The 144,179-nt window shown below is 40.0% G+C and overlaps 2 protein-coding genes and 1 pseudogene across 10 annotated transcripts; 2 read left to right on the forward strand and 1 right to left on the reverse strand.

Annotated features, from left to right (window-relative positions):
- Window positions 1-524: 524 nt before the first annotated feature.
- CREM (cAMP responsive element modulator) lies at window positions 525-36,241 on the reverse strand. Of its 6 annotated transcripts, none has more exons than XM_087712528.1 (8): window positions 32,156-32,301; window positions 30,654-30,774; window positions 28,804-28,950; window positions 26,179-26,276; window positions 25,921-26,063; window positions 20,808-20,996; window positions 5,579-5,735; window positions 525-1,212 (listed from the first exon to the last, which is right to left on the reverse strand). In XM_087712528.1, exons 1-8 carry the CDS (start codon window positions 32,182-32,184, stop codon window positions 1,068-1,070), a joined length of 1,029 nt encoding a protein of 342 aa, XP_087568654.1. In that variant the 5' UTR covers window positions 32,185-32,301; the 3' UTR covers window positions 525-1,067. The 6 variants fall into 6 exon arrangements, with proteins under 6 accessions (XP_087568654.1, XP_087568655.1, XP_087568653.1 ...); XM_087712529.1 differs by lacking the exon at window positions 32,156-32,301 and adding an exon at window positions 36,100-36,241 and having other exon boundaries at window positions 1,070-1,645; XM_087712527.1 differs by having other exon boundaries at window positions 1,070-1,645; window positions 32,156-32,299.
- On the forward strand, window positions 15,530-18,552 carry LOC148045778 (uncharacterized; annotated as a pseudogene).
- A 7,481-nt stretch (window positions 36,242-43,722) lies between the features above and the next one.
- Window positions 43,723-101,892, forward strand: CUL2 (cullin 2). 4 transcript variants are annotated; one of them, XM_087712534.1, is made up of 21 exons: window positions 43,723-43,859; window positions 45,699-45,836; window positions 49,721-49,823; window positions 50,113-50,207; window positions 51,947-52,052; window positions 54,646-54,728; window positions 58,491-58,587; window positions 58,683-58,793; window positions 62,981-63,143; window positions 63,874-63,998; window positions 66,100-66,207; window positions 69,287-69,346; window positions 70,041-70,169; window positions 70,264-70,350; window positions 71,648-71,800; window positions 73,807-73,884; window positions 91,789-91,855; window positions 94,051-94,253; window positions 96,736-96,837; window positions 100,266-100,382; window positions 101,283-101,892. In XM_087712534.1, the coding sequence occupies exons 2-21, from the start codon at window positions 45,718-45,720 to the stop codon at window positions 101,412-101,414; spliced, it is 2,238 nt and encodes a 745-aa protein (XP_087568660.1). In that variant the 5' UTR covers window positions 43,723-43,859; window positions 45,699-45,717; the 3' UTR covers window positions 101,415-101,892. The 4 variants fall into 4 exon arrangements, with proteins under 4 accessions (XP_087568660.1, XP_087568662.1, XP_087568663.1 ...); XM_087712535.1 differs by lacking the exon at window positions 43,723-43,859 and adding an exon at window positions 44,114-44,132; XM_087712536.1 differs by lacking the exon at window positions 66,100-66,207.
- Window positions 101,893-144,179: the final 42,287 nt, after the last annotated feature.

Consider the following 144,179-nt stretch of genomic DNA (forward strand, 5'->3'; position numbering starts at 1 on the left):
ATGATAGAATTGGGTGACTAGCTCACCAACCCATGTAATACCACATGATATCAATATTTTGCACATTCTCACTTCATCCGAGAACATAAAAGTCTAAGATTTGAGTATTATCAGATTTTATATATATATTAAAATTAGTGTTAGCTATCATTCTGGAGAATCTCAAAGGTGCTTTTTTTTCAGAAGGCAACTGGACTTTCTTGGTTTTTGCTTGAAGACGTTTCGCTTCTCATCCCAAAAACCTTTTTCGTTCTGATTTAAAAAGCTTTAACAGAAACATCTTGGATGAGAAGCAAAACATACTCAAACAAAAACCAAGGAAGTCCAATTGCCTTTTTGGGAAAAACACCTTTGGAACAACCTTGACCTGGATGACTGAGAATCTCCATAGACAATTCTGGGGAATGCTTGTGAAATATAAGAGACAGTAAATTGTCTAATAAAATATTTCACAGCATATGCCATTAGTTTTATTCTTTAAAAATATGGAATAGATGATTAAATAAATACCAAACACTACAAAGTTTATGCAACATGGTTCTATTTAAAGTAGTTTCAACCATGGCACTCAGTGACAGCAATACAATATTTTCTTAACAAAGCAATGTATACAAAAATATGCCATAAATTCATTTGTAAACTAGTATTCTAAAACACATACGTCATAGCAACGCACATGTTTATATAACATCTTCCTGAGATACTTTGGGTGGTTTTCATTTTATTGTGTTAGATTATCTTTGATCAATTTAAAATATTGTGCAAGTGGGATACTAATATAAAGAAAATAATGCAAATAATAGGTGGAGGAGCAGCTCTTACACATGCTTCCTCCATAAACATGGGACATACATTGTGTTTTTAAAATATTTGACTCTTTCTGGGTGAGAAAAAGTGAGGTGAAGTTTCATTTAATAATCTAGAAAAAGCAGCAGAGTGTTTCAGGAATGTTAGAGGTGGAGTAGAATACAAATGATAGAAAGGAAAAGTCATAATTCTTTTGACTAGACATTTTCTTCAGGAGCATTTGTACATGCTGTACTCAGTTCACAGTTTCAGTATCGACACTAATCTGTCTTGGAAGAGCAAATGTCTTTTAAAGTTTCTAGCTCTTCTATAAGTTTCTTGTTTTGAACTTCTAACATTGCAACACGACTCTCCAGACATTTCACATATTCTTTCTTCCTTCGTCGGCATTCTTTTGCAGCTTCCCTGAAAAAAAAAGTAAAAAGGGCAAACAGAAAAGCTTTTGTGACATGCTACTGACATAAGGTAGGATGGGGATGGTGCAGTAACCAAGGTCAATTCAATATGGAGACAGTGATGCTTTCCAAAGATTAGAAATCACACATCTTTTTAGAAAAAAAGACCTAAGAAAAGCCAAGATCACAAAGACCACACACTGCCCCTTTCTTAAGGTTCACTTGGCAATCTGTAGAATTGCTTCATCTCATGCCTTGATTACTGTTCATAGTAAAAAGTTCCACGGCCAAATGCCAGTTACTCTGCTTTATGGCAATAAAGGTCTTTGAGGGCCTTGAGTTCCTCAATGAGAGTCTTGTTTTGGTTTTCAAGTACAGCTACGCGATTTTCAAGGCATTTGACATATTCTTTCTTCTTCCTGCGGCACTCTCGAGCGGCTTCCCTGGAACCAACACAAGGCAAATGACTACTCAATCAGCTACAAGGCAAAGAAAACCTGGATAGCTAGGATAACCTCTGACACCAGAAAAGCTGAAGTGACTTAGTAATGCCAAATCAAGTACACCGTATACCAGTCACAGCATAAAATCAGGCCACAATGCTCTGAACGCAATGCAGAACAGACAGAGAGAAGACACCAGACAGAAGACACCGCACAGCACAGAAGTGAGAGGAAGCTGTTTTAAAATCGATTATGAGATAGGGCTTTACAAAAGCAACTGAAGCTATCACAAAACATGCATCAAAATAACAGCTCAATATCTACAGCCCCCACATTGTCTGTTTGCATAATAGCCCATATTAAGCCCACATGCTTAAACACGTAGTTCAGTCATCTCAGATTATACCTGCAAAATGTTAAGAAATTAACTGTTGGCAAAGAAAACATGGTACCTTCTCTCTTCAGTTTGAAAATTTCAGCTTCTCTTTTCAGCTAGTTTGAACTGTTTTGTTAATTGTCCCAATTTTTTTATCAAAACCAATAATAATATTATTTAAAGTGAATACAATATATATTATTTATACTTTAAGTCTTAAACTTTAATATAATAATTAAGGATGAATGGGAAGTTAAACTACTATTTAAAATTTTATGCTTGTTGCTGGTGGTTCATTAATCTCATTTCAGACCTTTTAGTTGTCTAAAACCACTAGCCTGTGAGTGGGAGATGAAGAAGCAAACCATCATCATTGGTTACCTCTTTAAATTATATAATGTTTTACATATACATTATTGTTTTAAGGCCTTTGTAAAGGCCCCCATATGGAACTTTTTGTTAAAGCATTGAAGAAAAATGTTTAAAATCAATATAAATTCCATAAATGAGATGGAATACTGTGATGACATTAATACATCTGAACTTATTTGTCTTGAAGCTACAAATTTAATTATGGAGTCCTCCCTGCTTTAATTTTCACAAAGACAAAGCTTGCAAAAGCCTTTTCCTTGTACATTGTTATAAGTAAGTATTTCTCATAGTGCTTTTCCTGGAATACTAATCTAAAAGGATCCCTAGGATCTTTGGCAGGATTTTTAAGAAAATATAGAGGAAGCTAAAATATATAAGAGGAAAGCTAAATAAAAATTACATGAATGAGAAAAGTATCTGCAAGTACTAAGCAAAAATGTTGGCTACTTGGTACTATGCACTTAATGTCATAAAAATAAGCTGCTACATATTATTCAATTGCCACTAACGATAGACACCAGACAACCGGAAGAGAGAAGAACAAGAGATGGAAACTAAGACATTTCTGGATTAGCAATTTGAAATTAAAAGGCATGAGAAAAAGCAATACCATGAAAACATTAAGCAATAGTAGGGTTAGTTACAAAGGAGTTCAGCTTCTTCCAGAAAAGCACATGCCAACAATATCCACAAATACTAGCAGCGGACAATGAATACAACATTAATACTAACACACACACAGGAAGTAAATAAACAAAAGGATAATTTAGCCTGGACAATGTACAAAATTTAGTAAATAAAGTGAGAAATGCAACCTAAAAATCGCACCCAAGCTCTTAAAAATCAGTTTACTACAAAATACAAGAGGGCATTCCACAGTGAATTTATTTTCTGCAATAAAATATAGACCTGCAAAAAAAACGTTACCCTTCTTCTATTCTATTAAGTTTACAAAATCACAGGCTTTGGTAAAACTGAATCAAAACAGAATGCGCTATTTAAGCAAATGATACTCATGTGAATGTGCACATAAAAATTAGATGTATAAAGCATTATTTAAAATACTGTGGTTCCCCCAAAACAAGACAGGGTCTTATTTTCTTTTGACCCCCAAAATAAGTGTTTATTTTCAGAGAGATCCTATTATTTTTGAGGTGCAGGAGGCAGCAAGCGTGGTTACCTCATGGCTGCTGCTGTGTTGCGATATTTTCGGAGAGAGCTTATTTCAGCGCATGCGCTCAAAAGCCCAATTGGGCTTATTATGTGGGAGGTCTTATTTTCAGGGAAACGGTATAAGCATTCTCAATTTAATATCTACTCATTCCACGACTATCTGAAGTTAAGGTAGCACTGAACAAAGAATCCTTACAGTGAATCTTCATAGTTGTAGCCACTGCAAAGTCCCATAGTCACGACTGCCATTGTGACATTCAATGTCAATCCTGCCAGCTTCTCCACTGACAAGCTTGCAGAAGGTCACAAATAGTAATCTTGTGGCCATGGTACACTGCAACTGTGTAAGATTCGCCTAACATAGTAATCAGGACTTTTTGAACTTCCACTAGAAATCAGCACTACCATGGTTTAGGTTTAGGTTTATTGGGATTTATATGCCGCCCTTTTCCCTGAGGGGACTCAGGGCGGCTTACAACCACAGGGGAGGGGAAGTGCAAGGTCAAAACAAACACTTTGTGAACAAAAGAAAAATAATAAAACACAGCTTTCATTCAGCAATCAAACACTCGGGCGGGTAATTGGAAGCCTATCCCCAGGCCTGCTGGGAGAGCCAGATCTTGAGGGCTGCGCGGAAGGTCTGGGTCGTGGTGAGGGTGCGGATCTCCATGGGGAGCTCGTTCCATAGGGTCGGGGCAGCAACAGAAAAGGCTCTCCTCCGTGTGGTCGCCAGTCGACATTGACTGGCAGATGGAATTCGGAGGAGGCCCAGTCTGTGCGATCTGATTGGTCGATTTAGGGAGGTAATCGGCAGAAGGCGGTCTCTCAAGTACCTAGATCCACTACCATGGAGTGCTTTAAAGATGGTCATCATTATCCTGAAGCGCACCCGGAGACCAACAGGCAGCCAGTGCAGCTCGCGGAGGACAGGTGTAACGTGGGCGAACCGAGGTGCGCCCACTATCACTCGCGCGGCTGCATTTTGGACTAGCTGTAGTCGCCGGATGCACTTCAGGGGCAACCCCATGTAGAGCCCATTGCAGTATTCCAGTCTAGAGATCACAAGGGCTCGAGTGACTGTTGTGAGGGCCCCCCGATCTAGGTAGGGCCGCAACTGGCGGACCAGGCGAACCTGGGCAAATGCCCCCCTGGTCACAGCTGACAGCTGGTGGTCAAAAGTCAGCTGTGGATCCAGGAGGACTCCTAAGTTGCGGACCCTATCTGAGGGGTATAAAATTTGACCCCCCAGCCTAAGCGTTGGTGTATTAGCCAAATTATTGGGGGGGAAACACAACAGCCACTCGGTCTTATCCGGGTTGAGCACCAGTTTGTTAGCACTCATCCAGTCCTTAACGGCCTCCAGACCCCGGTTCATCACGTCCACCGCTTCATTGAGTTGGCACGGGGCGGACAGATACAATTGTGTATCGTCCGCATATTGATGGTATTTTATCCCGTGCCTCCGAATGATCTCGCCCAGCGGTTTCATGTATATGTTAAATAGTAGGGGGGATAGGACCGAACCCTGAGGTACTCCACATGTTAGGGGCCTCAGGGACGATCTCTGCCCCCCCACTAACACCGACTGCGACCTGCCCGAGAGGTAAGAGGAGAACCACCGCAAAACAGTGCCTCCCACTCCCACCTCCCGCAGTCGTCGCAGAAGGATACCATGGTCGATGGTATCGAAAGCCGCTGAGAGGTCAAGGAGAAAACCATCCTTTAACAATGGCATTCACAGTCCCAATTATTGTCAATAAATGAGAATTACCTACATTAGGACATGCAACCATATGCATGCTACTGTAATCTGTTTCTCTGTGTGAGAAAAATCTTTTATTCTTATTAATACAATAGACTTTCTGAGTGGAAAATGTGTATAGTATGATATAGTAAAGTACTGTGCTAGTCTTTTTAGCATTACTATTTCCTTACCACTGATTCTGGGAAATAAATAAATAAACAAACAAATAAACAAACAAATAAATATTAACTTGAATTCTAATTGGTACCTGTTTTTCATAAGCCTTAGTTCTCTTTTACGCGTTGCTTCTTCTGCTAGCTGCTGCGGGTTATGCAGTGTTCCTGGGGAAGCTGCCATGACGACTCCTTGAGGTAAGGCTGTGGTTGGAGTACGGATTTGGTAAGTTGGCATGTCACCTGTAGCAGCTGCAATTTCAAAAAAGAAGACATTATAATACAAAGCAAAATGGCATCGTTTATTATCAAAACAAACAAGCAAAAAATAACAAATGTTCTCCCATGGCATCTGGCATCAAGATTTGTACAGTTTTTATTTGGATGTTTGGATGTTTTAACAAAACAGTCCTCAGAAAATCACAATGGAAACAATATATTTATCAAAGGGCAGGTGGGAATTAAGCAGCCTATCTGTGCTTCTATTGAATAAATTCTATTAAGAAAAAGCAAGCCATAGGAAAAATATCTTTTCATTCTTCATCACTTTTGTTTTGTTTCAAAGAAATAATTTAATCTTAAAGAAATAGAGGAAGAGGAGAAATCCATACAAAGCATGATATCATGCAAATGCAAGAGAATGAGAAAGCATAGAAGTCATTCATTGTACCCAAATATTACAATACATGATTTTAAAGAAAGGAAGAGTTCAGCACTAACTAAACAGTAAGCTACGTATGTAGGCACCCAGGTAAAACTGCAGAATAAAGTTGAGCATGGGCTATTCCACATCCCTTCTGATTTGCAGAATCTAGACTCCAACAATAATGAGAGCTCATTGCCACAGTGTAAGTTAATTTCTTGGTTGAATAGGGCTTAGTGTTAAGATGTGTCTCCATGAATGATTCGATCAAAACCCTTTCTCATTTAGTTTTATTTTTTACTACTCATTTTCCCATCTCCACCAGACCCCATCCGTTCATTCTTTTGCCAGGATATATAAACCCAATGCATACTGCCTTTTTTCTTAGGAATCATTTTGCATATCAGCAGCCCTCATTTCTTTCCTCTGAACTGATTTTTACACTTTTCTTCAATTGACTCTTCCTTTCTAACTGAAGCTTACACAGCATAATAACCCGCAGGCTGCATATGGCCCACCTAGCAGTCTTATGCAGTCTGCCAATTTTTTTATAAAAATTAAGTAAATTGAGTAATGTCCCACCAGATTTTGCCACCCTTAATAAGAATCCAGTACTGGTGCCCTGAAAAACATGCCAAGTGCCTCCAATTCCTCACGAACTTTACCAGCTCCATTATCACTGCCAACCCTTAACTGGAGAAGAGCTGATCAGCATACCAAATATTTCCTCCTAGGCACTAAAGTCATCTAACACAGTGGTCCCCAACCCCCGGTCCGCGGACCGGTGCCGGGCCGTGGAGTACCTGGCACCGGGCCGCACAGCGGCCGGGGGCTATGATCGTTCTTTTAAATCCGCTCCTCTTAAATGCATTTCTCTCCCCCCCCCTTTGGTCCCACCCTCGGCTCTCTCTCCCTCCCTCCATCGCCGTCTCCTCCCTTCTCTCTCCCCCCCTCCCGCACCGATCCATCGCCAGGGAAAGAGAGAGTGAGAGAGGAGAGAGAGAGGGAGAGAGTCAAGAAAACTGTTCTGGCCGCCGCTGAAATGACTCAGTAACTTTTGCGCTTGGATCTGCTTTTTCAAACCTCCCCCAATCATCATCGCCTTCCTTCCCACCCTGCCGCGCTTGGCCTGGCTCTTTTCTTTTTTTGCTCTCTCCTCGGCTTTTCCTGCTTTCTCCCTGCAATTTTGTCACCCAGATGCATGCTGTGGTTTGCGAGTGCGGCTCGGTTTTATGTGTCCGCTTCTCTCCCTTTCTCTCCACACACCCCCCACCTCCATTTAATTATTTTTTTAAAAGAAAGAAAACCGTAGTTCCGCCAATTGCAAAAAAAAAAAAGTGTGTGTGCGTGCATATCTGCCGGCGGGTGTGTGTTGGTGTGGTGTGTGTGTGTGTGTGTGTGTGTGTGTATGCACGCGCGGAGAGAGAGACTGGTTGGAAAGGAAGGACAGGACTGACGGTGTGTGTTTCTGCAGCCCCTTCGGTGGAGGCTGCACTAGCCGTCAGATCTGGTTTTTTTTTTTTCCCCTCTCCTTTTTCCGGCAGGTCGTTTTAATCCTTGCTAATTACTTTCTGTTCTTCGCTTGCCAGCTTCCTTCCCACCCTCCTTCCTCCTCCCCCACCCCCCCCGGCCGGGTGCGCCTCCCCACTCTTACTCCCAAACAGTTATATATTTATATATATATTTATTTTCTCTCTCTCCACGGCATTCGCGCGCGCGCGCGTTCTGTTCTTTGCCCGCCGAATGTGGTGGGGAGGGGGAGGGCGGGCAGAAAGGTTCGTCCGGGTTGAGGGTTCAGGATGGTCTTTGAGGAACATAAGTCTGTCCGGGTGGGGGGGGGCATATTAAAGCACTTTATATTTATGTAATTGTATTTTATTTTGTAAGGCATGTTTAAATACAATAAAATAAAAGTTGTTTAATCAAAACAATCTGGTATATAAACAATCAATGTGTCGTCGCGAACAACGCCCCCCCACCTCTTTGCGCGCTCAGCGGGCCACGGTAAAATTATCAAAGGCTGACTGGTCCGCGGCGATAAAAAGGTTGGGGACCACTGATCTAACAAAACCAGCAATCATGTCTGATCATAAGACCAAATAGTTTCTATTTATGAAATTTTTTGTAAGCTTGTGCACAACAGGACAAATGGAAGCCTTTAAGACTTAAGACAACACTGGAAGTCTTTAAGAAGATGTTGGATAGCCATTTGTCTGAAATGGTATAGGATTTCCTGCCTAGGCAGGGGGCTGCACTAGAAGACCTCCAAGGTCCCTTCCAACTCTGCTATTGTATTGTATAAATGCAAATTTTATTTAGAATCTAAAATCCAACTGATGTACTTTAAACCAGCATATAAATTATAGAAGAATGGGAAATGACTATCTTCCTGCATAATGAATGAAGGCAAGTCTTTAATTCATAGACTGTCCATATAGCCATCTGGAAGGGAAGCTAGATCTGTGAAGCAGCCTCAGACCACTGAATTAAACAAAGATGCCACACTTTCCAAATTATATTCCATATAATGCAAGAACAAATAGTATGAAGCCATTTCTGTGACTTCATGTCAATTGACTGTTGATAATTGGCTTCAGCGATACATAATTTGAAATATGTACAATACAAGAAAATCGGAGACAGTGGATTTTATCAATTACCAAACAGGTCTTCGCATTTTATGCCCAGGACGCTAACTCCACTTGCTATTTTTAATCTTTCAAAAATTATATTTATCTTTTCCTTCACGAAAATGAATGGACGTATGATAAAACAAAGCAATGACTCCAGCTTCCATCATCCTTATTTCCCACAATGCATTTTGGGCCCCATATAGTCCCAAGGACTTTTTAAAGGGGAAAAAAAGAGATTCTCAATACACATTGCCCTGAAAAAATGAAAATCTACTTTCAAAACATGTTTTCAAAAAAAGGAAGTTAATACTGTTGTCAGAGATTGAGAAAAAAATAGTAAGCAAATGTAAGGTGTGTAAATTATTGCTAAATGGAATATCACCTTATATTTGTTTCAACAGATGAATGAAAATTTTTGGAAAAGAAACAACTCTGATAGGTAAAAATCTACAGAATGAAGAGATGTGAGGTCTACATGGTTACTGGATTAACAAACTAATAGCAAGCTTTCTTTCAAATTAAATTGGTAGTGGGGATTTATTCAACTCAAAGAAATTGATAAAATCTTGTACATTATATCTTCTTGAATTAAAAACAGAATTAAAGATAGTTTAATTCACCCAGGAAAAGATATTTAGTGACATTCACCTGGCTCTGAAACTTTTGCTCCACTCAGTATTAAAATACAATGTAATGTTTTAATCCTTGCATGCTAAAAGCTACTTCTGAAATAGATACATAAAAGTAGAAAAAGTAGAACAAATGAAATTCCTGAAATATTTATATTATGGCACCTTAGCTGAGATTTAGACACACTTAGACAGCAAGAACAATTGTATGAGGTTATTGCCATAATTGTTCCAGTGTTTTTTCTGCAACCTGAAATTATTTTGCTAATAACCATGCTGGCTTGGGAGATATTGGGATTTACAGTCACATGAACTTTATAGTAGCTAATTAATATGTACAGAGTACATCATCTGTACATTATATTTTTAAATTTTTGCATTTTGTTTTAAATGGGAAAAAACCCTAAAATGATTAAATGCTTATTTAAATACAGAAAAGAGTATTGGTTCTAAAGGTCACTGTATCATTGATTAAAATCAGGTGACTTCCCTTCTTTTTTAAAAAAATCATTTGTATATTTGTATTTTATTTATCATAAACATGAGCATCTGCAAATATCAACAATTCCTTCAAAAAAGTTAGTATCTGAAAAAAATCATTGTCCAAAAGGGAATAAACAACCATATATGACAACATCTTATGGACCAATTCATATCTCCAGTAATTAGATGAACGTATCTTAACAATTTATTTTCTAAAAAGACTCATGTTTCCAATAGTCATAAAATAACATTTTTGCTGAAATAATCATAATTCCATGTTTTATCAATTAGAGATATCAAAATAATCTTCTGTTGTCATTCATATACTGAATAGTACAATCCCTTCTATCATACTTCTCCATCCTCTTGAATATGCAATCTTTATAATATATATAAACTGACCTTTTTAATAAATATTTATGATTGATTTACCCTTTTGTAGAGAACACATTTAGATACTTACGTTGCAGCACCTCAGATGAAAAGTCATAATTTAATCCTAGCAATTATTTTAAAAATTTCAATAATCCTAGAAATCTGATCCGAAACACTATCATTCCATCATTTTCAAATATGGATTTTGCCATGTTTAGGATGTTCATCACTGTCAAACTGAAAAACTGAATTCTATTAACTTCTGAACATATTACAAATTTGATAGACTTTTTATTCATATCCTGTTTACTCTTACTGTCTCCTATTCCTTTTCTATTCCTTTGCTTGGCATATAAAATTCTGCTTTTACACTTTTTGTGTACATCCATAAAAATATTATGTATTATTGTGGATCCCCCACCCCACCGAAATGGCTATCTTACAATATTTATGACATTTTTTTTATTGTTTCAGCATAGATGTCATTAAAAATTATGAATTATTATTTAGATATTACAATGACATTTATACTTATCAAGTCATGGAAAAATATTTGTTTTTGTTGTTATTCCATTGCTGTGTCCAACTCTTCACAACTCCATGGACCATAGTGTGCCAGGTCCCCTATTCTCTAATATCTCCCAGAGTTTGCCCAAATTCATGCTCATGAATTTGGTGCATTGATGACACTGTCTAAACCAGGAAAACAATTAAGATTATTACAATTATTTTAAAGAGGTTAAACAATTCTATTCTACAAAAGTGACAGGTTTGTATGAAAAAAAGAAACAAGGAACTTTGAATCACCTTAAAGCTCTCAAATTTGTTGGTAGGATAAGCTGTCATGGGCTTCCTTAATAGACAACAGCCAAATTCATTGGTGGACTTTAGAGAAGTTTATGCCACAATAAACATGCTGCTTGTGTTATTCTATAAGACACAGACAGACAAGGAGCCTATTCAAAAGTTATATGAAGCTTTACATCACAGATCAATTCTAAAGATTTTTCTGCAGAGCAGAACTTGACTGACTACATATTAGGAAGAATACTGTTACACCCCTTTCTTTCTCCTCCCTCTTCTAAGGCAGTATCTTACCAGAAGGATTATAAACTTTTCTCAAAAGCCTGTTGCGCAGCTCCTAGTTCTTTGCTCAACCAACCCGAGGTCTTTAGGAATAGCTGAGAGCAGTGGGATAAATAACACAAAACACACAAACCAGATTTACTTAGCTCAAGAGATCAGGAGCATGGGCTACAGAATAACACTATAAAATGTGCCAGCAGTTCTAGCTGAAGCAGAAAGGAACTGACTAAATCACAGCATGACTTGCGGCTGACGTCAATGTAGGTGTTGTTTGTGGAGTTTAAGTTTTCCAGCTCCGCCACTGAAACATGATTCCAGGAAATCTAGTGACGTCAGCCCTTTGAACTTGATTAGCTGTGGAACAGACCACTTTCAAAGAGGGGGGGGGGATAAGATAACAAACAATCCGTCAAAGGTTCGCTAGACTCAAGTCCCTATTACTGCTGTAATGATCTGTCTAAATGAATGCCAATGGAATAACTGCTGAGCTGAACAAAGCACACACTGCCACTAGATTCCTTCTAACAGAAGCCTCACAAGTGATACTTTATTCACATCAAAGTTTAAATAAAAAGCATCAAGAGAGATAAGTTGCTGGTTTTTCATACTACCTGGCTAATGACTGTAGTTAAGTTAAGTGAAGTCTTCATTAATAAAGAAAACAAAAATATTCCACGCTGACATTGCAAGAAAAAACAATTTTTAAACAAACAGCAATCGGTTCACCCTAAAACATTTCACTCCCTAATTAACATTTTATCATGCACTATAAAAATAAGTAGCAACCAAGGGCTGCCCATCAATAATTCTTGGCAAAACAGGGAGAGCTGTGAGGAACCTGTTTTCGTCTGTGCTGTCAAACATCTCACTGAAAAAAACAGAATTGCCGCACCCCAGCCCGAGTTCTTTCTTTGGAAAGAATCATACTATCACCTACCAGTTTCATCTCTGGTTACAGCCATGACCAGCAGTTCGTACTCAAAGGCTTCACGTCTGCCACCAACTGAATAGAAATTTTTCCAAACAAGCAAACATGTGCGGGATTACAAGCTTCAAGGACTGACATCAGAATGATCTCACTAGCCTACCTCGTCATTAATGTTCTTTCTCACTGGAACAGCCCTTTGAAACAGGAACTGGGGGAGTGGGAGACTAACTTGCAAATAACTGCTTTGGCATTTTCAGTTTTCCTTTCTTTTTCAATATATTAAAAACACCCACAAATGAAGGGAATCAACCAAAGATCAAGCATGCCAGATTAATTTGCAGCAAAGAAGGAAATCTCTGCAAACGCTTTTCAAAATAAGTTAGTCTGGAAGCTCCACTTTAAACATACTGCAATCCAACCCCAAAACATTTCGGGAGCCCCAGATGAAACAGTTTTCTTCCTTATCTTAATTTAACAACAGTGAAAACTACAATAGTACCAACCACTATTACTGACTGTGGTTGGTTGCACAATCAGCTTGATGTTCAACTGGATTTGGCAGTTTTATTCACCTGTTGAGTACATCTCAAAGAACCTGGGATAGGCAGATGTTGCTTGATGCTCTTAAAGGCATTGTCCCAGGATCCAAGCTGTTCTTAGTAAAGCTGCCTTCTGCAATTGACTGATGGTGATACTGCCAATGCCAGTGGTGTTCAAGTGGTGCTCCAGATGTTTTGGGATTGCACCCATTACTACTATCTTTCCTTTCCTTTTGTGTTCTTTGTCACAGTCATTCTATTTCAATTTGCAAGTCTTTCTATTTTGTGATTTATTATCATCATCACTATCAACAAATCCTACCTTTTCTTTAACACTGTCTGCTATCTCAATTTCTTAATTTCTTCTTAATTTCATCTCCACAATAATCCCCCAAAATAGTCTGAACTGCAAAAAGTCATACATTGAGCTCTGTAATTAATTTCAGGTTTTTGACCAAGGTTGCCTGCACTATGCCAAGAACAGCTAAAGAGCATCATAAAACCAGATCAAATGCAAGTATAATCTACCATCCTCAAGTAGATTCTTCTACAATACGAACAGTTATTTCGAACTGGTAATAACCGTTACCAACTGGTAACTGGTATTTGGAGACATGCTTTTCTGGATCACTAAACCATATACAGGTATCTTGATTATTTGTCAGTGATAGTCCTCAGGAAACTACTTTATCATGTGCAATTTAAAAATCTAACCCTAATCCAAAGAAATGTATAAACAAAGGGGGGACATCTCCACAAAATAATCTCTCTAGTACTAGATTTTAAAAAAATAGTTTACTTTGCTTAAGGGTACTCATTTATCCTTGTAAGGAAAGAGCAAGCAACCCCTTCATTCACATCACCTCATCCCACATTCATTGATAGTCACACCTGAGTTTCTATCACCATTCATTAATTTCATTTGCCTAACAGAAAAAGATATATAGATTTTTTTAAGGGGAACCAAGACTTGAAACACAAACAGGAGACTCTTTATCTCTCCAACAGCCTCAGATTCAGTTAACTGGAATCCTCAGGGATTGGGAAGAAAATCAAGGAAGGACTGAGAGGGAAATGTGTTGTATAAAAAGTAGCTGTCTTGCATAGGTAAAAGCTGTTTATGTATAGGTGCAGTGTTACGATTACTGACTGTGGATATGTCATCTTTGGAATCTAATGCTTCTATGTAAGCTCAGTTCTTGTGTGTTTTTGTGCAACCTTGTGCTGGGGACTTAGACTGTTTCTGGCGGTGTTGGGCGGGGGCGTGCGGCCTTTGAGCGGCGCTCCCCCTCTTTTTCCCATGGATGGCAAATTCCCAACTGATGGCACTCTCAGCTTGAACTTAGATTGAACTCGGATTGCTACGGCCTGCTTTTCTTCTTGGTGAGACGCCATTGAGCCCTGCTGCCGCCTTTGGGGGGGGGGTTGTGAGTCAAGCGCTAACCTAAGCACACCCCCCACCCTTTCCATCACGGCTTTTATGACTCGGACTCTGATCACTATTGCTGCAGATTGACTGCTGGGATTCCGGCTTCTGTGGCTAGCCCTCCCGACTCTTGCTATTATTGCTGCTGCCATCCGTGATTAACCCCAGGCCTGCCTCTCTAGACGACGCTGCCCCCTGGCTGTCTTCCATCTTGATCGTTCCCACTTTCGCCTCACCTCTAAGACCACCATTTTGGAAAAAACTGGACGCGTGAGATTAATCCGCTTGTCGCCTTTCCATCGCCATAAACCCTTAATTTAACAACACGGACACGGGGGTTTCCCCCTCACCATTTTCGGCTGCTGTGATCTGGCCATGGAGTCCTTAGTCCTCCGTTTCTGCCGAGAGTTCTGCATGCCATCCTGTATTTACTATCTTCACAGGAAGGGAAAGCGGAGGACAAAGAGGACGTGGGTAGGGAGTTTGTCCCCCTCCTCTCCGTCTGGCATCAACCCCCCATCCACTTTAAACTTTAGAACCTTGTATTTCCTGGTGGATCCCACAGAGGAAAACCTTCTGAGCATAAAGACATTCTTCTCTTATATTACTACGAACTTTATCTATTTAAAAACTGCGCTCAACCGCTTGGCGGTTCCAGAATGGCTCCCATCTTGTTGTTGAGTGAAGGAATATTTGTAGGTATGGATGGTTGAGAGAATGTTCCCATGTGTTTTTAAACTTAAATTTTTAAATTTTCTATTTTTATTCTGTATCATTGTATATTTAATATTTTATTATTAGTGGGGTATGTGTGCGGAGAATGTCTGGTTGGTATGCATGAGGGGATCGAGAGTGCGGCCCGGAGCCCCCTCCACTGAGTGCAGAAGCAGAAGTGGATGGGGGCCCGGTTCCGCCTCTCGTCCCAGAGTGTATGATATGAATGGCCTGCTGGGGAGAACCGGGGCCATGGGAGGGGAGGGGAGGCTATAGCTGCGGGGAGGGGACGGATCATCCCGGTCATAGTTGGGAGAGGCAGGCACGATGGGAGTTTCAGGGCGGGCCATTACCGGGGAAGGAGGGCTCGCTATGCCGCAGGGATCCCCCGTTCTGGTCCTGAAAACTCAACCCTAGGACCAGGTGGCAAGAGATGCCAGGGCCCTGGTCTCAGGTTGCTGCTGCTAAATGCCAGGTCTGTGATTCAGAAAGCTCCCGTCGTCCGGGACTTAATATTAGACGAGGGGGCAGACCTGGCATGTATTATTGAGACCTGGCTGGGCCACGAGGGAGGAGTCCCCCTCTCAGAAATGTGCCCAGAAGGGTTTCAGGTGCTGCACCAACCATGACACGAGAGAAGGGGTGGGGGAGTGATTGTTGTCATCTGAAAATCATTAGCACCTCATAAGATCCCTGCTCCAGAGACTGTCGGGTGTGAGTCCCTGCTGGTGAAGCTGGACCTTGGGGGTCAAGTGGCCTTGTTGTTAATGTACCTACCTCCCAGCTGCATTGCAACAACCCTGCCTTCGCTCCTGGAGTCAATAGCCGGTTTGGCGGTTGAGTTCCCCAGACTTATAGTACTGGAGGACTTTAACCTACCATCTCTCGGCGAATGCTCTGATGGGGCGCAGGATTTCATGGCTTCCATGGGCTTGACCCAGGTAATTCAGGGTCCGACTCATACAGCGGGACATACTCTTGACCTTGTGTTTCTCTCAGAGCAGTGGAGAGGTGATCTGGAATTGAAGGGCATAAAAACCTTGCCCTTGTCATGGTCAGATCACTTCCTACTGAGGCTTGATTTTCTGAAACTACTCCCCCACTGCAGGGAGGGGGAACCAATTAAATGGTTCCGTCCTGGGCGCCTGATGGATCCTTTGAGATTTCAGACGGAGCTTGGGGAATTACCTGACTCCCTTGCCCACAGTCCGACGGAGTCCTTGGTCGCTGCTTGGAACAAGGCAGCGGTTGGGGCTCTTGATCGGATTGTGCCTTTGCGGCCTCTCCGCAGCAGTGGATCCAGGAAGGCCCCTTGGTTTACCGAGGAACTCCGGGAGATGAAGCGCCAAAAGAGACACCTAGAGCAACGCTGGAGGGCCAGTAAATCCAAATCTGACCGAACACAATTAAGAGCCTTCATTAGACCTTATCTAGTGGTGATTCGGGCAGCTAAATGTTTGCATTTCTCCGCTCTCATTGCGTCCTCAGAATCACACCCTGCCGCCCTGTTTAGGATAACCCACTCCCTCCTGAAAGGGAGGGATATGGGCGAACCCTTGCAGGGAAGAGACAAGGAATTTGTTCAGTTTCTGTCGGACAAAGTCTCTCAGATTCGGACGGACCTGGACTCCACTTGGAGAGTACCTGCTGAGACGCCGAGAGTGGGCCTTGATCGGATTTCCTGGAGCGAGTTCCAGCTAACTACTCCTGAGGAAGTGGACAAGGCTATGGGAGCTGTAAGTACCTCCACCTGTTTACTGGGCCCGTGTCCCTCCTGGCTGGTTTCGACCAGCAGGGAGGTCACACGAGGCTGGCTCCAGAGGATTGTTAATACCTCTCTTCAGGAGGGATCTTTCCCGCTGCCCCTAAAGGACGTGATGGTGAGATCCCTCCTTAAGAAGCCTTCTCTGGACCCAGCTATTCTTAACAACTATCGTTCAGTGTCCAACCTTCCCTTTGTTGGGAAGGTTGTCGAGAAGGTGGTGGCCTGTCAGCTCCGACGGACCTTGGATGAAGCTGATTATCTAGATCCCTTTCAGGCGGGTTTCAGGCCTGGTTACTCCACGGAAACTGCTTTGGTTGCGCTGACCGATGATCTCTGGCGGGCCAGGGATAGAGGACATTCCTCTATCCTGGTGCTTCTTGACCTCTCAACAGCCTTCAATACCATCGACCATGGTATCCTTCTGCGACGACTGGGGGAGGTGGGAGTGGGAGGCACCATGTTACGGTGGTTCTCCTCTTACCTCTTAGATAGGTCGCAGTCGGTGTTGGTTGGTGGACAGATGTCGACCCCTAGGCCCCTAAAATACGGGGTGCCATAGGGCTCGGTCCTGTCCCCCGTCCTATTTAACATCTACATGAAGCCACTGGGTGAGGTCATTCGTCGGCACAGGATCAAATATCATCAATATGCGGACGATACCCAGTTGTATCTGTCCGCCCCGTGCCAACTCAGCGAAGCGGTAGAAGTGATGTGCCAGTGCCTGGAGGCTGTTAGGGTCTGGATGGGAGTAAACAAGCTGGCACTCAATCCCGACAAGACTGAGTGGCTGTTGATGTTGCCCCCCAAGAACGGACCAGATATTCCATCTCTTAGCCTGGGGGGCAAAACCCTTCGCCCCTCAGAGAGGGTCCGCAACTTGGGTGTCCTCCTGGATCCTCAGCTGACATTAAAATACCATCTGTCGGCTGTGACCAGGGGAGCTTTTGCCCAGGTTCGCCTGGTGCACCAGTTGCGGCCCTACCTGGACTGGGAGGCACTTAAAATGGTTACTCATGCTCTCGTCACCTCTAGGTTTGATTACTGTAATGCGCTTTACTTGGGGCTGCCCCTGAAGAGTATTCGGAGACTACAATTGGTCCAGAATGCAGCCGCGCGAGCGATATTCGGTGTACACGCATGTTACACCTATCCTCTGCGAGCTGCACTGGCTTCCCATCAGTCTCCGAATGTGCTTCAAGGTGCTGGTCGTTACCTTTAAAGCCCTACATGGCTTAGGACCTGGATACCTACGGGACCGCTTCCTGCCACATACCTCCCAACAACCTATAAGATCCCACAGATTGGGCCTCCTTTGGGTACCGTCGACCAGGCAATGCCAGTTGGTGACTACTCGGGGGAAGTCTTTCTCTGTAGCTGCTCCGGCCCTGTGGAATGATCTCCCCGCAGAGATCCGGACCCTTCCCACTCTCTTGGCTTTCCGTAAGGCCACTAAAACCTGGCTGTTCCAGCAGGCCTGGGGCTGTTGACCCCAAAATATGGTCCAGCCCCACTTGGAATGGAATGCATTGTGTGTTTTTAAGTCTATCTTTTCTTTTTTTCTATGCCTTTTATTTGTATTGTGAGCCGCCCGGAGTCCTACGGGATTGGGCAGCATACAAGTGTTATTAAACTTTGAATCTTTGAACCTAGAAACTTCTTCTTACGATCTTATCGGTCGTAACTTTATATTTTCCTTTATATTGAAGACTAAGATGCTCTCTCATTTTTGCAGTTCTATATTTTATCTATCACTAAATCTTTACACACAATTATTCAAAAGAAATAATGACATTTCTCTTTCCCCTTTTCTTCTATAAAGTTTTTTTCCTCCTTATTTATATCCTGTGAGGTTGATCTATCTACCAAAACCAGAAGATTTATTTCTATAGCTTCATTCATTATAGCCAGTGAAGTGTAGACTGTGGAAGTCCTCTCTCTCCCCCATGTGGCGATTGGGATTGAAGTTGGTAGCAGTAACTAGCAAGTGATTTCACCAAAGCAGAAGCATGACTGGGATGTGTAGATGCATAGTGTTTTTGAGAAAAACCAAAGGCTGGAGACCTCCAGCCTTTCACACTCTAGGCTCAGCCCTGCTGTTACAACCAAACCTGCTTTGCATCGTCTAATCCACTATTTCATTAGCAAAACATCTCAGGAAGTCAATAAAGATATGCCAGCCAATCTGTTGGAATCACAGTAATGATTGTTCCATTTTAAAAAGAATCCATTAAAAAAACCCATTTACTGGGCTTGTAGTTTTGTGCAACAACTCACAAAAAAGTCTTAGCCACCATTCACAGAAGGTTTCTGTACAATAATTTCCTTGCAAATTTTCACAATAGTATTCAATCTTAGCTTTAGTGCTAAAACTATTATACTCTCCTAATGATAAGTTCACAAAAATCTAAACATCAATTATTAATAAAATGTTCAAGATTAGAACTAACCCATAAAATGTATGAAAGTATTATAAATGTATAACCAATACCAGTAGGTATAATCAAAGTTGCTAGAGAGCTTTATTTAAAAAAAACCATAAGTGTTGGAACATACATCTGCCTCAATTGTGCGCAATATGTGATGTACAAGTAGCGCTCAACTTACAAACACAATTGAGGCCATAATTTACCATATTTTTCAGAGTATAAGACGGAGTATAAGGGCCCATTTTTTGTCATAGCCTTATGGAGGCTTATAGAGTGCTGCTGGGGGTGGAAGGGGGGCGGCAAAAACAGTCCATTTTTTGCTCATTTCTGCCCTCCCCAGCACCTAGGAGCTCTCTGAAAGCCTCCATAAGGCTATGCATGGCAATTTTTGTGAAGGGGTCAGTTGTCAAATATCCCTAAGTAAATCATGTGGGAAGGCTGCAGCAGTCATAAGTATGAAACTCACTTTTTTTCAGCACCATGCTAACATTGAACAGCCACTAAATGAACTGCTGCAAATTGAGGATTACCTGTATTCCTAAAGCAATGAATCTCAAACTACCATTTTTTCAATTTTATTTTAAAAGCCCAAAGCCCATGTTGGAACACTAAACCAAAATCAGTATATTTTACTGTAAAGATGAAAAACATGTGAAACACATCATTAGGAATGTCACACCTTCTGCACTCAATATTTTAAACTAGATCTTCTTCCATTTAATCTTATTAGTCCATGAAGGGTGGGCAGAATCAGGACTGGAAGGGGAAAATGTAATTCGGAATACATGTTGGTGCAATATGCAGTCCTGTCAGTAATATTTTAAATCAAAGTTGTCTTTTCCCAAGATCATGACGTAGTTCCTAAACACGGCTGAATCTTGAAGAACTGCTGTTAAATGTTTTTGAAAAGCTCTTCATGCATGCCCACATAGACTCCAAATTTATTTTCGGTTTTAAACTTGGATTTCTGCACAGGTCTGTTATTTATGCTCTTGCAGATTTTTTTTCTCCCAACTGATTACATTATCAACTTTTTCCATAATTTCACATAATCAATAAAACAGAAATAAAATAAGAGTCTTTTTTGCCTTGATGTACAATATCATTAACATAAGAACTTCTCCAGGTTCTAAGATTTACTTCAGAGATATTCCTTCAAACTTATTCACCACTAGGAAGAATAAATTATGACTGATGAAAGACCCATTTTATGGAATATCTCTAGATATGTCTAGATAAGAGATACATCAATAATGGTGTCTTCCTAACAAGAAATGCATTATTCTCTAAGTGACTTGAATGCCTTATTTTTGTGTAATAATTTTTTTGTCAAGCAGTGTTACTTCTTTGTTAAACATACAGCCAGAAGCTCAGCAAGGAATAGGTAGCATTCCCTCTTTCCAGTTTTTCCAACTACCCTATGAAGTAGATTAAGCACAGAGAGGGGGATTGCCGCAAACTCACTCAGTAAGAGTCTGAGGCTGAGAACAGATTACAAACCAGGTCTTCCCACTTCTAAACCAATGCTTTTATCACCACACTACGGTAAATGGTAAAATGGCTCTTTTACCATTTGCAGTAGATTTTTGTTTTGCTACAACCCAATTAAGAATAGAGAAGCAAGCAATAGAAGTTGAAAACATAGTTATCTGTTTAATTAAAAAATGAACATTTTACCTTGGACAACAACCTGACTCCCAGGTACGAAGAACTGTTGAGTGCCATCAGGTGTTTGAGCTGCATATTGTACAATCGTAGCACCAGGTTGAGGAGCTCCTGAATTTGTCATCGTTAATGTTTGTAGTCCTTGAACACCATCAGATGCTGGATTGGAAATCTGGATGGTTCCACCTTGGGCTATAGCAACTAAATAAAAAATAAATACTATGTAAGACATCAGCAATAGAGATGAAAACACTTTAATTTAGTTGCTCCCAAAGAATGTTTAAGGGCAGGATGATATGAATGACCAATATCCAGTACAAAACAGTACACACACACGCACACAAACCAGTCTACAAAACTGACTCACAATGCCTATTACTGAGGGCAACACAATATTCTGTGGGAGGACAGTTTCCCTCTCTTTCACCCTATGTTTTTGTTTTAACTCACCATTTATTAACACACATTCTGTTTAAAACTATATAACAACTACTATTTTTTCTTATGGAAAAGTTTTACAGGTAGTCCTCAACTTGCGAACATTCATTTAATGGCCATTCAAGGTTACGGCAGCACAGGGGAAAAAGGGATTTACAACTAGTCTCCACAATTAAAATTGGAATGATTCATAACCATCATGTATTCTCTGTAAATATGTTTTATTTTCATTTTCATTTTCATTTCATACAGTCACATATATACTGTGCATAACCGGGGCCATATAACATTGAGCAAGAAACACAGCCATCCTTGTCAACAATACTCCCCAAAATACAAACCAAACCACTTCAACCCTCCATACACCCTTTCTTTCACCTTGCTCCAACTTTCCTTTCTCCCCTACAACATTCCCCTCTACCCTACCTCCCTCCCCCTCTATCACTCCTCTCTCCCAATATACTCCCTCCCTTCCATCTCACCCTCCCTCCAATCCTCTCTCCCACCCTCTCTACCCCTCTTTCTTCTTTCCTTCTGCTCCTCCCTTCGGTGTATTTCTACTATCTATCAATATATTCAGCTTCCTATTTTTACACTAGAATTAAAAAAGCAACAGTATACAAGTGCAATCATGTTACTTTAAAATCTAGCACATACTATATTTCCCCCCTCACCCCTAGGACCCCACCTCCCTTCCCCCCCTGACTTCCCAGAGCCCGTACACGGTATAGCTTTTTATCAAACACAGTCTAAAGTATATTAAAACCAAGGAAATTTAAAAAAGAAAAGAAAAAAAAGTCAGTAAAGTCTCTACTTTGAACTCAGCTTCTTGCCGTTACACAAATTTTAAGCAGTTTACACTATTCCTAATCTTAGTTGTTTGATTACCTGCAGGACTTCCCCAGAGGTTATTTGTTGGTTCAACTTTTGCCTGTACTCTTCTCTAACCAGGGGTATTATCTCTTTATCTAAGTATCTGTCTATATCTAAACCCTTAATTTTATCCCCTTTGTACAATTCTGTAAAAAAAAATTCCCAGAATGCCTTTTAAATCTCCTCCTGTTAAAACACCTCCTTCCCTCTATAACACAATTTGGATACATTTCAAATTTTTCTTTTAATTTCCTCTTCCCATTCTTTTCGTTTTTGTCCTTGTTTATGTCTATGTATTTTGTTTATATTCATCAGTACTCCTCTCATATACGCTTTACTTGCATCCCCTACAAATTCCATGAATGTACCCTTATTCGTATTCAGAACAAAGTATTCAGATAGCAATTTTTAACAATCATTAATATACTTTTCATATCTAAATAAACTCTCATTCGACCTCCAAGACCTTCTTGCCTGCACTACCCTTCCCAATTCCATCCAAACTGGGTTATGATCCGAAAGGACCCTTGCCGCAATCTTTCTTCTTCACCCTAGAAAATAAATCATTAGTGATTTGTATAAAATCAATCCTTGAAAGGGATTGATGTCCATCAGAAAAAAGGGTGAAGTCATATGCCTCTGCGTTTCTTTCTCGCCAAACATTTCTCAATTCGAAGTCGTCCATCAAGTCTTTTTCCCTTCAAGAATTAGGTCTAATGCAATATATCTTCCAAAGGGATCTGCTTCAGTTAGTTCAGCCTTAATGTCTTTTCTTAAGTATACAACTATACCATTTTTATTTTCCGTGGCAGAGGTCACAAAATATTGACCAAGTTCGGGGTTGAACAAATATTTTGATCAGTTGATTTGATATGAATTTCTTGCAGACAAATTATATCGTTCTTGAACTGTTTGAGATAGTGAAATATTTTCTTTCTCTTCTGTAAAAAGTTCAGACCACAACTCCTTGGTCAATGGCCGGTGGTTATTGAGGTTGTTGCAATGTACCTTGTTTTCCCATTCGTCTGGTAGTCATACGGCTAGATCTTTGTTCCCTGACCCCTTGCCCTTCTGGAAGGAGGAAATGGTGCTTTTTGTCTGGTAGTTGTGTGATTTGCTGTTTATCTTGTCCTTTTCATGGTCTTTCTCCAGATCCAGATGGTTCAGGGTGTCCCACCTTCAGGATCTTGTGATAGAAATCTCGGGCTTCCCATACAAAGTTGAGATGATATTTTTCCTTATCAAATGTAATTATAATACCAAATGGCACATCCCATCTATACTGTATCTGACGGTTTCTGAGTTCTTCCACTAGAAAAGCATAATCTCTCCTGGCTCTTAGCATTTGGGGTGGTATTTCTTTCAAGACAATCAAGTCCTGTCCGCCAATTTGAAGCCTGGTATTATAAGACTCTTGTAGTATCATGTTTCTGAACTCTCTTGTAGCAAAGTATATAATTACATCTCGGGGAAGTTGCTTCTGTTTTGCCACCCAAGAGTTAGCGCGATAAATTTTTTCGATCTGCCAGTCAAAATTGGACCCCGGTCTTTCCACCAGATGGTTAAAAGCCTCTGAAAAAATCTGTTTAAGTTCTCCTGTTTATCTTCGCGCAGCCCCCTGACTGTTAATGCAAGCTCCATCTATGTGTACTGTATCATAACAATTTGTTTTTCAGCATTTTCAACTCTTTGTTGCACCACTTCAGTTTTGGAAGTCAAGTTAGTGTTGGCTTCTTCGAGAACCTCTAGCTTATCTTCCATTCCAGAAACATATTCTGTCAATACAGTTACAAGTCCCAGCATATCATCATTTGTTTTGGCAATCTTAGTATCAAGCTTATCATATAAGTCTGCTTTAAGTTTCTTTATCTCCTCTCTGAATTCTCTGAAAGCTTTTGAATTCTGCTCTCTAAATTCTCTAAAGGTTTCAAAAAAAAGTTCTTTCGTTAGCAGATCTCCAGTAGGGGGCATAGAGGGTGGAAGCTGCGACTTTGTGCCAAGTGTGTGAGATGTACTCCTAAGAAGAGGTCTCCCCGAATTTAATTTTGATGCCATTATATCTTTTCTTCAAACAATTATTCAACAATTATTCAAACTCTATTGGCCTGCTGTGTAGCTTAAGAGGAAAGAAAGTATTAAGTCCCCCCTTTATTTGTTCTTAGAGGTTTTTCAAAAGGTTTCAGAAAAGAGCATTGTAACAAAGCAGGTTTCAAAAGATTAGCATTGTAACGAAACAGTTCAGCATATTCATCTCTGTTTGGAATGTCTCTATATTAACAAGGAGTCTTTTAAAACTTTTAAAAGTTGATAAGAAAAAAGTCTTGTAAGCTCTTCAGAGAAATGAAACTAATTAGTGAGAGATTGCTGGCTGGCTGTTCCTTTGATCTTTTTTATCACTGTTCTTTGCCGGATAGTTAGGAATGTGGCACAATCGCCATTTTAGGAGCTTATTTTTTTAAGGAAAAAAAAACCCCGTGCACGAAGGAAGCTCTTGTAAAAAGAAGCTAGGATTTTTTTTTTTTTTAAAGGCAGATAAGGTTCTCAGGTACGGACTCTGCTTGTATTAATCTCAAATAAATATATCAAAAGTTGTCCTAAGTGGGGGGATCCTTACTTTGCGCCGTAATAAATACAGCCAGAGTTTCTGGCATGGAGATGTGATTCAGCCTTTGGTCGCCCCCCCCCCTCCATTCGCAGCAAAAAAAAAAAAAGCTGCAAACTTCAAAGAAAAGCTCTTACCAGCTGGATCTCTCTCTCACTCTTCTTTGCCTGAAGAATGAGGTATCTACCAGGTATTTAGGCAGATAACGCCACCAGAAACCTGGGGGCAGCTCGTTAAGTTGCCACCATCAGCAAGTTCCCGCCCCGCATAACCATCATGTATTTACAACAGTTGCAGTGCGCTGAGATCATTTAATTATCATTTGCAATTTTCCCAATGAGCTTCCAACAAGCTAATTTCAGATTGAATTTGTAACAAGGTTCACTTAATGACATGTGATTCACTTAACAACTGCAATGATTTGTTTTAACAATTGGAGGAAAAATGGGTTATAAAATCAGATGTGATTTAAGAATCATCTCCCTTAAGGATCAACCCAATTGTGGTCATAAGTTGAGGAATATCTTGTAACAAACATGATATGATAGGAAATGCTGAGTTTCTGATTATAAAGGGACACTCTATAGACACTCACAGAAAAATCTGACAGCCAAAACATGCTATAAAAACTAGGTCAGTTTTTCCAAATATACATTCAATTGCATAATTATTATAGCCTAAATAGTTCAGCCTTAAACAAACTTGCAATGCTTGGCAACTTTAAGATGTGCAGATGTCTACTCCCAGAATTCCCCAGCCAGTATGAATTCTGCAAGTTGAAGTTCATACCTCTTAAAAGTTGCCACATTTGAAAAATACGGGTCTCTAGCCTGTTTTGGAATTACATTTTAATTACAAAAGGCTGTCAAAAATATGTCTTTATGAGAGATAACTATACGTATGTCTTACATTCCATAGTCTCTGACCAAAGGTTCTAAAATTAAATAAATGAAGGAACATCAGTAAAAAGAGGGGGAAAAAATCCAAAAGAATATTACATATCAGTCTATTTAAGTAGTAATCCATCTAAGAGATTATTAATATAAATAATAACAAGAAAAACTGCATCCAGGTTCCATAGCTTAAAAGAACAGTTTTCTCTCCCCCCCCCCCATCAATTGTCACTTAATTTTATTGCTTTTCAAAATTGTAACTTTCCTTTTAAGAACAATAGATTATTAAACAGGTAGGCTAATGTTACAGAAGACCTACTGTACTGCCCGGTGCTAGTTTGATAAAGGCTGGTTGGCACAGCCATGGCAGGAATTCCAGAAGGTGCTCCTTCTTCCTCTGGTTTTCCTTCTTCAATCTTAGCAACGCCAGGTGCATCAGAAGAAAGCTCATTCAGAATTTTTCTGCCAGAAATAGATAAATATTTAAAGAAATATGTTTAAAGATGCTGACCTATTCCATGAAAGAGTGAAACAGCATAAACAAACATAAAATTTTTTGTATTAGGGCAAAGCTTACCGATACGAAGGCCTCCTTGAAAGTATCTCCCTCCGCTTCTGAGAATCAATTACCACCTCGGATTCTGTAGATTCATCTGCATTTGTAGCTGGCGCTACCTAATTTTTCAAAAACAAAAATTTAGTAAGCTTGCAATTCTAGAAAGTTTGTTGCCTGAAACTCTGTGCAATAGTCAGCCGTTTTCATTGTATTGAGTCCAGATCTAATGTTAATAATCTATTACATGGAATTTTATTCACTTGTTTCATTTCTATCCCACTGTAATACAAACAACTTTTGATTGCTAGATCACTGTTTTGCAAATTTAACAGACTCTTATAATGTACAGACAGATGGAGTAGTTTTGAAGAACATATTCAAGAACTGATTGTATGCTTGACTTGTTTCAAATCTCATTCACAGTTGTGTGGACACAATTGTGTCCACAATTCTTCTATATTCTTGCTATGAACTGTATCAATTTTTTCTATGAAGAGAGAGAGACAGAGACAGAGACAGACAGACAGGCAGATCCTGAAGGGCAGAAATGGCAGTGACAACCAAGTTTCATGGAATGAGAGGAGGCGGGGAGGACCAATAGAAAAGGTTGAATAGAGTGGAACAGGAAAGCAAAGGAAGAGTTGAAGGAGATAAAACATAGTCAACAATGCTAGAAAAGTTTTAGAAGTTACATTTTGAAGTAGATGAGTAAATAGGCCTGATTAATGTGTCATGAGCGTGCCCGCACACAGACACACAAATATACATACCAGTTTGATTTTGACTCAGGGTTCAAAACAAGCCAATCCCATGAAAGAAACCATTGTTATCAATTGTACCAACAATGGCACAATTCACAGTAACAAAATCAATGAGTAATCCACATTTTGATTTATTATGTCAAACCTGACTATAGACATCTAACCAAGACAGCAGGGTTATTAATGGCTAGGCATGAAAGAGGATTACAAAAGAAGCTAGATTACATTAATTCCAGAATCCAATGGTAATTGCCAGAGGGTTTTTAAAGATGAGAAATTAAAAGAACACACAGGGTAACAAATTACAGGTAATTATAGACCAGTGATTATAATGGAGGCTGCCCCATTATGGCTGAAAGTATTGACAGCCGTTAAATGAAGTGACCATGTGATACTATCACCTAATGACCAATGCAGCAGCCGAGCAGCAGATTTGCACACAGTAGGCTTAGGGACCGTGAAAGTGAGCAGCAAACTTCAATGCAATGAAGGCAAGCACAGCCAACTCACTTGCTAAGCAGCAGGATTGCAAGTGCTGAGAAGAGCAAATTACTCCATCCTTAGGCCATATTCCTCTGTTCCAGAAAGAAGCACCACAATTTACCACAGCCACTCTGAAAATGGTAATTGCTTCTGGAACACAGGCTTGCTGCCTACAGACACAGGGGGACACAGCAGCCACTTCCCAACCTGAGCTCCAGAACTTCCAAAAGGAGATGTATAGTAAAAGATATGTGATTGGTGGCAGGAATGGAAAAGATCATGTGGGAAGTAGGCCAAGGCTTGTGGGGATAGAATTGGGGGAAAGGTTTTGCAAAAGGTGGGGCGAAGCTCTTCAGCATCCTTGTGATTGGTCTTAAGGGCCAAAGACCACAGGGGTGCTGCAGTGACTGTAATTTCAAAACCAGATCCTAAGTAGTTTTGTGGAGGTGATTATTGTTAAGTCAAGGACTACCTGTATAGGTCAAGAACAATTTTAGTTAAAACATTGCTTTTCCTTATCATTCTCTTCTCTCTACAGATTCCTATTCATCTTCCTGTCCTCCAAATATTTCCTGCTCATTTTTGCAATTCTCATCCCACACAAGTTCTATTTATATCCTAGCATCTAATGCCAGTATTCATAATTTAACTGTGATTTAATATTAGCAATAGTAGCAATCCCTGGTTACACTGGAGATATTGGGAAACATTTGCCCAATTTTTGTGTCATAAGTCAAGGACTAATGGTAGACAAGTGAGCAAGGGATACTATGAAGTGATAAAATATTGACATCAAAAGTACTTACTACAATGTTTACTAACTGTTCTGAACACCTGTCCAGAACCAAGAGAACTAAAACATGTTTTATAAAGAAAGCAAAACTGAATGCTTTTTGACAATCTCATCAATATCTACATGAACACATTTTCAGTTTTCTGTAGTCTAATCCATTATTAGAAATGGATACTTAAAATATTAATAAAATGCTGTCCATTTAGGAAAAAAGATGGAAAAGGAACTGTCTAACACTCTCTTCTGATTTGCAGTTATCATATTTTTAAAAAGGAACCTGAAGCATGATATCAAAGCGTGCAAAATGCTTTGAATAACATCATTCTAAATTCAAAACATATTCGATGCATGTTTTGAAGCAGATGTTTGAAACCTGTAATTGGCATGTTTTGAGTTCAAAGCACTTCTTTGAGCTAGAAACAAAAATTTAGGGTCAAAGCATTACAAATTTTAAAAAAGTGCATCCAGTAGTATTATGTTGGCAACTAGAGAAATAAGTACACTTATCCACTGGCTTTAAATATGGGATCTTCTGTTCACTCTTGTGTTGGCACAAAAATAAATAGTCCATTAAACCAAGGAAAAGTTAATAAAGGGGACACAACTAACCTGAACAGATTGCAACTGTGGTGACTGAATTACCGAAGACTGTGTAGCTTGAATCACTCCCTGTACGTGGACAGTTTGACCAGAAGGGAACTGCACTACAGTTACAGAGGGAGATCCTCTTCCAGTTGTTGATCCTGCTACAGAAACCTATTGAGGTAAATAAAGCATACCATGAAAACAGCTTAAGTAGCTAGCTCTCAACATTCATTATCAGACAAAGTAATCCTTAGGCTTCACTTACATTTCCACTTTTAACACAGAATAGGCTCTTTTATAATACAAAAATATATTTAGGCTTATACTGACAATTTTATGGTATTGAAAAGCAGATGTAATATCATCTGGGCGGTACTTCTGCTTTCCTATTATGAGCATTATTCACTAAGCATGATCAGAGATGTTATTATTAAAAATGTAACCTCTTTCTTTCAAGCAAAAGAAAATGCAGTCTCACATAAGATACAATTAGATAGAATTTTGCCCAAGATACAACTGTTTTCGTATCTTTCTACAAAGTTGCTATAGTGTTATTCTTCTGCACCATTGCAAGATCATGTCAATTTTAACAAACAGAAGGTTGAGAAGTAACAACTTGCCAAAAACAGCCACGAGCTTCTCGGCTTAATTCCACTTTGATTTACTATGTTATCTTAATATTTATTAATATTAACAATGTATTATGATTGTCTCAGTAATACTTTAGAGTTGCATGACAATAATTGTATCTGAATATTGTCAAAGCATATGAAAAAGTTGACAGATCAATATGTCAGTAGCTTCTGTTTAATTTTTAGCATCAGCCAGATAGCAGCACATAAGAATACCCATTTCTTGTAATTTAAGATGTCATCATGTTTAAAAGTTTAGAACCTGTTTCGAAGACATATACTTTCACTCCCTCCTTCCTCTTTCATTTAGATTTAAAACATGTATTTTGAGGCTGCTGGAATTCAAATAAATCTGTGTCCAAAAAATACTAATTGCAAACTATTTTCTGATTCCTTAATATTTAAAGGCCAAAATATCTTTGGGTATTACTACATTGCTGCTTTAGAAATTATGCCAAGCTATATGTTCACGGATACTTCATTGCAGGGTAAAATGAAATGTTTTAGCAATTGAAAAAGAAGCATGTATGCAGGAGCTGCTGACTCTTAAACATGACATGGGTAAAGAATGGCATGAGCTGAATTGGAAGAAGATGGTTTATCCCCATAAGAAAGGAGCAGGGTGTGATAACTAAGAAGACTCCTGTCTTTGTAGGCAACTGCTTTACTACGAAGAGCCTCCAAAGGTGATCTCATGCCAGGTTAATTATATGTGGAATAAAACTCATCCATCTCTGTAAAACATGAGTTCAACAAACAATTTTGGATGGGCCACTGACGTTTTCAAAGTCAACACACTTGCTTTTGCCCTAAAAAACAGGCTACCAAGCGTGTCTAATTACCTCAGGGTCTCAACATCACTTCCAGCTCTTGTGCTGCTACCCTTTTGCCTGTCACCAAACAGCTGATTTATGCCTCACGTATTCCTTTGCATCTTAGGAAAATTTTTAATTTATCACTATGGTCCTTTCTCACCTAAGAGTTATGCAGACCAATCTTATTCCCAGGCTGTTTAAGGCTTTATAAGATTGTTTATATTAATAATATTTCTGCTTTTAAAAATGGCTAGTACTATTGGATTCAGTAAATATCCATTTATATACTGAGCAAAAGTGCTACTCAAAACGTAGAGTAAGTCCAGAGGGTTTTTTCTTAATACCAACATAGCAATGATTTCATATTACTCTTCATATTATCAATGAATAATGGTGTTGAAAAAATAAACAGAACATTTCATATTACTTGAGCTATAGTGGAGATCTGATTTTGGCCGATTGGGGATTGCATGTTAGCAGAATCACTTTCTGTAATAGAGTCTGTTGCACTGCCATCTTGTGGTTCAACTGTTTCCATGGTCATTTGTCTAAATGCAAGGGAGATATGAAATATTCAATAACTCTTCTGCTCATTTGTTTATTTCAAATTCTGTTACATAAAATATACCACAAAAACTTTGTAACTTATAAATGTGCATGAATACAAGAGTCAACTGTTTCCATGGATGTGTCCAGTGTATTCTATCTTGCTAACTTGCTTCAATATATTACGTAGAACTATAACTGTAGTTTCAATAAGCACTGAACATGAAAGCTGTGGATAACGGGAGTCTTGATCAAGCATTTAGATAGAGAAGTAGGTGAGTTGCATCTATCACATATGGAGGTTAAAGAAAGGTGACTTAAACTTTGCAGAAAGCTGAGGCCTTATTTTTCTTCCCTAGAAAAAACATCTTTCAGGCACAATCTTATAATTGAGGCAGAGATGTATTCTTTGAGATGCAGAACAGGCCAATTTCATTACATTTTTATTGTTCACTGGAGCTTCATTTTACTTTAAGCAATAATTGTTTTGTGTTTTGATAAGCAATTAACTGCTGTTTTTTGCCAAGTATTAAAAAATTCTTGGAAATGTTATAATGCACATTTAGACACTTCTTTTGAAAAGTTGATATAATTACAAAATTGGTCTGAAATATTGTAGATATGAATTAGTTGCATTTAGAATATTGCTGCCTGTGAGATCCTATTATTGCTTTTTTGTTGTATTCATTTATAAATGATTTGTTATTTAGAAGTCAATACAAACTTTGGCAGCAAACATTTATTTCTGGGAAAGCATAGTTTATAGAGGGAGCATCAGGGCTTGGCTAGGAATGACAGAATAACTTAGCACTACATACTTTCAAACTTAAGAGATGTGGAACCAAAACTGAAACTATTATTTCTTGGAATCAGGTAGAACTATGAACAAGGGGCTTTTGGCTGTTGTTTGACCATATCCATTTTAAATTCTTATTTTTTATTTACACTGTATACTTGGTTTATACTCCTGGCATGTTTTATATTACTGTACTTTCAAAGTAGAAAAAAATCACTTTCAGTCAAATTATAGAAAATAGCTAATGTCCATAATGATAAAAATCACTGCAGAATGCTATAGTTAGATGCCGACTAAAGAATATTTAGATAGTTAATATAATACTTTCAGCCAAAGAGAAATATCATTTAATTCACAAACAATTGTTATGATCCAGGAATTGTACATATGCACAAACCACTCAAATGATAAGTATTCACTTTAGCTTCTGCAATATTGTTTTAAGTAGTACTCTAAATCATTCTTGTTTGTCATAGTGGTCTTCATTGTAGATTCTCTCACATATTAGAACTTCATTTGGGCTACATCTTTGTTAACAACTGTTCATATTTCACCCCACCGTTTTTTTAAATATGGTTGAAGCTTACCTCCACATGTTACAAGTCAAATGTAGCATCTAACGCAGCCAAACTCCAGAGGTGCTGGTCTTTTGACTCCCATAATTCCCAGTCAGCATAGTCAATTACTAAATTGGCTGTGGAGTTGTAGGAATTGACAACTTAAGACATAAGATTGTCCATAGTTTTACTGCTGCTTAAATTCATGTGTCAAACTTGCATTCCTATTTCTCAAAATCTAAAGCACTCCCTATTTTCAATCTATAAAAAAGTATCATTTGCTTACTTCATACCAATTAAGTAATTACAATATGTGAGGCTCCATTTTATATATGAAAAACTGCTTGATATATTATGGAATCCATTTCACTTCCACAATTCTACTTTAAAAATAGATATGGGGTTTTTTGTGTGTGTAAGGCCTAGGTAATGAGATGCATTCCATTAGAATGGTAGAGTTAATCTCTTCTTGGTACTTGTAAAGCTAGATAAATGTATTCTGAATATATAAATCCATGCTGCTGTAATTTATTCAGCATCTCCCAGAAAAAGATTCCAACTCCCAAATAAGAGATTAAAAATTACTGTTTAAGTTCAAACATAATGTATTGCTGAAACTAAGCCAAATTTAAAACACTTGAGTCAACACATATACCCACACTCTCAAACACTTCCTCTAAATGAGATTGGTAACAAATGCTTGGCTGCATTCCCTTTATCGAAATTATTACTGTAATACAGGACACAAGCCTGCTATGCAGAAGCATCTTCTAGTGATAGCTAAAAATATAATGGCTACCTTATATTAATTCTGGCATGCTGTTTTTTGCTACACTTGCTCATGATTGAATTTTTAAAAAAAGAACTTCTTCCTTCTCCAGACCACGCTCTTCTAGTGAATCTTGCAATGAAGTTATGTTCTGTTTGTGATGTCATAACTATTGCTATGGCAACTTACATTCACAATATTACATAGTATTTAGGATAGAAAGGAAAAGGAATAAATGAGAATCTTTTGTGCTAATGCAGGAGATTTTGTAAGTTTTATAGAGAACCCTTTGAAAGGAGGAGAAAAAAATAAAACTTTTTAAAAAGGTACTTTTATAAAAACAGTAGTTGAAGCACTTTTTGGAAATGCTTGCAACTCAGCAATTTCAGTGCAGTTTGATCACCAAACCTTTTGGCATATTTGGTAAATATTGCATGCTCATTTGCCCAGGTAAGAAAACACATGCAGTTAATACAGATACACAGACTGACCTATGGAACATCAGTGAAGTCCAATGATGTTCTTAGATTCCAACATGCCCATGCAAAGATTAGAAGTATTTTAACATAAAGAGGATCCTTAAACTTAGAAATGAATTTTTATTGTAAAAATATACAGTTCCTTAATTAGGAAGGAAAAATGTTGCCAATAGAAATCTACATACAACTTAAAATTTTATAGAAAGTATTGTCAAGCCTGAAAATAGAATGGGATCATTTATGATTCAACGAAGTTGCTAAATTATGCATGGATACTACTGCTAGTAAATAAAACAAATATGTTTACAATTTAATCATATTTTAAAAAAGGTTTTATTGAGTGGCACCAGTTCTTTGGAATAGCATCCCAATCAATATCTGGTTGGATCCCACATTGCCTTCTGGAAGCTGCTCAAAATACCATCTTGGTTTGGTTATAGTTTGATTTGGTTAATTTAACTTTATTCTGTTTTCGTTAATCTGTGGATCCTTTATGTATTTTTGGCTGTATGTTATGTTTTGTATTTGCAATCCCCACCCCCCCACTGCAACTAATACTAATTACTAAACAGATGGGTCAGTTGCAAGCATACATCCTGCAGCAAAGTATTTTCGCCTGCCTGTTTCAATCAAAGAAACCATTCTCCATTTTTTCTATTAGTTTAAAAAAGACCCTTTTTTACAAAGAATTATGGATTTATAAATATATTTTTTCAAAGAAATCTACTTCGTATCCTGAGATCACACATCTTTCTTCTCCCAGTGACACTATTCTATTTGGGGATAGCAAGTCTTAAAACTATGCAATTGTGACTTTTTTCTCTAGTATAATGGGTTCTTAAATTTGCATTCAAAAACTCCAATAAAAAAGCAGACTAACAAGCTACTTCTTCCATTTTAGGAGCTTAATTTTACTGAACATGATATTCTATCATTTGCTAAAAGGTCAAAGTTGCACAGGGTGAGAACAGAGCATGTTAATAAGTGCAATACAAAAGCAAATATTGAAATATACTGTAGTTCTGAAAAAGGACACTTTTAATCACCTTGACTGAAACTCAAAATTATTACAAACAGGTTTCTAAATGGGCAGAAGCCTTCCAAATGTAGTCTGCGATGAGATTAGATGGCTCAGCATGTGTGTGTATGATAGCTACAATTGATTCTTGTTTTGTTGGGACTACCAACCTTCTTTTAACGGGAAGCCCTTCTCAATTATTTCAAAATCTGCACAGAAGATATTTGCTTTTTTTACAACTTCCTTCCTCCAGCTTTATTTCTTTCCTGTGTTTCTTGGTAGCTCCTTCAGCTTATATATGAAACACTCATACAGAATTGCAAAGAAACCAAATTTTCATAATAGTTGACAAAAAGTTAAATACTATGGAATGTAGCAATAAGAAGTGCATTGGGTTGTAACACATCATTTCTGAAAATGAAACTAAAATAAAAATTTGCACAAAACAATGCTAACATATTTCCTTTATTAAATTAACCAATATGTTAATAAATGCTTTATTCTTCAGTTCAATCTTCTAATATATGCAAGTACATTCAACTGCAGGAATGGAGCATTTTTATATCCTCTTTCTTTTAAAGTAATTTTAGAATTTAATCCTAAAAATTAGAGAGATTAGAGCTGTTTAAATCATGCTCTCTCTCTCCAATCAAAATCAAGTTATACAATGAGAACAATGGTTTAACACAACTTATGCGGGCAAACTGAAGCTGATTTGGGGCTATTTCTCACAACCCAATAGCCAAATGATTTATTTGTGCCTTGTTACATTTATGTCTAGCAACTGTGGTTAGTTTATGACTTGTTATATTTTGGGCAACTCAACAAACCAGGTATATTAACAAAATACAATCAGTTAGTGCTTTGTGCAAACACAGACAATACCTACTATCCCCAATTGGTGTTCTCCAAATATGGTAGATCTTCTGGCTAGCCAAGTATTTATTGGGATTTACTTTTCATCTTTTCCCAAGGAATTCAAGGCAATATGCATATCACATACTTCACTATAATTAATCATTGCAACAATTAATCTGAGACAGGAGAGCTGGGAATCTAACAGGCTTAAAACATACTAAATGAGCTACTTTGAGAGACTTTGGGCGACACCCCCTAAGCAGCATAAGGGTGCCAAAGATCAAGAACTTTTGTCAGCTCGGCCAGCATTAATTGGGGGAAATTAGGAACTGTTGGCCACATGCTTGGAAGCCACCAGTTTCAGAATGATAGTGATGCACTGCAAACCTACACACGTTGATACAAGATCAAAGTAGACCGAGCACTCAAGCAAACAGAATACGAAAGTGCACTATGCTTTTTAAACACCCTAATTCCATTAAACTCACAGTCTCTAAATGTGGTAATTGTCGCTGCCGAACAGCAGCACGTTCCACAAAGCTAAACTGGTAAATAAGGAAGAACCCCCTTTGCACATGCGCAAATCCCTTTGGACTTGAAGTTTTCCCCTCGGCGAAGAGTACGCCGGTCGGATTAAGCTCCGGTATTAAGGCGAACTCCGACCCCCGTTTAAAGAGCCCTGGCTTCTCTTTCGCCCGGCCGGCTGTCTCTCCCTTCTTCGAGTCCTCGACAACAGCCCCTTCTCCTGCCCGAGAGCCAGCCCTCTGCCACTGCCTCCAAACGACAGACCGCCTTGCACACAGACACACATACACACACCCGACGTGTCTCCGCCCCCTCCTCGACTCACCAGAGTACGTGGCGCCCCCGTCACAGCAAAAGCAGGCGGGGAAGAGGGATTGGGCCGGGCGAGCCCGCGCGTCGCCTCACGTCAGTGCTGATGCCGCCCCGCCGTCACCGCAGGGGGCGAGGGAAATGGCGGCCGGCGCCGTTGCTGCCAAGCTTTCCAAGGCCTGTGCGAGGAATAAGGGGTAGGGCGGGGCCTGATCCGCCTCGCTCCGCCCACCCACGCCGCCTTTCTAGGGCCACGCTCATTGGCCATTCATGGGACTCAACCGCTGGAATTCGCGCCAACCGTCTTTCAAGCCCCCACCCATTGGCTAAGGACGAGGGGCGGACACAAGATTCATACCGCCGTTCTTTGCCTTTTAGGATCGCAGCAAACGCCGATCCGAGTAAGGAAGAGCAGCTGCGGCCGGAGCTGTGCCAGTACAAAGTCCCAGAGTTTCATGTAGGCAATCATCATGCACAAATGTCTCTGGAAATACATCGTGTAAAAAACCGCCAACCCCCCTCCCCTCCCCACCCCACTTTCTTTCATGAGCCTGTCTTCCATTATATGCCATGTATGGGAATTAGATTCGGCCTACTCTATCCGGTCTCAAAACTTGATATGGACCCTGGAGAGCAGGGTGGAGATAGTGGTCTCTCTGCATCTTCTTGCTGTCATCTAGTGATCGTCCGGATTTTTGGAACCCAGTTTTGTTAGTTTTCATGGAAGAAAGTGCTCCAGAGTCTCTGGGAGGCTTGGCTGCCTGATTGTTATGCTAAGCAAAATATTGTTGGCTACTTCCTAACATAGTGCATTATTAGTTCTTTGAGAAGTCCAGTCAAGAAATTAGTGACTGGACTTTTAGAATGCCTAAAAGCTGGGTTCCTGTAGCATTGAGAACTAGCTTGCAAAACGTGTGTGCTCAAGCAGTTACTCGATGAATCAGTGCATCATATTGATTTGGAAAACTTCTGTAGGTTAATTCAAGACATGTTTATGATTTCAATAAATGTGTATGGTTTATATTTTATTTTATTTTGGATTTTATGCAAGCAACACCTTAGGCTGATTCGATATTACAATAAACGTAGAGATTAGTGAAATACCATTTTGACAATTGCAACAATTTTCCATAAATAACTAAATATAAAAAACAAGGCCATACAATAATAGACAATGTGTGGCAGTGCTTTGGACACCATTCAAACAGAGGAACAATAACTCCCACTATTCATTAAGCAGCTTGACTTTCAGTTTCCATGTGAGCCTGGAAAAGTTACAAATGCTTTGTATTAAGACATCTCCTTAAACAGGTGTAACTTTTTTTTCAAGGTGGTACAGTGCAGAGATGATTATCTAGCATGGACTCTTTATAGCAGCGGTCACCAGTGGTGGTCCATGGGAAACATTTGGTGGTCAGCAGAAAAATTATTTGCATTTTTTATATTGCACTAAACCAATGGTCCTCAAACTACAGCAACTGGGCAGAATATGTGCAATGAACGTTTATGTTCCTGCAGAAGATCACCCCCTTCGGGGTCTTTTTGTGCAGGTTGAGGGAGGGCAGAAATTCTTGGGATCTGTTTCAGCTTCCTGGTGCAGGGCTTTGGATGAAGCCTGGAGGGAAGTGCAGCTGGTGTCAAAGAGCTGGGAGCTTTAGGTTGCCCTGCCTTGGAAATTCTTCAGTTTTCATTTTACCATACCCTGAGGCTTTTTCCTAGTGAAAACCAGTCTTTCAAGATAAAGAGTTGCCCCATTTCACTTTGAAACTACACCAATTTTTATGAAAATTGGCCAACACAACAATCATTTTGAGTGTTTGTCTGCATCTGTTTCGGTGATTCAATTTAACTGATTGCAGAGGAATTTTATCTGTCTTTAACATGCCTGGGGAAACAACTATCATCAGATAAATGTTTATCTGTATAATAAAGAATGGGGCTAAGAAAGAAAATAATTGGACAATTCTTTCTTGAATATATTTTCTCTCAAAACAAAGGGGCCCAATTTTCTTCCAAGTCTACCCTGATCCTTTGTATTGCTACTACTACATTTCTGGTTCTAATAAAATCATCATTCTTGTAGTGATTATGGATAAAATTCTCAGATATTTTTTTTTATCTAGTGATTATTTGGTAAGGACTCAGAATGATAGATCATATTTCTTCCAAAGTATGCTACATAGACACCCTAGGATTACAACATCTGTCATTTACAGTCAGTAGTGTGGTGATAAGAACTGTAATCAAATGCATCTAAAGTTTGAGAAAGATTGAGTTATGTGGCTCAACTTACCTCAGAAGTCTGGCTTTCTGGGTTATCACTAAGGAGATTACCAAACCCTGATGAAATAAAAGATTCTTCTAGAAAGTACCATTATGCCTTTTTTGTTCCATTTACATTTTGTGTATGAGGTCCTGTTTTTGAAGGAATTGCTGCTGGAAGCAGAGGACTAAATTTGAGGCCCAAAACTTCATCTTGAATGCTGACATGTAACCGCGAAATATTAACCCATTGTATTATAAAAGCCCCAGTAATTTAACTGGAAAAGTATCTGAAGTTGGTATGAGCATAGTACCCATGGTATTTCTGTTCTGAGAAGAGTGCTCCTAAGCAAGATGCACATATAAAATAATATGATTGAGTTCAATTTTTTAAAATGTGTATTTTGCAAGATCACACTACTTTTTGAAAATTTGGTTTCAGAGTTAGCATGTCAAGAAAATTTGGTAAGACATTTAAAATATGACGTGAAATTATAATTTTATTTACTTACTGGATTTATATTTGTATTTATTTATTAAAATTGTTTGCCATCCACCTCACCGCTAGGTGACTCTGGCTTACAATATTTAACAGAATAAAACTATACAGAAACATGCATATAATAATAAAATACTATAAAAATAAAAAAAATACATCAGCTGTAACTAAAAGATGGGGGAAAGGAGTAGGATGAGCGGGAGAGTGGGTGGAGAAGTGGGCTCTGTGTTAATCTATCAACCATCTCCAGCCTGATACTCCCCTATTGGACCAAGCCAACCAACAAGCTCTTGCAAAAGGACAGGAAGGCAGGAGCCAATCTCACGGGAGGGGGTGTGTGGAACTGACCAGAATTCCCTGGCTGATGGGGCCTGCAGCATGTACCCTCTGCCAGCATGAGTGTGGCAGGCCAATCACATTGGGATGAGACAGTTCCTTAAGTAACCACCCATCTTCCTATTCAAAGCAACTCTGGTCTTCAATATAATACAATTATAAATATAAAAGCATTAATTAACAGCAATTACATAAAAATAAAAAGCCAATAGCATGAACAGTACAGGAATATACTTTTGTCTATTATTCCACAAATACCTCCAGTATAACATATCCCCCATTGTTTACCCAAGACAACTGGCAAGCAGATTTTAAGGTCCTTCTGAAAGATCAAAGGGTCTCACATCTGGTATTGGATCTCACTTCTGGCAGTAATATGTTCCAGAGTAAGATGTTCCAGAGTGCAGGGGGACATGATATAAAAGGCTCTTTCTCCAAGATCTTGCTAGTTGAAATTCCTCGATCAATGGGATCTGCAGCACACTCCTTCTGTTAGAGCAAGTGGGGTGGGCCAGTCCCATTGTATTTAGTTATGAATGACAAGCAAACTAGCTACAATTTAAAAAACAGTACAAAAAGCAGTCTCAAATACATTAAGGTCAATAAAACCATTGTACAATTAAAATGTATAAATATAAGGAAATAAAACACAATTCAAAGCAAAATAAGAAAAATAAAAACAAAATTAAAAGGATAAAAGGAAATTCTGGTGACATCATTCCAAGGTTAATGTCTATGGAGATTTTCAGTCATCCAGCTCATGATTGTCCCAAAGGTGCTTTTTCAAGAGGCAACTGGACTTTCTGGGTTTTTTAAAAAGACATTTAGCTTCTCATTCACTTCACACCTGCATGGCACAACAGAACAAACCCATCAGGACTAGATTCAGCAGTCCACCTGTATTTAAAAGAAAAAGGCCACTCTTTCGAAGACCATATTTTAGATTGTGGTTTGAAAGAGTCCATCTATGTCAAAATTGACCAGCCCTCTCTCAACAGAGGGGGAGGTATATGACATCATCTATCTCCAGTCTACAATACAATCCTTTCAATGGTTCCAAGAAGGTTTCAGACTCATTTGCACAACACAAGTGACCCTCATGACACAGATAAATCTTCAAGTGACTTTAACGACTCACCCAAAAATGCAAATGACCAGCTGTGTGCAAGGAGTATAAATCCTTCTATTCCCCACCATCCAGTCAGAACTAAAGAAGCATCTTGGATGAGAAGCGAAACATCTCCAAAGAAAAACCACGAAGTCCAATTTCCTCTTGAAATAGTACATTTGGGACATTCCACAGTTAAGACACCTCTGAACATTCTTACAGCAATAGCTGTTTATAAAAACTTGGCAACTCTGTGATAACAGTTCCATCAGAGTATAACAATATAAGCTACTTTTCCCTCGCTGAAAATATGATCTGTATTAAAGAGTGGCACTTATTGTAGCTCATAAATTCTTACAGAAAAGTCAGCGATGAAATATATGCACCAGAATCTCCGGTTCATTTTGATTACAGGGGCAATTTGTCTCATTAAACAGATTTTATGAAATCTTCCATTTAGTATTGTTGAGGGTAGAACACTAAAGCAAGCCTAAGAAATGTAAGCACTATGGATTGCTAAGCATGCCAGACTGAATAGTTTGCTGGTCTAAAATGTTTGCAGGGAGGAACCCTATCCTATAAATTAATTATACTTTGGTGAAGGAGGAGGAGGAGGGTGTGTGGTACATGTTTGCCATCTTGAGTCATTTATTTAGCGAATGGGGATGTACAGAAAGCATATGTTAAAGAAAATAGATATCAGCAGCCAATGGGACCTAGAAGCAACCACCAAGGCAATTCCAGGTCGAGAGATATTAGTTGGTGATGTCATCATTGCCCAAAGGGCACTCAATGGGGCCTCCCCTCTTTTGTCCCCGCATGGGTTCCAATGGAAGTGGTAGCTGTTTATCTACTCACATTTTATAAGTTTTCAAACTGCTTAGATGGGCAGAAGCTGAAACAAGTGGCGGGAGCTCGCCCCAACACGCTGTACCCGAGCCTCAAACCTGGACTTGCCAATCATCAAGCCTCAGTTCTAATCACAGACCCACCATGCCCCTTTGCTGCCTTCAGCTATTTGTAAAAATAATATAGGTGGGATAGAAATAAGATAAATAATAAACCCCAGCTTTTGCTTTTTTTAGATTTAAAGGTAGTAATGAGTCACAGCAACAAAGAGGTTAGAGAGACAGAGGTCAGTTGAGATTTTTACCCTGCAAAGCCACCAAAAGGAATTAGCAGTGTCAATGGACATCAGAAAATGTAAATGTGAGTCAATAAGAGTTGAGGGTATAAAGACTCTTTCTATTGATTAGATCATTCCCATGACATGCAAATTAAAAGATTATAAACCATCCAGAATTATCCTGTAGTAAGATGGGAGACCAATATATTTTACAAAAATTTTTTTTTTCATATAGCAGCTTTAGTCATTAAGCATGTGATAAAATGAACTGCAGCTCACAAAAGCTGATGCCTTTTAATAAATTCTGTTACTTGGAAAAAGTGCTTTCAAAATGTCCTGATTATTTGCACATGATTCTCCTACAGAGAACATAAATTTCTGTGTGCAGCAGGGGGCAGTGATCTTCCTGATCCCAAGAAAACTATGAAAGCTGTACCTGCATGGAGAGACAACAGGGAAATAGCAGGGTGGTAGAATTTAAAAGAATAAAATGGAATATACCTGCTAAGTCACCAAGATTAAATTTTATGATGCCAGGAAATAACAAGGCTTTTAAGTTACTTTGGACAGATCTATTCTCACTTGAGGTTATGTGTTTATTTCTCCCTCACTATTCTCTCCAGCAACCGTTCACTTGGGGGCTAATCACACAAGGCTTAAATTAAAGATGAAGTTTAAAAACTAGTACTCACTTTTATGTCTTCCTATTCCTACATTTGTTGAAAGCAATCAATCAATCAATCAATCAATCAATCAATCAATCAATAGGGGGTGGGTTGTCCCAAAGAGTGCTAGACTCTTTTTTTCTTTAAAGGTGTTTCACTTCTAATCTAAGAAGCTTCTTCAGCTGACTGGATGGTGAGAATTTATATTCCTCAATAACTCTTTAAAAGGATGCAAATGACCAGCTGCCTGCAAGGAATATAAATTTTTCCATTTCCTATTGTCCTGCCATCTCTGTCCTGAGATGAAGAAGCTTCTTGGATGAGAAGCAAAATGTCTTCAAAGAAAAACCAGAAAGTCCACTTGCCTCTTGAAAAACACCTTTGGGACAACCAGGACCTGGATGACTGAGAATCACTACAGACATTTAGGGGACGGGTTATAAAACACCTGGAGTTTTGAAATAACAACTGTCAGTTTTGGACTTCAGGGAGAGTTTTTACATAAATTTCCAAACGTCCATGGACTTGGGCTTGTGAAAAAGCAGGCTTTCCAACACCATATTTGATTCTATATCACAGTATCTTGTCAAATGTTGTAATATTTGAAAGATAAATCTCAGCAGGGACCTTTGGGGTGGGGGGGAAGTTTGTAGAAAGCCCAAAGAACCAACCATGAAATTGGAGTCATGATTATGCTGCAAAGTTGCAACCCCCTCCCCAGGTCTCTGAGCCCAGCAGTTTTCGATAAGGTACATCCTGTGGTCCTTTACATCAGGGGTCTCCAACCTTGGCCACTTTAAGTCTGGAGGACTTCAACTCCCAGAATTCCCCAGCCAGCTGGCTTAAAGTGGCCAAGGCTGGGGACCCCTGCTTTATATGACCTGGATAGCCTCAGTCGCAGAAGCTCACTGGGTGACCCGATGTCCGCGTCCATTCTTAGATCACCTCAAGGGGGGCTTTTGTCGGGGAAACCCGAAGGCAGGCGAATGTTGAGTTCCTGAAGGAAAAGCGAAATATCGTAAATCTAGGAAGCGAAGCAGCATTTAACCGGACTATTGTTTCCCTCCGTAGAGAAATCGAGTTTTTTTTAAAAAAAAAAACCTATTCTGAAAAGCCTTCTCTCAAAAGAAAGGAAAGAGAGAGCGGGAGTCGACCTCTCTCTCTCCCTCCCTCCCTCCCCCCCCCTCTCTCTCTCTGACCGGAAGGCAGAGCACTCTCACCTGAGACTCACCTGAGACGGTGAAACCCCACCGCACAGGTCAAAGTCTGGCTGCGCCTGCGCAATCCAACCCCTCCGTTACGCCGGAGGAAGCAGCAATTTATTCATTTATGCGAAGGAACGGTGGCGGCGTGATTACTTGGCCCTTCTCGTGCCCCATACACGGGGCGAAACCAACTCTCCCCGCAGCCTGGGAGGGAAGGAGAACTGAAAAAAAAAACGATGAAAAGGAGTCAGGTTATTATTGGTGCCAGTCGCGGCGCGCTGTCTGACAAGGGCGGCTTGACATGCTGAGATAAAGTATGTGGGAGGGAAACAAGCAGCTTCGGTGGGCGTCAAAAATAATGGGTTGAAATGGTTGCGCCCGCTCTGCCCCACAACCCCCCCTGCCCGCTCTGAGCCAATGGGAGCCCAGTGGGCGGGGCTCAACGGGCAGCCGTGGCGGCTGGGTAATGGCAACCCTGTGAGGAGGGTCTGGGAGATCAATCTGCGCGCGAGATACACAAGGTGCGGCGAGGGCGTGGGAACGCGACGCTGACCCAGGCCTCCCCTTGTTGCCAGGTAACAGCGAAAGGGAAGAGGCTACGGGGGTGTATGTATGTGTGTGATGGTGGGGGGGACGCTCTTCCTTCTCCAATTCCACCCCCCCCCGGCGAGATCTCCTTTCATCGCTCCCCGGAGGATCCGGTGCCTCCCTGCCTCCCTCTTTAATTTCCCGCTGACCTCCGTCTTCATTGCACTGACACCCCCCAGTCCTCACGGCAGCCTCCCCGTCCGCATCCCTTAGCCGATCGCCGCCGTGCTTCTCTCCTTTTCCCGCTGTCGGTATTCGATGTGAGTATGCGAGCCACACGCGTGCCCGTGTCTGGAAGGGGGTGCCGCGAAACCCCTTTTCAAGCGGATCGGCCGGCATCCGTGCCTGCTGAGTCCCGTGAAATCAGCAGGACGTTTAAAAGGCTGCCGGGTGTAGATGCTGGGAACGGGCACCGAGCAGGCCCTGACCCCGCAGGGCATCCGCCAGGTCCGCGTGTGTCCAGTGGACGAGGGCAGAAAATACATACAGGGTCGCCCCGTCCACACAGACATAGCAGTGTTTTCGTTTCTGTCCATAATCAGGTGTTTGAGGGGTGTGGGTTGAAAAAGAAGATTTGCGAGATCCTGAAAGCAAACCGGCAGATCCAGTGTTTTGTTTTTTAAAACCGTGTTATTTCCTTTAATCTCGTTGATAAGATATAAGGTAAATTGCCTTCAAACTCCGGGGTGTCCCAACTTCTGCCGATTTATTTATTTCTTTTATTTCTTTTTATGTATGTGTGTATTTATTTATTTATTTATTTATTTATTTATATAGTCAAGCCTTAATTAGAGAACAGATATAAGTATAAACATGAATATGAATACATGACATGAATACGAATACAAAGGAAATTAGAACAGGGACGGTTGATTTTGCTTATTTTGTATTGTTTTTGTTTTGCTTGTCTATTCAGAATAAAGGATGCGAAAATGATGATTAAATGCTGGCCGGATCTTAAAAAAATTAGAGAGTTATATTTAAATGGTACATCTCATAAGACATTCCACACACCACCTCCCCAATAGCATTTTTTCTCCACGAGAAAAATGTTTTTCTATCAACCAGACAGAGGATATTTACTTTGCTTTTGCAATGCGGGGAGGGGGTAGGATAACAGGAGATTGTGCTCTAGTTTAGAATTTGTGGTATAAAAGGGCAGCCAGATTATAAAGCACATGGGAAAGTAATTTGCTGTCAAAACCATGATGAATATAAATGTTATATCACTTGTACTTATTCTCCTAATGTAATGTTTTTATAAAAAGGGCTTAAGATGTGCTTATGCACCATTACTCTCAATTACAAGTCACTGGCCATGTCAAAAATGATTCACCAATTTGGCCTTTTTTGTCTTGTTTCAATTGGCCATAAGAAAAGTTAATTTAGGGGCTCCCCGAGTAGTCTATTTGCTTTAATTAAACCTTTATAATAGCCAACCTGCTCTGCAGATTTCATTGTATAATAGAAATAAACAATTTTTCTTGATACTATGTTATTTTTATACTTCCTTTCACCTAAAAGGTTTTGCTGGAAATTGATCTATTCGAGTTTCATCCAAAATATTCTACCCTGATTTAGGATTTGTAATTCAGGTGGCAGAAGTAATGATCATATAATATAAGGATAAATCACCAATAATTGCAACTTTTTAGGAGCAGTGAATGGTAGAGTTCAGTAGGAAAGTTCAGAGGAAGTACCAGCCTTTCTAGCAATGTAGGATGTTTTTGACATAAATATTTTAACAAAAAAAAAAATTTGATATCTCAAAAATATATAATCCTATTTGCAGCAGATATAATTAATAATTTGTATTTTTTTTCCAGATTCATTTACTTCCCCACAATGTCCTTGAAACCACGAGTAGTTGATTTTGATGAAACATGGAACAAGCTTCTCACAACTATTAAAGCTGTTGTTATGCTGGATTATGTTGAAAGAGCAACATGGAATGATCGCTTCTCGTATCCTTTTATTAGAGGACAGATATTGATTACACAGGATTAAATGATGTACAGAAATTGATTTCTTTACAGAATTCAGAGCTGGATAAAATACATTCAACATGAACTCTAGCACCAATAGGTTTTATAACATAGTGTCTATTAAGAATTATGTATGGTATACACAATAGTTTAAACAAAGTCTAATAATTTGCTAAGAATGGTAAGTATGTCTAAACTATAAAGAGTATGTTTAGTACGTGATTCTGTCCAATCTGTTCTAAATAGAAAATGTAATTTCTAATTAGGAAAGTATGGTTCTAATCAAACCCACCAGTTGTTCTGGCTGTTTTTGCTAACCTCATTTGAACTACTATTAAGCTTTATTATGGTCCCACCAAAAAGCACAAAACAGATTTTCATTCGGAATTATTTTGAAGAAAGACTAGCTAGAACTAGAGAATCATGTGCTCTTGAGCATGGATGGCAAATCTTTTCTGCACCGTGCTGAAAAGGGAGTGAGCGTGTGCGTGGCACTGAGTGCCAAAAAGGGAGAACTTCGCGAAGTGCACATGCACTTGTCTGGGCCATGATCAGGAAGAAGAGTTTCCCAGGGGGCACATGCATGTTGAAAAATTTACTTCTGGGTTACGGCATGCACATGTGTGCCGGTTGCAAGTCTTCCAGTTACTGCCATGCATGCACATGCGCCGAACATCTAGCCAGCACACATGCTAACACTGGAAAACGGAAGACCAGCTCTTCTGGTTTCCACATGCACAAAGGCCAGCTGATCTTCGTGTGCACATGCATGCCAGAAACCTGGAAGAGGAACGGTTGACGCTGTACATGCCAAGCAACATGGCTTCCCGTGCCACTTCAGGCTCGCATGCCATAGGTTTGTCATCACGGCTCTAGAGGAAATGATAGATGCTTGTCTTCCATCCCACAAGCAATTTTGGATCTTGTAAACTTCTGTTTCAAGGGCAGTATATTAGTAAATGACCTATTATTTGTGCTTGACCTAATGAGTTGTGCTGAGTTGGATATAATCTATCTGCAGTTCATAGATAAGCTTTGTTATTATATGAGGATGTCCATGACAGGGAGATTAAAGTTGTTTGTGAAACAGAAAAAAAACAGCTAGGAAGTGAAAGTTCAGAAAATCTTTTTCAGGGACTATGCATCAGTAGCCATAGATCCAGTCAGACTACTGAACTGCAATTTATATGCCATCCTTTATTTTCTTTAGAAGTAGGATGTTATATAATTCTAACCATTCCAGTTTGTAAACCACTGCTTAAGCTTAGCATATTTTGTGTTGCAGGATGCTGTGTTTTATTGATTTCAGGTAGCATGGCTAACTATAATGTGACAAGCTAGCAATTGTTTTATGTTAGTATCAACTTTTTAAGTGTATTCCCAAATGACATCTATGAATTTTTACTTTTGAAGTATTCTCCTGTCTTCAGCTTTTTCTCTAGATTACTATTAACTTAATTCATTTATGTCTTTTAACTATGGTTTGGGAAAGCAAGCAAATGCTCTCAAATGTTTTGATGCATAATTAATATATTTGTAAAAGAAGGTAGAAAAAAATTTCAATCATGCTTAGTAGATTTAGATGTAACATATACTGTATATCTAGGGGAAAAATACCTTGTATCCTACTTGAAAATATAGGTTGTTTTACTCTTAATCGAAAGCTGTTTAGTTGTACCATAGATTTTAATCCCTCTTTTAATTAAGAAATGCTCCTTATGGAACTGAAAGCAAGGTTAAGCATGCTTCGGACATTGTGTGTCCAGTATAGTCTCTAGTCTTTTGAAAAAAAGCAATGGAAGGCCATATAGCACTTTTATTTAAAGCAGTAACTCACTTTCTCTTACCTTTTGACCTTCACATCTCCTCTGTTCGAACCTCTTTAGAAGTGAGATATTTCTGGCCCTGCTATGTTTGTGCCACCCTCCCAGCAGATGTATGACAACTTAAATCTGTTTCTAGAAATAACTGAATGTTTTATGACTTCATTTTATAAAATGATAACCCTTTTTTAATATATTTGGTCCAGGTTACCTTCAGAATGTTGTTCTTTTTTTCTTCATATTAAGGAGCTGTTTTAAATTTCAGTTCTGCTCTCTCATTTATTTATTTATTTATTACCAAATAAATAAGATAGTTTCTTTTTGTTCTGGCACTTGTGACTTTCTGCCTCTGGCTTAATTCAATCACTTTTCACAAAATCTTGCTATTTATTTGTCAATACTAGGGTTACAATACTGGGGTTATAGTTGAAAAAAACTACAAGTAGTCCTCGACTTATGACCACAGTTGAGCACAAAATTTATGTTGCTAAGTGAGAAATTTGTTAAGTGAGTTCTGCCCCATTTTATGACTTCTCTTGTCACATCCGTTAACTGAATCACTGCATTGTTAAATTGGTAACATTGTTGTTAAGTGAACCCAGCTTCCCCATTGACTCTGTTTGTCAGAGGGTCGCAAAAGGTGATCATGTAGTGACCCTGGGACACTACAACCGTCATAAATGTGAGTCAGTTGTCAAGCATCCAAATATAAATCACGTGGGGATGCTGTAATAGTCATAAGTGTGAAAAATGGTCACAAGTCACTTTTGTCAGTGCCTGTGTAACTTTGTCACTAAATGAACGGTGTAACTTTGCCACTAAATGAACTGTTATATGTCAAGGACTACCTGAATACAGACCCTTAAACCCTGCCCTTTGGATAAAAGTCTAACCTTCATTTGAACATTGCAATAAATAACATCATCAGTCTTGGTAATTGTTTCATTGTCAACTTACTGTGTTAGGAAGTTTTTCCTATCTTTTAGTTAGAAAGTCTTTTTTCTTACTGATTTGTTATGGTTTTTAAAATTTTACCTTTATTACTTTATGAGTAAATTCAAGGCAGTGAACATACCTAATACGCCTTCCTTCTCCTATTTTCCCATAACAACCACCCTATGAGATGAGTTGGGTTGAGAGAGTGACTTGCCCACTGTTTCATGCCTATGGTGGAATTAGACCTCAAGGTTTCTAGCCTGAGCCTTTAACCACTAGGTCAAGTTGGCGCCTGTAGTTTCAAGTCTGTGGTCTGCAACAAGGGAAAACATTTCATGACCTTTCAAGTGTTTAAAAAAAGTGTTATATTTTTCCTCAGTTATATTTTTTCCAAGGCTATTCCAAATTCTTTGACGAAATTGGACGCTGTTTTTATGAACTAAGACCATGGTGATCTATAAACTGCGAATGGGGGTGATTTTCAACTTAGCCCAGAAACAAAACTTTTTTTTGTGACATACAATTCCTTCTATATTATATTTTTACAGAAATGCTAAGTAAGCCCTTTAAGAAATTGGCACAGGAAAGATAAAATTTGAGCATTAGGATCAGGCTTTCTAGCCCCAAGGAAGGCAACTATGCCAACACACTTGTTGAAATACTACAGCCAGGTTTGATGGGTTAGTGAGTAACAGGCTTATGTTCTAGAATTGAACAAATCATCTGGTCTTTAGAAAACAGTGATTTGAAAGATAGTTTCCTTCTCATAGATTAAGCCCAAAGGGCTTTTACCCAATATCCTTTGAATATGTGGATGCTTTGCACTTAATCCCTTGCAGTGCTGTAATTTGGAGAATGTTCTCTCTCCCATCCCAAAGTATTCTCTACACTTTCTGAGAGGCAGGGATCACAGAATCCCCACCCCCACCCCCGGTAGCCTGAAAAACTTTGAAAATCTTGGCTTTTCAAGCAGCTGGAAAAGGACAATGAATCAATCTCTTTGGAACTCCAATAAGGCATTGGTTTTCTTTTTCCTTTCTGTCAATATTTCATTAGAATTTGAGTTGGAAAAACAAAATATTTTAGCCTTGACTTAATACCCAGGGACATATACGCTCTGTGTGTGGCCTATCCCGAACCTCTTGGAGAGAGACTTTATATGGAAACTAAATTTTTTTTGGAAAATCATGTACGCCATTTGCACAAGGTAACTGGAATGGATAAAAATAAAATGTTAATGCTGCATGTCAGAATTAAGTAATGTGCAATCTATTTTATAGTCTGCTGGAAGAAAACAGCCACTTGGGTTTTTGTTTTGTTTTTTACTTTTATTTTCTGAAACAAGATATAAAGGTGTTAATATAGTATCTCTCAAATGTTTGAAATAGTTCATAGAATTGAATTTATTATGTAGGGAGTTGCTTTTTAACATTTCAAATAAAATAGAGCATGTATAATAAAATTAATCTATTTCCTCTGGGTTTTTTTCCCCATAGAAAGTCTTGGACTCTGAAGAAAAAATATTGGTAATGTATCATAGAAACTGGGATGAATACAGTAAAGGGGCAGATTATATGGACTGTTTATACAGGTAAATGCATCTTAAACTTATTCTGGAGTTTGGAAATGTGATTACTTTTAATTGAGTTATGGTTTTGATCCAGTGGTGGGGTTCCTATCGGTTCGGCCTGCCATGCACCCAAACCGGTTCTCTTGTTTTTTGCTTCTGCGCAAGCGCAGAACAATTTTTATTGCATTGCGCGTGCAGCGCACATCAAGCACACATGCACAGCGCACCCAGAGTAAACCAGCAGTAGTGTCTGCCGGAACCCACCCCTGTTTTGATCCATTGTTTTGATGTTTGCTGTGAACATGCTTACTAAATTTTCATGGGGAAAATCTTGCAAGTGTACAAAGTGGAAAGTTTTGAGGCATGGCTAATCACATAATATCCAAAAGACAATTTATTGCATTCAGGCCACATGTTTTCCACTTCCACTATTATACTGATAAAACAAAATAGGACCCCAAATCTGTTGGAAACTTTTTTTTTTGTCTGATATCTAGTGTGTGTTTGTTGGAAGGTGGAAAATGGAACAGGAATTTTAGAGAGATGTCTGTCTCTACAGGAATTTTAGAGCACAATTGTCTAAAATTGCAGTGATGTTTGCTTGTACAGTGCTTTTAGAAGAATGATTGCTGTTTACTTCTAATAGATAACATGACCTTAGCTCAGTGTTTCTCAATCTTGGCAACTTTAAGATATGAAGACCAATTCCCAGAATTCCCCAGTTAGCTATCTTAAAGTTGCCAAGGTTGAAAGACACTGCTTTAGCTTAACAAATTATGAAGGGTCCTTGATGCTTTCTGAGCTTGGTTGTTTTCTTGGTAGACGTTTCATTACACAAACTAGGTAACATGATCAGTGCCAAGGTTGCCATCAGTTTGGGCAATGAAACGTCTGCAAGAAAACAACCAAATTCAAAGAACACCAAGGGTCTTTTATTTGAACCCTGAGCTACAATTATTCTCCTTTATTGGTTAACAAATTATACTTTTCAGCGGAAGAGGATGTGTGTAACTCACATGAAACTCCACAAACTTACACATTTTCTTAATGTTTTTATTGTCTCTTTTCCTCCCTCTCTCATTCACACAAGAGATTCTTATTATAGATTTTTTTATGCTCACGCCAGTCATCAGGTTCCATACATTTACTCTCAGGCTTGTTTTTAATCTAGAGAAGTAAAAGGGGGAAAATGCTTTTCTAAATAGTTTGGAATTCCCACACCTTTGTCAAGCTATCTTTTGTCAACTATCAAGTCATAGTTACTTTGTGCATCCTTATAAAACTGTAACCTGCTCTATCCTTACTAATGCTTCAACATTTTCTACCAGCCACTCCACTCTGTAGAACTATTTTAAAAAAAAACATTTTTTTTTTTAAATTTGGAGGAAATGTGAATCTTGGTACAGCTATCTTTAGGACTGAGCCTCTCTCATGCTGATTGGAAGGAAGTCTTATAGGAAGTTCTCTTAAAAAAACTGCTCTTCTTCCAAGCAATCATGATCTCGTTCAGCTTTCAGCTCATGCTGCAACCTGAGTTACAGGTTCCTCCTCCTGCTATACACTTCCTAACCGGTAGTGGTTTGGCGGCCTGTGTCACTATAGCTGGCAGCAACCCAGGCCTACCACAGATTCATCATCTTACACGCATACATATTCCTTCGGTCCAAAAATGTTTTTTAAAACTGCTGTGCATTTCCTGTTATTTTCTCTTCCATAGAACAGTTTTATAAAATATCTTACGAGAATTTATTTTTTCATAGATACCTCAATACACAGTTTATTAAAAAGAACAAATTGACTGAAGCTGATCTTCAATATGGTTACGGAGGTGTGGATATGAGTGAACCATTGATGGAGATTGGAGAAGTAAGTAATATGGAAAAGAATTTTGGAGAAGTAACTGTAAAGTACATATTTTCTGACTGCCTAATCATCCATTAAAATAATTTCTGCCTTTCAAAATCATGTAGCTTATTTTGCTCAGAGCATAAAACAAAGCTTGCTTTCATTATTTTCCTGATTAAAATAAACATTTGCAGCTATTATTGCCTTTTGATTAGCCTTTGATTTACTTGATAGAAATTGAAATTTATGTAGTTAGAAGGAAAGGCAGATATGGGCTGCAAGGTTCTGACAAAAGAAATACCAAGTATAATTAATGGTTGTGATATACTCACTGCTTATTTATTTAAGGTGGCTTCTTTAATTAGAAGTAGATAAGAACAGAGCTAGTTGAGACCTTTTCAGGACCCTATGTGACAAAAAGTTAATCGTTTACCACAGTATTTCTCAACCACAGCAATATTAAACTGTGCACTTCAACTCTCAGAATTCCCCACCTATCATGGCATTCTGGGAGTTGAAAACCACACATATGCCAAGGTTGAGAAATACTGCTTTAAAGGTAGGTGTGCTTTAAGCCTATCTTATATCTTTGCTTATATTGATAAAGGAAACAGTAAGATCTGTTTACCTACAGTATCTATATCACATTTCTGTCTACCACCAGCAAATAGTAAATGGTTCTCCCACCTCCCCCTGTCCCCCTCCCCCCTTCCCAATGAAATAAAAAGTCAAATGGAATTAGTTGAAGAATAGAGTCAGGAATAATTCATGGGTAAAAAGTGATAGGTAGGATTTCATTGCAATCAGTTAGATTAAATCAAGATTAAGTTACACTGATTTCTGAGAGCCCCAAACCAGTTAAAGTTGTTGTATTTGTTGATAGCTGTTCATAGTATGTCAGAGAGAGACAATAAGGGATGCAAACCTGGCCTTTGAAATAGGGAGGGAATGATCAAGTTGTTAAGGAGAGACCTCAGAAAAAAATCATTAGTCTTGGGAAAGTGGAAAGCGGAATACAAAACTTAAAAAATTACGCTGACTTGATTTTTGTTTGCCATAAAACAGGACATACAGAAACACTAACAGACTTTCAAGATCTTTTATTCTATTATAATAAAGAACATTTGTAGAGTCCCTGCCATACCTGCTTACTGATTCGTTTTTAATTTTTTGGTTGAAAGTAAAAGGGCTACTTAATTATTGTACAACATTAATAATCTTGTCCTTGAACTCTTTTTAAAATCCTGTATTTTAAACAAAATATTTACCTTATGCAGCAAATTTTCCTAAATTTATTTCCCAGAATTTGGGGTCATTCAAAAAGTTCCTCTTAATTGTGCTTAAAAGTTAGGTGTATGCCCAATCTCCCCCACCCCCCAAGAAGGTATGAATGGGACCAAAATAGTATTTCAAAACCATGTGCAACATAGTATATTTCCTTTTATCAAGGAATTGAAACTCCTGTTTTACATATGTAACCTATAGTCTATGCAAGTAATGTATATCAATAATGTAAGCATATCCACGTAAGCAGTTTTGAATTCAGTACACGTACTGTAGTCCTTGACGTACCACCACAATTGAGCCAAAAATTTATGTTGCTAAGTGAGAAATTTGTTAATAGAAATAGCACTTAGGCTGATATACCGCTTCATAGTGCTTTAGGCTGATATACCGCTTCATAGTGCTTTACAGCCTTCTCTAAGTGGTTATCAGAGTCAGCCTATTGCCCACAACTATCTGCGTCCTCATTTTACCCACTTCGGAAGGATGGAAGGCTGAGTCAACCTTGAGCCTGGTGAGATTCGATCTGCCAAACTGCTGGCAACTGGTGAGAAGCAGAAGTAATCTGTAGTACTGCATTCTAGCCACTGAGCCACCACGGCTCAGAATTGAGTCCCCATTTTACGTCTTTTCTTGCCATATTTGTTAAGTGAATCACTGGTAGTTGTTAGCATTAGTAAAATGATTGTTTTGTGAATCTGGCTTCCCCATTGACTTTGCTTGTCAGAAAGTCGCAAAAGATTATCACATGGCTCCGGGATGCTGCAAACGTGAACTCATTATCAAGCATGTGACTGGTAAACCATGTGACCATGGTGATGCTGCAATGGTCATAAAATGTGAAAAATGGCCACAAGTCACTTTTTTCAGTGCCACTGTAACTTCAGTCACTAAGTGAACTGTTGTAAGTCAAGGACCTCTTATATCTGCTAAACTGTACTTAATTTGTTTAGGCACAACATATTTTATGCCAGGTTTTCCGAGAGGAGATAAATAATTCCTTAATTCCAAAAATCTACTTATTCCGGCATATGGAGAGTGATTTGTTGGAAAAAGAAAAACTGGTATGGTACAACAAAAACACAAGGAAACATCCCTCTATCAGTTATTTTTCAAGTGACAGGAAGCCAATAAGGTTTTTTATTTGGTAGATATTCAGTTGCTGGAAATTTCCTTCATAAGAAGGAAGAATTGTTGCACTTTATTTAGCTATTTGGTATCTTTTCAGTGTATCCCTCTGCTTTTGAAGCATTTGAGACTGAGCATTAAAAAAAAGGAATAAACGAAATGGCAGTTCTATCATTGACTTTGTGCTTTTTTTATCGTACAGCTGGCCCTTGATATGTGGAAGAGATTAATGATTGAGCCCCTGCAGGCTGTCCTCATTCGAATGTTGCTTCGTGAAATTAAAAAGTGAGTGCTTTTTTTAAAAAAAAAACCCAAAATGTATTACGTAGAATAACTTGTTTGAACGCATATTGCTACACCATGAAAATCATATTTTATGCACACTGCATGTGAGATACCAGGCTATTGGTATATTTCAAATGTAATAATCACAGCCATCTTTTCACTACAAGTATTTAGCAGTCTGCTTAAATAAAGCCAGTGATTTCTGCTATAAAATCAAAAAATGTGTTCTAGTGAATAAAAGCTATGGGAGTATTACAACCATTCCCACTCCACTAATTATTGTTGGAACCTTGAGGTCCACCTTTTTTGTAACTCTAGCATAGAACATTTAAATAATTCCATTACTAAATGGCTCTTGTGATTTTAAAATTATTTTAAATTGGGCATTACAAAGTATTGTATAAATGTTTTTTTTAAAAAAGACTGACCCGAGATTAGATTCCTTTCTGAAATTCTGAATGTGTTACAGAACTGATCAGCAGTACAAGCTTCAGCTACTTCTGTCAGTCAGCTTTGTTTCAGGGTAAGGCTTTGAGTGTCAGCAATATAAAAACCTTACATATTCTATAGCTTATTAGCAATTTTATAGAAAAGTCAAGTCTAGACCATCTGATAATTGATTTATTGTAGTTATATACCATTGAATTCAACAAAAATTACTCCTGCTGGTTTATAACATGCTATGTTTGACTGTATGCTGTCATTAATTTGTAATCTGTTGTAATATAGAGTTTGTTGATAAAACACAATATTCTTAAGTTTTATTATTATTTTATTTTAGGATGTTAATATGTTTATTTATGGTCTGAGTAACACCCAGTATTACGTATAACTCAATTCCGTACAAAAGAGTAATGAGCCCAAGAATTCTTAGTATCAAATCTCAAGCAGATGTCAGATTTTTTTAATGTCTACTTATTCAAATATGTATGTGCACTTTTTGTGGAAAATAATTTAGGTATTTTGAGGAAGGAGAGGCTATCTATCATCTTTCCTCTTCCCCTCTCTGTATCTCTCTGTGTCTGTCCATCCATCCACCTACCTTCCTACTTATCCATCTTCTCCTGTCTCAAAAGGAGGTGTGTGTGTGTGTATGTGTATATGTTTGTGTATGTATTCAAATGTAATTTCAAATTGAAAGATCAATTTGAAATAATTGAAGTTGAACTAATAAGAAAAGGATTATATATGTATTCTTCCTTTTATATAGGACACATACACAAACAAATTTTACATATATATTTACATATATACATACAGTATATGCATGCATACATACATACATACATACATACATACATACATACATACGTGTGTGTGTGTGTGTGTGTATCCTGTATTTTTTGCTCCATAAGACATACCTGACCATATGATGTATCTAGGTTTAGAGGACCACATATCAGGCTGAGCCTGAGAGGACCACAGATAGGTGTTCTCGCGTGTGCCAGTTCTGCCTATTGACGCACTGCGGAAAAGGAACAGAAGAGACAGGCAATGACAGACAGAAGAGGTGGGATTGAGCACTGTAAAAGGACCCCGCCACCGTGGCCTGGCTGCTATTCACCAGACATTTCCACTCACTTTTGGGGGCGGGGGCGGGGAATGCATCTTATGAAAAATATGTTTGTGTATGTGTGTGTATAAAGGAAACTTCAACACAACTGCTTCTAAATCTTCAAAAATGTTGATTTGTAGAATATTCAGGTTCGCAGCAAGTTCAGGACTTAATACTACAATAAGTTATCAGAATTAAGTTACCTAGCATTACAACTTGGGTGAATTTAGATGATTTCATGTGGGGAAATGTCATGTAGTATTAATATTTGGAGCCAAATATTCATTGGCACATTATTCAGCTTTAACTTCGGCATCACTGACTTGGGAAACCCTGAAAGGAGATAGAAAGGAAGTAAAATTGGTCATGGCCCCACAGTGTTAAACTTTGGATGGGTTGAATATGATCAATTCATGACTAGAGAATTATTTGCATACAAATATCAGTATATCAAAAGCTGGTGTTTAGTCAGTGCTGCGATAGATAGAATGAATGAAATAAGGAATAATTGTAGAAAGAGTAAATTTGCAGTAAGTTTTTGAGTAAGAAAAAAATATTGAAGGCAAAAGGAGAAGGGGACAACAGAAGGTGAGATGATTAGATGTTGTCATTGATGCAGTAGGCATGAGTTTGGGTAAACTTCGGAAACAGTGTAGTACAGGGGAGCTGGGGGGGCTGGCATGCTATGGTCCATGAAGAATCAGACATGACTTAGCAACCGAACAACAACAAACAACTAAGAAAAGAACTCATATAAGAATATGATTTTTAAATTGGTGTTTGAATCGTCACTTTGAAATAATTGAAGTTGAATTAGCTGAAATAGTCTTGAACTTTATCTGCTAGCATATTGGTGTGGAAGCCCAAAGAAAGTTCATGTCTAGATCATAAATCCTTGGCAAATTTGTTTGTTTGTTTGTTTATTGCCCTTTGGGAATCAGCTGGGATTTTCTCCCCTCTCAGACCTCTAGGTGTGAGAAAAAGTCAACATGTTATCTATTTATTATTACAATGTCATACCTTATTTTCACTCCGTTATATCTAGAACATGTCTGCTGAGGTTGCAATCTTGATTCCAGATTTTAATCTGCTTGGTGTAAAGAACAATATAATTATAGTGTGAGATATTGTTGTTAAATATCAAGGTTATTCTTTCCTTCCTGCATATGCTTAACGGGAATATTTGGCAGCTGAAATAGCTTTTCTATTGAATCTTTATTTGCTGTCATGCCTCTTTGTTGCCTCAAATAGTAGTGGTTGTAACTATTTTAATTCCAACCTGGAGCCTACACTATTTGACACAAAGGTGAAAACTTGAAAAGTATTGATAGATCTTTCTCTTCTTTCTTAGGGTATTTTTTCTTCTTCTCCAAAAATCTTTTCAAATAGGAAAAACTCAGGATGTAACCCAGTATCATTGCTAAACATCCTCTATTCCAATAGTTTATTTAATAAGAAAATGATTCCTTATCCTTGGCTAAGAAGGACTTGCAGAAGCTAAACTGTTACTGAACTGCAGATGAATTAAAGAAAAAATAATTTTCCATTTTTACTACCTTGGCCAAATCCTAGGTATAAGTGAAACATGAGTTCATCTCCTGATTTTAGGTTTATCAGAGATTCTAAGGATTGCCTTGATAGATCACTTTTGACATAAATACATGAAACAATTCTCCATTTTTGAATATGAACCACTTAGCACTATTTTGTAACTACTATAATATGTCGTGAAGAATTTGGGCAAGATCCTCCATCCTCAAAATAAGTTCCAATTTTCTCAGGGTTTTTTATACAAACATACTGATATTTTTGAAAATTGTATTCCAGAGTGTAATATACTTCAGTATTGAAAAGAAGCTGTTATCTCTGTGAACAACAGTTTTACCATTGTATAGTTAGAGATTAGACCACTGTTTATTAATCTCAAAGTCTTTGAGATGTGTTGATATAAAATTCCAGAATTCCCCAGCCAGCAGGTTGGGAATTCAGGAAGTTGGTGTCTACACATTTCAAGGTTGCTGAAGCTAGGAACACTGGTTATATATATATATATGTATGTATGTATGTATGTATGTATGTATGTATACATACATACATACATACATACATACATACATACATACATAAATAAATAAATAAATAAATAAATAAATAAATAAATAAATAAATAGTATGAATTCTGAGAATTTTATTTTTCCATCTTTCAGTGATCGTTGTGGAGAAGATCCAAATCAGAAAGTAATCCATGGGGTTATTAACTCCTTTGTTCATGTTGAACAGTATAAGAAAAAATTCCCTCTGAAGGTAAAAAGAAGTTTTATTTCTGTTATGGGAAACAGTGACAAATATTTGTTCCATTTCTTGTCTTTTTTGACCTTGATCCAACTTTCTCAATTTAGTTTTATCAGGAAATTTTTGAGTGCCCTTTTCTGAATGAAACGGGAGAGTATTATAAACAAGAAGCTTCAAATTTAATGCAAGAATCAAACTGCTCACAGTATATGGAGAAGGTAAGATGATCATATGTATTCTTTCTTCTGTGTATTTTGGAACAAACTGCTTTCCAAGAATTTCAGAGGCAATTGTGGTGTCAAAGTCATCTGTGTCATGAGGGTTAATGGTTCAGGGGAGAAAAAAAATCAAAATTCCGTTTTGCTAACATTCCTCATCATGCATCTAAAATGCATTTTCAGCTGATTCATGTACATACAGATAGTCCTCACATAGTGATTACAATAGAGACTGGCAACTCCATTGCTTAAGACATGGTCAATAAGTGTGATATTGCATGATAACAGGACTTTAGTCATTAAATAAATCATTATGGCTCATTGAGCATGGGTGACTGACTTGTGACTTCCTGCCAGTTTCCCCATTGACTTCATTGGAAACTGTCCGTGAAGGTCATAAACAAGAGAATGTGTAACCTGCAACTGTTGTAAATGTTTGCCTTTTGTCAAGCATCAAAATTGCAATCACATTTCTGCAAGGATGCTGCAATGACCAAAAATTCAAGGATCAGTCGATATCTCATTTTTCAGTGCTGTTGTAACTTCGTACAAGTTGCCGAATGAGTGGTCAGTAAGTGAGGATTATGTATATATCCAAAGTCATGTCAAGGCGAAATCAGAGAAAGCATTTGTTCTTGTTTCCAAAAACAACAACATCATCATCATCATCATCATCATCATCATTATTATTATTATTATTTAAAAATTAAGCTGTAGTCAAGTTGTATAATTACTCTATTTGCGATGTGGTCTATAAGTTAGGCTCTATGTCAGTGATGGCTAACCTTTTTGGATGCAATGAGAGTGCCTTTTGTGCATGCATCCCAGCCCGTGCATGCACCCCGCGCATGAACCTCGTCCCCGTGCATTCACCCCCGTGGATGTGCCTGCCACCTGTGCATTCACATGTGCCTCCACGCATGTGCCCCCCCATCCAATTTTGGCTTCCAGATTGGTGCAGGAGGCCTTCCAGATACAAGATGGGATGCAGGAGGAACACGCACAAAGCCAAAAATGCAATGTGAGCACCCCCCCCGACATGCACCCTATCCCCTGCGCATGTGCAGCAGAGACCCGAAGACCAGCGGGAGGCACATTCACGGTGAAGCTGGCGTGAGGTGACGGCTGGCATGCCCACAGAGAGGGCTCTGTGTGCCACCCATGACATGTGTGTCATAGGTTCGCCATCACAGTTCTATGTCACAAATCAACACTCTAAATTAGATAGAATAAGATGCTGAGAGAAATAAAAGACATCCAGTTGCAAATAATATATACTTCATTGAAATCAATAGCAATATCACTTAGACTTATATACCACTTTGTACAGCCCTCTCTTAAGTGGTTTACAGAATCAGCATACTGCCCCCAACAATCCAGGTCCTCATTTTAACGATCTTCGAAGGATCGAAGGCTGAGTCTATCTCGAATCGGTCAAGATCAAACTGATTTATTTATTTATTTATTTATTCAGCCTCATTTTCCTCACAATATAATCACTTAGCAGGCTCTCCAACAATTTCACTGCATCCTCAGGCCAGATGGCAAAACTATGTCTTCAGGCTGTTCTGGAAAGCCAACTAGATTGTGGCCAGTCTCACCTCAGGTGGGGATGTTGTTCCAGTGGACAGGCACTGCGGCAGAAAAGGTCTCTTTCTGAGTCCTACCAGTGACATTCTATATCCATGAAGGCGAACCTATGGCACACGTGCCCAAAATGGCACACAGAGCCATGTCGCCTGGCATGTGCGGCATTGCCCATTATTCTTCTGGGTTTCTGGTGTGTATGTTCACCCAACAATCAGCTGGCCTTTATGCGCTCGGCCATGCCGGAAAATGGAAGAGCTGGTCTTCCATTTTCCAGTGTGAGCATAGCGTGCAGGGTAGTTGATCACCACGCACGCATACGCACCAGTAACTAAAAGACTAGCTAGCTGGCATGTATATGCGCGCCGGAAACTGGAAGTTCATTTTTTGGCGTGCAAATACTCCATGGGCAGCTCCTCTTCTGGGTTGCGACCTAGATGAGCGTGTGCGCACACTCCCTTTTTACCACTTGGTGTCAAAAAGGTTTGCTATCACTGCTCTATATGGAGAACAGTGATGCAAAACTCGTGGAGCAGTTCGTACACAAATAACTGCCCACATCATACTGTATATCAGATAAAGCTTCTGGATACATGGCAAAGGCAGCCCATGAGTTACAGTAATTCACACAGGTGGTGACCAGGGCTTGCTCTATGCTGCTTGTAATTATCCTGATACATATTTATTTACTGATATTTTGTAATTTGACTACTTTCAACTGTGTATATTTTATATAAAACAGTAAGCAAGATGTAAATGCTCAGAATGATGCCATTAGTGTGAAGCATTAATTAAAAATAGAACAGAATTATAGTTAATACTAGCCAGGATAACTAATATCAGTATGGGATTCCGGATCATCCTGCTTTGTTTTCTTGTTTGTTAAACAAGAAAATAAGCCAGCAGCCAACAAGTCTCTAAAAAGACCTTCATAAGAGACAGTCCTGATAAATATTTTGAGATTGAAATCTTAGGGATATTTGTTTGCAAAAGTTCCATTACAGCATTACAATCTTATCAGTTTTGCTTGTTCTTTCTTAAATTCTTGGAAGTGTCTTACTTGGCACTTCAGTTCATCCTAACCCATTCTTCTAGTTTTTTTCTAAAATGTTTTTCCTTTGTAATAACATCACAAAATGATTAGGCATGTTTAGACGTAGTTTGAAAAATGAACTTTTTATATTTGCCTTGGTGTTGAATTGGCCCTGATAACTTGAAAATATATACCGTGTTTCCCCGAAAAAAAGACAGGGTTGTATTTTCTTTTTACTCACAAAATATGGCTTGGGCCTTATTATGAGGGGAGGGTTTATTGTTTTGGGGTTGCCGGGTGGCTGCTCTCTTGTGAGTGGGCTCCCAAAAGCTGGACACAGAGAATGGCTGTGTTGCGCTGTCACAGCAGCGCAGCACAGCAGCCATGAAATGATCACGATCACGAGCAGCCACCCGGCAAACACCCTTTCCAGCCGAGCACAGCACTATTCACTGACCTAGGGGTATCGGCAAGCCGCGTGAGCGCTTGTTTGCCGCCACCTTCCTCCTGTGCCTTCAAATTGCCTTGACGCCTTCGAAATGCCAGTGAATGGCGCTCTGCATGGCTGGAGAGGGTAGTAGCATGAGTGGCTGTTCCACTCTCGCTCACGCACCTCCCAGCCTCATGATGCCCTGGCCCAGCTCTCCCTGCAGAGCCAGAGTACCTCTGTTGCCGCTGCCTCCACATGACTTTTTTGGTGGTTTTCAAACCAAATCTTCCAGCAGTGGCCGCTCTATTGTTGTAAGCTCTGCCGGCAGCTGGCCCACAACCATAGAGCGTACGCCCAGAGCAGCTACTGCCAGAATACTCGGTTTAGAAGCTGCTGCAAAAACCATGCGGCGGCAGCGGAGGTGCCCTGGCTCTGCAGGGAGAGCTGGGCCAGGGCACCGTGAGGCTGGGAGGTGCATGAGCAACAGCAGAACAGCTGCTCGCGCAACCCCCCTCTCCAGCCGTGCAGAGTGCCATTCACTGGCATTTTGAAGGTGCCAAGCCACAGGAGCGGGGCGGCGGCAAACAGGTGCTCACACGGCTTGCCGATACCCGTAGGTCTGTGAATGGTGTTGTGCCCAGCTGGAAAGGAGGTTTGCTGAGTGGCTGCTCGTGAGCATGGCCGCTTCATGACAGTTGTGTTGCGCTGTTGTGACAGCGCAACACAGCCATTCGCCCATAAGGATGTGCCCGGCTCTTTGGGAGGTTCTTCTTGCCCGCTTGCAAGAGAGCAGCCACCCGGCAACCCCCTCTTCAGCTGGGCACAGTACTGCTCATCGACCTAGCGGTATCCGAAGGTGCCAAGCAACGCAATCACCTTTGCCTCCCTCCCCCAGTTCCCGTGGCTTGGCACTTTCGGGATACCGCTAAGTTGGTGAGCGGCACTCTGCCTGGCCGGAGATGGAGTGTTCTCTAGGGGGCTTATATGCAGGGGAGGGCTTACATTTTTGCCCACTAGAAAAATATGGCATGGGCTTACTATCAGGACATGTCATATTTTCTGGGAAACACGATACTCTCTTTTACTTTTAGGCTCTTACTATTTAATTGTGTTCTTAATGTGGAAAATTACTTTTAGGTTTTATGTAGGCTAAAAGATGAAGAAGTAAGATGTCGAAAGTATCTACACCCCAGTTCCTACGGCAAAGTAATTAATGAATGCCAACAGCGAATGGTAGCAGACCACTTACAATTTCTTCATGCAGAATGTCATAACATCATCAGACAAGAGAAGAGAAATGGTAAAAAAGTGTCCTATGGGATAAAAGTTTGAACACCTATTAAAAGCAATACATGTGTTCAAAAGTACTTTTCCTTCTAACCAAAGTGAATCAGATGTAAGAAAGATGGCCATTAATCTGTGAGGCTACAATATAGAATAAGTGTGGATTAGGGTCAAGAGTTTCAAAGAAAGTGTATGGATATCTCTATTCCTTTTATTAAACCTGGTTTAAAACTAATCTATGATTTAACCTTCTATCATATCCAATGCTAAATAGTATAGCAATAGCATTTAGACTTACATACTGCTCTATTGTGCTTTATAGCACTCTTTGAGAGGTTTGCAAAGTCAGTCTATTGTCCCCAGCAATCTGCGTCCTCATTTTAACCACCTCTGAAGGATGGAAGGTTGAATCAGTCTCATGCCAGTCAGGATCAAACTCCTGGTTATGGGCAAAGTTAGCTTGCAATAGTTGTAACCATTGCATCACCAGGGCTTCTAGTCTGTTTACCCAATGGCATCGGTCAACAACAGCCCATACAAGGTGATTTTATAAAGCATGGTTCCTGATTTGAAGTAGAGCGCAAAGGTCAACATACATCTTCACTCTCTTTCCTTTTAATGTCTTAGGAAGGAATGATGGTTTCCGAAGACATCATGCTGTTTATATTATACATTAGCATTTGAGAGTATTGGTTTTTTTGGGGGAGAAATGCCTATCCTGAAAATTAAGTTCTTTCTTTACACAGATATGGCAAACATGTACACACTGCTTCATGCTGTGCCAAGTGGCTTACCTCATATGATTCAGGAACTACAAAACCATATCCATGATGAGGGCCTTAGGGCAACTAGCAATCTTTCTCAGGAAAATGTAAGTTTTTCTTCTTCAGCAGAAGAAAATGATTTGATACCTCAAAATATAAAGACGTTGCTTGTGACTGTCCGTTTGCTATATCTTAAGTTTTTATAGTTTGGTAAACAGATAGACCATATTGTTAATTTCATTGCAGACAAAAGTCCTTGACTTACAACCATTCATTTAATGACCATTTAAAATTACAACACTGAAAAAAAGTGACTTATGACCATTTTTCACATTTGCAATAATTGTAGCATTTCCCCCATGGTCATGTGATCAAGATTCAGAGGCTTGGCAACTGACTCATATTATGACAGTTGCAATGTCCCAGGGTCATGTGATCACCTTTTGAAACCACCTGACAAGCAAAGTCAATGGGGAAGTCAATTCATGTTACAACTGTGTTACTAAGTTAACAATTGCAGCAATTCACTTAATGACAAACTGGCAAGACAGATTGTAAAATGGGACAAAACTCACTTAACTAACATCTCACTTTGCAGCATTAATTTTTGGCTCAATTGTGAGCATAATCGAGGACTACCTGTGTTTTAGCTCATGCATTCAACCTTGGCTGAGGTTAAAAACAGACCTAGTATTTGAACAAAAGACAACAAAGAAATCCCAAGTCTGTAGGCAAAACTGAGACAGTAACAGTAAATTATTTCTCTTTTGTGGTCACAAAAATAGCACAGACACATGAATTTAAATATCAGTGAAGTTCAACCTAAGAGGATCTTTAACCCTGGGTATTTAAAAAAGTCCTCTCATACTGGTAAGTTTGAAATGCATTAAGCTTTCTATTTTATAGAAGAAAACATGTATAGCTCAGGGTGGAACTATGGAGTCTTTGGTGCCCTCTGAACTTGATTATTTGCTTGCGGACATTTCATTACCCAACTAGATAACATCACCAGTGCTAGTGAGAGTGAGATTTGTTCTCTGCTTTTTAACAGTAGCTTACCCTGCCAGTGTAAGTGAGAGTGTGGCTTTCTTCTTGGTGGTTCCTCGATTAGGGTATTGTTTTCTGTTTTCAAGCTTCTGCATGTGTAATGGAATGTGTGGATGATCTTGGGGACATCTAGGAAACAATGAGAAAAGAGCCCCTAATGAATTAACAGTCAGAAGAAGAAACCTAGGAAGAATTTTCCCTAATTGTTCAAATGGTTAAAATGTATGCCTTTAGGCTTGCAAAATTCTGCTAAGGTAACTTTATAATAAAGTAGAATTAGCTCATTTAGTAGGGTTTTTTGTCCCACTTAATCTAAACAGCTTATATCACAATACCTTAATCAAGGAGCTACCAAAGTGAAAGCCATATTTCCACCAACATAGGCAAGGCAAGCGACTATAGAAAAACAGGGAGCAAACCCCACACTCGCCCATCCTGATGACATTATCTAGTTGGGTAATGAAACAGCTGAAAGCAAACAACTTCAGACAGCATAAAGGACTCCATATTCCAACTTCGATCACCTTGACCTAAATCTATAGCCCATCACATTTGGAAGGTTGCTTATAAATATAATATACAAAGATATGTCAGCACTATAAACCAAAGTACAAAGCATAGGTAAATATAGTCACGCCCCTGCCTGAGTTTATATGCCTCCCAATTATCTTCGCTAAACCTGAATTCTGGCAATCACGAAGATTCTTAAATGAAAATATATAATATTCATATATCTGCCAACACAAGAAAATACAGATTTTGAATTGTACTGTCAGTTTGTTTTTTTCCCATGAAGAATTAGCAACCCATTTATCAAATTTGGGCAGTGTTTCTTAGCAGTAATAACCATCACGCTTCCCTTTAGATGAATTGCATTTTAACTTGGGAGGGTCAATGAACTGGGAATTGAGGCAGTTGACTTGCAAAACATCGTGCAATTGTACATTGTGAAATAAAATTCGAAAACCCAAGTTACAGCATTGTAAAATGATGACAGCAAATATATTCTGAGAATTATTTTTGGGTTTTTTTACAGAGTCATACTTTTAACAGGATATGAGTTTAAGTTGTGTTCTTAATTTTCTTTGTATCAAAATTATTTTGCCAAGAATTGTTGCAGAACTGCTGGTTTTTTATTATTCTGTCTGATTTTGTCTTCAGATGCCCACTCAGTTTGTAGAATCAGTGTTGGAAGTACATAGTAAATTTGTTCAGCTCATAAATACTGTTTTGAATGGCGATCAGCGTTTTATGAGTGCCCTTGATAAGGTGAGTTCAATGAAAATACTACACAGACCATGTAGTGATGAACATAGGGTTCACTCTAGAAGTCAACAGATTTAGAGCGAATGCATGGAAATTAATGCTATTTGGAAGCTAAGAAGGGTTGCCTGGGTAGAAATTGGACAGGAAAGCCACCATGGAATGCCATCGTGGTTGGCAAGGCTAAGATGTGGTTTAAAAGAAAAATCAGAAGGAGCAGCGTCAAACCCTTTTCACATTGTTGCAAAGAAAAATATGTGGATAGTTTCACTGAATCCTCAGCTTAAGATGAAACAGACCTTACCCTTTTTTATTATTCATACCAAATCCCTTTCCTTTGAGTGAGTCTTTTAAAAGATGCCTCAAAACAGTCCTTAATTTGCAGGCTAACTTAAGTGTTTTACAAAACTTGGGAAATCATTAAAAAATAGAAAAGCAACGAAACAGATAGATTTTTTTGAGAAAAAAAGAAGTGTACTATAGTGTACTTAATTCCACTTTATTTCCTATCCCTTGCAAAATCTCCTTGTTTGATACCTCTCCATACTTTGCAGCTATTGGATTCTGAAACATAAAAAGATTCTTTGGATGGATATGCTTGCTGCATCTCTCAATGTTTGAGTTAAGGTAGCCCTTACAGAGTACGATTGTCACCCCTCTGTCCCTCACTCTTTTATTCAAATTGGTATTTTCCTGGAACTGCATGAGTGTCCTGCAGGTGGCAGAAAGTTGTGGTTTCTTTAAGAAGGAGTAGACATGTATCACTGAATCACTCTTTTGGCTTTGGATCCCACAAGTTCCTGTCTTCTTTGTTCTTTTCACAGGATTCTTTTCTGGGGGAAATCTCTTTAATTCCATCCAGTCACAATGTTTATCTGACTTCCCTTCCCTCTTAACTCATTCTCTCTTTCTTCGTATACTTTTTTTGCAGTTCAAATCCTTTTCATTCGTTCTATTGTATTGTTTTTATGCCCCTTTCTGACTCTCTTTATTTTACCAAATAGATTTCCTGACCCATTCTCCCTGCTATCAGTTTCATTTTATGTTTTCTCCAATGTTCCCACTACCTCAGGATTAAAGAGAGGGGAGAATTAAGTTGCCATTCTCCCCACCCCCTCCTCCTCCTCCTCTTTTTTTGTTTTGTTCACAATCTGTTTTTCCTTATATGCATATATTGCCCTATACAACAATATTTTCAAACCTAGAAACTTTAAGACATACGGATACAGAATCTGAAAAATTCTGGGAATTGAAATCCACACACCTTAAAGTGTGGGGGGGAAAACCCATTGCTCTGCTGTCTCTTAAAATTTCTCCATCCTGTCCCCTGTTTTTAGTGTCCATCAGGAGAAAATGTAAGCTACGGAATTTGTTTTGTATAGGCAGACATCCCAATTGTGTGATTTATTTTTTAAGCCAAAGAATATATGGCTGTACTTTTTAACATGTGCTTTCAAGAGGAAGAGCAAAGCTTAGAAACAGTTGAATACTTGCATAAGAATTTATTTGTTTTGGCCTATTTTTACCTCCATTTAATCACACACTACAAAAGAAGATAAAACCTACTCCAAACGCATGAACAGCTTGGCTACCTGGTTAAAATCACTAAGGTCCTCTGAAAATGGATTGACAGATTTTAGCAATCTTGGAAGCTGCACTCTCATGTATGAAACCATAAATGTTAAACTTTCCAACTCATAAGGAAACAATTAGGCAATAACTGATCACAGGATGAAAATGAAGTCACTTATTTGTAGATATCACTCTGGTTAACAGATGAGTCTTGACTAACGAACCATATGTAAAGCTCCAAGGGATAAGGAAATTCCAAATACCTTCATCAGCCTAGCAAAGTGTGGCCTATAAAAGAAACAGATATCATTAAAGACATCTGATTTCTGCAACTTCGTTTAATTTAGTAATGCAAAGAAGAGGTACATAGTTGCATCTCTCAAGAAGCAGGAAGAATAGATTATCACTGAGTTCTTAGGCATAATATTATTATTTTAGAAAATGCTTCCCCTTTCCTCCCCCCAATTCTAATGATGTCTTTACTAAATGGGGTTTGGAAAACATCTCCCAAGTTGAATCACCCAAGATGGTTCTTTGCATAAGCCAATCATCAGTCCAGAAAAGGAAGATTAACATATTTAAATTAAGGGAGATGAACATATTTCTGAGGTGAACATTATTGGGAGGAAAGGAGCAACATTGGTTGCTGGGACAAATTGTCCATTAAATAGTAGTTTTCCCTAGAGCAAAAGTAGTAATTAGTGAGCATGCCATTTTTAATTTAATGACACCATTATTCTTGATTCAAAATTTTAATTGACAAAATTACACATATACATATGTTTCTCCCTCTATTTTTATTAAACATACTCTTAAGGTTGACAAATTCTTCTTTTAGTTTTGCCACATTTATTTGCAGAATTCTACTCCAATTTGCCCTTATATTAATTTTCAGATCAATATGCTTTATTATATCATGCAATATGTGTAACAATTGTGCAGAACATTTGGCTTCATAGCTAGTAATGCAACAACATCTGCACACAAATATACATGTATCCCTGTACCAAACCAATGAAGCCTCTATTGCCATTGCATTTGTCCATAAAATATTAAATCTAGGGGACATTCTGTATCCTTGTCCTATTGTATGCACTGACGTAATTAAAGCCCATAATCCAGCCTATCTTTTATCTTCTAATTTTTTTGTAAATAATGCAGCACATGATATTTACAAGTCAGTTTCAGTTTCCAAGTGCAGTGTTAAAATTTAATAAGCAGTTAATACATTGGTGCCCATGTCATCATTGTAGATTATAATACATAGGATTTGGGGAAGAGAATAGACTGAGATGTAGTGATCGATTCAGAGTCATTAAGAGAAATTCCATGAGTATCAAATAAGAATTTCTCTATTCATAATACAGCTTCCCTAATCACAGCATTACCCCAGTTCTCCCATGTCAGCAATTGGTTGGGAATTTATTCTCAGAGGTATTATTTACATATGTGTGGTCAGTGCTATGACGTTTGCATACCTTATTAAAGTTATTTTTCTTGTGCTCCTAATTAGGCTTTAACATCAGTAGTGAACTATAGGGAACCAAAGTCTATCTGCAAAGCTCCTGAGCTGGTAAGTGTCAAATACTAGTTTTATGTGCTTTAGTGTAAGTGTAGAATACAGGTAATAATTTTGTAGGTTTTTTTTTTTTTTGCAAGGAAACAAATAATGAAAACTTTCAAAATGGTGGGCAGAATTGTTATGGACATAGTTTGGTTTGTCTGGATGACAGTTGTATTGTGGGAATTGCACTGCAATACCAGATGTCTTTGGGGTGCAGATCAAATTCTGGTTGTCACTTTGAAGTCCTACAAACTTAGGACTCAAGTATCTTCACAATTATGTTTCCAACAGTATCTGTTCATCCAACAAGGTCTGAACTGAAAGAACTATTCAGGTTCAATTTCTAAAAAAAAATGTATCCACAAGGGATGATCCGGTCTTTTCCATTGGTATCCCATTTCTATGGGAAAGCATCCCTTTTGAGTTCAGGTCAACACTGGTCCTGTGGGGATTAGTAAAGCCATTAAAACTTGGTTTTTCTAGGAAATATTCTGTTCTCAATCTGTAGAACCTTTTTGCAAATGAAGTTGCATGTAAGCTTGAAGAACTAATATATAAATAAATACAATTTCCTTTAACTTCGATAAATCTCTTCAGTGTGCTGCATCTGATTGCTTCACTTAAGTTGCTTACCATTAGTTAGTTATCATTATAATGATTTCCTTTTGCCTTAATGACTATTCTTTTTGTTCCTTAACTTGAGTTGGCCAAATATTGTGACAATTTGCTAAAAAAATCAGCAAAAGGCATGACAGAAAACGAAGTGGAAGACAAACTAACAAGCTTCATTACAGTTTTCAAGTACATTGATGACAAAGATGTTTTTCAAAAGGTAAATCAGAAGATCAGTATGCTTTTACTTTTCCCTTTAAAGAATACTTTTGTTATGCAAGGAAATCTGAACTCCTGTTTTTTTTTAACTGTAGTTCTATGCCAGAATGTTGGCAAAAAGGCTTATACATGGTTTATCGATGTCCATGGACTCAGAAGAAGCTATGATTAACAAATTGAAGGTAAACAGTAATTTATCAGTACAATAAACCCAACTCTTCTTGGTGCTTAAATTTATTCATGTTTTAAACAGTTACTAACCTGATTGCAAGTCAATTTTTAACAAGATGGTGAACTTTTTTTCAGGCTGCTAATATAATTATATCTAATACAATTAATAGATTCTAGTTGTTTTCCAGCTAGAAAATTGCACTGAGACTCAACTTGCTGAAAATTGCATATTAAGAAAAGAACCTGCAGGTGGTGCTAAGATTACACAAGTTAGAAAAATCACAATTCCTGATTTAAAGTTGTGTGCAAAAAAAAACACCCTTCAATTAACTGGGAGATGTTCTTCATAGAACTTTTATTATGTGTAGTACACAGATCTCACCAGAATCTCCTGTAAATTGGTTCTACCTAATTTGGAATTGATGGGAATTGCTCTTCATAGTTTTTATTCTTGTTTGCAATATGCACTTGTTTACTTGTTTACACTACTTATAGAACAATAAGAAAAGGTTTGAAACTGTTCCTAACATGAGAACAAATAAGCTGCTGTAGAATAACAGACACTATCTAGCTTAGTACTGGTTGTATTTGGTATCTAGTTAGCTTTCATGAATACTGGCTGAATACAAGTAGTCATTGAAGTTATGACAGCCCATCCCCAAATTATTTATGACTCCATTCTGACAATTGCCCCTGTGGTCACTTCACTGGATGTCAGATTTTTGACAGTGGGCCACATTTATGGCTGTTTTCGGCGAAAATGGCCCACAGCAAACAATGGTCTTACAACTCTCGAGGTTGCTTCCCAACCACCACAAAAAAGTTATATAATGGCCTGCTTTATGACTGTTACAACTTACGACTATAATGAGTAGGCTCCATTATGGTCATAAACCAAGGATTACCTGTAGTAGCGTTTCTTTTTTAAATTATTCAATATCAATATGATGTACAGCAGTGCTTCTTAAACTTGTTGCTTTCAGGTTGCCTTCTGACTTTTAAAAATAACAGCTATGGTTAGATTTATTGCTCTTAAAGATAAAAAATTGACATGCTTGTAGAATATTTACTGAATCACATTTAACACCATACTACATTTTTCTAAGGTCCTCATTCTCCATAAAACAGAAGTAGCTTCTTTCAAAAGCATTTGTCTTTTAACACATATGCTTTTTAGGTAAATACCTCTAGCAAATATGTCGGCTATGGTGTTATAGGTTATTTATTCATTTTATCCTTATACCTTTTTCAGTGTAAGGATTAAGTCAAACTACAAATTTGACATGTGTGTGTTCTTTTGTTTTACAGCAAGCCTGTGGTTATGAGTTCACTAGCAAACTCCATCGAATGTATACAGACATGAGTGTTAGTGCCGATCTTAACAACAAATTCAACAACTTCATAAAAAATCAAGACACCATCGTAGATTTGGGAATTAGTTTTCAGATATACGTTCTTCAGGTATTTGAAAAGGAAATGTATCTATTTGTGTTTTCATTTGTATGTGTCCACATTTAGTGTGTAATGTTGATGGCACAAGAACAAGTATAAGAGGTACTTCTGCTGCATCTGGCTTTCAGATACTATAGTGAGTATAAAGAATGCTATAGAAGGATGGAGAGAAGATTCACTGGCAAGGCAGTTATCAGTAAACAGGACTTGAGTCCAGATCAAGAAAATAGTTTATGAAGACACCTTAGATCAGTGGTTCTCAACCTTCCCAATGCCTTGACCCTTTAATACAGTTCCTCATGTTGTGGTGACCTCCAACCATAAAATTGGTGTCTTGGTTCCTAAGACCATCGAAAATATGTGTTTTCCGGTGGTCTTAGGCAACTCCTGTGAAAGGGTCATTCGACCCCCAAAGGGGTCCCGACCCACAGGTTGAGAACCACTGCCTTAGATAGTTCCCCCCACCTTAATTCTCATGACAATAAAAAGGGGAGGAGGGGAAGCACGTTCATAGAAATAGTCCTCAACTAATGAACATTCATTGAGTGCTTGTTTGAAGTCATGATGGCACTGAAAAAAAGTGATGACTGGGCCTCACACTGGTGACTGTCACAGTATCCCCAAAACCATGGGATCAGAATTAGGAGGATTGACAACCAGCACATATTTACAACAGTTGCAGTGTCCTGATGTCAGGTGATTTTTCAATATGGGATTTCCCAACCTGAATCCAGTAAGCAAAGTCAATGGGAAAAGCTGGATTCACTTTAATGATCATGGTGATTCATTTAATAAACATGGGAAAAACATAAATCAGGTGTGACCATGTTCAAAATGGCAGCATTGCTTAGCAATGGAAATTCAAATCCCAATTATCCTATGTGGTGAGCCAGCTGTGCTTGCAAGATTTCTGTGCTTCTACTGCTCTAATAACAGCAGTTTTAGGTCTGCATAATATCTGTTTCTTGGTCTGGTCTACCTTTTAGGGTAGCTTGCTTTCAACTTCAACTTTTCATGGCCACTAAACAAAATAAGTCTTAGAATTATTTTTTTCCCTTTCAGTCTTTAGTTTATTTTTTTTTCTAAGGCATTTTGTCAGCATCTATAAACATTAATTGATAACTTTTGTATGGGCCTCATTTTGATTAGATTAAATTTTGATTCCTGGATTTACATACAAGGCAGAGCAAGCATTCATTGAATGTAAATCCTAAATATTTTGTAAAGAAATCCAAATTTCTTTCTATAGATTTTTTAAAAAAAATTTTATACAACATCCCCATTAACACAAAACATTTTTCACAGAAGTGTTAATGCAGTAGCATCTCTACAGATGAGTCACAGGCAATTCTGCAAGAATATGATGGGATGCTGCAAAAAGAAGTCTTCACAGACACCAGCACCCCAAAACCTCTTGAAACATGTTTATGACATGCTTGGAAGGAACCAGGAGTAGTGCTTGGTTTTCATATTGTCCATGATTGCTTTTATCAAGATGGGAAGCTTTGTTATATGCTTTATGTTAGTGACTGGTTGAACAACCTGGTGAGAAAAGTAAAGTAATAAAATCAAAATCTTTTAGCGGGTAGTAGGGAAGTGAACATAATTTTCCTGTTCAGGAATAGTATGATAGTTTCCTGAACACATGTCACTTTGCCAGGAAAAGGCGCTGAAGAGCCTGTGCCTTTTCTGCTATTTTAATTATTATCTACTAAAGTCTGCTTTTTCTTTTAAAGTTTGTCTTTTTGCAGCGTTTTGCTGCAATATAGATATAGATATGTTCAAGAATTCATAAGAAATCGTGGTCAACCAAGGAGATTTTCCTTTATTTAGCTTTCCATGGATTTCTATGCTTTATAATTCCAAATAGGATTATTCACTGCTCTAGTTCTCTTATTATAATTGGATCTTTGTTTGCTTTTAAAAAAAAAGGATGATAGCTGCTTTATGTGCTTTTTTAGAATGACGTAATTTATTTTGGTGGTGATGTAAAAAATAATAATTTCCCTCCCTAGGCTGGAGCATGGCCTTTGACCCAGGCACCATCATCTACCTTTGCAATTCCTCAGGAACTGGAAAAAAGTGTACAGATGGTAGGTTAGTAGGAGTTTTATTGCAGATTTGTAGGAATGACTGAACAGAAATTAAAGACGAACTATGTACACCAGCCTTAGAATAAACATTTTTGGAGTTTTGACTGCCATGAAGATGTAACTAATACAGCTTTTGGCTTGATCACAGCAACCCTTTACAATCCCAATACACTGGACTAACATTTTACCTTTGTGGTTTTTACTGAGAATTATCAAAGTTGGTATACATATCTGCATTGGGGAAGATCCTTCACAAAGTACTTCCTCATGTCCATATATCTTCTTTAAGATGTAGATGATGCAAGAATATCATTCTTCTAAGATAGCAGTCCAAATCAATATCCTTACATATTCTATAGATTTCCTTGTGCTAGATGAAAGGGGTAGCAGTCTGAACATTGTCTAGCATTATAGAATGAATCGTAAGCAAAAGATTTTCAAATCACTCAAATTGAGTGAAAATCCATTTAAAACTGAGGAAAGTTTGCCAACAGTTCATTCTGTAATGCTAAACAAGGCAGGTGTGCTGACCTCTGAGGTAAAGCTTGAATAGGCCTTCTGGTTAAAGATAATTTTCAAAAATTCAGAATATCTATTAGGACAAATTGACTTTCACAAGAAGATTAATTTGTATCTTACTATTATATGTCTTTTGCTAGATATTTTTCTAACTACAATGATTCATATGGTATTTGTAACAGGAGAGAGTAAATATTAACAATGGAGTCATCTTAAAATGTGACTGGTCTCCTGGTGCCCCATGCTGCTTGATATAGCCAAGTCTTAAAGTACTTATGGAACTTGGGGGGAGGGAGGAATGTTCCATAAGGCAGGTATTGAATTAATAATCATTTCCTAGTCTTACTTGGTCCTAAAATTGAATAATTCTCCTGTGTGCTGCTCCGGGAATCCAATCATGGGTTAACTTAGCCTTCTAGCCTTGAGACTGAGTATGCAAATATCAAAGTTACGCCTCCTCTGACTGGACTTCCGCTTCCTCCCCAGTCCTTATTACTCAGTCAAGCCTACGAGACTTATTTTCAACGCTCTCTTGATTAATTGCTAATATTTCTAGGTTAAGGATGAAATTACTTGGTTTTTCACTGTGGATTTCTTGCTGGATTGGAGGTAAAGCGGCAGATTGCTGTCAGCAGATTCCTCCCTCGCTATTTCCCTTAAAGGGATATCGGATCGCTGCAGCTGGAGTGGGGCTTCTCCGCCTGCCCTCCCTTATCATCAGCGCGCAAGGAAGCTGAGTCTCCCAGCGCTGCCACCCCTGCCGGATAGCACCCGCCCGCGGGCGCGGTCAGATCCGAGGCTTTGGCTTGTCGGAGCGGGTCTTCCCCCCCTTCCCCGCCTCCCTCCTTTGTGCCCTCGCTGGAGCGGCTGCCGGAGGATTACACGGATCGGCTGTTGGGAATTTCCCTTGCGGTTCCTTTGAATTTCGCGCCTTTGAAGCCGGTGACCTTATTTGGAAGCGCTTTTCACGCATGCGCTCTAACGCCTGGGATGAGAAGGCAGATTTTGTTCGCGCGCTTGAGTCTGCGCACTGCTTCCGCCCCTCCCTTTTCCCTCACTCGAGTTTGCTGACTCAGCGAGGAGGTCGCTTCTCTTAGTCTCTGCTTCCACGTGGCGTTCTTGGCGAAGTGCTTTCAATTGCATTCCTTTGTCTCGCTGATTGAGCTCTTTCAAACTCATATCATGGCTGATCAATTGCAAGGTACTGTCCGGCCAGTTTCTGAGCCCCGTTCCCCTGGCGAGGGAGGGGCCAGCCCTGGGCCCAGCAGGGCCGCGACCAGGGCCTCTACTAGTAGGCCTCGAGCCTCATCTACTGTTCGGGATAAGTCGCACAAGCGCAAGGACAAGGCCAAAGTTCCCCCCAAGGCATCTGGGGCTCCCATTTCTTCCCCTCCGGTTTTGGTTCAGCAGCCTGTGTCTCCGGTGAGGGTTGTTGAGCAGGGTTGGTCTCCTGATATTCAGCTTCCCCAGGGCCCTATTCCCGAGGTAGGGGCTTTCGGGCCTCGTTCTCCCCCAATTATTTCGGAGGCTAGTGGGGCTTCTCTTCGTTCACCTCCACGCGCTGGGCCCTCTGCCACGTTCACCCCCACAGCTGCAGGCCTCAGGCCTCTGGAGGGCCAGGATTTGGGCCTTTCTGCTGAATTCTACAGCATGATCTCAGAGGCTATTTCCAGAGGGGTGGATGCGGAATTAGCGCGTAGATCCCAGGTCTCCAGGCCTACTCTGGCCTACTCAGGCCTGGCTCCCCAAGCAGTACAAGGGGATTCTTCCATTCTGCAAACTGATCCTCCTTCCCCTTTACACTCTGTGTTTAGCGCACAATCTCCCTTAGTGGAAGAAGGTGAAATCCAGGATAGGGAACTCTCTGGTGACGAGGGCCTTCCTGTGGACCAGCCTCCGCCCCCTGGGCTTTTCAGGCACACTCTTTTCAAATCCCTGCTATATAAGGCCAAGACTACCACCCACATGGGGGAGGCAATTTCTGCAGAAAGTGCTGCTGTGGGCCTGGATGCCACCGAGCGGCTCTTTGCTGAGCAGGTGGCTCTGCAGGATTTTATTCCATCTCCCAAGCTTTTTCTTGATTTAATCCAAAAGCAGTGGGATGAGCCGACCGCGGTTAAGCCCCCTGGGTCTGGTGATAGGAAGCTTTTCACATCTTCCCCAGAGTTGGAGGCCCTCCTGCAGTTTCCCACAGTGGATGCTCCCATAGCGGCTCTTGCTTCACCGGCATTAATTCCTTCTGAAATTTCGGAAGGATTGAAGGCCGAGGACCGCAAGGCCGAATCGGTCCTTCGCAAGACTCATCAGGCAGCAGCGTGGGCCTTGCGATCAGCCACTGCAGCTTCCTTCTTTAATAGGACTTCTTTAGTTTGGCTGAGACAGCTACAGGAAAGGCTGGATCCGGAGGAACTGCGCCTCCATCAGGATGTCACCAAACTGATAGCGGCCCTAGAGTTTTCTGCTGATGCCACCCTTAGCGCGGCAAAGTTTGCTTCCCGAGCCGTGGCTTCCAATGTGGCCTCTCGCCGTTTGCTCTGGCTCCGCCACTGGCAAGCTGATATCAAATCCAAGTGGCGTCTAGCATCCACGCCCTTTAAGGGCGGGGCCTTGTTTGGTTCAGTGCTGGATCCAATTCTCATTGAGACTCGGGACAGACGTAGGGTGCTTCCCTCCACAAGTGCCCGTGTGGCCAGAAGGCCACAGCCTTATGGTAGACGGCAGCCCTTTCGGTCTGGGGACTCGGGGTTTACCTCTGCCCCCTATGTCCCCAACTATACCAGGGGGTTCTCCCAGGCACAGGACCGTGGCCAGGACCGAGCCGGGGCCAGAGACAGGGGGCGCCAGCAGAGTCAGGCGCAGAGTAGACGGTCATTCCGAGGAGCGGGCAACCGATCCTTTCGCAGATACCGCTGACTCGCAGGAGGTAGGGCCCATAGGAGGACGTCTCTTGGCCTTCGCCCACCGGTGGGCGGAGCTCACGTCAGACGCCTGGGCCCTTCAAGTAGTGAGTTTGGGTCTCACGCTAGAATTTCTATCCATCCCCCCGAGGAGGTTCATCAGGTGCCCTGTGCCCAGGTGCCCGTCAAAGCGGCGCCTTATGGACACCGAGATATCTCATCTTCTCACCATCAGGGCCATAGAGCAAGTTCCCAAAGGGCAGGGAGGCCTAGGGTTTTATTCCATCTTGTTCCTAGTACCAAAGAACTCCGGGGGATGGAGGGCAATCCTAGATTTGAAACAGCTCAATCAGTATATCAAATACCAAAAATTCAAAATGCACTCTCTAAAGAGCATATTGGCTTCCATCCGCCAAGGCGACATGATGACTTCCATAGACATCAAAGAAGCGTACCTCCATGTGCCCATTCATCCGGCACATCGGAAGTTCCTGCGGTTTCACTTCAACGGCCGTCATTATCAATACCGGGCCTTGCCATTCGGCCTCTCCTCGGCCCCGCGCACGTTCACCAAGCTTCTGGCAGTATTGGCAGCCTCCCTTCGCTCAATTCCAATACGCATCAATTGTTATTTAGACGACGTGTTGGTGCTGTCGTCCTCTCGAGATCAGGCCCTCCGAGACCTACAGGTCACGATGGACGCATTGCGGGACCATGGCTTTGTCCTCAATCTGCCCAAGAGCCACCTGCGCCCAACCACGTCCCTCCTTCATCTGGGAACCACCATCAACTCGATGTCGTGCGAGGTTTTCCTGTCCCCGGAAAGGAGGCAGAGCATATACCGCCTAGCGCATCATGCGCTATCCCATCGGCGAGTACCGCTGCTGTCGCTTTCCAAACTGCTAGGGAAGATGATCTCCTGCATCAGCGTGGTGCCCTGGGCCAGGTTCCATGCGCGTCCTCTCCAGTGGTTCCTGCTGCCCTTCCAAAGAGCGCATACCAGTCATTCCCACATCAAGGTGCAGCTCCCGGGCAAGGCCAGGCGGTCCCTGCATTGGTGGATGTCGTCCAGGCTCCTCAGGGGATGTCCATTCAAGGAGCCGGACCGCGTTCAAGTTACAACGGACGCCAGCTTATTCGGATGGGGGGCCCATGCCCTGGACAAGGTGGCCCAAGGTCGATGGTCGGATCAGGAGCTGGCGAACAGCATAAACTGGCTGGAGTTGCGGGCCATCCGTCTGGCTCTCCTGGAATTTCGGGACATTGTATCTCATCACCATGTGTTAATCCTGACCGACAATGTGGCCTCCAAGGCTCACATCAACCGCCAAGGGGGAACGCAGTCCAGAGCTCTGATGCTGGAAGCGGAAAGGTTGTTCCATTGGGCGGAGCCCAGACTCTCATCGATTCGGGCGGAGCACATCTCGGGCGAAGCCAACACTCAGGCGGACTGGCTGAGCAGAGCGACTGTGGATCAGGGGGAGTGGCAGCTCCACCCCATTCTCTTCCAGGAGCTCTCTCGCCGCTTCGGCCTGCCCGAGGTGGATCTGTTCGCTCACCCGCGCAACGCACAACTTCCCCGGTTTTACTCCCGATACCAGGCTCCGGGGGCGGAGGGGGTAGACGCTCTACGCAGCCGTTGGCCGGCCGGCCTTCTCTATGCCTTTCCTCCTCTCCCGATCCTTCCGTCGGTCATTCAGAAGATATTGACAGAACAGGCGGAAGTGCTGCTGGTCGCTCCAATGTGGCCCAGACGTCCCTGGTACGCAGACCTCGTCCATCTGTCCGTTTCGCGTCCTTGGAGGATCCCGGACGACAAGATTCAGCTCCACCAAGGGGCTCTCCGGCACCCGGGCCCTCAGCTGTTGCAGTTAGCCGTGTGGCACGTGAGCGGGAGATGCTAGCGGCCCTCCACTATTCAGACGAAGTCATCTCTACAATTCAAGCGGCCCGTCGCCCGTCGACTACCCGTATTTACGAAGCTACCTGGCAGGCCTTCTGCCGCTGGTGCCGACGCACCGGGGTCGATCCCATCAAGGCCTCGGTGCCCCAGGTTCTGGATTTCTTGCAGTCCGGCCTCAACAAGGGGTTGGCACCAAACACACTTCGCCGTCAGGTCACAGCCTTGTCAACGGTGGTCGGGGGTGGCCAAGGCCGCTCCTTATCCCAGCACTTGCGAGTTCGACCCTTCCTTAAGGGTGCTTCCAACTTACGACCGCCGACGGTACATCGTTATCCCACGTGGGATTTGACCTTGGTTCTCAGGGCCCTTACAGCTGCCCCCTTTGAGCCTCTACACTCCATCAGCCTCCGCTTGCTGACACTCCAGACGGCTTTCCTGGTGGCCATAACATCGGCCAGGAGGGTGTCGGAGCTAGCAGCCCTTTCGGTTCGTGCGGATCTTTGCATCTTCCACCCGAACAAGGTAGTGCTTCGTTTGGATCCGACCTTTCTTCCAAAGATAAATTCATTGTTTCACAGAACTCAAGAACTTGTCCTGCCGGACTTTTGTCCTCACCCGTCTCATCCGCGGGAACGTCAGTGGCACCATCTGGATGTGCGCAGGGCTCTTCGTCGCTATGTGAAGCGCACGGCGTCGTTCCGAAGATCGGAGGCCCTGTTCGTCTCCTTCCAGCCATCTTCAATGGGACAGAAGGTGTCCTCCCACACCATCGGCCGATGGTTGAAAGCTTGCATTGCGTTGGCGTATGACTCCCACTCCAGACCGGTTCCAAGGCGAATCACTCCTCATTCCACCAGGAGTGCGGCCACCACAGCGGCCTGGGCGACGCAAGCGTCCGTGGAAGAGATTTGCAGGGCGGCCACTTGGGCATCCCCCTCGCCTTTTATTCGCCACTACAAGATTGATGTCTTCGCCTCGGCCGAGGCGTCCTTTGGGCGGAGAGTGTTGCAAAGGGTCCTTCCGTCTGCGGAGGAGCCTGACCAGCCTAGCTCCCGCCCTGGGAGTTCATTGCTTTGATATATCCCATGATTGGATTCCCGGAGCAGCACACAGGAGAATGACCGTTGTCTTACCTGAACGGTCCTTCTATGGGTGCTGCGAAGGGAATCCAAACCCGCCCGCGGCTTCGGCTGGTCAGGGCTCCATTTGACTGTGACTAGTTACTGACTGGACTTGACTCCGTAGTGCCGGATGACTTGCGGCTTGTTGAGGATTGACATAATGCTTCTTCGGTGGACTTCGTAATAAGAACTGGGGAGGAAGCGGAAGTCCAGTCAGAGGAGGCGTAACTTTGATATTTGCATACTCAGTCTCAAGGCTAGAAGGCTAAGTTAACCCATGATTGGATTCCCTTCGCAGCACCCATAGAAGGACCGTTCAGGTAAGACAACGGTCAATCTGTACATTCTTAGATTAAGTACCTTGCCATTTCTTTTCTGTATTAGCAGAATATATTTAGAAAGATTTTTGTTCTTGGTTTGTGGTCATAATATGCCTTTTTGACTATCAACTTTTTAGAATTCAAATGTTTTCCCATTGCTTTCTTCAATCATTTCTTCACTTACCCAAGCTGTTGCATAACAATTGTTGGGTTTAATTAGAGGAAAATATCCCAAGTTTATCTGCAAAGGTTTAACTATTGTTAGTAGTAACTTTTTAATATTATTATTATTATTATACAATTGTATCACAGCGGCCAGTTGTTTCGCCAGATTTGGCATTGGTTACTAGTCAGGCCTCACCCAGGGGCCTAGGATGTCGTAACGTATTTTCGTAATATGCATGCAGATCCAAGCAGTGCGGCTTTTTGCATTTGACTGATGGTGATTTTGTCAATTTTTAACTGTTTTAAATGTAATTCCAGTGCTTTTGGAATAGCACCCAGTGTGCCAATTACCACTGGAATTACCACTGCTGGTTTGTGCCATAGTCGTTGAATTTCGATTTTTAAGTCCTGGTATTTTGAGATTTTTTCATGTTCCTTCTCGGCGACCCTGCTATCACCTGGTATTTCTCATTCTCTAAAACCTTCTCAACCTGATGGTCCCAGTGGTTTTTGCTGTACTCAAATCCAAACTTTTGACATAATTTCCAGTGAATGATCTTAGCAACGTGGTCATGGCATTATAGGTAGTCAGTTTGTGAAATTTTGCTGCACCCACTGATCAAGTGGTCGACTGTCTCGTCTTTCTCATTACAGAGGCGACATTTGCTGTTGGTGGTAACATGTTGAATTTTTGCCTTTATGCAGTTTGTGGCTAAGGCTTGTTCTTGAACTGCCAAAATAAAGCCTTCTTTTTCTTTTTTCAGTGCTCCTGATCTTAACCAGTTACAAGTTAGCTTTTGGTCAGCTTTGCCTTCAATACTTTTCAAGTATTGGCTATGCATAGCGTTGTTTTTCCAATTTTCAACTCGCTTCTCAATTACTTCTTTCTTATATTCATCTTTTGACTTAGTTGTCTTTAAAAGGCCTCCTTTATTTACTTCCATAATCATTGATTCTTCACTTTTCTGGCTGTAATAATTCAAGCTGTGTTTTTCTTCTTCCACAGTCTGTTTTACTAGTAGGAGTCCTCAACCACCCTCTGCTCTTGGTAGATATAATCGGTCAACATCACTTTTAGGGTGCAAAGCATGATTCATTGTCATAAGTTTCCTTGTTTTTCTGTCCAAATTGTCCAACTCCATCTGGGTCCAGTCAATTATTCCTGCAGAATATCGAATCACATGTATAGCCCAGGTATTTATGGCTTTTATGATGTTTCCTCCACTCAATTTGGACTCTAATATCTTGCGAATTCGTCAAATGTACTTGGCTGAAATTAATTCCTTGACTTTATTATGCATTAAGTCAGAGGCCTCCAAAATCCCCAAGTACTTGTAGCCTTCTTCTGGTTTTACTGCCTTTATCATTTCTTCATTCTCAAGTTCTATTCCATCATCTTCTATGACCTTGCCTGCTTTGGTTGCCATTGTTGCACATTTGTCAATTCCAAACTGCATACCAATGTCTTGGCTAAATTCTTTTGTGCTTTCAATTAATAAATTCAGTTCAGCTTTTATTTTACCAAACAGCTTCAAATCATCCATGTCCACCAAGTGCGAAATTTTCAGTCCTTTCTTTGCAAGTTTGTATCCACAGTTCATCTTCTTCAAAATGATTGTCAGTGGTAGCATTGAGAGTATAAAAAGTAGGGGTGAAAGGGAATTGCCCTGGAAAATGCCTCATTTAATTTCAACTTCACCCAGTTCTTCTTCATTAGCTATAAACTTCGTTTTCCAGAGGTTCATTGAGGTTTCCCTGAATTTTTGTATGTTGCTGCTGATGCCAAAGATTTTCAGGCATTTCTTGATCCAGATATGGGGAACTGAATCAAATTATTGTTGTTGTTGTTGTTGTTGTTGTTGTTGTTGTGTGGTTAATCTTTAGGGCTGGTTGGTAGCTCAACAGCTCGAGTCCTAACCAAGGACCTAGGAACTGTTGTTGCTGTTATTATTATTATTTAAAGCATACAAAAAGGGTTGCTGATATGACCACATGTTGAATATACAAACAATTTTTTGTAAATATACCTTTAAGTTTGTGAGATTTCACGGTACATCTTCAGTTCATCCAGTTCTGTCCATAACATTAATCTGGTACTCTGGTAAAATGTATTTTCTCTGCCTTTATAAACTATTAGACCTGGCAACCTCTACTGTTTCTATAAATTACAAGGGTGTGTGCTTATAGTCTACCCTAGCTATTGAATTCAGGATCCTGACTTTTATGGCATCATATTTTTTTCCTGAAGGAATTAAATTCTACAAAATGTGAAATTGCATATAGGGAAACTACATACACCCCCTTTTAAGGAATATGTTTATACCTCTGTATATTACAGGCAAGGACATTTGTGTATGGGAGAGATAGATATTCTCCTGAAATATTTATTTATCACACTTATTATTTCTAGAAGTAACTCAAGGAAGTGAATCTAATACTCTTTCTTCCTATTATTTTCTCAACATCAACCCTGTGGGGTGAGTTGGGCTGAGAGAATGACTGGCCCATGATCACCCAGCTGGCTTTCATGGCTAAATTGGGACTAAAACACCAACAGTTTTCTGCTTTCTAGCCTGGTGCTTTAACCATTAGTTTTTTCTAATCTTTGTTGTGTAGGAGTGATTCAGGCTTTTTTCTCCCTTTTCTGAAAGATCTTCACTGGAAAGTTCTTCTTTCATATCTGTTTTACCATTATTACAATTCAAATTTTATATATCAAACGCTTGGCTAATATTTACTTATCAGTATTTTTTTTAATTGTGGAATGGTTTTTCTAACAATATTTTATTTTCTGTGGTTCGGATTTTCTGAAATGCCCATTGTTGCTTTGTGTTTTGTTCCTACAAGGCCCCGCAACATAAAATAAATAGTTGATTAATTATCTTCTCTCTGTTTTCTACCTTGTATTCTCCATTTTTTCCATAAACTTGTGAAAAATTCCAAACTACCGTATTTTTCAGAGTATAAGATGCACCTTTTTCCCTCAAAGAAGAGGGTTAAAACCTGGGTGCGTCTTATACACTGCATTTTTTCCGCCTGAAACCCCGGTCCTTTACCAAAATGGCCATGCATAGCCTTTAAGAGGCTTCCGTAGTGCTCCTGGGGGCCGGGGAGGGCAGAAATGAGCGAAAAATTTGCCTCTTCAAAATCTTGGTGCATCTTATATTTGGTGCACCTTCCCCCCCAAAAAATATGGTACTTGAAACAGTTCTTATATTCCTTCAGTCAACTTTCAGCTCAAGTTAATGTTTTATTCTCAATTCTCCAGCATCAGGAAAGAAGCCTTTGATCTTTGGCTTAAATTGATGACAATTTAAACGAAGCCCTGTATCTGTCTCTTGCCCAAGCCTTCTCTCAGATTTCTGAAACAAAATTATCCTCCTTTCTTTGCCTTAAATTTACTTCCATTACAATTAATTAGTCAGAGGAACATAAAACTTTTCTGTGATAAATCTGTTTCTTTGGCCATGAACTTCTCAGAGCTTTAGCTTTTCTTTTTAGCAAAGATGCTTCTCATAATTCATTCTTTCTCTTTGCTTCTTCCTCCCCTTTTAGAGCTTCATCTTTTCTAGCAATCTCAAGGTCAGTAAATTAAGCAAAGAAGGGTCTGTGCTTTGCCACAGAGATTAATGTTCTAACAGAACCATCCGCCAATCCTTAGTGTTCCTGTTGTTTCTTGTAGGCAGTTACTGCCCATTGTGAATGCTTTTAGAGTTTGTAAAAATCTGCTGGAGGTATGAAGTGCTCTCTACTTTTATAGGCTAGGACAGTGACAGGGAACCTTTTTGGCACCGAGGGCCCAAACACACGTGCAGGTGCTCATGCCGGAGGACGGAAACCCAAAGACCAGGTGGCTGCAGTGCACATGCCTGTTTTTTGGCTGTTTTCAGGCTGTTTTGGGGTTGTTTCCTTATTGTTTTTGGGTCGTTTTCATTTTCAGGGTTGTCTCAGGCCATTTTTCATGTACTCTGGAAACCAGAAGAGCATGGCAACGGCGTGTATGCCCACAAAGAGGGCTCTGCGTGGCACCATCATGGGGCTAGGATGTAATTCCCAAGAATATTCTAAATAAATTCTTCAATTGCAAAAGCTACGGTCCTTGGCGTCTCAGCAATGTCTGGATTGGCATATTGATTTGGGTATCTTGGTACTCAACTGCTTTGAAATTCATTGAAGTTGGTACTCAAAATGAATTTTGATTTGAAAATTTTGCCCCGGTTCTTATTGTTCCAATGCACAAGCTAGAACTTGTCAGTGTCGGCTGCCTTGTGTCTTATTACATTATTTCTTATGGGGCAAATGTGTTTGGTACTTAACATTTTTGGTATTATGCCTCCCTGAACCTATTAAGGATGAGAACTGAGGTACCACTGTATATCTGAGATCAGTTGACTGGTGAGGTATAAAACTGTCCAATAATAGCAATGCTTAAAAATCATTTCCACTCCTAATAATCAATTCTATAGGCATATTCTTTCCTCCTTTTTGTCATTGGTTGTTACCAATTAGTAGCTTTACATTAGGGACTGAAAAGTTCAAAACTACCAATCATGCATCCAAGCTCCAATGAATGTGGCAATACAGTGGCATCAATTACAAAAGGCAACTTTCTTTCATTATTTCCATCCTGCCTTTATTATTTTTATAAATAACTGAAGGTAACATACATAATTGGTACTTCTTACTCCTGTTTTCCCCATACCAACAATCCTGTGAGGTAGGTTAAGCTGAGAGAGAGAGAGACAGAGAGACAGACTGAGACTGAGACTGGAGCAAGATCATCCAGCTGACTTTCCTGCTTAAGATGGTATTAGAATTCACAATCTCCTTGTTGCTTGTCTGGTCCCTTAAACACTAGACCAGGGTATCAAATTCGATTTCATTGAGGGCTACATAAGGGTTGTGTTTGACCTCAGAGGACTGGTGGTGGGGATGGCCATGGTGGGGATGGCCAGTTCAATATCATTCTTGTCCAGGGCATCTGTGGTGGCTGAGTGCTAAGGTAGGACTTCCCTTAAATCCTTCCTCACTCTCATTATAATCCATCCTTCCTTCCTTTTCCTTTCCCTCTTTACTTATTTTTCCTTCTTTGCTCTCTTCCCATCTTTGTCTTTTCTCTTTCTCTTTCTCCTTTCCTATTCCTTCTTGTATTCTCAAATGCAAATGGGAAAACATTTCTCCTTTTATTTTGTTTTTATTTTGTTTTGCTACCCTTCGGCCAGCTAAAATGGAGCCCAGGGGACTTTATAGGTAGATACAAATCAAAATCTAGTCTAAACTTCTGACTGCCTATGTGGCCAACCATATAATAAAGAGAGGAAGAAGAATAAAATCCATAGAAGGAGAAGTTGATCATTATTAATTTTGTATACAATTTTTTTCATAAAGGAAACATCTGCTTGAGATACAAAAAAACCCCTACAAAATAATATAGATAATTTAATGCAGAGAAAGTTCTGACAGGGACAATTTTGTGATCTGGTTTTGAAAATGCCAAGCACATAAATGTTATCCTAAGCCTGCGACTCCACTGAATATTCAAAAAATAGAGATAACAGAATTGCACGCGTTAATAAATAGATGATAACTAGCTAGAGAATGAAAAGCACAGGATAGGAAAGGTAGAACTAGTATATTGGCATCCTTTTCTAGTGTATTTATTTATGTTCCTGTAATATATCATCCTTAACATTTTAACTTATACTGTTTAACATTTGTATTGAGTTCTAAAGTATAAAATACAAAGTAAGTAATTAGAGGGGAAGGGGAAGGAAAAAGAGAAGTGAGGAAAGATAAGAAAAAGAAGCTTTCCACTCTCTATTGCAATAAAATAAGGCATTAACATCAAATCACAATTTTTTTGTTTTTTTCATAATGAACAAGCCATTTCTATAAAGATCTATCAGTCTAATTGGTAAAACCAGTCAGAGTTTCATTCATTTCCACTTCAAGCATGAAGTTCAGAAGCGGTCTCCATGTTGAATTAAAAGCACTTATGTTCTTTTCTTTAATCAAAGTGGTCAATTTTGCCATTTCAGCCAATTCCATCAACCTCTGCAACTATTCATCCATGGTAGGAATCCAAGTGTCCTTCCATTTTTGTGCATACAATAGTCTTGCAGCTGTCAGCATATATAATAATGAAGTTCCAATTTTTTTCTCCAGTTCTTTTTCCATTAGAGGAAAAGTTCTCGTTTTATTTTTATCTCCATTTTCAAAACTTTCTGTATTAAAATATGAATCATACTCCATTTTTTTTTCCTTTATCACATATTCACCATGGATGATAAAAGTTCCTTTTTTACTTTTTACACTTCCAACATTCACTTGATATACTAGACATTCTAGATATCTAGTGTTAAATACTAATGTTATACTATCTTATATAAATTTTCTTTTAAATTACAATTTAATGTCAATTTTAAACCCTTCATCCACATATTTTCCCATTGTACAGCATCACATTATATCGATACAATGGTTTTATATGTTCATTTTCCAAATTCAATTTCAATAACATTTTATAGATCTTAGCAATAATATGTTAATCCTTGCCACATAATGAAATTTCCAATTCATTTTTAACAAAGTCAAATCCATAGCATTTTTTAATCCAGTTTAAACCTTTATTTCAGTTGTTGATTGGTAAACCAATGGCAAATGTAACCCTTCTGATTCAAGTTCTTCCCTCAGCTTTAATATTGGGTCACCTGAGTTGAAATTCAACCAGTCTAGCTTTGCCACCATTTGTTTTCTGAAAAAGGCTTCCTGTGGTGACCCACAAAGGGTCTGTAAGGTTTTCTAAAAATTTTCCTGATTGATTCATGAGTATCAAGTCAAGGTTCAATTAAAAAAAACACTAGTCATTTATTAGGAGCATCAGTAGCCAAGATCTATTCGGTCTCTGGAGTTTCATTCTATGTGGCTGCCAGATGTTTTCTTTTGGAGGGTTCCCTGCTTGGGTGGTGTTTCTGCTTGCTGGCATGGAAAGGGTTGGGGCCACTTTTCTATCCTAAGTCTGCAGGTACCCCCTTGTCACCAGATGGTCGGTCCCCAATTGTCTAGCCAGGAGAGTCCCAATATGGCATCTGTCATTTTGGGGTAGTATGAATTGAATTACTTCCCAGTGATCTACTATTTCTAGTCTCACTGGTTTGGTCAGGTGGGTGGCATAGGCTCCTCCCAGGAGGGACCCCTCAATCTGTTCGAACCAGATTGGGTGGGCCAGTCTTTTTGCTCTGATCCCCAGGTTCAGGTCTGTGGTCAGGTTGATCAAGCATCTAGTGCAGCCTGAGTCTATTAGGGCTTGAAAATCCCCCTGGCTTCCTGTTTTTGGGGCTGTGAGGCGTATTGGAAAAAAGAAAGGGAAAAAGGAAAGGGTAAATTTCATTTTCGCCCTCGTCGTCACTGTCATAGGATTCTGGTGACTGGTCATTGTTGCCTGGGGTCCCCCCTCCCCTCGTCTGGCCTCCTTGTCTCCCATGACAACACTGGGAGTTGACAGGGGCAACTTCATAGAAAGCCTTTTTAAATATTTATTCCAAACTCTTAGTGGCGTGTCTAACAAAATGGTTATTAAAATCAACATTAACTTTACTTTTATCATACCACAAGTACCATGCCATCCAAATCTTAATTCATATCCCCTAGTTCAAGTAAACTTTTATTCTGAGGGCTCACCCTTCTTAACATTTTAACTTATGAAGCTATCTCATCTCCCAGATCTTAGGCTTCTACCTGTCTCCTTGACATTTGCAAAAAACTGAAGTTTCTAGTCATTACTATAGAGATATGCCATATAATCTGGAATTGGTAATATAAACTCTTCATTTAAATATTTTCTAAATTTCCTGGTTTATAATGAGAAATCAATGGAGGAAAATATGGAAAGTTTTGTGGTCCAACTAATAAAATGGTACAATTAAATCAAGAGGAATCATGCTTTTGAGGACGTTTAACCAAAATCTAATAATCTGAACAATATTCTGCAGTCTTGTAAAAAAGACAGGCAAATTTGTCTGAAATACATTACATGTAACCTTGAGGTATTTTCCAGGAATAGCTATTCACCTGATACATAATATAAGCTAATAGTTTGAATATGCATACTAATTAGTCTAAAAACTTTATTCAATGAAGCTTACTTCCTGGAATTAAGCTACTTGACTCATAGTACCTACTACCTGACTCATAAAGGGTCACAGTGGCTCAGTAGCTAAGATGGTGAGCTTGTTGATCAGAAAGGTTGGCAGTTCTGCGGTTCGAATCCCTAGAGCTGCGTAATGTAATGAACTCCCGTTCTGTCCCAGCTTCTTGCAACCTAGCAGTTTAAAAGCATGTAAAAATGCAAATAGAAAAATAGGAACGACTTTGGTGGGAAAGTAACAGCGTTCCGTGCACTTTTGGCATTTAGTCATGCCAGCCAGATGACCATGGAGATATCTTTGGACAGCATTGACTCTTCAGCTTTGAAACGGAGATGAGTACCGCCCTCCTAGAATTGGGAACGACTAGCACATATGTGCGAGGGGAAACTTTATCTGACTCATTCCTAGGAATTGCAATTCATACAAATTGGATGATACCTGATAAAAAGTTGCAAGGAAGCTTAGTAGGGAAATAATTGTCTAAAACCTTGAAGAGGCTGCAAACTTCCAAAGAATTTTGGCTAAAATTTCACTTGTGTCCTTCAATCTGGGGTCCAAATGTAGCTGGCAGTATGTCAGTGGGCATTCAAGACAGCTGTTGGAGAATTGACGGAATGTTTAGCTTTTTTGTGTTTGCTTCTTTGCAGCTAGATAAAATTGCATAAAAAGCAAATTCTTAATTGACTTCCTTGCACATTTCACAAATTAAAAGCTAGCTTGATCCTCAGTGAGAATGTTGTGTTTATCAAATTATGTGTTTGCTTTCTGATTCACTAAATTAGAAATAATTGGCTAATATTATTTGAATTTAGCTAGAATTTGCTTTTGCTTTTTAGTTCACTTCAGCTAGATCCTGAAGGGGAAAAAGAACTATGAAATAGAAAATTTATTCTTCTTTTAAATCTCATGACAGCAATAGGAGAAGTCACACACCACATACTAAATTCTGAGATTTGGGAATAAAAATTAAATCAGTTAAATTAAGTTAAATGATATTATTGTACTAATTTCCACTCTGGGTATTAATTTCATTTAGTGCACCATTAACATAAGTAACAAGTGATAAGTGTATCTTAATACAAAATATATTAAAACAAATAAGGTGTGTGCACTACACTTATGGGATTAAATAGGCACTCATGTAATAAACATTTTTAATATTTCATCATGTCATTAATCTGAGGTTTATCTTTTTACAATCAGTGTAGCAAGATAATCAAAATATTTTTTGGAGTTATTTGAGAATCTGTAGAAAGCTTGTTCCATTTTTCTTTCATCAAAAGAACAAATTGTTCTAAGTGCTGTTTAAATCGTCTCAGAAAACAGGTTGCCCTGTTAAAATAAAGAGCTAAAGGAATGGAGGTACTACTGTAGTTCCTGTTCTGTATGTTTTTGTTATGATAACAGACTACTGGTGTAGTCTTCTCAGGTGTGGCTTATTGTTGAGAATTAATTTGGAACTTTTGTAGCACAGTTTTAGGACTGAGGTTCCTAAACTTATTTTAAATTGTCATCTAAGAAGAAATTGCTAGCTAGAACATTTTCTATACTCCCAGTTTCCTTACAGTCTCCATTTTTCAGATGGGACCGATAGTGTTACCATGTTATATAAAAATGTACAAATTCATTTAAAAGAAGCTCTGAGTATAACAATCAGAATAGAGCTGAAAGGAACCTTGGAGGTCTTCTAGTTCACCCCTCTGCTCGAGCAGGAAACTCCATACCATTTCAGGCAAGTGTTTGTCCAGTCTTTTCTTAAAAACCTCCAGTGATGAAGCACCCATAACTTCTGACATTGTACAATAATTATAATATAATAATTATAACAAATCTGATGTGAGTATAACATTTAAAAAGGATGAATTCTGTCTAAATCTATACAGGTAGTCCTCAACTTACAACAGTTCATTTAGTGACTGTTAAAAAAAGTGACTTATGATACTTTTTGACAATTGCAGCATCCTTGTCATGTGACCTGATTCATATTTACAATGGCTTCAGTATCATGGAGTCATGTGATCACCATTTGCAACCTTCTGACAAGCAACATCATTGGGGAAACTTAACAACTGTGGCAAGAAAGTCGTAACATGGGGCATAACTCCCTTAATAAATGTCTCACTTAGCCACAGAAATTTTGGCCTCAGTTGCGGTTGTAAGTCGAGGACTACCTGGAATAGATAATTATAATGGTACGTGGAAATGATCACCGACTGGACAACTAGTGTGTAAAAGATATGCTGCCCATAGGAAAGTTTTCAAGGACCTTTAATAATTTTTTGGGAAAATAAACAGAAAGAGCAGGAAATATTTTCAATCTTGCAAGATTCTGTTAATGTAGCTTTACAATAAAAATAGAGCTAGTATTTCTAGATGTGCTTCTTGACTGGGCTACCTTGCAGGGCAGAAATAAATTAGATTTGGATTTTCAGGTTGAGGAAAAAGAATTAGAATTTTAGAGATCTTGGGTAGCTTTGAATAAATCAGTGTTTCTCAACTGTGTGAAGGTGAAGGTACATTGAGAAATATAAGGAAATCATTGTTTCTATGATGTGACATTCAGCTATGTTTTGCTTAATTGTGCAGGATTCCTCATTCAGAAGTGGAACTTTTTTTACAGTATATAGATGAATATTTTTACTATGTGTAATTCAATTATTCCACCTCTGATCTTAGATAGGCTATCCAAAATGCTTATTTTTAATTAAACTGATGGTTGGGTTTCAGATCTGGTCATTCTTTTTAAAGTTTTTAAACATAATCTTTTTTCTGCTTTTTATTATTTTTAAAGTTTATGATATATTTGACCAAAAGAATTATTTTGTTTTTCAGTTTGAATTATTTTACAGCCAGCATTTCAGTGGAAGGAAACTTACCTGGTTACATTATCTTTGCACAGGTAAAATAAATTTACATGATCCTTAGCTGTCGAAAACATCACTATATTTTTTTCCTTTGCTTAGATGAAATGTATACTGGTTACCTATTGAAGTTTTGATGATGATAATGAAACCTTAAATTTAAATTATTTTCTCTGTCTTAGCTAATCTGGCTTTCTTAATACATCTCATTTGGTTATTTTTATTACTTCTAATTGTTATCTGAAAAATCAGTTGTTTTAAATTTTATATTTTACATTCTCAATTTGTTTCAGGAAAAAAAAGTTAAAAATAAATTTTATTGGTATGGGTTGCAAACAAGATTTTTTTATAATAAAAATGGATTTAGGCATGTAGTTTATAGCCACTTGTTCAGTGATCATATGACAGTAATGAAGGAGAGATACAAAGTTTTGGCCCACCCAGCACCTCCCCAGTTATGTGATCATGATCTGAATGCTTGGCAACCAATTTGTACTTGATAGCATCATATGATCATCATTTGTGACCTTCACTCTTGGTTTCCCACAAGCAGAACCAAGCTGGTGGGGAAGATTGCAAGATGGTGTCAGGGAGCTCATGCTCCATAGCACATGCATATACAGCATCTTGGTGTCAAGGCACTCTCTCCCCCCAGTTGCAGCCTTGATGTGCTTATGCTGTAGTGGCCCCCTGCACATCCTATCACCAGGTAGCAATCAATCCCTGGCTCCACTGCACTCATGCCACATCACAGCAGCCCCTTGTAGACTTTCCTGTCAACTTCTCCACTGATTTTTCCCTTCTGTGAAGCCAGCAGGAAGTAACAAGGGTCCTCTCATAGCATCCTATGATCCTTGGTTATCAACTGCAACAGGAACTGTCTGGATTGCGGATGTCTGGATTGCGGATACAGTCACGTGGTGTTGCACTTTACAATCACGTGACTTAGCAATGGAAATTCTGGTGCAATTCTGGTGCTTCAAACAAAGGCCTACCTGAGCTTGAAGCAAAATTTGACATGTTGGAGGGAAGGAGAAAAGCATCATAGAAAAACATAAAGCATAAGCAAGTGATACCATGAAATTGATTTTTGCTGATTGAAGTGTGGGGGAGACCTAAAAAACAGCTTGACCAAGTCAGGATTTTGATAGAGATCACCAAGGAACCCAAAGATTGTAAACTAGACATTGTAAGAGCCGCAGTGGTTAGAATGCAGTACTGCAGGCTACTTTTGTTGGTTGCCGGCTGCCAGCAGTTCAGCAGTTCAATTCCTGACCAGCTCAAGATTGACTCAGCCTTCCATACTTCCGAGGTTGGTAAAATGAGGACCCAGATTGTTGGGGGCAATGTGCTGACCCTGTAAACTGCTTAGAGATGGCTGTAAAGCACTGTGAAGTGGTTTTTAAGTCTCAGTGTTATTGCTATTGCTAGACAGTCAACGGGGGGAAAATTCCAATGAAAAATGTATTGGAAAGAAAATGGTGGCAAACTACTGCTTTGTTGCCCAAAGTTGTTGTTGTTAGCATTTTCCGTACTGCATTCCCATAAACCGAAGAATATATTCACATAGCCAACAGGATTGGAGCATTAGAGTCTTTAAATTTTGTTCAAGAGAGTGCATTTTTGGAGCATTAAAAAAAAATATGTTTCTGTATTTTTCAAAATACAGTTGGTCTGTTAAACTGTTCATTTAATTGCCGCTCAAAATTACAATGGCACTGAAAAGAGGTGACTTATATTTTTCATACTTAGGACAGTTGCAGCATCCCAGTGGTCACATGATCAAACTTCTAGACTCTTGGCAACTGATTCAAAATCATGATGGGTGCATTGTCCCTATGATCTCCATTTGTAACCTCCTAACAAGCGAAGTCAACAGGGAGAGCCAGATTGGCTTAGCAACTGTGTTACGAACTTAACAGTTACAGGGATTCACTTTAACAACTTTGGCAAGAAAGGTTATAAAATGGGGCAAATCAACTGTCTCCCTTATCATCATAAATTTTGCACTCAGTTGTGGTCGTAAGTCAAGGACTACCTATAGTAATATTTTTAAAAATCTAATTTCTCTTCAAGATAGTCTTGCAAATTCAGTTCTTGTTTTGCTATACCCTTGGGCCAGATGTTGCTTTCTTCCCGCTGCCTTGGTTCTTGGAAGAACAAAATGAGGCTTTATTAATAAATCTTGAGGTTTTTATTCTATTAATTCATCCGCCTTATACTTAATTTGCAGGTGAGGTCAAAATGAATTATTTGTCCAAGCCCTATGTAGCCATGGTTACCACCTACCAAATGGCAGTGCTGCTGGCCTTTAACAATAGTGAAATCGTCAGTTACAAAGAGCTGCAAGATAGCACACAAATGAATGAGAAGGAACTGACCAAAACTATCAAATCCTTACTTGATGTCAAAATGATCAACCATGACTCAGATAAGGTAAGATACCAAAAAAAAAAAAAAACAAAAAAAAAAAACCACCCACATATGAGAGTGATAATGTTTTTCTATTATGCTTTGAAAAAATAGGAATAATAGATGGTACAAATAAGAAAAAAACAGGTAAACGTAGAGAAATACAGACAGATTAGCAACAAAATTGAACTATAATGAAGCAAATATATTCTATAACTATATAACTATAGGGAGGATAAAATAAAAATGTATGTATAATCTCTGTAAAGAACATCAGAAATCATTTGTTTGTAGCTTTTCTTTTCTGTCTCTTATTTCTTATTCACATTACTTTTCTTTTTTTTCTTTAAATATATATTAGATTTTCCTTTGAGAAAAACCTCTAATGAAAATTAGTAAATTAAAAAAGCTTGTAATATTGTAAGATACTTCATAGCCATTTTCTGATCAAAAATTTGCATGTCTCCCTATTAAGCTTTAAGTTACTCAGTTCAGTTCAAAAAAGACTATGGATAGTATAGCATTAAAGTAAAGCATACATTTACATTAAATTAGGATATGGAGTTTGAAATTTTGGAGAGAGCATGATTCTGTGGCTAAGACTGTAGTCCAAGAATGGTTTAAAGTTAAAACTGTATTCTATATTGAATTTATTTTTTAAATACAAAGTTCTCCTAGACCAGGGTTCCCAACCCTGTTCCATGGACTGGCACCATGCCACGGCATGTCAGAAACTGGGCCACGTAAACAAGCAAAGCCCCATCTGCAGAATGCAGGCAGTACGCAAAATCACATCCCCTCCAGGCTGCAGAAAAACCTCTCTCCACAAGGCCAGTCCCTAGCACCCAAAAGGTTGGAGGCCATGGTCCCAAACATCAAAGCAATTTAGTTAGCCATTTCACCAAAAACAGGGTTTTTCTGTCAATATGTACGTAAGATGTTTTTTGATAGGGCTGAATTGTTGCTTCCTGTCAATCTTGGCCCCCAGCCTGTACATAAAGATACGTTCAGTAGATTTGAAATACTTGTTTGTACATAGCTCCTTAAAAAATGTTATTGATGTGCTTATCATTTTCCATTCTTCATTTCTAAAAACCACCCAAATGCTTTTTAAGCTTCTTGAGCAGAGTCCTGATGTACTTGGCAAAGGACTTGAAGTTCATAGATCCTTGAAGATTTATCTTAAATACGACTTGCTGTTCATAAAAGAAAGAGAAAGGGAGGGGCAACCCCTAAAAATCCTTTTGGTCACATTTTAGAATTGCAGTTCTCTGTGTATTAACTTATGGACACTTGAAAAGGACTTCAGAAGTCACCACAGATACCTGTGTTTCTCTAAAATTAAACCCTGTCTTATATTTTTTGCCACCAAAAAAGGCAGCAGGTCTTATTTTCAGGAGGAGGTGGTGTATTTGTCATCGCGCTTTGCCCCCAGCCTCCTTTTTGCTGTTAGGGACCTTCAGGAATTTCTTCGGCCAGCAAGGCTTTCTCATATCGTATCTCAAATTCTCTGGGAGGCCATATAGATTTTACAGAAACCTTCTCCTTCAGGATTTAAAACTATTATAAGTGTCATAGCTCAATTTTGTCAAATAAATATCTTTTTTTGTAAAATATTACTTGATTTGATACATCCTAATGATTAATTATAGAGAATATTTTTATTTTATACCTATTAATGCTTTAGATCAGGGGTCTCAAACTCACATCGTCACAGTGGCATCACATATCAGAACTCCCCCACCCCTTTGCTAAACTGGGAGTGCCAGCATGTGATGCATCTGGGCCAGGTATTTGCAGTCCTGCTCTAGATCTATCACCTGGGTAAAAATTGTATTAATGTAGCATTTGAGGAGTTAAATCTTATATTCTGTTATTTACTTTGCTATTGTTAGTCTGTTGTATATATTTGTTTCACTCTTTTATTTGTTTTGTTCTTTTATTGACTGAATACATATTATTGATTGATATTTTACAAATTATGGTGCAAATGCTGTTGTAGAGCCAATGGTAGTATTGAAATGTATCTTTTGTCACTATAATTTAAACCTACCTTAATGTTATTTCTATCCAATAGATTGAAAGGAAGTTACCTCAAAAGAAATGCTGTTTTGTTAAGGGCCTCTTAGCTGTAAAATATTCTGTTCTGTAGCCAAAAGATATTTTCCAAAAAGCTCACTTTTACTACATGTTAATCCTACTAACATGGATGTTTCTGTATTTCTTTTATTGAAAGAATTATATTGGGCTGAGTTTGAAAACATATGTATTATCTTCATTATTTTGGGCATCCAAGATGCTCTGTAGAGAATTGAAGTAGTTCAGATTTGCCAAATTGAATAAGTAGTAATATGTTTACATTTCATCAGTGGAGATGTAATCCATATGCAAGCACAGATTTTCAAAGCAAGATGTTCTTTCTTAAACTGACAAGTCTTTGATATGTTTGGCATCATTGATACATGTGTGAAAAGAAGGGAAAAACACTCTCTTTTTTTTCTTGCAGGAGGATATAGAGGCAGAGTCCACTTTTTCATTAAATATGAATTTTAGCAGTAAACGAACGAAATTTAAAATCACTACTTCAATGCAAAAAGACACCCCCCAGGCAAGTATTGTTAGTGTCAAGAAAAACATATAACAGTATTCCATGAGGGATCTAACACTGAATAACATCTCTTTTAAGTCAAGCTCACTTCTGGATGTTTCTGTACAGCTTTCTTGGCATTCTTTTCTTCCAAAATAATCTATGGGCTTCCAAGGCTAGTCTATATTAAAGTCCTTCCTTATCCCAGTACTAACCACTTTCCGATATTGATTAGCAGGTGAGCTCAGACAACAGATATAGGGGTTGACACTTATTGTAACATAAAACTGAAACTTGAAAACAGTTGGAGACTTTGTAAAATCTGTAACCATATTTTTTGACATTCCTCTTTAAAATTGAATTGTCTCAAATATGCGTTGGATCCCCAGTTAATAATATGTAGAGGAAGCCCATTGACATCATGATTAACAAATTCTATTACTTTTAGCAGGTCTTCTTTAAAACTGCATCAAACATTCACTAATAATATCAGAAATAAATAATTAAAAAGCAGCTTGTTTAACACTTCTACCTAACCAGCTTTTCTAATTTTTTAATTTTTTTATATTCCTGAAGGTTTGGGGCAATTAAAGGCACATTCAGGAATTTTTTTTAGTAATTCAAAGTTGAATACAATTAAGTAATAAAACTCTAAATGAGAAGGAAAATATATTTTAGAGGGGAGAATCAATCAGAATATTTTTAAATGTGTGTCTTTTCAAAATTAACAGCCATTAAAAAAAACATGAAAAATAGCATATTCTGTTTTCTGATTTATTGCTGCTTGGTTCTTTTTCATTTCATCTGGTGAAAACTACCTATTCTCTACTCTTTGACATAACTTGGAATCTTTTTTGGAAATACAACCCCTATGCATTTTTAGTGCAAGGTAAGATCCATTTACCGCTTCCAGACACCGAAGGAACCAGAATTGTTTATTTATAAATAAGCAACATGGTGGTTTCTGCTACCTGTGGATGTTGCTAGTAAATTTAGACAGCTTTATCTGTTTATTTTGCATTTATTTCATTTTTTACAATATTAGCCTATATGATCAGTGCCCATATGTTCAGTGGTATTTATCCCTCAATAACATTATGACATTAATTCTTGATTTATTTTATTTACTGTCTGTTTTTGTTCGGAACATCTCAGATTTGCTTCCACATGCATTAAGTTCTATTTATCATTTCCCTTTAACTTACAAGGGATATGTAGGTTCCCCCCACACTTATTTTGGCACTTATTTTGAATTTTATTTATTTGTTTACTTATGATTTGGGTATATTCTAAACTAGTTACACTATTCAAAAGTATTATGATCATTAATACATTACTGTAATATTAATTACATTGTCAACATTATTACATTAAAAATATAATAGTTCACACCAGATATTTGTAACACAGCATTACCAATAATTATTTCACTGCCACTATCTAAAATTAATTTAATTAGCCAATACCCTGTTTTGGAAATGATAGCCAAAATGATATTGCCACTATATTTTATACATTTATCTTCAAATAGTTTTATTTTCTGTTCAAAGAACATTTTTGTCATATTGAAAATTTTATCTTTTACATTAATTTGTTTTAACTGATTTCAAATGTAGTTATTGTACTATTTGTTGTATAATAAAATGCTTTTCCCAGAACCCATTATTAGTGGAGATTGGCTGAGAATTTCTTCTTCAAAGGATCACTTGATGTCATTGGTCCTGTACAACTAACAGTCCTGGTTACTTCAGCATGTTAATAATGACTACAGCCTCAAAAGTATAAAATAAACTTGGAATGTCATTCCCTTCAGCCATATGTTTTAGGAAATATCTAAAGCAGCTAAGAATTAATGTGTCTTGAACTTCAATTTCATAACAAGTATCACATTGTACTTATTACTCCACTGATCCGATAAGAGTCTTTGGCAAAGAAATGTTAAAATGTACTTATTAGGCAGTAAGCTTCTCTAAGATGATTGAAATTACTCCTTGTTTTTAAGGTGTCTGACTATGTTTTCTCAAAAGTATTTTCTGTTTTTCAATGTATCTGGAAAAAAATCAATTTTTATTTCGTTCTTTAAATTCAGCAGCACTATACTTTACATTCTTGTTAATTTCATTTCGAATTTTATAATCTGATAATCAGATTTAAAGAATAGTAAAATAAGTTGTTTTTGTTTAAGATCTTAAAATTATCAATTCTTTTTCATCTTCAATGATAATTCTGTAATATTCATAATTTTATTGTGTCTGGAATCTTTCTGGTTCTGATTAAAAGATAAGCTGAACTGAATCTGGCTAGTGGTTCATTTAGTTCACCATTCTCTTTTCCATCCTCCCCTGATAATCCCAGGAAACCTGGAAGGTAAACACAAAATAGTTAATTCTCTGTTGTAGTTGCATTCAGCAGCTTGGTAATTCAGTGGCATATCTCCTTTGAACTTAAGGTTTATGCAGAGCTGCAGAAAAAGTACTTAAAGACTCTGTGGTGACTTCATTTTATCACAGAGAGGAAAGAAGTCTTAGTGCTCTATCTCTATATAGAACTATTTATTTGGATTTCTACCACAGGATTTAGGAATATTCGGTGAATCCAGAATTTTTAAGAACATGGGCATAGTTTGTTTGACGCTCTGAACTATAATAATAGGTAAGAGATTTACTTAAGGTCTCCATCTTATTGGCTGGATTTGAGTATCATTGGAAGCTAAATCGCAATATAACTGGTATGTTGTTCCAATGAAATTACTTCAGAAAAGTTGTTTTACAGCAGGGGTGTCAAACTGAAGGCCGGTGGGTTGAATCCGGCCTGTGGGGTGCTTAGATCTGGCATGTGGGCCTGCCCTGGAAACAGTGAAGGAGCGCCCTGCAGTGCCTTTGCCAGTGAAAAGGGAACTCATGGCTGCATGTGCCCCTGCCGGGTTCCGTTTTGGGCCACGACAGCCTCCTGCAATCCTCTGCTAGTGAATATGGAGCTCAGGGAGGCCATGAGCTGGCTAAGCTCCCTGGCCATGCACCCCTCCCCCAATCCCTCTGAGGTCTGATGCGGCCCTCAATGAAGTTGAGTTTGACACCCTTGCTTTAGAGGATCAAACCAAGTATGGTCTACTCAGATCTATTTTTAAATTGTCAACCTCTTTCTTTAAACCAGTATTTATCAAACTAGCAAAACTTTAAGACTAGAGAATTCTGGGAATTAAAGTCCACAGATCCTAAAGTTGTCAACTTTGGAAAACTGGTTTAAACTCAGCAAAATAAGCTAAAGCAAAGGTTCCCCACGGTCCCTCGTTCATAGTTCCTTTAGTTTCTAAGAATGCCAGAGGATTAGCTTCTTCTATATAGTTTATTAAGAAAAGAATCGTTTTCATCAGGATCACAAAAGACTACGCCACCTCTGCAGGTGTTCTCAGCTCCTAACCCACTGAGTTATACTGTCTTGTATTGCAGGAAATGGAGCAAACCAGGAGCGCTGTAGATGAAGATAGGAAAATGTACCTTCAAGCTGCAATTGTTCGCATCATGAAAGCACGAAAATTGTTGCGACACAATGCTCTCATTCAGGAGGTAAGATTATGTGCCACTTGGCAAGTAGAAATCTTGTTAAGTCGGGTGGTTAGCTGGGCCAATTGAAATACGGTTTCCCATGTTACATGCTTGACCTCTGGCTATAGAATATAAGTAGTCCTTGACTTACGACTGTGATGGAATCTGGAATTTTTTGTTGTAAGTCATTAGTCAAGGCATCCATGAGACCAGGCCCGATTTTACAACTTTTTCCTGGCTCTCAATAAGCAAACACCATGATTGTTAAGCAAATCAGTGTACTATCAATGATTTTTGATGGAAACCGACTGAAAGAAAACAGAAAGCGGTAAAAAAAAAATCACAATGGTGAGATGGTTGCTAAACACCTGAAATGCAATCATTTGACAACCATTAAAAAGAGTATATGCAGCTCCAGAACCAGGTTGTAAATAGTTTTTGGGGAAAGGGGTCTTCGTATCTTCAAACGATCATTAAACAAGTCATTAAGCGCAGACTATCATGATGTGTAGTGTCATGCTTAATACTCTTTAGCCTCCACCAACTCACCAACTTAAAATATGTTGTCTTGCATCAGAAAGATTGTTGATGACTCTTGAAGGTAAGGGATTCTGTTTATGCACAATTCTGAGCCTGTTCATGGAGACACATGGCATATTAGTATGCAAGTGTAAATCGAATGGTAGTATTTTTCCTTTTCACAAAAGTGCTTTTCCAAAAGTTGTGATCCTAGGCATTGCTGCCTTAGCATGAATTAGGAACTTGCTCCAGAAATACACAAACTGCTCTGCAATTTTGAGAAAATAAATCGGTGTTTAATATATAAATTTGGCTTAGCTTCGAAGTCCCCCCTCCCCCCACATCTGTCTTCATTAGGCAGCATTTACATCAGGTTTTCTTTTTCTTCTCTCCTTTGCACAGGTAATTAGCCAATCAAGAGCTAGGTTTAACCCAAGTATCAGCATGATTAAGAAGTGTATTGAAGTTCTGATAGACAAACAGTACATTGAACGGAGCCAGGCCTCGGCAGATGAGTACAGCTATGTAGCATGAGTTTAATATTCTGCAGATACAGCTGTAAGGAGATCGTCTCTGTCTCTGCTTGGTGTGTTCTGTGGGGGAAAAAAGCAGGTCTGTGGTGCCTCCATAACTGGTCACTTGGCAGCTCCTGTTTTTTCTGCTGTTTACAACATCACCAGTGCCACGTCATGAGCGTCAGTGAAGAAAAAAGCCTATAGATATCCCGAGGTCATGTCATTATGACATTTCTTAAAACTTTATTAAAAGAGAATGAGTGAAGTCTTGCTGAAATGTGGAAATTTTGGTTGGATGCCATTCTTCCCCTTTCACCTCTCCATCCTCCCACGTTTGCAGTTGATGTTTTTTTAATGTATCTTAAAACACAAACTTAAAACAGACTAAATATTGTAATATGGCAGATAACATAATAATTGTATCTCACTGAAATGTAAAAAAGACGAACACAATACTGCTGCTTATCAAATAAATAAAAATGGAGTATATTGTGCAACTTGTTTTAATTTATAAATTGAACAACTGTTTTCCCTATTAGGCATCTTTGTAGCTCATTCCTGGGCATTTTACTGTATGATCAGTAGGATTTAGGTTCTATGTAAGCATGCCTTTGCTCTGTAAAACCAATGATTATATTTCTAAGTTAGCAATAGCACTAGACTTATATACCACTTCACAGTGCTTTCCAGCCCTCTCTAAGCAGTTTACAGAGTCAGCATTTTGCGCCCAATAATCTGGGTCCTCATTTTACCCACCTCAAAAGGATGGAAGGCTGACTCAACCTTGAGCTTGGTGAGATTTGAATTGCCAAATTGCAGGCAGCTGGCAGTTACTCTGTTCACTGTAGAAATCAGCTTGGAAAAGGGATAATTCTGATTGGCTGGTTACTCTTATGCTGATTTGTATAGGTTCTCCTTGTTGAGCAGAGGGCTGGAATGGAAGACCTCCAAGGTTTTCCTCAGCTCTGTTCTCTTCTACTTATTTTAACTATGAAATAATGGATCATGTGGATGTCACTTCACTGTGACTGGATTTGCTTTAGAAATCAGGGATAATTTTTAAAACCCTCCTCCTTTCCATGCAGGCACCCACGTAGGAAGAGAAAAACTAAAGGCTACTTCATTACGTCAGTTTTGATTTATATGATCACATATTTGACAAGTCAAATTGTGAAGGAAAGTTACTATGAACCAGGCTATCTAACTCACAGTGGTAAAAGGTTCCACTTAATGAGTTTGCAGTAAAATTTCATGTATTTGAATTTTTAACAAAGTGTCACTAAATATATGTTTGGTTTTGTTGCATTAAAATAATGTTGAATAATGTTCTGGCCTATAAGAATTTTATAAAATCCCTGGTGATTCCAAAATCTAACCTTTTCTTTTTCTTACTTTAGACAAAATCTCTATATACCATGTTTTCCCAAAAATAAGACAGGGTCTTATTTTCTTTTTACACACAAAATATGGCTTGGGCCTTATAATGAGGGGAGGGTTTATTGTTTTGGGGTTGCTGGGTGGCTGCTCTCTTACGAGTGGGCTCCCAAAGAACCGGGCACAGCCTCATGGGCGAATGGCTGTCGCAGCAGCGCAACACAACAGCCAGGAAGTGACCACGCTCACGAGCAGCCATCCGGTTGGTGAGCAGTGCTGTGCCCAGCTGAAGGGGGGTTGCCGGGCAGTTGCTCTCTTACAAGCAGGCTCCCAAAGAGCCGGGCACAGCCTCATTGGCAAATGGCTGTTGCAGCAGCGCAACACAACAGCCATGAAGTGACCACCCTCACGAGCAGCCACCCGGTTGGTGAGCAGTGCTGTGCCCAGCTGAAGAGGGGGTTGCCGGGCGTCTGCTCTCTTATGAGCGGGCTTCCAAAGCCTCATGGGCGAATGGCTGTGTTGTGCTGTCGCAGCAGCGCAACACAGCAGCCATGAAGCGACCACACTCACGAGCAGCCACCTGGCAAACCCCCTTTGCAGCTGGACACAGTGCCATTCACTGACCTAGGGATATCACCAAGGCGCGTGAGTGCCTGTTTGCTGCTGCCCGGCTCCCGCAGCTTGGTGCCTTCCAAATGTCAGTGAATGGCACTCTGCATGGCTGGAGAGGGGGGTTGCTCTTGCTCACCCGTCCCCCAGCTCCCAATGCATGGGTCAGCTCTCATTACAGAGCCAGGGTACCTCCGCTGCCGCCGCTAGCACCATCCCAGCCAGGTTTTTCCGCGCCTTCCAAACTGAGTCTTCCAGCGGTGGCCGCTTTGGGCACACACTCTATAGTTGTGGGCCAGCTGCCGGCAGAGCATACAACCATAGCGTGCGCCCATAGCAGCCACTGCCAAAAGACTCGGTTTGGAAGACACGGAAAAAGCCAGGATGGGATGGCGGCGGCAGTGGAGGTACCCTGGCTCCATAATGAGAGCTGGGCCATGTATTGTGAGCTGGGAGGCTGGTGAGCGAGAGCAACCCCCCTCTCCAGCCGTGCAGAGCATCATTCACTGGCATTTGGAAGGCACCAAGCCGCAGGAGCTGGGCAATGGCGAACAGGCGCTCACACGGCTTGGCAATAGCCCTAGGTCAGTGAATGGTGCCATGCCCTGCTGCAAAGGGGGTTTGCCGGGTGGCTGCTTGTGAGCGTGGTCACTTCATGGCTGTTGTGTTGTGCTGCTGCGACAGCGCAACACAGCCATTCGCCCATGAGGCTGTGCCTGGCTCTTTGAGAGCCCGCTCGTAAGAGAGCAGCCGCCCGGCAACCCTCTCTTCAGTACTGCACTGATGATGTTACCTAGTTGGATAATGAAATATCTGCAAGAAAACCATCAAGCTCAGAGGGCAAGAAGAACCCCCTACTTCAATCCTGGACTACAAATATTCTCTTCTATGTATCTTATCTTGAAAATTTCAGTATAAAAATCCATTCAATAATATTTTTGGAAAACGGTGTTTGTAGTTTCTATCATGCACTGCTAAGTTTTAGTGCTGGAGCTTCTGATTATATTTATAGTTGCAAAGATTAATTACTGAATGAACGCCATCTAGGAAGTGTAACATGCAAATATGGAAACTAGGGAAACTTCTCTCCTGTTCTTCAGGAAAAGAACCTGTAAAAAAGATTGAGCTGAAACAGTATGTGATCACCACTGCTAATCCAGTGCCTTAATTGCTGGGATACCCAATTTATTTATCTTGAAGGTATCATAATCCAGTTGGATTTCTGTATTGTGGCACATAAAGAGGGTATTATCTCTGGGTAAGAAGTACACTTTTCTATCTTCACTGCATCTAAGAAATGTTGCATAATTATAAAAGACAAGTATTAACTGTTCCTTTTTATTTTTTAAAAAGCATTCATTTTTTACTTTCTCTAATAGAATTTCTTCTCTTATCTTCCTTACTGTGATTTATATTTATTTCTAATGTAATGTACTGTCAGAACCATCAGCCTGGGGAAAGATTAGTTAACATCTACTGTTATTTTTTTGGGGGGGGGGAATGGATTGGAAAAAAACTTACTATCTGAGTTTTTGATGGTATTCATATGGTGTAAAGGACAAGGTGCTGATGAACTTGGACCAGGGCAGATGCACTCAAGTCTGGATTTCACAGGTGGGTGCAGTCCAGGCACTATTAACTAGCCAGCTTTTTTCTCAGAAATTGTTACTTTATCCCAGTAGTGGGTTTCAAAAATTTTTAGAACCTCTTCTGTAGATGTGGCCTGCTTTGTGGGAGTGGCTTGCTGGCCATGTGACCGGGTGGGAGTGACTTGCTGGTCATGTGACTGGGTGGGAGTGTCCAAGACGATGTCACTGAATTCTTTGCCCCAATGGATGATCTACAAAAAGATATCAAAAGAAAATTATTTATTTTGGGTACTTACTACTTAAATAAGATTAAAATAAGTACACAAAACAATAAAAGAGCTACTTACAGAAGGAAGATGACTGTCCTTGCCAGTCTTCAATATCACTGACTCCAATGAATGGCCTGCACAAAGAAGAGACACAGAAATGAACTCTTAAATTGCATGCACTGCATTAGGATGAAACAAGCACACAAAACAATAATGACAGCTACTTACAGAAGAAAGATGACTGTCCTTGCCGGTCTTCTACATCACTGATCACACTTGCTCCATTAAATGGCCTGCACAAAGAGAGACAGAAAGAAAGACTTTAATTGCATGCATTGCATTAGGATGAAACAAACACACAAAATAATAGAAAAGGAAGATGACTGTTCTTTTCTATGTTGAAGTCACACACTGACCACCTTGCTCCGATGAATGGCCTGCACAAAGAGACACAGAAAGGAAGATTTTAATTGCATGCACTACCACATTAAGGATAAAACCAGCACACAAAGCAATAAAACAGGACTTACATAGGAAAGATTACTGTCCTAGCGGTCATACCTTGTTGCCTCTTCATCCTGTTAAATAATACTAACTGCAGAATAAATAAAACAATATTGGACTCGATTGTAATTGTAAGCTGAGGACTACACTACAGGTAACAGAAGGGACCTCTGTTTTCACACAACAATGTACAGTCTTTTCAGGAAGGACGTCCCCCAACAAGCAGGAAAGATATAGTAAGATATAGTTCTTCATGTAAGAAGTTAGATCAAGAATGAATGTCATAGGTAGATTCACAGAGCAATACAGATTTCTTTTTCTGAAATTTATTCCTCAGTTCAAAAAACAGGAATATATGAATTAGGTTCAGTACTTTGGACAGACCAAGTAGCTATTCAAGAGTTAGTGGTGTAATAGTTAGAAGCAATGGTAAAGCAAGATATGGATTTAAAACCAGTAATATTTTGTTGTGCATTTCAAAGGGAATACAATACATATTTAATTTTACACAAGTTAACAGCTACTGGAATTGTGTTTGTACAACAGTAAAAAAACAAAGATATGAAAATGAATAAGTATTAGAATGTGCAGGAATGAATAAATTGACAATTAAAATCAAGCAGGCTTTGACTACTTTTTCATGTCAGATTTGTTTTATAAATTGCTAACTAAAAAAACAGAAATTAGAAATTAAAAGTATGAAAGAAAACACCAATTATGTAAGGAAAGGTCACTAAAATGTATAAGGAAATATTATTAGTACTTGATTATTATTAATGTGTAGACAATTGCAGGACATTACATACCCCGTCACACAACCTATGACAGTGCCAGGAAAACACCAAAAAATAATAATAATAACAATTTCCCCCCAAAAGACTGCAGATGAATCCAGTTTTTTTCCCTAACCCTAAGGAGAGGAAAGACAAAGCCACTGGAATAAAAATAATCAAGGCATTGTGGGAAATTATAAAGGACAGTGCCAGGAAGCTCACAGAACCAGCACTTCACAATTGCCTAAACAACCAGGTATCACATATAAACACACAAAATCTGGAAAAGCTGCCTTGCATTAACCTGGCCTGCCCATAGAAGAGCAGCCACTTTGAAACACATAAACCATGCACCAATCTGTACACTTAAAAGCAACATATTGCATCACAAATAAAACATTTGCAAAAAGGAATAACATTTCTAGTAATAAACATATCCTATAAATAATAAATAAAATTTCCCTAAAAATATTTTAAAAGATATTCTATAAATAATAAAAAATCCCTAAAAACCATTTAAAAATATTCTATACACAATAAATTAAAATAAAACCATTTAAAAATATTCTATATACAATAAACCAAAATAAACCATTTAAAAATATTCTATCCAGCCAGCCAGGTGAGGCTGGGGACTGGGGGGGGGGGTGTAGCAGGAAGCCCCCTTTTGGTCACGTGGCGTACACCAGCCTGAAGGGCTTCCCATGCAAAAGCCGTGGGCTGGCATATGTTAGCTTCCCGCCGCCACACCCCTTTCAGCCATGCAGCTTATGCCAACTCGCCTGAAGGCCTTCCCTATGAAAGCTGCAAGCTGGTGTACGCTAGCCCCCCCCACCGCCCACCCCCTTTCGGCCATGGGCTGGCATACGCTAACCTCCTGCTGCAGCCCCACCCCTCACACTTAGTTGCTTACCTGAGGGAAGCAGCAAGCTGCTGGAAGGCAAAGCAAAGTGAAGAGAGGACCCGATCAGCAAGCGCGATGCGACAGCTGCTCATGAACGAGAAAGACTCTTTTCAAAAGAGGAATGTTGGCCATTGACGCTGCACTTTTAAACGGTTGTTAGAGGCAAGAGGGTCGACTCCAGCCCGCTCACTGATTGGATGGACTCCAGTCAATCAGTTAGCTGTGGGCTGGGCTAGTTCAGTGCGGGCGGGGGAGCGAGCGAGCGAGCTGTGACGGAACGAGCGGGGCAAGTGAGTGACAGGGCCAGGGCAGGCGTTCCAGAATTTACTTCCGGATTTACCAGTGGAACCTCTTCTAACTGGTACGGTAGAATTGCCGAACCTCTTCTACCGAACCAGTTAGAACCGGCAGGAACCCTTCCCTGCTTTATCCTTATAAAGGCACCCTCTACTTTATGTAGCATTATGAAGAAAATCTATTATAGTAGTCCACAACTTATGATCTCTATTTGAATTGAAAAACATTAATGTTAGGTGGTCTAGCTATTAATTGGGGCATCCTGTTTTATGACCTTTTGCTGCAATTGTTCAACATTGTGGTCATTAAGCAAAGAATCATGTAATTGTGTGATTTGCAACCTTTCCTGATGGCTTCCCCATTGACTTATTGGAAGCTAATTCGGAAGATCGCAAATGGTGATTGCATGATCCCCAGTCCCTGAAATGATTGTAATTGTGAGCCAGTTGCCAAGCATGATTATGTAAGTATGGGAATGTTGTGGGAGTCATAACTATGAGGTCAAAGGTCATGTCAGTGCAGTTGAAATTTCAATCACAAAATGAGTGATCATACTTTCAGAGAGTACAGGGTCTTATTTTCTTTTGACCCCCAAAATAAGCACTTGGCCTTATTTTCAGAGGGGTCTTATTATATTTGAGGTGTAGGAGGCAGCGAGCATAGTCCCCTCATGGCTGCTGCTGTGTTGCAATATTTTCAGTGAGGGATTATTTTCAGGGTAGGGCTTATTCTCCAGTGCACTGCTCAGAGTGTCCAAATGCTGGGTTAACACAGCCTATCTGCCCTTGGACTGAGTGATGTTTTTGTTGACCATGCCTCCCTTTGCCTGCATATGCTCAGTTTGAAAACTCAGTCCGCCCGAGTTAGGACTGTTTTGGGAGAGCTCCAGTCTAAGAGCAGAAAGGCTGGAAAAAGTTTCCCAATTTGGACCACGTTTAACTTCTCAGATAAAGGAAATCACGCTTCTACATCAGGTCTGTCCTTTTGCCTCCATTGAGGTTTCTGTCGCTTTAAGAGAAGGGCTGCCGGGTTTCCCTGCTGTTGCTAATTGCAAGCACTGCAGGGGGTTGAAAAGGCTTGCACAGCGGGGACTGGCTAGCAACTGGAGCAAAGGGTGGGGTAAACCAAGTTCCCTGTCGGAGCAGGGGCGTCCCACGGAGAGGAAAGGTCCAGCGAAGGCTCTGGGAAGGCTCTAAAGCCGGCGAGCCGGATTGCTAGGATTCCCTCGCCTGCTCCATTTTGCCCGGCATCAGCAGCGATGGCTGGAGTCTTCGTGCTTTTTGAGGCTGGAAAGAGCGGGAAGCGGCTGCGTGCGCACCCCCCGCCATTTTGGATCAACCCGACTCACTGTGCAGAGCGGCAGAGCTCAGAGCGTGCGAGGAGCGAGGACAGCAAGAAGAGCCCAGCCAGCCAACGGAGCCTCAGCGAGCCCTCAACGACTGCAGAATGCCGCGGGGAGGCTGGGGGCTAGACTGGGGAGCCAGCTAGTCTCTCCCTCCGGAAAATAAGCTAAGTCTCAGGGAACCGAGGGCGGTGGGAGGAAGGAATCCGACCCCAAGGCGGCCCTTCCCTCCTGGAGATTCTGCCAGCGCTTTTGGACTGCAAAGGCCAGCGCGTGCCCATCCCAAACCCAGCTATATTCCAGGCCTCGTGGGGACCTGAAATGGCTGAGGAATGCAGGGAGGCCTTAGGGGAACAGGTGGGGCCCCCCAGCAAACGCAGCAAGCTAGATCCCTCTGCAAATAAAGGCATAGGGCACAAAGGCTCACTTGAAAGGTCTTCTCCAAGAGCCACAGTGGATCCCAGGGAGGGTTCAAGGCCCCTTCAGCCAGAACCTAGCCCAGACCGTCGCAGCAGGGAGTCAGCTTCCCCTGATCGTGAGACCCAATCCCCCGGGGAAAGTGAATTCTTGTTTGGGAATAACTATGCATCTAGGGATCCATCTCCTGAAGCATCTTGGGGGTACCCCGACTCCCCTAGCTCCTCCATTGGAGAGGAACGAGATTCTGTCCAGAACTCCCCCTTTGGGAGGGGTGGACCCAGCTCAGGCAGGCCTAGCCAGCACAGGCCCAGTAAACAAAAGAGAAAAAGGGGAAAAAGCCCTGCTCTTTCCGATGAAATGAGGGAGGTAATTTCCTTAGCCATCTCCCAAGGGATAGCTGAGGGCATTAAGCGCAAAGGCTCTCGCAAGGGCAAGGCCCCAAAGGAAAAACGCAAACCTAGGGCCTCCACTTCTAAGGAGCCTGCATCCTCCTCCCCATCTTCAAGCCCTTCCCACTCTGGGCTTTCAAGTTCTGAGCAGGAAGAAGGGGAGATCTTCGTCCTTTCCGAGGATGAGCACCCTGCCCCTGACAAGCCAAAATTCACTGGCCTGTTTCAGCCATCATTATTCAAGTCTATCTTACACAAAGCCATGACGGCCACAAAGTTAGGCCCCACTTCCAGACATGAGGCCTCTCAGGCTTCCACTTCCAAGGATCTTAAGCATGGGTTGTTCAAAGAGACGGTAGAAACTCCTGAGGTTATTCCTGTGCCAGACCTATTTATGGACGCAGTGCAGCGCCAGTGACTACAACCAGGCACCCTGACCAACCCCAGTGGGGGGGATAGAACTCTATATGCAGTAGAAGATAAAATGGAGGAAATCCTCAAATTCCCGGAAGTAGATGCCCCAGTCGTGTCTCTGACTTCCAATTCCAACCTGCCGGCTGAGCTCCTAGAGGGACTTAAGGCAGAAGATAAGAGGTCAGAAAAGGCATGTCAGAAGACACACATGGCGTCTGCCTGGGCCATCAAGGCATCAACCTCTGCCTCCTTTTTTATTAGGGCCACCCTATTCTGGCTGCGCCAACTCAGGTCCAGACCCCCGCCCAGGAAATCTAGGTGGTGCCATGAGCTAACCAAGATTATTACCGCTGTCGAGTATTCGGCGGATGCCACCTTGACAGCAGCAAAATTCTCTTCCAGAGCTCTAGCTTCCAATATCACCTCCCACCGCCTTCTATGGCTCAGGCATTGGCAGGCCGAAATGAAAGCTAAATGGAAGCTGGCATCGGCCCCATTTAAAGGGGGCCTTCTGTTTGGAGAGGCCCTGGACAAGTTTGTCACCGAAACCAAGGACAAACGCAAGATCCTTCTGGCAACCTTTAAAAGGGGTGACCGGAAAGGGGCGGGATCCTTTCGTAAGAGACCCTACAGGAGCCAGGAAACAGGGCAATCTTCTCACCCTTCCTCATATCAGAGGCCCTTTCAGGCAGAGGGGGATAGGCACCAAGACAGATCCTTCGGGGCTCGTGCCAACCATTCCCAGTCTTCCTTTCGGAGACCATTCCGAGGAGGAGGAAACAACAGTGGTGGATCCTGGCCCTTTCGTAAAGGAAAGTGACGGTTGCAGGGATCCCCCCATCGGGGGTCGGCTACAGCTGTATGCCAACAGGTGGGAGGAGATAACATCGGACAAGTGGGTCCTCAACACCATTCACAAGGGCCTTGTCCTGGACTTCCTATCCTTTCCCCAAAGAAAGTTTATCCGCTGTCCTACCCCCAGGAACCCAGAAAAGAGGGAGCGCATGAGGGCAGAAATCCGCCATCTCCTAGAGATAGAGGCGATAGAGCCAGTCCCCAGGGATCAGCAGGGGAGGGGCTTCTATTCGATCCTCTTCCTAGTGCCCAAGAGTTCAGGGGGGTGGAGGGCCATCTTGGACCTCAAGAGCCTAAATCAGCATCTGGCTTACAAGAGGTTCAAGATGCAGTCACTCCACTCCATCCTGGACTGTGTGAGGGAGGGGGACCTATTGACATCAATAGATCTCAAAGAGGCCTACCTGCATGTCCCCATCCATGTGGCACACAGGCGGTTCCTGAGGTTCTGTGCGGAAGGGGAGCATTTCCAGTACAGGGCTCTTCCCTTCGGGCTATCATCTGCGCCCAGAACATTCACCAAACTTCTGGCAGTGCTAGCGGCTCATCTCCGCAACCATCCGGTTCGTCTGGAATGTTATTTAGACGACATAATCATTCACACTCTCACCACCAAGCAGGCACACCACGATGTTTTCCAAAAAGACAGGAAAGACTTAAAGCAAGAAAACAGTGCACTGATTCATACATAGTTTTGCGGGTGGTCACAATACATTATTTTTAAATATACAACATGTAAATCAACTTTAGCATTAACTATAGATAAATCATTAATTATCAGTCCAATTTCAGATAACATGACAATACCTAATCATATTAGCTGCCATTTTGGCCCATTGCATGCCTGTTTTTTTGGTAACCAGTTTACCAACTATTTGTTGTTATCATTACCCAATTAATCAATCACAAGGGGGCAGGAGGAATGGGTTGAGTGTCTTGCCAGTTGCTTCTACATCCTCACTGCTATGGGAGACAAAATGGGACAAAAATGTTTTATTTAAAATCGTTCTACAGGCAACCCTCAACTTACAACTGCAAAATTTCTGTTGATAAGCAAGACAGTTGTTAAGGGAATTTCCCCACATTTTATGACCTTTTCTGCCTCAGTTAAGTAGTTCACTGCAATTATTAAGTCATTCTTTTGGTCTTTCAGTGAATCTGGGTTAACTTTGACTATTGGAAGCTGGTTGGGAAAGTTATAAATAGCTATAGCACCTAAACTTATATACCGCTTTATAGTGCTTTACAGCCCTCTCTAACCAGTTTACAGGGTCAGCATATTGCCCTCAACAATCTGGGTCCTCATTTTACCAACCTCAGAAGGATGGAAGGCTGAGTCAACCTTGAGCCTGCTGAGAATTGAATTGCTAAATTTCAGGCAGCTGGCAGTCAGCAGAAGTAGCCTGCAGTGTTGCGGTTGCCCCCAACAATCTAGATCCTAAATGGTGATCACATGATCCCAGGTTAGTGCAACTGTCATAAATACATGTCAATTGCTAAGCACCTGAATTTTTATTATGTTACATTGGGGATACTTCAGCAGTTGTATGAAAAGCAATCACCAGTCATGTTTTCAGTACTGTTGTAACTTTGAACAGTCACTAAACAAATGATTGTAAGTTGAGGAACTGGTGATGTTTTGCAGGCCCTACCATCTCAGCATCTGAAGCCAATACTGTCAGCTGCCACCTTATACTTGGTTATGCTTTGCTGCTATGCATTGACAGACTGTTGTGAACTGTTGGAAGGGTGGATGAAGGAGGGAATGCTTCAGGAAGTGAAAGTAAATGCTGTATCTCCTTGAGATGCTGCCTCAAGGTCACCCAGCTGGAAGAAGGAGGGGGGCCGCATACCAAGCGGTGCTTGGACTTGCCATTATGAAAACCTCTTCCCTGAACCTGATTATTGATTATTGGTTACTCTAGGGTGGGCAATAACAGATAGTAAAGGAATAGAAAAGTAGAACTTAGGGATATGGGTATGTGATTTTCAGTTCTGGCTTTGCAATATTGCAATGCATTTGATCTCTAATAAACTATACCTTTCTCAACAAAGGATCATTTTTATTTAGAGATTTAAGGCATGACAGATCGGACATGTATCATGCATTAATATGATTACATCATAGCAGGTGATTACACCTACTATGATATATTATCATATTATAATATAGTGTGACACAGTGATAAAATCTAAAAATGTTTCCTACCAGTTCTGTGGGCGTGGCTACGTAGTCATGTGATGGGGGGTCAAAATACAGAAGCTCACTTTAATAATATCCTGCTGGAGCAGGAGGTTGGAGTAGATGACCTCCAGGTCCCTTCCAGCCCTGGATTGCTGTGCTCTTTCAAGGTATCCTCTGAAGCTGCATCTAGTGCCAAGTTAATGGTCCTTCCTACCTCTCCTTTTTTCCTCCCTCCCTCCCTCCCTCCCTCTTTCTTTCTTTCTTTCTTTCTTTCTTTCTTTCTTTCTTTCTTTCTTTCCTTCTTTCATAGCATCCCCAACTCTATATATATATTATTCTCAATTTATTGAATAATAACAGCAAGCTAAATTGTTAAGTCTTTGTAGGATATAAAACAAAATGTCAATTTATCTCAGATGCATTTAATAGTCTGCGGTAATGCCATGATATCTGTAACTTGAATTCTCCAGAGGTTTCTTTTTTCCGGGCAAAGGGAAGATTTTCCCCCCAGTTCCCAGTCCCTTTTTCATTAGACTGGTTAGGAAATAGCAATATACTGCTGCTAGTTCTCGACTGCCTTTATTTGATTACTCTTACACTTTTATGTCCATCTTTGCAGTCCCGCTTTGCCCCAAACACATTGCAACTGTATGAGTATAATTTTCCTGCCAGGAATTAAATCACATTTGTTTTGTTCTAGCAGCCACGAATGTCAACATTTCATATTAGGAGGTGCCAGAATTGGCTGATGCCTGAAGGTTTTATATGCAGCAGTGTGCAAGCAATTGCACATCCCATTAAAAGTTTTTATTATAAACAAGTGAATGAGATGCAAAATTTTAAAAGCTGCATTTTCCCCCCTGAAACAAATATTGAAGAATAGAAAACACAGAGAAGTGTTTTTCAAACTTGGCAACTTTAAGACGTCTGGACTTCAAACCTGCTGACTTGGGAACCCTGGGAATTGAAGTCTTCCCATCTTAATTTTTCCAAGTTTGCAAAAACATGATCTATATACAGTGGTGGAATTCAAATAATTTAACAACCAGTTTTCTGCCCTAATAACCAGCTAGATAGATGTGGCTCGGTGGTCATGTGACTGGATTGGCATGGCCAACTCAATGTCAGTTACATCAATGGGCGCTTCACCTTAGCTGCTACAATGTAATAAAGTTTAATCAAAAAGGTAGTTTCTGCAAGAGGGCAATAAAGATTAGGCTAGAAACAACGCCAGAATGTTTCCTTCCTGCCTTCCTTACAGGATTAGCCCTGTAAAGTGAAAAAAAAAACAAAATGAGATTTCTTCCAACAACTGGTTCTCCTGAATAGGTACAAACTGGCTGAATCCCACCGCTATCTATATGAATATACAATTCTTCCATGCATGTTAATTTTATTTGCAACATTTTCCTCAATGTAGACAGAAGATTATATATTTGTACACCACACTAGATTAGGTTAGTTTGTAACTGATTGTGTTATTTTAACATCTGCAAACCAGGCCATTTTATCACAGTTTAATACAGGCACAATTTACAGCTACCCATTTAGTGACTGTTCAAAATTACAATGACAGTGAAAAAAAATGGCTTACAACTAGTCTTTGCAATTATGTCTCTCATGGCATCCCCAGCATCATGTGATCAAAATTTAGGTATGTTCGAACCAGAATGTATTTACAATGGTTGCAGCATCTGAGGGCCACGTGATCACCTTTTGAGATTTTCCCAGCCAATTTCTGCCAAACAATGTCAATGATAAAAACAGCAAAAAAGGTCATAAAACCTGGTGGTAACAGTCTATAACAGCTTCACTTAGCAATGGAAATTCTAGTCCCACCTGTGATCATAAAATAAGGGCTACCTATGTAGATTATTTGGCCATAGTATGTTATAGGACCACAACAAATGTGTTTTGTTACCCTGGATGCAATGTGGAAACCAACTTAATGAGGAAAGCTGCTAGGGCCATTTGTATGCTTGCAGAATCTGTTTAATTTTGCTACATGTTTTCATATCAACTTTTGCAATTTTCAAGGAAGGTGAAGATTAAAAATAACTTTAGCTATAACAGGGAGTAAAATCTACACTAATTTGGTCCCTTATTTGAGTTTCATTATGAAGGAACTGAAGTCAGAAGTTTGCTTGTCTATAGTACATTTCTTTGTTTTCCAACTTCTCACTATTGGGGAACGCTTGTCATGTACATTTAATACATAGTACCTAGTTATGTTGCCCATTAAAGATGCATTTAAATTACTGCTGGGAACTGTTAGATTGATAGTGAAAAAACAAACCACTTCATGCCCTTTCTATTCTGGCTGACATTAGACGTGCTATTAATTTCCCAGTAATAAATAATGTGGATTTATTGTTACTTCTGGGAGGATTAAGCCAAGCAGCCAACTAATGCCAGCTCATCTTCTGAATCAAGCCTCTGAATTGAAGCAGACAATGGTCTGTTGTGAGAAGTATATACGAAAGATGTAATTGTGCCATAAAGAATTCTCTGCTGCCCAGCTAGCATTATCCATCTTTCTTTCCAGTCAGTTCCTTGTTTTGTGAAATGAGACAAGTAATCTGTTACAAAAAATGGGAGGTTGAAATGATGGAAGAGGAAAAATAAAAAATAAAGCTTCATCTTTATAATGAAACTCTGGAAACTTTAGACTAATCATATTAGGAAAAGGAGAAGAAAATACTTTCTAATATTCCAGGAACTGAGTCACCAGGGGATTGCTTGAACAGAAAGCTAAAGTTGGAAAGCAAACTTGAGAAAGTCTTAACAGGTGCTAATAATTGCTTTTGCTATGGGAAATAACTTTGAAATTGAACATGTTATCTCCGGATACATTACAGCATGTCAGAATTGCTTATATATTCAGTTCTTGATGGATTAGAAGAACATCTTCAAATGAATATTACTGGACAAATTTAGATTTTCATTGAGCTAATTTCAAGCACTTCCTGTTTCAAGAGTGCTACATACTTTTTTATATATTTCGTTTACTTCAAGCATCTTAGGCACTATGAATGTCTTTGGAGCTCTATCATGACCATGCTCAATGTTATTTCAGTGTTTTTCAGCTGCTCAAGGAAAAAGGGATATCACCTCAAAAAGGCTTCCTGCTTTGTAGACAGAAAAGTTGTAATATTTATACCTATTTTATATTTGTGCTGTTTATATGCATGTTTCTTGGGAAATGTAAAGAGCACTAATGAATTTTGTGTTTTTCCTTGAGCAATTCCAAACTTATCACCTAGTCCATAATTGTTATCGAGGGACTATCTTCAAATGTTAACCCTCATGTCTTGAACATGTAACCTATTTTCTGCCTTTCCTTGCCACTTTCCTCACTTCTGTTTTCTGTAACATTTTGCTTGACAAAAAGTTCTAGGAAACTTCAAAGCTTAGCCATTATTTTAGTTATTCCCAATAACAGCAACACTCAATTTGGTGTTGGTTGGTTTTTTTATTTCTTGGGGAATGACATAGCAAGCAATGCCCTATTTCTTTTACACCTTGCTGTATTTTATTTTATTTATTTTCCAACTCACTGCATTAAATTACAGAGGTGTTGAGTCCTTTTTCCACAGTTACCCATTCAACATGCTCTCAACTGTTATCCACTGGCAAATTACTTCTAGATCTGAAGTAAAAACAGAAGAATAAGTGTTCCTGGGTGTTTCTAACAAGCTGTCAATTAATTATTTACTGCTAAAGTTATGCTCTACTTTTGAATTAAAATGGGTACTCTAGGGTCATGAAGGAGAGGCAAAAGCAACAAAGAAATCTCCAGTCGGAATATAAAATATCTGTGTAAAAAAAAAAAAAGCTTTCTTCTCTCTTATTGAACTTACATAAAGCTTCTTCAATGAAAAGCGAAAAATCTTCCTCAAAAATAGTCCAGGTAACTTTTGAAAAAGAGAAATAAAAAGCACCTTCATGACCTGGATGACTGAGTATCTAGATAGACATTACAGGGTTTTTTCTTTTCTTTTGGTTGTTTAATGCTACATCTCAATTAATGACAAATTGGAAAATGAAGTAAGGAGGGAGGATACCCCACAAGGAATTGCTTTTTACAAGAGGTGTGAATGCATAAAAATAAGAGGACTGCAACAGAGATTATCCTTTTTTCCAGCATGCTCTGTGGATGAAAAATACTGTAATTATTAGTACAACAATTATGTTATTTCCTCCAATATGCATAAAATGTCATTCTTTGCAGCTGTGAAGGAAATGGCAACACTCACATGCACTCATACACACACTCACACACAAATTGTGCAATGCTTGCCTGCAAATTACTTTGGCACCAGTCCTCCTCCATGCTTTGTTTTCAGCTTTGTGCTCAGTGAAGATCATGCTGCCTTTTATTTAATGGCTTTGTTGGAAAAGCTTGTCATTCATTCCTGCCAGACCAAAGTCATGGTCTTTTCCAACGCTTAACAAAATGCAGCTGGCAGATGAACAGACATATGATAGAGCATGTTAAGATGTATAAATATTTGGGTGTTGTTTTCCAGCCCTCAGAATCTCAGAGGGCTCAGGCTACTTACGTTATAGAATCTGCTCAGAAACGTGGCTACGATTCTCTTTTTCTTTTCTTTTTTCCCTAATTGGAGTGAGCAATTATCTTTGCCGTTAGGGTCTTCCATAGCAAGATAGTTATTCAACTGTTGCCTGATGCATGGGACTTCTCCTCCATTCAGATAACTTAGTCCAGTGATGGTGAACCTTTTTCTTATGGCTTGTCAAAATTGTTTGTGCGTACACTATTACATGCCCATGTGTGCTCACACCAATTCAATCCTTCCTGCCCACCTGCGCATGCACGTGTGACCCCTCCCTCCATGCATATGTGCATGACCCCTTTCCAGGCTCCAGAGGCTTTCCTAAAGCTTGGGGGGCGGGAAAGCTGCCTCCCCTGCCCTCCCAGAGGCCCTCTGGAAGCCAGAAATGGATTGTTTCCAAACTTCTGGTTGGCCTGTTGGGGGCGTTTTCCGCCCTCCACAGCCTCTGGAGCCATTCCTGAAGACTAGAAAGGGCAAAAATGGCCTCTCCTGGCCCTCCGCAAGGCCGCAAATCAGCAAGCTGATGGCTGGCATGCCAGTAAATATGGATCAGAGTGCCACCTGTACCATAGGTTCACCATCACGGACTTAGTCCATACTTTTGAGGGCTATCTTTCAAGGTCCTTGTTGTATGCTCAATGTTACCCTTTGTGAGGCTAAAGCTGAAGCTGAAGCTAGTCCTTGACTTCAGGCATAACTGGAACCAGAATTCCCATGACCAAGTTACAGGGTTGAGTTAATCATGGCAAATGTAACAGCCATTTTTGTCATCATTGTTAATGGTCCCTTAGTGAATCTAACTCCCTTGATTGACTTTGCTTGTGGAAACACTGTCCAGGAAGGTCACAAATATCAATCATATCATTCTGGGATATTGCAACTGGTTGCCAAGTACCCAAAATCTGATCATGTGACCATAGGGATGCTATAGTGGCTGTAAGTGCACGGACCAGCAATAAGTCATTTTTTTCAATGCCACTGTAACTTGCAAAACTAGTGGTCATAAGATGAGGACTACCTGTTTTCAACTGGATAAGCAGGATTTCTTATTATCTTAAATCAAATTTCTGCCTAAAAGCTAGTCTTGATTCCACTAAAGAATATGGAGAAAGAGTGTGAGGATAAAAATACATAACCGTAGTGGTTCTATAATTATCCCTATAATCCTGGGATTTCCCCTAAGCTAATAGGAATAGGAAACAGTAGATAGTGATTTCTAGGGAATCAACACAAAGATCTTTTGCTTTGAGAACAGAAACCAATAATGATTTTGGCCGAGGAAAATATTGTAACCTGGATATTGCCAAATATCATAGTGCTTGTTCAAGTCACCAGGACCTGACAGATTACATCCCAGAGGAGCTAGCAGATGAGATCACTGTTGAACCATATCTTTGAAAGATTCTGGCGCTCTAGGGAACTATCAGAGGACTGGAAAAGAGCTGATGTGGTTCCTATTTTCAAAAAAAGGAAGAAAAAACAGATCCAGAAAACTACGGATCAATCGGCTTGACATCAATACCTGGGAAAATCCTGGAAAAGATCATCAAGCAACAGATCTGTGAATACCTAGAAGCAGGCTAAGCTATAACCAGAAGCTAACATGGGTTTGTCAAAAGCAGATTATGCCAAAAAATTGTATCTCATTCTTTGACAAAGTGACTAAATTAATGGACCAGCGAAATGCAGTGGATACAGTATGCTTGGATTTCAGTAAGGCATTTGACAAGGTAAACCACAACCTACTTTTTGGTAAGCTAAAAAAATGTGGGGTATAAAGCAGTGACGTGTGATGAGGATTATGGTTGGTGAGGCAAGAGCGTGGCAGCGGTGGGGACGGAGGAGGCGGGGGCGAGGCGGCAGAGTGCAGCAGCGGCCAGAAGTAACGTCCCCGCTGCTGTGTCCGACAGGTGTCTCGCATTTATGTCAACCATAAACGTGAGACACCTGGTCTGTCAGACACAGTGGCGGGGTCGGAGGAGGCAGGAAGCGAGGCGGCGGAGCGCGGCAGCGACAGGGATGTATCTCACCGCTGTGTCTGACAGACGTCTCACATTTATGTCCACCATAAATGCGAGATGCCTGGCCTGTCGGACACAGCGGCGGGGTTGGAGGAGGTGGCGGTGAGGCAGCGGAGTGTGGCAGCGACAGGGATGTTCTCGCTGCTGTGTCCGACAGGCCAGGCGTCTCGCATTTATGGTGGACATAAACATGAGACACCTGTTGGACACAGTGGCGGGGACGGAGGAGATGGGGGGGGGGCGAGGCGGCAGCCGGAAAAGAAAGGGGAGAGGAGAGGAGGAAAGGGAGAGGGAAGCAGGATGGGGCACCTGGTGGGGGGGGTAGAGGACTGCCCCTCTCTTCTCAAACAAACTCTCTCTCAAATTGAGAGAGAGTTTATTTGAGTGAAGAAAGAAACACACACACACACACACCACGCACACACACACACACACACATTACTCATAATAAAAAATTACAAATTAAATTACAATAATTTTAAATTCCCCCCCCTCCCTCCATCCAACCCACATACCTTTTCCAGCTGTGTCACAGAGGATTTCAACTCTCCTCTTGTCCGCCCACCATGATGAAAATGTAAAAAATGGAAAAATAAAAAGGCAAGACTTGCTGCTGCCAGAGAAGGTGGCGAGAGAACCACTGCCTCCTTTGCATAAGGAATTTTTCACCTTTTAACCCTTGCTCAGAGTTAAGCAAGGGTTAAAAGGCGAAAAATTCCTTATGCAAAGGAGACACGGCGTTATCTCGTCTCCCCCTGCAGTTAGCATTAAGCAGAGTCATTCTGGCAGCAACTACCTTAGCCTTTTACCTTTTAATTTTTCTTTTCTTTTCATCATGACACTGGTGAGACCTCGCCTCCCCTGCCTCCCCTGCCTGCACGTCCCTGGTATAATGCATCACCACCAGATGGATTTACAACTGGCTCCGGATTCCATCCGCCAGCCAATGTCGGCTGGCGACCCCCCCGGGGGAGAGCCTTCTCTGTTGCAGCTCCGGCCCTCTGGAACGAGCTCCCCATGGAGATCCAGACCCTTGTGACCCTCCCGGCCTTCCGTAAAGCCACTAAGTCCTGGCTGCTCCGGCAGGCCGGGGGCTGTTGAAGTATCCAGCCCCACAGTAACTATGAATGTTGTTGTATTTTAAATTGTTGTTTGTCTTATTTATTCCCTTTCCCCTTTTTATTGTAAGCTGCCCGGAGTCGTCCGGGAGTGGGCGGCATACAAGACTAATAAACTAAACTAAGTAAACTAAACTGACAAACTGCACTCAATTCTCAGTGGAACTACATCTTCATGGAAGTAAGTAAGCATTAGGGTTCTCCAAGGGTCCATTTTAGGCCCAGTTCTCTTCATAAATGATTTAAATGAGGGAATAGAACGGAAAATCATAAATAAATGGTCATGTTTAATTTTTTATGATGTTGTAACTTTGAAAAGTCATTAAATGAATTGTTGTAAGTCGAAGACTACCTGTACTGCCCACTGTGAATTGTAAAACCCCAAGCAATAGGTTTTAGCCTCTTTTAAGACCTGAGTCCAGTGCACTGAAGTAAGCCACTATTTTGATTAAACTGTCCCAAGGCCATCCGAAAGACAACTTGCAACATTGATCTGGCTTGAAAGTCAAAGATGATTACAAAATGGGAGAACATGATCATCCCTTTAAGAGCAGTGGTATTAGGTTAGAAAACAAAATGTTTGGTTATGCTGAGTGTGAATGTTCTCTGTTTAGTCATTCTCACATCTGGAAAGCACTGGTTCTACAGGCTTGCCAAGGCAGCCTGCCCACTCCCTTCCTTGTTTGCACTGTTCCTGGGCATGAGCGATAATGTGTCCCAACCTGCCTTGCTTTTTTGACAACTATGCAAGGAGAATTCATGTGGGAACATTTGCAACATATTGCATGATCTATTATCCTGATCACAGAATGTGTCTCTTTCCTTTCTAAAAGATTTTTTCATTTAAAAAAAAATCAGAATTGGTAGATCTTATAAACCTTGCCTGGACAGAAACGGAAAGGTTCAATATGCCATTGGGCACAAAACCTTCTTTGTAAGATAAGGTCCTCTTAGAGAAATATTGAAAGTGGTTCTTTTTATTTTACACAAACACCAGGATGACCTACTGTATTTTTTGGAGTATAAGGCACACCTTTTTTCCTCAAAAAAAGAGGGTGAAAATCTGGATGCATCTTATAAAGTGAATACCGCATTTTTGGCCTCCTTTGCAAAAATGAACATGCAGAGAGTTTAGGAGTTTTGCAAAGTGCTGAGGGCTGGGGAGGGCCATTTTTGCTCGTTTTTGCTCCCCCCCTCCAGCCCCAGGAGCACTTTACAAGCCTCTCAAAGCTCTGCATGCTCCCCCCCCTTTGCAAAAAATACAAGGCATGCAGAGGGTTTGGGGGGCCTGCAGAGTGCAAAAACTTTTTTTTAAAAAAAATTACGTCTTCAAAATCATGGTGTGTCTTATACTCTGGTGCGTCTTATAGTCCAAAAAATACAGTATCTTTTTTTTTGACACTTGAAAACAGAATGAAAAACTAAAGACTATGTGAAGAAAAAACTACCTGTATTATAAATCTGTAATCTTGACCTTAATAGTTTTAATTGTTGCATTTCATATATCAGTTACAGTGCTGACTTCTTCAAAATGCTGGTTAATCTTTGAGAAGAATGTTGCTCTTGGAAGCTACTGCAAGCATGAGGTTATCCTTAGAAAAAAGAAGTGTAGCCAGGAAATTTAATTCAAAAATAGACCCTTCCCCCATAATTTTTATGCCCAAAGTAAAACATGTGCTGTCTTTGTATATGAGAGTCAGTGTGGTTCAAAAATTAAGGAATCTGGCTAGAAATCAGGAGGTTGTGAATTCTAATCACACTTTAAGCATGAAAGCCAGCCAACTTACTTTGGACTAGTCACCAAGAGACTGTGAGTTCTACTCTTGTCTTAGCCAGGAGAGACAATTGGGTAATTTAGGGGCAGTCATTCTCTCTCAGCCCAACTGACATTAAAGGGTTGTTATTGTGGGGAAAATACGACGAGGAAGGATAACTCAGTATGTTCATTTGCCCTGAGTTATTTATAAAAATAAAATATAAAATAAATAACCTGAACATCTGAATTTTGGATTGAATTTTGAACTGAACAACTGGAATTTTGAGAGCAAGCTGCAATCATTCTTACAAAATGGCATGAAGAAATGTGACAAATTCCAAAAAACTCTGATTTCAAGAATGCTACCTGTTGTTCCAGAAAATCCCTTACTCCCTATTCTCCACACCTTCGTCCTCTATAAAGATGTAAACCCTTCCAAGAAAGTGGCTGCAATGCCAAACAAGTCTTATTTAAATTTACCAAGAAAGATTGTGAGGGTGAAGAAGGATTATTAGCTTTGATGCTGGAAGTTAACAGTTACATATTCAACAAGCCAGTTTCCCTTTTCATTTCCTTTTGTTTGTGGAGAGAACAGGAACTTATTCTTAACTATTTTGGCATGCTCTGCTGCCAGTTCAGGACCCTGGAGATCAGGGGTGGGTTTCAACTGGTTCGCGGCGGTCCCCGCAAACCGGTTGGTCAGCGAACCCGGAAGTAAGTAACTTCCGGGAACGGCGAAGGGCCCACCCGCCCGCACTCCTTACCGGTCTTTGAAGGCTTCTGCGCTTCCACGCATGGCACATACAGCGCCTGTGCGATTCTCCATAAGCAGCTGGATGGCACATACAGCACCTGCGTGATTCTCCGCGAGCAGCTGGAGCATCACGCAGGCGCTAAGAAGCATGCGTGAACTGCGCCCGTGCATGAGGATGCCGCCGGCCCCGTTCCAACCGAACCGGTCGGAATGGGATTAGCAACCCACCACTGCTGGAGATTCACAGTTGAGTTTTTATACAGATAGCCCTCAACTTTTGACCACAATCAAGCCTAAATCTTCTCTTGCCAAGCAAGATGTGATCTTTGCCTCACATCTAATTAAGTTTGCCTCATTTTATGTCCTTTCTTGCCATAATTGTTAAGTGAATCACTGCAGTTGTTAAATTAGGAACACAGTTGTTGGGTGAATCTGGCTTCCCCATTGATTGTGTTTGTCAGAAGATCACAACAGCAATAGCAATAGCAGTTAGACTTATATACTGTTTCATAGGGCTTTCAGCCCTCTCTAAGCAGTTTACAGAGTCAGCATATCGCCCCCACAGTCTGGGTCATCATTTCACCCACCTTGGAAGGATGGAAGGCTGAGTCAACCTTGAGCCAGTGAGATTAGAACCGCTGAACTGCAGATAACAGTCAGCTGAAGTGGCCTGCAGTACTGCACCCTAACCACTGCGCCACCTCGGCTCTATCACAAAAGGTGATCACATGACTCCAGAATATTTCAACTATCATAAATATGAGCCAGTTGTCAAGCATTCGAATTTTGATCACACGGGTTTGCTGCAAGCATGGAAAAACAGTTATAAGTCACTTTTTCCAACACTGCTGTAACTTCAAAAGGTCGCTAAGCGAATGGCTGTAAATTGAGGATACCTATGGTGACAATGGGTTTGGGCCTTCAGACACAGCTGAGAACCACAGTTTAAGATGTACGAAATATACTAGAAGCTATGGGAGGTGATCGCAAACAAATTCAGAAGAAATAACAGGGCTGAGCTGCTACCACCTCCACAACTGTACAATCTCCTTCTCTCTGTGCCTATAGCAAAACACAAGATTTAAATAGAGGGTAGTAAGTATGAATTGAGGTTTGCAGACTGATCTTATCTATATGTGAAGACACATAGTACAGTATCTTGAATTAACAACATGCTAATTCAATGCAGTGATGCAGTGATGTCACAACAATGATTGCTTTTTTAAAAAATATATTCCAATGCCAGGATTTGATTGACCGGTATAAAAAGTGAATTTCAATCCTAGCAGAAGCACAAGCTAACCTGAGTGTCACAACCACAATTGTCTCTCACAAAATACAAAACACGACGGCTTTTTCAGTGCTGGCTTTTTAGCTGCAGGGGAAATTATTTTGCACAGAGCAGCTACTCCTGTATCATCATTAAAGGAGGCCTCCTTACCTATGGGGGGGCTGTTGGGGAGGATTCAGTAATTATGGGGGGGTTCCCATTTCCATCTGTGTAGACTGCCAGACTTACGCTGTGTTTAAAATAAATGCAAATGAGCTTCCCCACACTTCTCTTGTGTCTTTGTCTCCTGGGCTTATTCAGCTTCCTAGCTAATTGCCATGCCGTGTTGGGCTTCTCCAGCATGCTGACCTGTTTGGCTGATGCTTCCATCTCCCCTGAGCAGCTGTCAAGAAGGAATATTCCCCTTACAAGCAAAACTGCTTTAGTTAAGCAGTTGACCCCCTCTTTGTCACTGTTTAAATTAAAAGCATAGTAAATGGTCCTTGTGAAAATATCCTTCATGGGCCATAGAAAGATCAGCATATGCTACATTGATGTGTGTATGTGCAACCTGCAACTCATAGACTTCTTATTTTGCTCCCCAGCTTTGGTCCTAAAGTTCGATATTTCTCCCTCCCACCCTCCCTCCCTCCCTCCCTCTCTCTCTCCATCTATCCATCTATCATCCATCTATTATCCATCCATCCATGTCTATCATTCTGTCTGTCTATCATCCATCCATCCATCCATCCATCTATCCATTTATCCAACTATCATCTACCTACCTACCTACCTACCTACCTACCTACCTACCTACAGACAGACAGACAGACAGACAGACAGACACACACACACACACACACACACCTATAGTATGCTAAATCAAAATGGATGGAAAGATTCTGGTCCAAATCAGTTCTGGAAATTTGAGCTAATTTGACTCCATTTCCTAAATCAATTTAAAAAATGCTCACAATATTTGCACAAGCATTAAAGCTGTTCCGGGTTATTAAATCAATTTGATACTGCAACCTGAATTGTCAACCCAAGGCAGACAAATGGAATAAAACCACCTTCAAAGTGAATCTTCAAATAAAAAGCCTCATACTAAAGCTCTCTGATATAAAACAAACCCAATTCAACTTTAAAACATCTCTAAATATAAAATAGTCAGGTCTGCATCTGAAGCACAAGACACAAAGTGCTTCCAATTTGTTAATATGGAATTCTCTACTCCTGACACAAGGGGGGAGAGAGAGTTAAGGAAAGTCCTTCTTTGGAGATCTGAAAAACAAAGACTGCTTTGTTGAACAATTTGCTATAAATCAGAACAATACACAAACATATACACACCAACTACATTTAATTAAAAAGCCTTTTGTTTCAAAATCCAGTGAATATGACACAAATCATCTTGACCTACTTCCAGGAACTTGTAAACTGAAGTGTGACTAGTGTTGGGGCCAAAATTTTCGTTGCTAAACAAGGCAGTTGTTAAGTGACTCATGTCCAATTTTACTACTCTTTTGCCATGGTGGTTTAAGAAATCCTTTCAGCTGTTAAGTGAACCATGTGGTTGTTAAGCAAATCTGGCTTCCCCCGTTGGCTTTCAAGTTGCGTGGGAAGGCCACAAATGGCAACCACATGACCCCAAGATACTGCAACCCTCTTAAATGCATGCCATTTCACAAGCACCCAAATTTTGATCACACAACCATAGGGGATGCTAGTCATATTGTAAGTATTGCTTGTAAGCCACTTTGGTCAGTACCATTATAACTTCAAACAGTTGCTAAATGATTGATGTTAAGTCGAGAACTACCTGTATTGTGTTTGGCAGGGAGAAGTGTGAGATAGTAGTTGCATATTCCTTTAATTTCTATGGCTCCACAGCATCTCATATTTCAATTGCAATGGAAAGGCTGCTCCCAGCCAAAGAGGAAAAGTAGCAATAGCAATAGCACTTAGACTTACCATTTTTTTGGAGTATAAGACACACATTCCCCACTCTAAAAGTGGGTGAAAATGTAGGTGTGTCTTATAGGCTGATTTTTTGACCTCCTGAATCTTCCATGTGTCAAGTCTTTGCCTTCCCCGGCCCACAGAAGTATTCTGCAGGCCAAAAGCAGGTGCATTTTTGGCAAAAATGGGCCATGTGGAGCACTGCCAAGTGTTTCTGGGGCCCAGTGAGGGCAAAAACTTGACGCTTGGAGGGTTCGGGAGACCAAAAATGCCCATATTCGGCCAAAAAGGCAGAGGCCAAAAACTATTTTTTCTTGTTTTCCTCCTGTAAATGTAGGTGCATCACATAGTCCCAAAAATATGGTATATATCACTTCAGAGTGCTTTACAGCCCTTTCTAAGCAGTTTACAGAATCAGCCTATTAGACCTCAACAATCTGGGTCTTCATTCTACCGAAGGATGCAAAGCTGAGTCAACCTTGAGCCAGTGAGAATTGAACTGCTGAACTGCAGGCAGCCAGCAGTGAGCAGAAGTAGCCTACAGTACTGCATTCTAACCACTGTGCCACCACAGCTCTTAAAACAAGCCGGATGTTTTAAATAAAATGATCAATAGTCCTTGGTTGCTCTCAAGGTGAGATCAGTTTTAATATTTGGAGGAAGACTTGTTCCATGTCCACTTTCCATGACATCATAAAATGTTTAATAAGAATTGATTTCTAATCTGGGAACGCCAATGGAAGGAAAACTTGGGAAAGCACTTTGAGAAGAAAAAGGACAGTCTGGTGAAAGTAGACCCTTCTTTAAAGAGTACAAAAGTTCTATAGGGTGATTATTGTGCCAACAGATGTTTCTCACCATAACTTAGTGCCATTGGATTGATGGTTTCTCTTTTTTTGGTCCGAGAACCAAAACAGATGCTATAGTAATGTCTTCCCTAACTCAGACTGGTCAAAGATTGTAATAAAGTCACTCGTACCCTGATCAACTCACATTTGCACAATAGCAGTGAGCTTTTTAGGATAGGAAGGCCTGGCAGAATGTTGTCCATGGAGTCTCAATTGGTCTGGCAGGTCTGGGGTGGGTTCTAGCAGTCGCTACTGCCGGTTTGCTCATGGCCGTGCGGCGTGCACGCATGCACAGTGCAATAAAAATTGTTCTGTGCATGCGCAGAAGCAAAAAAAAAAAAGATGGTACCAAAGAACCGGTTCGGAGTTGTGGCAGGCCTGGGTCACTGCCAGTTCCAGCAACCCAGGCTGCCAAACCACTACCGGTTCAGCCAAACCAGTGCAAACCCGTAGAAACCTACCAGTGGGTCAGACACGACTTTGCAACTAACAACAACAACAACAACAAAAATAAAATCATGTTCTCATCCTTTCTCTCTTTCTTTTCTATTTATTGAAGGTGTCTCTTTCCAGCCTCAGTTTATATTTCCTTGGGATGGTATTTCCGCAGGCCCAAATATAATTTGGTATCATTTCTTATTCCCTTACCTTCGCTAATCTATCCTAGCTATATTTTCCTCCCTTTATATCTCGCTTTTGACTGTATACTTATATATTTAATATTTTCTTTTCTGTTTTCCCCTTCTTCCCCTCCTTTTCCATTTAACAGTGTCTCATCTGGGTTCTATCTCTTCTCCCTATTTTCGTTTCTAGTTTCCTTTCTCTAGCCAATCATAGAATCTTCTCCATGTCTTGAAGTACTCCGATTCCTCTTTATCCTTTATTTTCATCGTCAACCTATTTATCTCTGCACAATCTAATATCCTTTTTATTATCTCTTCATCTGTTGGTAGCTTATTTGATTTCCAGTTTTGGGCAAATACAATTCTTGCTGCTGTAGTTACATGTATAATCAAATAGGTATCCTCTTTCTTCCCTCTCTGGGTAATACCTATAAAAATATCTCTGGTCTAAATTCTATTTCTTGTTGTAACATTTTCTTTAACCATATTCTTATCTTAGTCCAATATTCCCTTGCTTCTGCACATGTCTTCCTGGTCCAATTCAAGGTGTTGTTATTACCTTTAAGCTCATTATGGCATGGGTCCAGACTACCAGAGGAACCATCTCATCCCAGTGGGATTGTCCTGCCCCTCTCATTCCAACAGAAAGGGCATGCTGCAGACCTCCTTGGCCAAAGAATTTCAGCCCAGGAAAAGACATCCCCCCCACCTCTGCTTCTGTTCTCTGGTGGTCCCTCAAGGTGATATTCCACCCATCCTGTTGGCCCTCTGAAATGGCATAAAAAACTGGTTTGGGGAGCCAGTCCATGTTCCAGTTCGTTAGTAGATTAAAAAGAAGATTCCCTACCCCCACCCCATTGTGAACCTATTTTAGTTTTTTTTAGTCACTTAAAAGTGAGATGGTTGATGTTATGACCCCGCCCTCCGTACGGTGAGTCATGCCGACACAAGGTTACTGTTAGCCAATTTATTCACAGTAATTACTCACAGACAAGACTTTGGCAGTAACCCAGACTCCCACAGATAAGAAATACACACAAGAGCTTCTCCAGCTTTAGTAAAATGGTTGTGTCCTGCAAAAGGTCTCCTCCCAAAGTCTCTTCTTATATACTCTCTTGGGAGGAGCCTAATCACAATCACCTGGGCCTGATTATCTTCTAAGTCTCCGTAATTGCTGCCAGCGCTTATCCGCCCGTCTCTGCCTAGCATCCGGGACCAATTCCCTTTGCTCATCCCCACTGCTCCAGGGCCTGACATCAGGGACAAACTCCCTTTGGCTTTCACCACTGCTCCATGCCTCAGGTGCTTTCACCACTGCTCCATGCCTGGTGGCCAACCAGCCTCTCTGGTCCCTGCTTGGAGTCTGAACCCAGGGTCCTCCACATCGTCCAGAGCCGACTCATAGGGCCCCTCGCTATTGGAGTCTGTTGGCTGCTCCAATGGGTCATGCTGGGCCACAACAGGTTGATATGTAAAGTTAATATATAAATAAAGTTTAGCTATCTACTTACCCTGACATGGTGTTCTCCTGGTGTGTTATAGTTCAACATATTTTGGGGAAAATGTGGGAAGGTTATTGTAGTAGCTGCTGTAAGTATATCCTATAAAATGTTTAAGGGCATGTAAAGAATAGATGAGATATACAAAAGAACTTCAACCTCTTCAACCCTCCAACAAATCTCTCCAGATTCTTTCTCCATTGTAGTTTTTTTTCTCTGCTGCAACATTTTTTTAAAAAAAGCAGTTATTTCCTTTTTTTATATACCTTTCTACCTATCTGAACCAGGGGTGAAATTCAGCAGGTTCTGGAGAACCAGTAGCAGAAATTTTGAGTAGTTTGGAGAACTGACAAATGCTACCTCTGGCTGGCCCCAGAATGGGGTGGGAATGGAGATTTTGCAGGATCCCTCCCTGGCCACAACCACCAATCCACGCCCACAGAACCAGTAGAATTTTTTTTTTAATTTCACCACTGACCTGAACATTTACTTTTACCTATGATGGTAGAAAAACATCTTTTGATTATTGGGGGCATCCCCATGTCCTGCAATTTCACATGATTTCCATTAACATTGAAATAAGTTTAAGGTTTGGGCTAGCATTTGAATTTCATCCATGGCATTGTAACGCCCATATGCTTTTTCCTTTTAGCTTTCCTTTTTAAGAATTTAATCTTAAGTTTATATAGTTCTTCTATTATAATATCCTGATTTTTTACACCAATGGAAGCCTTTGGGATTTACAGGATGCATTCCTATTTATCAAGCAAAGAGGAATTCCGGAGGGAGTGTTTTAAATTATTTAAAGAGAAACAGTTGTGAAGTTCATTATGGAAAAGAAGAGATGAAATCTGTGCTTTTCAGTGCAAGCTCTTTATTTTTCTGGTCCTCTGGGAATTTTGGTGTATCATTTAGAAGCTCTTTGGCCAAATGCAAAGCAAGTGGATTTTCTGCCCTTGAGATGAATATTTTTAATACATTAAGAAATAAAGAAGTAAATGTTCTCTTTAGGGAAGGAAACACAATCCTAGACTGCAACTGCTGTGCATATTTGTAGTTAACACAGCTAACCAATATTTTTTGTATATTTTATTCGATTGTAATAAAATATGTTTTGAAGTTGTATTTTGCACACTTGGGAGAAGATTAAAATAATTATTGTACCAGGCACTTCTAAATTACAAAGTGAGATAGAATGATATTTTAAGAGCTAGACCGAACTCCAAAGGGACAACAATCTGCCTCATTTTAGTAGTTATTAGAATATACATCACAGTAGTATTTGGCCAGATTTTAAAATAAAATCTTAGAAGTAACCTGATGCAACCAGATTATCCCAATCTGTTCCCCCATCAGATTTCTTGCTTTTTTATTACCATCAGCCCCATATGGTTTTTTTCCCTCTCACCGTCTGTGGATAATAGGAGTTGTACTCTAACACATCTGGAGATCACAGGATTGAACAATAGCATAGGCAAGAATTCATGTTGGATTGAATTGAAAGGGATGCCTAGAAAATTTGGCAAAGCAGTGGTTGAATTTGGGAAAAATGGTTTCAAGTAAAGCTGTGGGAACTATGATTCCAGATATCAGAGATATCAGTATTACTATGTGTGTAACTAGTGGTTCAAATGAGTTAATTAGCCATCATCATCATCATCATCATCATCATCATCATCATCATCATCATAAAAAGAGGCATAGTGGCGCAGTAGCTAGAATGCAGTATTGTAGGCTAATTTTGCTGACTGTGAACAGGTCGGTTCTGACAACTGAACAATTTAACAATTTAACAATAGCACAATTTAGCAACCAGTTCTGTGTGTGCCTGCTTTGCGTGCGCAAAACTCACACTCACCAAACCAGTTGTTAAACCAGTTGCATCCCACTCATCATATGGCCTCATCATCATCATGTGACACCAAAAACCACCAGAGAGATATGCCTTCAACAGAGCTGAGGTTAAGTCAAACTGCACGATTAGACTGCTGCAGCTAAACCAGAGAGGTACCTACCTCTAGATATTTAGAATTTATGCAGAACAGGACACAGAAAAAGAGAAGCGAAGAATCACAGAAATATGTAGGATTTGGGCTTTTTTTGATAAAGACTTAATAAGTTAGTAACAAAAGGGAATGAGTCAAAGGTTTTTGCAGAAAAAAAATTGGCACTGAAGAAGAATAGGAAGGAAGATGAATGCTTAGGTAATAGGCTTCACTTCTAAAAAAAATTAATGCTTTCAGGATACTAGCATTGAAATGGGGCAGGGTCAAAGCTATAACAAAAGTTCACTTGTTCTGAACCAAAACAAAATAAAAAACAAAGACACCCTCCCTTAACTGTGTGGGGTGCTTAGTTTATGTAAATGTGCATAACTTATTTTGCATAGTGCATTGTGCACTGTATATGAGAGTGGACAGTGAACTCTGTAGAACATAAACATCCTGTCCCTGTTAGTAGCTTGGCCCAACCTTACTTCTCCCTTTAGAAATCTCTGCATTACTGCACATTTCTTTCAATAAGGACAGGAAGCTGCTTCCTTAAGAAACTGAAACTCCCAAGAAGACTAGTTCTGCATCTAATGCTAAACCATTTTTGAATAAACCATTGGCTATGTTTCAACACCAAGATAGCCTATGGACCAAGACGTTAAAAAACGCAATGCTGAATTTATCTATATATGTAGCTACAAATACAGATTTTCTTCACTCTGCTAAACAAATAATTCCCTCACCACTGTCAAACTATTCACTAAGGCTGCATTACTATTATTATTAGTCTTCTCATTCGTTCCTATCACCCATCTCCTCCTACTTATGACTGCAGGATTGTAACTTTGTTGCTTGTATCCTTACGATTTATATTATATTGATTACTTCCTGATTGCTTATTTGTACTCTATGACTATTATTAAGTGCTGTACCTTATGATTCTTGACGAATGTGTCTTTTCATGTCTTGTCATGTCTTTCATGACAGCCTATGCACTAAAGACAAATTCCTTGTATGTCCAATCACACTTGCCCAATAAAGAATTCTATTCTTTTCTATACCTCCTGGAGTGATTCCAGTCAATGTTGGAAATGATTTGAGGTCTATAGCTAGAGTCTTGCTTTGCAGGGTTCCTCGGGGCTTCACAATATCTCCATTGTTATTTAATATTTAAAAAGGTAAAGGTTTCTCTTGTCCAGGCATGTCTGACTCTAGGGAGTGGTGCTCATTTTTGTATCTTAGCTAAGAAAGCCACAATGTCCAAACACACTTATGTGTTCAAAAGTGGCCAGCATGACCTTATACTGAGGCACCCAGAACACTATTACCATTATAAGATGCACTGAAGTACAAGACGCACTAAGGTTTTGAAGAGGCAAATAAATAAAAAAAGTTTTTGCACTCTGCAAACCTCCCAAAAACGGCACATTTTTCACAAAAACGAGCCTGTTTTTTTTTCCAAAAAAGGTCAGCCCTTAGGAAGCTTGTAGAGTGTTCCTGGGAGATGGGGGGGGGCAAAAATGAGCAAAAAAACGGGCTGCTTTTTGCTCATTTCTGCCCTCTCCAGCCCCCAGGACCTCTCTGAAAGCCTCCTACAAGCTATGCACGGCACTTTGGGAAGGGGCAGGGTTTCGGGAGGCAAAAAATGTTGTATTCAGTGTATAAGACGCATCCAGATTTTCACCCTCTTTTTTGAGGAAAAAATGTGTGTCTTATACTCCAAAAATATGGTACCTTCCTACAAAAGTGGTACTCCTTGTAAGTCCTTGATTAGTGTATTATGGTATTCCTTATTCAATTGTACATCTTTATCCCAGGCAGTCCAGAAGGATACTATGAATGACAGTATCAAAATGAATAACAGTATCTGCTGAGAGACACCCTAATCAAAGAATATGTTAATACCTTAATCAAGGAGGTACAGCACTAACAATTGGGCAGCCTAATGAAGGAACTATCAAGAAGAAAAAATACTCTCACCAACACTGATAAGGCAAGCCACTGTATGTAAATAGAGAGCAAATCCCACTCCTTTCTAGCATTAAAAGTTTTGCCTAGTTGGGTAATGAAATCTCTGCAAAAAAAAACAACAACTAAGATCAAAGAAGGCCAACATGAGTAGATCACTCCTCTTTCTGTATATAGGATGTAAGTCTGACTTCACTAAGATTGACTGGTTTGACTGCACATGTTCCTCAAATCTCAGATAACAATATATATATATTTTCCTGAACAACTAATAAAATAGTAACTTTTAAATCTCAGAGAGCTGGTGTTATAATTCTATGTTCTTCACTACATTTGCTTAGTATCTTAGTATTAACTGTAGCATCCCACAGAGCAATCCAATTCTCTATTTTTCCTGTGAAAAACTAATTATATATAACATCTTCTTCTTAACAATAATCTGGACCCAGAACTAATTGCATTTTCTGCATGTTTATATAAGTGTCAGGCACAAGAAATCAGGAAGCAGGGTTGTTCAGGTGAGTACAAGTTTATTCCATGCTATCTCTTTGCAAGAATCTGAACTACTAATGGGCAAGGCAAATTGGCTGTAGATAAGGCTCAAGGGAATTCAAGAAGGGCTGGATTTAGATCTCTTGTGGCCATGAAAGGATTCCAGACTGATGACATGCTTGACCCCTCCCTCTGGCTCATCTTGGTCATCTTCTACAATCAGTACAAAATTACTTGCTATCCAGAATAATTTATAACAGTATGCTAACTATGGCAAGATATTTGTTATTATTTGTTTACGTTTATACTGCAATATCTATTTATCCTGTGAGATGCTTGTAATCAGAAACAACATAAAAGCATCAGCAATAAGTAAGTATTAAGATATAACAGGTTCAAAACTAAATTGCTTTTAAAATTTTTATTGATTTTTCTACTCCTTTTGCTTTTTCATTCCGTTCTTTCCATTATACCTTACATTCCGTACATTAGTTTTTATCTAATGCACAAATATTACTTTTTTCTAGATATAGAATTATATAAACTCTAGATCAGTTTCATCAACACTAAAATATAACTCTCATATAATATAAAACTCTTGTGTGAAAACTGTTATGTTCTTTTTAAAAAAAATTCCAGTCACTGATTACATTTTAAAATATGCAATATCCTTTGCCAAGTTTTCTCTCTTTTTCTGTGACTCTAAAGGGAACAAGTCCAACATAATTTAATGAAATGTCTTCCTAAATGGGAGATTTGCTTTTTCATGTATTGTTATAGCAATCTAGCAAGACGAAATAGTCTACAGACTAACTGCCTATCATGTCACAGCAAATTATTAATTTAACATTTGCCTCTATTAGGAAAAAAATAAAATAGCCCTTAGCAATTGCCAGTTGAAGCAGAGGTAGTAAATTTCCAGTCTGCAGGGATGTATTGAAGCAGATATTTTGGCTAAACAACTACATCCCACTTGCAAACAATCACCATCTGCAGGAACTTCTACCCTGCCTCTTTGGGAAAGCCAGGTTAAAATTATTATTTTTTTCCTCTGCCTGCATCACACGAGAACATCTTCCTGTACAAAGAGAGCTGCCATAGATTGGTGCTTAATGGAAGGAGCATCATTCTATTAAACCCCACCACATCCTCAACCCCATGAAGAGGTCTTCGTTTGAGCCCTCATCCGAAATCCTCTGCTTTCAACAAGAGCAACCCATTCCTAGGTAGTAATTCGGCTGCCTGTGCATCCGAATCAGTTCTAATGGCAGTACCATAGGTGCCTCCATCTTGGTTTTTTTGCTTCTGCACATGCGCAGAAGCAATTTTTAAACCACTGTGCATGTGCTCATAACAAGAATCAAGCTCCTGCATGCCCAAAGTGCATGCCTGAGCAAACTGGCAGTAAAAGAATCTGGAACTTACCCTTGTAGGCATGGTTTTTAGCAGTTCTTAATAATATTTTAATGTCAGTTTATTTATGTAGGACAGTGGTTCCCAAACTTGGCAACTTTAAGACTTGTGGACTTCAACTCCCAGAATTCTCCAGCTAGCTCTTCTGGCTGGAGAACTCTGGGAGTTGAAGTCCACAAGTCTTAAAGTTGCCAAGTTTGGGAACCACTGATGTAGGAGATGGCCAAGCTGATCCTGAGGAAGGGGTCAAATGCGTCATCAGCCATGAATCCCTGCATTCAGCCCACCTTTAATTCCTTATACTTGTATCTCACATTAATTTCCCTGGGCTGTTAGTAGTTCAGATTCTTGTTGTGAGCTCCAGCCTACAATAAATCTTTATACCCATTTGAATTGTCTGGATGTCCTGATTTTTCTGGCACTTGACAATTTAAATATTTTTCTATTAAATATTTATTATTTTTCATTGGTTTGTATAATTTGTAAGCCAGTCAGAATCATCTTGTAGGGGATATGGGTGATGTAGAAATTTAATGAACAAATACATAAATAAATATATGGAAATAAGTCTCATCAAACTTTTCTAAATTGACAAATCCACAATTATGCTTTTGATTAATCCACAGTTTAAACTCATCAACTCTGAGTATGTTTTTATTACGAAAAAGAGATTGGTTTCAGATTTTTTTGGTCATTGATTTTATTACGCACAGAGACACAAAAGCACACCAACCAATTCTAATAGGATCTGCCCCATTTTCTAATACAATCAATACATCCCATTGCATGATATTGCAGTTTTTAAAGATCTAACTGCAAGACAATAACTCTATTGCTTTCTACCCTTCTTAAATAAATGCTCATTTTATGAAAAAAGTCATGATTTGTTTAAAGAAGGTTTCAGCTGGGCAACCTGCAAATCAGTGGAACTACAACTTCGATAACACTTCAGCTGGATCAATCTAAAGAGATTAAAAAGAAGCAAAATATGATGAAACTGAAGCATAAATCTGGATCTCAGAAGTTATTTTTCCTGATTCCACATTACTTCCCTGTCCTCTGCCACCCTCTAACTCACATTATCAGACTATTTTTGCCAAGTCAAAGCACAGGCCAAAAATAACAAGAAATGTAGACAGATGAGCAGTGTCACACACAGATTGAACTTCAAAGAAAGAAAGGTTGAAGGATCTAGAGGTGAACATTCCAAATAATCTCTATGAGATGGTGTTGGAATGTGTCATTGTAAAAGCTGAGAGCCTTAACAAGTTTATCACTTTAAGTTAAATTGTTGACTGGCATGTGCTTCAAGGGGGTTTACCCTTGTACCCCTACTTGTGCATTGCACAGATGTCAATACAATTCCCTCTTGGGATGTTTTGCACACCTTTTATGCTAGAATACAAACTCAGATAGAAATGGGGACTTATTTATAGATAGAATCATTCTAGAGCAGGGCCCCCCAACCAGTTCGAAATTGGGTTGTGGGAGAATGGGCTAGAACAGCGATGGTGAACCTTTTTTCACTCATGTGCCATAAGGTAGGGAGGAGCAGGGGGTCATGTGTGGGTGTGCCGCACCCATAATACAATGTGCAACCCCTGCAGTACGCATGCGCGCATGAGAGGTGCCCCCCCATTTTTTTGCATGCTTTTTTCACCTTCCCCAGGCTCCAGAGGCTTTATAGGAGCCTGGGGAGGGCAAAAACAGTCTCCCACCCCAAAGGCCCTCCAGAGGCTTATTGGACCTTCCAGTTTGCTCGTAGAGTTGTTTTTAATCCTCCAGAGGCTTCAGGGAAGCCTCCTGAAGGTCCATGAAACCTCCAGGGGGCTTAAACAGACTCTACGAGCAAACCGAATGTCCATTCCTGAACTCCCAGTTTGCCCATAGAGCCAGTTTTTTGTGCTGTGGATGCTTCAGGGAAGCTCCTGGAGCCTCTGGAGGGCCCCCGGGGGGGCTCTTTTCACCCTCCCTAGGCTCCTATAAAGCTTCTGGAGCCTGGGGATGGCAAAAAATGGCTTTTAAAAAGGCTGAACTCAGCTGGCAAGGGCGCACATGCACGCACTGGCCAGCTGACAGGGCAACTGCTTGCATGCCCTGACAAATGGCTCCACATGGCACCTGTGGCATGCATGCTATAGGCTCGCCATTCCGGGGCTAGAACATGTGTGTGAATCTCCACTTGCACGACTAGAAGGTTCTTGAGTTTACACATGAAGCTCCATTCATACCAATGGAGGTTGGCGCATGAGCAGCCTTTGCTTGTGCAAGTTGACCTTCATGTTCAAGCACAAGCACCCCCACTTGCACAAGTGGAGCTTTGCATGTAAGCACAAGCACCATCTGCTTGAACACAAATCTCCATTTGCACAAGTGAAGGGCATGTGTGTGCCACTCACACAAATGGAACTATGTGGGCTCGCGCACACCTGCCAATCACACATACCTTGAGGACACAGATAAAACTCCAAGTGCTTCAACGACCCTGTAAAAGCGTGCAAAATTTCAAATGACCAGCTGTCTGCAAGGAATATAAATCCTTCCATTTTCCACTATCCCTTCAGAATTGAAGAAGCTTCTTGGATGAGATGCGAAACTTCTTCAAAAGAAAAAAACAAGGAATTCCAATTGCCTCCTGAAAGAGCACCTTTGGGACAGCCATGACCTAGATGACGGAGAATCTCTACAGACTTTTATAAATATGGGCAATCTTCGATTGCTTGCTTAGTGACTCTATGAATTTATCATTAACTGCAAAAAATATACTTACAACCTGGATTCATAGTTACAAGACTTTCCCCAAGTCACATTATTGAATTTTGGGGATTTATATCAGTTTGCAGAATCCTTCAATCACATAATCCCAATTTATGATGGTATTTTTTTTCTGGAAACTGGTTCCAATTTCAGGGGGAAAAAATTCCTTTGTTAACCATGGTTTCAATTAACAACTTTTGCTTAATGACTACCGTATATACTCGAGTATAGGCCGACCCGAATATAAGCCGAGGCACCTAATTTTACCACAAAAAACTGGAAAAGTTATTGACTCGAGTATAAGCCTAGGGTGGGAAATTCAGCAGCTACCGATAAATTTCAAAAATAAAAATAGATACCAATAATGCCATTGCCCATTGAATAACATATACAACCTGCCTGTGCCCATTAAATATACAGTAGCCATTGTAAAAATTTGCTCTGCATAACAAATTATTATGACACAATACCGGTGTATTCAATGAAATACTTCACTCACCTCATGATGCTGATGTCCCGCTGTGATGATGATGTCCCGCCTCCTATGACACACGGCACAGTGATTCCTATCATTGGATCACTGTACCAGAGGAGGTGGGACATCGCTATGTGGCTGCTTGCCATAACAAGGAGGAGGTGGGACATCGTTGCAGAGCGGCAGGAGGGGGAGGAAGGGGAATCGTAAGATAGCCCTGCATTACATTAGAACGTGAGGAGGGGGGATGGTGCGGTGCACGCTGCGCGGCAAACTGACACAGAGGGAGGGGAAACTTAGGGGCGCTGGGCCATTCACGAGCGTCACCCAGCGGCATGGCCCCGCCCCTTTTTCTCCTCCATTTCGGGCAAATTTTTCACTGACTCGAGTATAAGCCGAGGCGACTTTTTTCAGCTCAAAAAGTGGGCTGAAAAACTAGGCTTATACTTGAGTATATACAGTAATACATTCACTGTAAAACCAGCCTGTTTGCTTAACAACTATTGCAAAAAAAAGGTCATAAAATCAGATACCATTGCATGATGATCTGTTTAACAACCAACACAACATATGGCTGTAATTCCATACTCAAATATAGTTTTAAGTTGAGAATTTGTACAAAGGTGGAAGAGCATTCATTTCTTAAGAACTGCACAACTAACTGAAGAACTTCTATATTTGAACAGGCATTTTATTATGTGGAATCTTGACTGGGATATTATAAATTTTGTCTATAGAAGAGGGAAAATTGCTTTGCGAAGTGCATAGCTTATCTATCAGAAATTTTAAGTTAAGTGCACTTGCGTAGCTTCTTCTCTGGTAATATAGTATGCTAATCACAGCATGCAAAACCTTTGCTAGACCAATTCTCAAATACAGCTCATCTGTCTGGAACCCACACTGTATATTGATCATTAACATATAATTGAGCAAGTCCAGAGGTATTTCACAAGAACAATCTTCCATTCCTCTGCTCGCAACAGAATACCTTATGTCACCAGGCTTGAAATTTTGGGTTTGGACAACCTAAAACTAAGCTGCCTACAGTCTGACCTAAGCATAGTACACAAAATTATCTGCTACAAAGTCCTACCTGTCAGTGACTACTTCAGCTTCAACCACAATAATACACGAGCATACAATAGATGCAAACACAAGGTAAACCGCTCCAAACTTGATTGCAAAAAATGACTTCAGCAACAGAGTGGTCAATGCCTGGAACGCACTACCTGACTCTGTTGTTACATCCTCAAACCTCTAAAACTTTAACCTTAAAATGTCTACTGTTGACCTCACCCCATTCCTAAGAGGTTAGTAGGGGTGTGCATAAGTCCACCAGCATGCCTATCATCCCTGTCCTATTTATTTCCTGTGTTCTTATTAATGTTTATTCTTTCCTGTTATCTTGTACATGAGTGACAAACTAAATAAATAAAGTAAATAAAAGATAGCCACTAAGTCTTTGGGAAGCTAAATTATGGGGCTACATTTGTGATGCTTTACATGTTTATCAGAGAGGAAACTCCGTGGATACAGTGAGGAAATAGACATATAATTATAAGGCTTGTCAAGTGGCTAACTAATTCTCATTCTTGACAAGTATGTGCATCCTGTGGTGGAAACAGAAATTTCAGGTGCTTTTGCGTGAAATATAAAGCCTGTGATAATTTGCATCATAGTTCCATCTAAGTATCAGCAGCTAGGCTCTGTGGGAATTACTCTAAATGTTGGCAATAAATTAGTTCGTACTATCTCAGATGAAAGAGGAAATTAAAAAAATTAAGCTTTTTTCCATGTCAGATGATTAAAGGCTTCATAAACAAGTCAGTAACACTTTCCCTAGACAACAATCCAGTTTAATCTTAACAAAGATGCAAGATGTATGTCCTTTGAACAAAAAAGCCATTAATATTATGGTCTCACTAGCTCAAGACTTGCAGTTCTACATGAGTTAAAGGTAAAGGTTCCCCTCGCACATATGTGCTAGTTATTCCCGACTCTAGAGGGCGGTGCTCATCTCCATTTCAAAGCTGAAGAGCCAGCACTGTCTCTGTGGTTATGTGGCCGACATGACTAAATGACAAAGGTGCATGGAGCATTGTTATTTTCCCACCAAAGTTGGTCCCTATTTTTCTACTTGCATTGTTATATGCTTTCAAACTGCTACCGTGTTTTCCCGAACAGAAGACAGAGTCTTATTTTCTTTTTACACACAAAATATGGCTTGGGCCTTATTATGAGGGGAGCGTTTATTGTTTTGGGCTTGCCGGGCAGCTGCTCTCTTGCGAGTGGGCTCCCAAAGAGCCAGGCACAGCTTCATGGGCAAATGGCTATGTTGTGCTGTCACAGCAGCACAACACAACAGCCATGAAGCGACCATGCTCACGAGCAGCCACCCGAGAAACCCCCTTTCCAGCCAGGCACAGCGCCATCACTGACCTAGGGGTATTGCCAAGCCGTGTGAGCACCTGTTCACCGCCACCCCTCTCCCATGGCTTGGCGTTCTGCATGGCTGGAGAGGGGGGTTGTGTGAATGGCTGTTCCACTGTCACTCATGCGCCTCCCAGCCTCACGATGCCCTGGCCCAGTTCTCCCTGCAGTGCCAGGGCACCTCCGCTGCCGCTGCCACCATCACCATTCCAGCACGGCTTTTTCAATGGCTTCCAAATCGAGTCTTCTGGCAGTGGCCACTCTCAGTGTACGCTCTGTGGTTGTACACTCTGCTGACAGCCAGCCCACAAACATAAAGCATACGCCCAGAGCAGCCACTGCTGGAAGACTCAGTTTGGAAGCTGCCGAAAAAGCCATGCTGGAATGGCACCGCCAGCAGCAGAGGTGTCCTGGCTCTGCACGGAGAGCTGGCCAGGGCATCGTGAGGCTGGGAGGCGCGTGAGCAGGAGCGGAACAGCCACTTGTGCAACCCCTTTCTCCAGACGTGCAGAGCGCCATTCACCAACCTAGCAATGTGATCATCTTTGCCTTCCCCCCTGACTTGGCACCTTCGGGATACCTCTAGGTTGGTGAGCGGCGCTCTGCCTGGTCGGAGGTGGGGGGTTGTCCAGGGAGCTTATTTGCAGGGGAGGGCATATATTTTTGCCCACCAGAAAAATGTGTCATGGCCTTATTATCAGGACATGTCGTATTTTGGGGGAAACACGGTAGGTTGGCAGAAGCTGGGAAAAGTAATGGGAGCTCACTCCATTATGCAGCGCTAGGGATTCAAACTACCAAACTGCTGACATTTCTGATCAACAAACTCAGTGTCTTAGCCACTGAGCCACGGTGTCCCTTGACATAGGTACCTTTATCCAACTCATTTACAAATAGTTTTCATCCTCAATCTTCCCAAACCTTTAAAAAAAAAATTTTATTCCTTGCAATTGTATCAGTTGGTGTATTTTACCCATTTTTCCTTCTTATATCATTTGTTTTAATGTTTGCATGATCTCTGGAATCATTCAGAGATATCCAATCATTCATTGTAGATCTGATGACATCGTTGCCAGTTGTCCTCAACTGGTTATTTGTAAAAGCTTTCACAAATTCCCAGAAGAGTTGTCTGTTTAAAAGAAATGTCTGCACAAAGAGGTAACAGCTGCCTAAAGCCATTTGTGGGAAAACTGGAACAGTGTCAACTGAAAGTGACCTACAAACAATACGTTTCAACCCATCAATAATTATTTTTACCAATAATTCCTGAGGGATGTGGTGGCTCAGTGGCTAAGACGCTGAGCTTGTTGATCAGAAAGGTTGGCAGTTCGGCGGTTTGAATCCCTAGTGCCATGTAAAGAGTGAGCTCCCATTACTTATCCCAGCTTCTGCCAACCTAGCAGTTTGAAAGCATGTAATAATGGGAAGGTAACAGCATTCCGTGCACCTTCGGTGTTTAGACATGCTGGCCACATGGCCACAGAGACATCTTCGGACAGCGCTGGCTCTTTGGCTTTGAAACAGAGATGAGCACCGCCCCTTAGAGTTGGAAACAACTAGCACATTTGTGCAAGAGGAACCTTTACCTTTAATTCTTCTTAAGACATTTCCCCAAGTTTTGTATTCCCCAATCCAGCTGTTCATTTTTTTAAAAAAAAGGTATATTATCTTTGATTTGGTTATTGTTTCATTTATGTTGTTCTTTCCTTTGTGACAATCTGATCTGATCTTGGCTCATAAAGAAGGAAAAAAACTGTCAAGGAGGGAATCAATTCAGAAGCTCTGAAATCTTAGATTCTACATAGCCAGATTTGTTGCTGAAGATAAATAGTCTAATAGGGAAATCTTTCACATGATTGCAAAACTTTACTTTTGTAAACTCTACTTTAAGCAAAAAAATAGTCTTAGGCTCCATAGTTTCATTAATATGGTTTAGTGGAGAACACACCAGTATGTAGCCTGAACCCTGGCTTTGAACAATGTTTAATAACTGTAATGGAGAGTTCACTAAAAATATTTTTAAAATCTACCTTCTGTGACGGTGAGAAACCATTTACAGGTACTTCTCAACTTACCACCATTTGTTTAGTGACACTTTGAAGTTACAATGGCATTTAAAAAAAATGACATGACCCTTTTTCACATTACGACTGTTGTGTAGAGTTCCTGTTCATGATCACATAATCATTTGGTTGCTTGGCTAGGGTGATGTATTTAGGATGGTTCCCGGAGTCATATGATCATCTTTTGCAACCTTCTGCCCAGCAAAGTCAATGAAGAAGCCAGATTCACTTAACAACCGTTGCTAATTTAACAACTACAGTGATTCATTTAACAACATAGAAAAAGTTGTAAAATGGGACAAAACTCATTTAACAACAGTCTTGCTTACAAATGAAAATTTCAGGTTAAATTGTGGTCATAAGTCAAGGAGTCTCCTACATGGGAACCACCTAAATGTTAAGTTGATTGCTGAACATTGTAGCAAGACAGATAACTATATCTATAACTATATCTATCTATCTATCTATCTATCTATCTATCTATCTATCTATCTATCTATCTATCTATCTATCTACCATCAAAACATTCTGCCAAATCTTTTCCCATAACCCTTTGAAAGAAAGAAAAAAAAATTCAGGTTATAAAACTGTGAAAATAGTGCAGAGTGAAATTTAACATTTTTTCTTTTAAGTATATTATATGAAATATCCAAACTATATACTATATATGCTATTGAGAAACGTTCATTATAAAGTGGCATCAACTTTATCTTAACATGAGTCATGTGCTTGTTTCCTGATAATAATTTTTTTTTTTAAAAAAGCAGTGTATACCTAATTGTTTATGTGTATATACTAGAGACGTATGTTTCTCAACTTTAGCAAGTTGAGTGGGAATTCAAT

Source organism: Thamnophis sirtalis, unplaced genomic scaffold (genome assembly GCF_051295495.1).
Source record: "Thamnophis sirtalis isolate CommonGarterSnake01/CBP01778 unplaced genomic scaffold, rThaSir2_p1.2 scaffold_4, whole genome shotgun sequence".
NCBI classification, from domain to species: Eukaryota; Metazoa; Chordata; class Lepidosauria; order Squamata; family Natricidae; genus Thamnophis; species Thamnophis sirtalis.

What these genes read in the sequence shown, in the direction of transcription:
- CREM (XM_087712528.1), bottom strand. Translation starts at nt 32,184, where the DNA reads ATGCTACATTTGACTTGTAACATGTGGAG. An exon ending in AGATCTCCACTATAGCTCAA is followed by an intron (nt 28,951 to 30,653) that starts GTAATATGAAAT and finishes TTACCTCAATAG; the next exon opens with GTTTCTGTAGCAGGATCAAC. An exon ending in TCAAGGAGGCCTTCGTATCG is followed by an intron (nt 26,064 to 26,178) that starts GTAAGCTTTGCC and finishes TATTTCTGGCAG; the next exon opens with AAAAATTCTGAATGAGCTTT.
- CUL2 (XM_087712534.1), top strand. Translation starts at nt 45,718, where the DNA reads ATGTCCTTGAAACCACGAGTAGTTGATTTTGATGAAACATGGAACAAG. An exon ending in GTTACATTATCTTTGCACAG is followed by an intron (nt 91,856 to 94,050) that starts GTAAAATAAATT and finishes CTTAATTTGCAG; the next exon opens with GTGAGGTCAAAATGAATTAT. An exon ending in TCAACCATGACTCAGATAAG is followed by an intron (nt 94,254 to 96,735) that starts GTAAGATACCAA and finishes TTTTTCTTGCAG; the next exon opens with GAGGATATAGAGGCAGAGTC.